This window comes from Oryctolagus cuniculus, chromosome 2, assembly GCF_051225735.1.
Source record: "Oryctolagus cuniculus isolate XC-2025 breed Fujian yellow rabbit chromosome 2, ASM5122573v1, whole genome shotgun sequence".
In the NCBI taxonomy this organism is placed as follows: domain Eukaryota; kingdom Metazoa; phylum Chordata; class Mammalia; order Lagomorpha; family Leporidae; genus Oryctolagus; species Oryctolagus cuniculus.
In genome coordinates, this window is record NC_142868.1 from 59,534,683 (window position 1) to 59,678,861 (window position 144,179).

General features: G+C 38.7%; 1 protein-coding gene and 1 pseudogene across 1 annotated transcript; one reads left to right on the forward strand and one right to left on the reverse strand.

Moving 5' to 3' along the window:
• The first annotated feature begins 10,704 nt into the window (after positions 1 to 10,704).
• On the forward strand, positions 10,705 to 71,706 carry NEIL3 (nei like DNA glycosylase 3). Its single transcript, XM_008250076.5, is given in 11 exon segments — positions 10,705 to 10,996; positions 30,497 to 30,624; positions 40,192 to 40,326; positions 40,643 to 40,856; positions 50,955 to 51,029; positions 52,600 to 52,766; positions 61,018 to 61,187; positions 62,542 to 62,962; positions 68,897 to 69,071; positions 71,384 to 71,533; positions 71,535 to 71,706. Coding segments are annotated over 11 exon segments (1,824 nt in total). The 5' UTR covers positions 10,705 to 10,840; the 3' UTR covers positions 71,568 to 71,706.
• A 14,023-nt stretch (positions 71,707 to 85,729) lies between these two features.
• On the reverse strand, positions 85,730 to 87,022 carry LOC149127769 (casein kinase I pseudogene; annotated as a pseudogene).
• Between the last annotated feature and the right edge of the window lie 57,157 nt (positions 87,023 to 144,179).

The following is a 144,179-nucleotide window of genomic DNA, read 5'->3' on the forward strand; positions in this document are numbered from 1 at the left end:
AATTGATAGTAATTATTAATCTAGCAAAATAAAACTATAAACTTCATAGAAAAATATGACAATATTTTGATATTGGGATGACCTTAGATTGAGGAGGTCAAATCATAATACAAAAGATTGACAAATCTGAACAAATGTAAACAAAATTTTCTTTACATGATAGAGAAAATTAGCTGATATACAGATTGGGAAAAGATTATACAAGAAATGATTTTCTAGAGTATGACATGAATTTATGTAAGTCACTAGATTATAAACTTTCTTAGAGCATGAGTATGTATTTTCTGCTTTGTTCACTGTTGTATCTCAGTGCTCAGATAAGTACCCAGAAATAACATTATTCCTTACTGGTAAGCCTCCTCATTGTTTATCCTGTCCCAAGATTTTCTTCCCATTTATCCGTCCCCAAACCAGATATATTAGTTTTCTGTTGCTCTTATAACAAGTTGTCATAAATTCAATGATTTAGAGCAGCATACATTTAGTCTCTACATGATCTGGAGGTCTAAAAATCCCAAATCAGTCTTGCTGGACTGAATTCAAGATATCAGCAAGGCTAGTTCCTTCTGGAGGTTGGGGGACAGAATGTTTCCTTGCCCTTCTGAGCTTCTACAGATCATCGACATTTCTTGGATCATGGCTCTTTCCTTCATATTCAAAGGCTTCAGCAGCTCATTTTCACATCTCCTTCGATGACTCTGCTGCTCCTTTTTTTTTTTAGCTTTATAAAGAAAGATTTTGGTTTTTGGCCAAAATTTTGGCTCACAGCTTTGAAGGTTGAAGTCCTAAATTGTGCAGCTCCATTGGTTTGGTATCTGATGAGGATGGTGGATGGCATTGATGGAGTGCATGTAGAGGGAAAGTCACATGAACCAGAGGCAAGGAACCACTGACTAGTCTGCTATTGGCACCCTATCTTTCCTGTCTTTGACTGTCCTGCCTGTCCCTCAGAGGTACCCTTGTGATTACGTTGGGTGCCACTGTACAAAATAGGATAATCTCCTTATCTCAAAATTCGTAGTTTACTTGTACCATGCTGAGTCTCTTTTGTCATATAAGGTAAGATCTTCAGAGCTTCCAGGGGTTAGACTGTGACACTTTGTGGGGGGGGGGGTCTTTATTCAGTTTATTCAAGGTTTCTCAATCTTGGCATAATTGGTATTTGTGGCTGAATATTCTTTGTTAGGATGACATGTCCTCTGCACTGCAGGATATTTAGAAGTACCCCTGCCCTTCACTCATGAGACATCAGCAGCACATCTCTTTCTCCAGTTGTGGCAAAATATCATGTGGGGAGCAAAATTACCCCCAGTGGAGAACCACTGCTTCATTCTGTTCAGGTGATCTTTTTACACAATAAACCTAATCACGTCACTCTCCTGCATAGAATTCTTTGTTTGTTCTTTGTTCTCTGTTATGTTCAAAATACTATACACAGTTCTTAGCACATCATGTTGGATTTCTCATAGTCTGGCTTTGTTTATTTCTCTTGGCCATTTCCCTGTCTTCCTTCTTTCCCTGTCTGTTCTCTCTTCCTGTCCTCTATCCTCAAGATATTCTTGCAGTTCCCCAGAATATGAGATTCTTTCATATCTTCTGGCATTGTAAATATGCTTTCTCTTTATCCTATCCAGCTACAAAGTCCCTTCTCTTCTGTATCTGATGAGCTCTTTCTTACTCCTCTTAAAGTTTGTCTTAGATCTCTGGAACCCTAGATCCTTTTCCTATAAATGTTCCCAGCACTCTGAGAGATACCTTTGTTGAAGAATTGATATTTATTTCTTCTTTTCCTTATAAAAGTCTGTGAGCTGCTCAGATCTCTAACCATTATCTGTGTCCATGGGTATAACACCCTTCCTGGAACATAATAGTTGTCTGATAATTTCTTTGAAGGGTTGAATTGATGGTGGACTTCATACCTTAATTCCATTATACTCTCCGAGCAGCTGAGACTGATAACATTATTTCAACATTTTAATCGAAGATACTTGCATACTTGCTTTCCTATTTCGAAATAGAAAAGAAATTAATTGTACCATCCTTTCATGAAGATAAACCCTCAGAAAGAGATTATGTTCACTCTTTGGTGAGTGTTTAGCAACTCTTCAGTTATTATTTTTCTAAAATTGAGGTTAATGTTAAGAAGCTACTTTTACTTTCTTAGTATGTTTAAACTTAAAAAAGTAAACTAGAAAAACATCCCTTCTACAGAAAAGTCTGACAAAACAAAGGCAAATGCCACAATCATAGATTGCATAGCACTATGAAAAGACTAGTCAGAGGATTTTCCTCTACCAGGAGGGCATGATGAATTTTGTAATGTAGATTTTGACTTTGCAAACAGAAAACTATGACCTGGGCACTTCCAGCCTTCATAATGTAACAAAGCCAACTGATCTGCACAGTTCCAACATTTAATATATGCTTCAATCAATAAAAGTGTTAAAATGGTTTCTGTCTCTGAGAATTTTATTACTCTTCTGATAGTCTAATTTAAAGTTAAAAGTTTACTTTAACGTTTAGAAACTGGAGACTCTTCAGTTAATGTCACGGAAAACACCTCCATATAATGTTCACTAATGACAGTTTTCTTGTTTCAAAGTTCAAATTAAAAGAGTGTTGAGAGAGGAAGAATGCTATCTCTGTAGTTGTTAAATATATTCAGGTAATTTATGTAAAACAAGGAAGTTAAAGAACTATCTCCTATGCAATATTGTTCTCATATCAGATAAAATCTGTCCAAAGACCTTGTAATGAGAAAGATATACACAAAATTTCATAGTCCAAAGTGTACCAAAACATAATATGTTGAAGGACGTTTTTATATTATCTTTGATACAAAGACGTATAAGGTTAATTAAAAGGTTTTCATACCTCTAAATCCTATTTCTTTAGCTATTGCTAGAAATACTTGGTCTAGAGCCATTGCAACATAATTGATGCTGCTGAAAACATTTGGCTAAGACTTCAGCTTGCCTGGTTGAATCCCAGTTCCGTAACCTTGAACAAGTTACTTAGTCTCTCTGTATCTTAATTCCTTCATTTGTAAAATGAGGATAACAAAATAATAGCTTCAACTTCAGAGGATTAGTGTGAAGATTAAGAGTCAATATTTGTGAAACATTTTGAACACTGCCTGGCACACAGAAGCATGAAGCATCTAGGATCATTATTAGAGAAAACAGAGATATTTTTACTAAGTACACTCCAAAGTATTATGAACTCAGCATTGTGCAAGAAACTTTACCCCCCTAATATCAGCAAGAGTAACACATCTATTCCTTAATAAAGAATAAGCAGATAAGGGATCCAAACTACACCTTGGGTTCTTCTCCATAACCTAGAGTTCTGGACTTCAGTTTAGAGAATTTACTGAATTCAGATTAAGCAAATACGTTTTGTGAATTTGTGAGTTTTATATCCCTATCCCTTTCAAAAGTTTCACTGGCTGCTATTACCCCAAAAAGATGGATTCTACTTTTTCTTAACCTATATTCTCTATATATAGTTTCAGGAATATTTCCATGTTATCTATCATTATTTCCCTGTATGAAACAACTACATTAACCATTGTGTCTCAAATATATCACATACCTATATTTCCCCATATTCTCCTTACTTGGAATTCCCTTAATTGACCTTTCTATTTCCCTAGGATTCCCCACCTTTTTTTTTCTTTTTGACAGGCAGAGTTAGACAGTGAGAGAGAGAGAGAGACAGAGAGAAAGGTCTTCCTTTTTCCGTTGGTTCACCCCCCAAGTGATGCTTCCTCTTGGTCTCCCGTGCAGGTGCAGGGCCCAGGGACCTGGGCCATCCTCCACTGCACTCCCGGGCCACAGCAGAGAGTGGGACTGGAAGAGAATCCAGCTCCCCGACCGGGACTAGAACCCGGGGTGCCAGCGCCACAGGCAGAGGATTAGCCTAGCAAGCCACGGCGCTGGGCGGATTCCCCACTTTTAAAACATTCAACCTATTCCCATATGTTCTCTGAGCATCCTCTAGATTATCTTGCTTCTGAGTGAATTAATACTTCAATGAATTTCTCTCATTTATAAATATAGATAGTACATAGCAAGTGATCTCTTTTCATTCTATTAGAGATTTACCACTAGTAGCTCTAAGTCCACTGTAATCTTTGTATGCAAAGGTTCCTCTGAGTCACTTTTGTATCCCAGGGTTGGGTCTATGCTTCACAGACAGAAAGTATTTTATGTTTTTATTAATGGAAATCTTCGGAAATAAAATTCACATTTATGTTTAGTTCACATCCATCTCTGTTTTGGCATTCTTAGTTTCTTTCAACACTGTTTGCACTAGGACTGTGTACCTATAAGCTAGGGATAGGCTACTTGAGGACATAAAAAAGCTATCTTCTCCAATGTTTTAGACTTTGATCAACACTTGCCTGTGATGTTAGTGAAAAAAAATAGTGCCCTATGGGGCTGACCTTGTGGTGTTAACAGGCTCAGCCAATCCCTTTTTGGAGCACTGGTTTCAGTCACAGATGGTCTGCCTCTCATCTACTCTTTGCTGTTGTGTCTAGGAAGGCAAGAGATGATGGCCCAAGTGCTTGGACCCTTGGTACTAACATGGGAGACCCAGATGGAGTTCCAGGCTCTTGGCTTCAGCTTGTCCCAGCCTCGGCCACTGTGGCCATTCAGGGAGTGAGGCAGCAGATGGAGGATCTCTTTTTCTGTTTATCCCTCTGTGTGTGTGTGTGTGTGTGTGTGTGTGTGTCACTCTTCCTTTAAAATAAGTAAATCTTTCATAATAAAAAAAAAAAACTACAAAAAAGAATACTGGCCTATGAGCTGGAAAATGTGGGCTATTTTTCTATGGCATTGTGGGTTCCTACAATGTAATCCTAGAGAATAAGAAGTGATCTAAAACTCAGTTTCTTCACTGGTAAAATATTAATCATAATTTCTATTCTGACTACCATACAGGGTTATTATGAAGGCAAATGAATAGGAAATAATGGACACAAATGTCTACACATGAGATTGGTTTTACTGTTTCAGGAATATATTAAGGTTACTGGTTTTCTAATCTAATAAAGAAAGTATACCACAAGACATTTTAACGCATAATACATGTTTATATCATTTATTTTAGAAAGGAATTCTGAAAATATCAAATCTAATTCAGAAGAATGATACCAAGCGCACACATACACACACACACACACACACACACACACACGAGGATATTTCAAAACATTTATGGTAAAGTATGTACAGACAAGTGGGCCTTAAAGGTTAGAAGAATTTCAGTAAATTGTGATGAAGAGATGGTTTAAAACATATTAAGTTAACAGCATGAGCCAAGATATAAAAAGTTAAGGGTATTTTTGAGAATAGTGAGTAGAGTATCTCAAATTTGCAGAGAATTTTATTTTATACTTTTCAAAGTGCTTTCATGTATGTTATACTAGAACTAGAGCAATTCATATGGAGAGTTATAGAAAGTGTCTTTGTCCATTTTACATTGCTATAACAAAGGATCTTGGGGCTGGTGCCAGGGCTCACTTGGTTAATCCTCCGCCTGCGGCTCTGGCATGGCATATGGGCGCCAGGTTCTAGTCCTGGTTGCTCTCTTCCAGTCCAGCTCTCTGCTGTGGTCCAGGAGGGCAGTAGAAGATGGCCCAAGTGCTTGGACCCCTGCACCCGCATGTGAGACCAGGAAAAAGCACCTGGCTCCCAGCTTCGGATCAGCACAGCGCCAGATGTAGCGGCCATTTGGGGAGCGAACTAACGGAAGGAAGACCTTTCTCTCTGTCTCTTACTGTCTGCAACTCTACCTGTCTAATAAATTTTAAAAAATCATTTTAACAAAGGATCTGAAACTTTATAGTACCTTATTAAAAAGGGAGATTTAGGGACCAGCACTGTGGTATAGTGGGTAAAGCTGCTGCCTGTACTGCTGGCATCCCATATGGGCACCGGTTCGAGTCCTGGATGCTCCACTTTTAATCCATCTCTCTGCTATGGCCTGGGAAAGCAGTAGAAGATGGCCCAAGTCCTTGGGCCCCTGCACCCATATGGGAGACCCAGAAGAAGTTCCTGGCTCCTGGCTTCAGATCAGCATAGCTCCGGTTGTTGCAGCAATTTGAGGAGTGAACCAGCAGATGAAAGACCTCTTTCTCTCTCTGCCTCTGCCGCTCTGTAACTCTTTAAAAAAATTTAATTTATTTACGTTGAAAGTCAGAGTTACACAGAGAAAGAAGAAGAGGCAGAGAGAGAGAGAGAGGTCTTCTACTTGCTGGTTCACTCCCCAGATGGCTGTAGTGGCTGATTCTGTGCCAATCCGAAGCCAGGAGCCAAGAGCTTCTTCTGGGTCTCCCACGTGGGTGCAGGGGTCCAAGGACTTGGGCCATCCTCTACTGCTTTCCTAGACCATCGTAGAGTGCTTGATCAGAAGTGGAGTAGCTGGTGGGCCGGCGCCGCGGCTCACTAGGCTAATCCTCCGCCTAGCGGCGCCGGCACACCGGGTTCTAGTCCTGGTCGGGGCGCCAGATTCTGTCCCAGTTGCCCCTCTTCCAGGCCAGCCCTCTGCTGTGGCCCGGGAGTGCAGTGGAGGATGGCCCAGGTGCTTGGGCCCTGCACCCCATGGGAGACCAGGAAAAGCACCTGGCTCCTGGCTCCTGCCATCGGATCAGCGCGGTGCGCCGGCCGCAGCGCGCTGGCCGCGGTGGCCATTGGAGGGTGAACCAACGGCAAAGGAAGACCTTTCTCTCTGTCTCTCTCTCTCACTGTCCACTCTGCCTGTCAAAAAAAAAAAGTGGAGTAGCTGGGGCTAGAACTGGCACCCATATGGGATGCCAGCACTGCAGGCGGCGGCTTTACCTGCTACACCACAGTACTGACCCCTGTAACTCTGACTTTCAAATGAATAAATACATCCTAAAAAGAAAAAGTAGATTTATTTTTGGCTCACAGTTCTGGAGCTAGATCTAGTGATCAGTTGTGGTAAGGGCCTCATGCCGCATCATAACACTGCAGATGTCATCACATGGCAGAAGCACATTAGAGAGAAGAGCAAGTGGTATGTATGGAAGAGAGATTGAACAGAAGTACCTGGCTTACTATAGCAATGCATTCCCATGAGTACTAATGTAGCACCACAAGAGCTAGAACTCCTATAAGGCAGCACAAAGCCATCTTGGAGACTTAATCCCTCCTCACAAAGTCCAAAGCACCTCAATACCATTACTCTGGGGAATTAAAATTCAACTTGAATTTTGGTGGGACAAACCACATTCAAACATAACAAGAAGTCATTCTTTATTTGACAACTGAAGTAAGTAAGTTCTAGTGAAAATGAATGATTTATATATACAAAGTTATGAACTGGTAAGTGATGTTAAGAAAAAGTTGTGGAGAAAATCACTCTGGTAATCATATGAAAGAGAAAACACAGAAAGGATGACAGTGAGAAGGTTACTGACAGTCTAGATAAAAAAGTATTAAGAATTTTTACCAGACTAAGTTTCCTTGCAATGGTGACAGGACTTTCTATAGATGTTGCAGAAGAAAAATGCATGTGATTTCTCTTGACTGGATTTAAGGACTGAGAACAAAAACATTACCAAAATACCCAGAGGCTAGTCACATTTAAACAAAATCTAGCTTGGCTTTGCAGGTCTTGTCAGTGCAACCTCTTACTGTCATCAATGTCAGTCCTCATCACTTCCTGTGGGAGTCTAATTCTATAAAGTATCATATTTGACCCAAATGCATATCAGTATACAGCATCTAAAGAGAAAACACAAACCCTTGCTGAATCAGATAAATGAAGATGAAAATTTGGATGGTTTTAAAACGTTGCCACAAATTCTTTGATACTCCTATCTTCAAGAAACAAAGCTTTATTCCCTCCCTATACTACAGGCTGTACTTAATGACTGGCTTCTAGTGAATGCTATAATAAGTGACAAGAATAGTCGAAGGGCCGGCGCTGTGGCTTAGTGGGTTAAGCTGCCGCCTGCAGTGCCGGCATCCCATATGGGTGCTGGTTCGAGACCTGGCTGCTCCACTTCTGATCCAGCTCTCTGCTATGGCCCAAGTCTTTGGGCTCCTGCACCTACAAGGGAAGACCCAGAGGAAGCTCCTGACTCCTGGCTTTGGATCAGCGCAGCTCCGGCCATTGTGGCCAATTGGGGAGTGAACCAGCAAATGGAAGACCTCTCTCTCTCCCTCTCTCTGCCTTTCCTTCTTTCTCTGTGTAACTATTTCAAATAAATAAATAAATCTTTAAAAAATAACAGTCTATGTGCTAGGATTTAATGTTTTTGCCCCTCCAAAATTTAATCCTCAACACAACAATATTGAGGGTGTGTGACTCTTCAGAAACGATTCTGTCATGAGACATCATGATTGGGATTAGGCATCCTTATACAATAACTTGACAGGGGTAATAAACCACTTTCACCCTCTGCCTTCTGCCCTCTGGTATCAAAGCATTCCCTTTCTTGGGAGGACATGCAGATTCACGGTGTCATCTTGGGAACAGACTGCACCCTCACTAGACAACCGACTTACGAGCACCTTGGTCTTAGACTTCTCTGTCTCCAGAGCTGTGAGAAATACATTTCTGTTTTTCCAAAACCCAGTCTCAGATATTTTGTTATAGAACCACAAAATAGAATTAGACTCTAGGTAATCAAAGTGATTGGACAGTAAAGGGCCTGACAGTGTTCTCTTTGCCTTTTCTCTTAGCTCACACACTCTGGGGAAACTCAGTTGCCATGTGATGAGAACAGCCAAGCAGCCGTGTAATTAGAGCACTAAGATGAAGAACTAAGGCCTCCAGCCACCAGCCATACAAGTGAATCATTTCAGAAACAGATCTTCTCAATGAAGTTTTTTGACAGTTGCAGACCTAGCCAGTATATTGACTCTAACTTCCTGTGAAACGTTGGGCCACATCACCCAAGTAGGCATTGCCAAATTTTGTTTCATGGAATCTTTGGGAAAAAAAAAAAAAAATGAGATGGGGTCGGCACTCTGCTGGAATAGGTTAAGCCTCCACCTATGGCGCCAGCATCCCAGTTCAAGTCCTGGCTGCTCCACTTCCAATCCTGCTCCTTGCTAATGGCCTGCGAAGGCAGTGGAAGACGGTCCAAGTGCTTGGGCTCCTACATCCACCCGGGAGACCTAGAAGTTCCTGGCTCTGCATTGGTCCAGCTCTGGTCACTGTGGCTATTTGGGGAATGAACCAGCAGATGGGAGACCTCTCTCTCTGTCTATCCCTCTCTGTCTGTAACTCCATCTCTCAAATAAATAAATAAATCTTAAAAAAAAAAGAAAAGAGAGATCATTTGTTAGTAAAAAGTAATGCAAAAGTGAAAGTAACAAAGGTGTATAGGGCTTTCCTCCCTCAAAGTACAGATTATTACTGAATTTGATTGGTGATAACAATATTCTTTCTTGATTAACAACATGACCTATAAGAGTAAACAAACATTGAACAAGGAAGTAAAGTACAAATAATCCTAAACCTGATCCAGCCAACTTGAACCACTGATCTCTACCCACAAGGAGAAAGATTGAACAATCTTTGAGTTTTCAAGGTCTGGTCATTAGTACAAAGTTGTAATGCATTTATTTTTCTGTACTAACTGTAGTGCAGTGATATGCTTATGAAATCACTTACGGATTGACATTGTTTAAGTGTTCACTATTTAAATTAAAAAAGAATTCTTCTGCCGGCGCCAGGGCTCAATAGGCTAATCCTCCACCTAGCGGCACCAGCACACCGGGTTCTAGTCCCAGTCGGGGCGCCGGATTCTGTCCCGGTTGCCCCTCTTCCAGACCAGCTCTCTGCTGTGGCCAGGGAGTGCAGTGGAGGATGGCCCAAGAACTTGGGCCCTGCACCCCTTGGGAGACGAAGAGAAGCACCTGGCTCCTGCCTTTGGATTAGCGCAGTGCGCCGGCCGCAGCGTGCCGGCCGCGGTGGCCATTGGAGGGTGAACCAATGGCAAAAAGGAAGACCTTTCTCTCTCTCTCTCTCACTGTCCACTCTGCCTGTCAAAAAAAAAAAAAAAAAAAAAGAATTCTTCATAAGTCACAAAGTTGTGTGGAGTCACTAGCTTCTTATATGTATGTATGTACTCATATTTGCTTAGGTTTATAGGTAAATTTGAAAAGCTGTGCAGAATCCTCAAATTTATATAGTGTCCTATCTTCTAGAAAGCAATTTCAAATAACGTTCATTTCTGGGCGCCCCATAACAAAATGGATGTATGAGTTTGGGCAGGACTCATTCAACTATGCAAAAGTGAAGGGGTTGTTTATATGTTACTGAGGATCGGCTGCTCATGAGTTACCATAAAAAGCCATTTATATATATACACACAAATATATAATATATATTTTCTATACAAATCCACAGGAGAGGAAAAAAATCTGTTGTAAGAAAAAAAAAAAAAAAGCCCCCTTTCTGCTCCCACCCACGTCAAAACAGAGAACACGGAAAAATCAGGCCGGCCACACTGGGATTTTAGGAGATGAAGGTCAGAACAGATATGCAGTACTGAACAGCTCGAAGACAAGAGAAAAACCTCACAACAAAGGCAGTACATTTGGAGCTTCTCAAGTCCCATATCCTACGCCGCCTTTGCGTTCTCGTCTACCGTCCCAGGAAGACGCGGAGGGGAGCCGCAGCGCATGCGCGGAGGGGCGCGGCCCGCGCCGGGCGGGAGGACTTAAGCCCTGGGCGGGGCTGGGCGCGCGGGAGATTTGAACTTTCTCTCTGCCGTCTGTGCCCGCGCGGAGGTTAACTTACCCTGCAGTCTCCTCAGCGGGCCCGCAGCTAGGTGGGCCACAGTGCTGGCTCGGCGATGGTGGAAGGACCAGGCTGTACTCTGAATGGAGAGAAAATTCGGACGCGGGTGCTCCCGGGCCAGGCGGTGACCGAGGTACGGGGTACCGCTCTGCCCAGCCTGCAGGGTGCGGCGTTGCCCCTCGCAGCCTCCGCAGCTGTGGTCTCTTCCCAGGTGAGCTCCACCTATAACTGGCCGTGTGGCCGGCAGGGAGAAGTGCAGTAAAGACAGCATTGGTTCCGGGGTCGGACTGCCGTGCCTGCCCTGGTCCGGGTTCCGTGGGAAACCCGTGGTCTCTACAGGTTCATTCTCACTCTGCCCTGGGGGAGAAGACTGTTCCCGTTAGCCTGTATGGGCTGGTGCCGGCTCAGCAGGATCCCCGGGAGAGAATCAACTGAAGGTGTTTTTCGTCTATATCACCTTCCTTTATAACCCAGCAAAAGATGACTTACCTCTGTCCACAGATTTATTTTCCACTGTTAATGTTATAAAATCTCTGCAACCTTTGATTATATTTTTCTTCACGTTTTCAAGATAAGCTTTTAGTATAAAATTCTGGCTTCTTGCTTGCCTAATATTCTGCCGTTGCTAAGTATCTGACAACTACTATATAATTCTAAAATTGCATGTAGAAAATGCAGCACTGACTTTCCATTTGATAATGCTATCTAGTGAAGGGGCAGTGAATTTATTTCTTTGTAAAGTAAATTGTGTCACAGCTTCTTGCCATTTAGCCTTTCATTGCAGATAGTGAACTATTTGGTAAGAATTTAGGCCGGGGTTAAAGATATTCTGATTAAGCCATCATGCTTTAAAAGCCCTTTAGATGTGTGCATGATTATATTTCAAGGACGCACACAATATTGTGTGTATTTTTTTTTTTTTTTTGACAGGCAGAGTGGACAGTGAGAGAGAGAGAGAGAAAGGTCTTCCTTTGCCATTGGTTCACCCTCCAGTGGCCACCACGGCTGGCACACTGCGGCCGGTGCACACGCTGATCCGATGGCAGGAGCCAGGTGCTTCTCCTGGTCTCCCATGGGGTGCAGGGCCCAAGCACTTGGGCCATCCTCCATTGCCTTCCCAGGCCACAGCAGAGAGCTGGCTTGGAAGAGGGGCAACCGGGACAGAATTCGGCGCCCCAACTGGGACTAGAACCCGGTGTGCCGGCGCCGCTAGGTGGAGGATTAGCCTACTGAACCGCGGCGCTGGCCAGTGTTTTGTGTATTTCAAGTTCTCTTGCAAAGCTTCCTCATAGTCTTTGGAAGAAAAAGTTGCCTGCTGTAAGATTAGCAGATGCTTACAACTTGAAAGAAATGACCGTCTAAGTCTGGGAAACTACATTTCCAACTTGGAAGGAGAGTGTTTCTCATCTCCTTCCAATTGCCCTTTTATTTTATTTACTATTACTTGATATGTCAGTAAGTACTCTCTATTTATTGTTTATTACAGCATTTATTATAACTGTTTCAAGGTACCACCAAGAGGGATTTTAGATGGTTTTTTAGGAATACTAATAATTTTGAAAAGCACTTATTCAACCACATTTTGACCACTCAAGGCACCTGTGGAGTAAATGCCCTTATGGAGACTATAGATGAAAACATAAACTGCTATTCGTTAAATAGTAGCAGAAAGAAATATAAATAGGTAAGTGTTCTGAAGAGAGGTATATGGTTCCTTAAGGACTCATAGGAAGGTCAGGGAAGGCTTCCCTGCGGAAGCATCCAAGCTAAGTAGGAGATGTATAGCACCTGGATCGAGTTTGGCCGCAGGACACTGCAAGCTGAGGGATGGCAAATGAAGAGGGTTTCAAGCCTATTAAGGAACTGAAAGAAAACCATTGTAGCTAGAAAAAGAATAAGGGAAGGAATGCGGTTTAGAGTAAAGAGTAAGGACTGAATTGGTGGGTAGGAGGTAGACTGTAAATCTGTAGATCAAATTAAGGACTTTGTATTTATACTAGGAGTCAGGGATTTGGATGCATGAAAAGATTTTTATATGCCCTGGAAAGATCACTCTGCCTTGACAAGGAGAAAGGAAGCCAGAAAAGAGACCGTTACCTTCAAAAGGAGATGACTGGGGTTGTCCACATGAGCAGCTTGGACTCCCATGCTGGTAGGGGAGAAAAGGGAAAAGCATCAGGACTTCAGAAGTGAAGGTGATAGGACTTAGTTACAGATATGATACAAATATGCTATGGATATCATAATTTTTATCATTCAACAGTAATGTCTTTTGTGTTAGGTTTTACGTTAGCTCCTAGTGAGACAGAGTTCTTTGGCTCACTTGCAAGCAGAAATTAGCAAGAGGCCAACTGAGAAGAGGTTCCGCCACCCAGCTTCAGCCCCCACCCCAGCTGATCAGGGATTTGTATCTGGCTGGGGAGTGTACCACACCCTTTCAGTCTCTGACTTGTCCCCTATGCACAGGGCACTTCAGTTTGCACCTGGCTTGGTGGTGTGCACAGGCATAGTTGCTTCTTTAAGTGGTGCTGTTGCTCACTACCACCTCCCTAGGAAGATCATATATTAGTGAGCCTGGACTATTCTGTGCATTCACACCAGTGAGGGAAGTGGCTAATGGGGCAGTAGGGGATCTTTTGCCATTAGTAGGTGGACAGTCCTTGCTTCTGATTGATTTGGAGCCAAGCTGGGTAGAGTATGCTGTGGTGGGAGACAGAGACATGTCCAGTTGGGAGGGCATTGATTTTGTGAATCCTATTTCTAACCTGTCTCACCAGGGATATAAGGATGAAAAAGGCAAGGAACTTGCTATAAAAATCCAACCTAATGTTTTAACTAACTTTCATCTCATTGGTGTTTAGATAAAATAGCATGAACACTCCCTTTTAAGTTTGTTGTGATTGGGCGGGCTCTGGCATAGTGGGTAAAGCCCCCATCTATAATGCCGAATTTCTATATGGGCACCAGTTTGAGTCCTAGCTGCTCCACTTTTGATGTAGCTCCCTGCTAATGGCCTGAGAAAGCAGTGGAAGATGGCCTAAGTGGTTGGGTCCCTGCACCCACCTGGAAAACCAGAAAGAAGCTCCTGGTTCCTGGCTTCGGCCTGGCCCCGCCCCTGCTGTTGGGGCCATTTGGGGAGTGAAGAAGTGGATGGAAGACCTCTTTCTGTCTCTCCCTCTCTCTCTTACTCTTTTTTCAAATAAATAATTTTTTAAATAAAGGGAGTAATAACAGATTTGTTAAAGGTTTGTTGTAATTATTTCTGGTGACAAAGCATAAAGTGCTTTTACTTTTAATGTGAGAATAACCGAATGATAAAACATTAATGCAGTTATATACACGAAGAATGTGAGGCTCAGAATGAATTTAAGCCAGTAGCCCAAGGTCACATGAATAGCAAGGGGTTAAGCTAAGTTTTTGTTAATTTTGATGTTTTACAAAGATTTATTTTATTTATTTGAAAGACAGAACACAGAGAAAGGGAATGACAGAGATTTTCTGTCCATTGCTTCAACCCCAAGAGGCTGAAATGGCCAATGCTGGGCCAGCCTTAAGCCAGGATCCCAGATGGTCTCCCCACATGGGTGGCGAGTCGGGGGATCTTCAGCTGCCTTTTGGTGCATAAGCAGGGTGCTGGATCAGAAGTGGTGAGCTAGGATTTGATCTCTTTATTTTTGGCTTCCAAAGACTATACTCCTAACTAGCCTATGGCTCCTCTTAGTAATAAATGATTCAGCCAACACAATGGTAGCAATGCCATAATGTTGTAGCACTGGTATTTATTAACCAGAGAAGTATGGCCTTGTGTTTTTGGCTATGTCTATAACAATTTTTGTTTTGTTTAATGTAGTCTATTCTCGTATCCATTCTCTTCTATCAATGTCTGTTCCTGTGTTCTGATTGCACAAAAGAAATTAGCCTGATAATATAATAGAAATGCTTTGTTAATGTTTGGTTGGTAATTAACATCACCTGGCAATGGTATCTAATAAGCTGTACTCTACAAATTAAAAACCCCTGCATTTAAAGCTATTATATGGATACAAGGAGATATAAAAAAATTGAAATAGGTCTTTGTGATTAGTATTAAAAAATCCTGTCCTGTGGACAGTGGATTTGAAAATAAGCATGGAGTTAATTTTCTCTTTGTGGATCATGGCAAACTTCTAAATATTTTGCCATGGATACATGTTCTGGAACTTGGAGCTAAAAAAATAATGATAAGTTTTATAGATATGCAAAATATTTTGAATGTTTGGGGGGTGTTGATTCATAGTAAACTTCATTAAAACATTGTAGGTTGTTACAAACCTATGGCAAGATGATTACTATAACAGATAAGCGAGTCTTCCTAGGCTTTTGTGTCAGAGTTGAAACTAGATGATTTTACTGCTGGCTTGAAATGGTTAGTTGTCGCAAAGCAGCATTTAGAAATTATTTAGTAACTGCATACTATGTTCTCTACAGTGCAATAAAAATGAAGAAAATTATGTAAAGTCAAAAAATTCAGTATTACAAATAAAGTAAACTTCAGATAATTATTATACTAAAAATAACAAACAAGAAAACCCTACCTAAGTGTCTATTATTATACCAAACCAGTTATTGTTTGTCAGATAGCATTCCTCTTCCAGTTTAAAATTCACAGAGAACATACTGTAATGCATGTGTCCTTGTGACAACTGGTCCTCATCTTGAAGAAGAAAGCCTGTACCTAAAGATCTCAGCATCTGTTAGTCATGTATGCACTCTATTATTTCTCTGAGTTTTGATCCATTGTCTTGTCAGCATAAAATTATGCAACTGTGTAAGCACATTGCATAAAAACTCTGCTGGAGCTTGTGGAAACTAATGCTAAGAAACAACACTGGAATGTAAATGAACATGTCTGGTTAATGAGCTTTGAAGAGTTAGTCCTCCGATTTTAATTGGTGGGTGGATACAATATTTTTGTGAAATCAGTACATAATCTGCATGTGTTTTCAATCTACTTTCACAAAACAGGATATGAAACAGTTTATTTATAAGCATTCATTTCACTTGAAACATGCTCCTCTTGTTATTTTCATCAGTCTTTATGATTTGATACATGTAGTTAATATGCTAGCTACTCTTATTCATCTTCATATATACTGCACAGTGTCAGTGAACAGTGTAGGCATTTAATAAATGTTGAATGGCTAGAGAAGAACAAAGTCTTGAATGGTACAAAATGATTAAGGATTCAAAAATAAATTGTTTGGAATCTCTCATTATGAGTATTTATCTGTTTTGTTGTGCATGTTATATGAAAATTCTTATTTTCATAAAAATAATGAAGTCATTATAGCATTATATACCTTCTCCTTTGAAGTGGAAAAAAAATCATAGCTCATTTTACTGCCATTATTTGAAGGAATGAGCTAATCCATGGAGATTCATTTTCCTGCTAAATGAAGGCCATTCCCTTAAGTGTCCAAAAGGGTTTTCTAAATATTTTATAGAACATGCATGAAATATCTCCTTATCTTCTTAAATGCACACAGATAATGGTTTCTTCTTAATGATTCAGGATCACTAGCAGCAGCATCTGACATTATATGGAATCCTGAAACAAGGCAAAACAGAACAGATTAACATTTCAACAGCAGAAGAAACTAGGAGAGGTGATTTTCCATGGCTATTGTAGCTTTTTATCCAACACTAAAATATTCCATATGCTATCAAGAAAAGAACAAGGACCATCTTGACTTAGAATTACCGCTCCTTTGTTCTTCCTCATCTGGAGATGCTTACCCTCACATCCCAGTTTGTCTGGTTAGGATTAAATTAAAGGACACATAAAACTCTTAGCTTACTGCCTAGCAACATAAACATTCTGGTAATCATTCCTTTACTCCTGGATCAGGGCTTTCTCATCAGATGCACTTATCTAAGGAGCACCGTATTCCTTTATGAAGGATTTATAATCATTCAGTGCCCTCAAATAAGGTACAAGGTATTTAGTCTGGATAAGTGCTTAAACTTCTGCTCTTACAAAATTGTAGAATTCATTTTAACACATGGTCCTAAAGACCTCTATTTCGGTGCGTTGAGACCATTTTAAAATTAGGTTCTTTGATTGCTTAGATTGGGAGATAAGTGACCTCTGGTTAAAAATAGCTTTTATATGTGGGGGAAACATTTGGGGAAAAAGGAGGAAAGAATATGAAAGTCAATAAGGTGTTTTATTCCTCTCTGTGGGGAAAATATATAACTGCAACAGAGTTGACACATTTATTATGGAAAAGTCTTATTCTCTGAAAAGTTCATCTTCTGTGTTCACCCATGGATAAGCAGGATAAATGGTCATCAGCACAATAAATCATGTGCTGTCTCTGAAAATATATGTTGTTTTGAAGATTTCATATTATTAAGCCACTTGAAAATGGGAAGGTGAACCCTTCTCAATCATACTTAAAATTGCAGCAAAGGAGATTTTCATCTCTATTTTAGAAGGAAAAAATACATGGATGAAATGTTCAAATAATACAGTAACAGGATTATAAGGGTCAACAAGAGAAAGTCAAGTATCTAATGGGAAATTGTGTATAGTTACAGTAAAGATAACAGGGTTGAGGAAATTAAGTTTTGAATTTGGACAGCAGAAGCTTGTAGAAAGAGGTGATAACCCTGGATTCTACTGTAGGACAAGCAAAAGTCTTGTAAATCTTAGGTTTATTGGAAAAGGCTTGCTCAGTTTGTGTACAATAGCTCTCAACAGAAGAGGAACATTACTATTACTGGTGCTTTTATGATGGAATTTTTAAAAATATAGTGAAAAATATATGCAGTTGCTTGTAATGACCAACCATAAGTTGGCCATTTTATTTGTCCCAAGTGTATTATCTAGAACTAATTATTGTGAAAAAATATTGTAATAGCAATCAATAGCGCTGGGTAGAACATCTGCATGAGGGACAACTGAACAAAAAAATCTTTATCATTTCCCTCCAAACCAAAATGAAATATTGGAGCAGATGTTTTTAAAGCACCCATTTAAATGCTAAGTAAACATGTCAAATAGAGCTGGACATTCCAGGTCTGGTTGTTATGTATGCGTCATCCCTTTCTTCTTCTTTTCCATCTTCCCCCGCCTCCTTCATTCCTCTTTTAAACCTTCCCACAAAGTTCTTATAATTTTATGAGAAACTCCAGTGAATTTTACTTCCATATAACTTTTGGTAGCCTTGAGAATTTGGACTTTTATATATTTCAATCTCATTCCATTGCAGATAATTAGAAAACAAAAGACTGGGGTGTTAAATTTTCAAGCAAATTGAAGCAGATGGCAGAGTAGATGTTTTTGCCAAGAAATCCTGGGAAAGGTAAATCAAGATGGGAATAGTGGGTGGGGAGACAGTGAGCCTATACTTCAAAACCATACTCAAGAGGGAAGGGAAGAGGTATCTGTTTAATCCCACAAATGTTTACTGAACATCAGGTATTGTGTAAAGCCCTCTGGGATATTAGCTAAACATGACTTACTGTCCCCAAAGACCTTACAGACAAGGGAGAAATACAAGGCACCTACAAATAATAATTCAATGTAGTAAGTACTATGACAGTGGTTTAGAAAACACTGTACTAAGTTTGGCAGTTAGAAAGCCTCCAGATTTTTCTGTTGCCCAGGTAAGGAAACACCAGTACTAGAGAGAATTGGAAAATATATATGTGAGCAAGGAAGAGGTTATACTAACATTTCATTTTAATTCACCAATGCCTTATCAGCTATTAACATTTATTATTAAGCTAGGGTCACACAGCATCTATAGTTGGAAGAGTTTCTGCTGCACGGAAGTCATTTCATTGTTTCAGGTCAGTATTTTTTCATATGTCAGCATTTGTCTGTGATCATTTCCCCATTGGGTCTCTTGATCAATATCTATTTTAATATTTACATTCATCAGGCCATAAACATCTTTTTCCAACATTTGTAAAGCTTTTAATTTCATAACTTTCAGGATTTTTATGTCATTTTATATGCTGTTTTTAATTGTGGAGAATAGAGAAGACATCAGTAGAAAATGTAAGATGTGTAACACACCCTTAGGGATTTGATTTTTAAGTTCTCTTTGAGTCTTTGTCAGCCAGGCAACATATTTCACTTTTTCTTGATGGCTGTATGAAGATATATAATGGCCTCATGCATTTTAAGTATATTGGCCTTTATTTTTTAGATTCCTCCTTCTGTACACTACAAAACTTATTTATGAAGGTACTTACTCCCTTTTGTTTTATTAATATGTGGCCCAGTAACCACGAAGTTTTAAAAGACTATTCACTGCAACTTTCTTTTCCTAAAAGGTCAAATTTTTCATGACTAGATTTTTCTAATGCCTAATAGTTGTCAGTAGATTTGCAGATACAGATGTCTGTTCCAGCACAACTTTTAGTGCCTTGAAGGCGTAATTCTAGAAATAAAAAGTTTTTTTAAAAAACTACTTTCCCAGCTCCTAGCATTGATTATTCAAGATGTTTCTGCTGCTTTCTTCATGGGCTATAAGAAACCAGATTCCTTATAGTGAGGGTTCTGGATAATCCTGGAGCAGGACCTTATATACTCATTTACGACATAGTTAAAAATTCCCTAGGAAAAATCTAGGATAGAAGTCAGGATAAGCTATGTTTGAATCCCTTGCCAGTAGACATGACTAGGAGCCCTTGGCATATTTAATATTTGGGGGAAGAAGTTGAGATTTCCCTTAAGACCCCATACTTTTCTTTTTCTTTCATTTTTGCTCTCTTTTGAAATCTCTATCATATAGTAGTTTAAGATTGAGTGGTACAAAAAACTTTATGTGAATTGTACTTTTAAATATTTTGGTTTGCTTGTTACAATTAAACTTCATAGTGCAGTAATACTGAGTTCAGTTTTGGTGATTTGATAACTGGGCAGATGTCCTTACAGAATAGAAAACGTCTCCAGAAAGTTGGTTGTGTTTTCAGAACCTGTACGGTAAAATAAACAATCAAGGGAAGTTATGATGTAAACACAAGATTAAGTAGGTAAATATGAAAAGTACTTTTTTCAATAAAATTAACAACCTTAACTCTTGAACATTTAGTTGATATAATTAGATGACCTAATGCCCTTTCCAGTGAGATTTCAATGAAAAATTTTATAATTATCTGAAAAGAACTCAATTATTAGATTGGAACCAGTAACACTATTTGTGTGGGGCACTGGCCTCAACCTGTGAATGATGAACTGAAATTGTGATGTTAGAAATGTGGTGAAATTGAATATGTTACATATAACTTTAGAGGTCCAGAGTCACAGAACCTTCATTTCTGTCATTTGATGACTTTAATTCCTATTTCACTGAATTTGCACAATTATATCCACCTATCCATCAGCGTGTGCACCCAGGTAATCAGCCTTCTTTGCTGATACTGTAGCACAACCATCCCTGTTTCCCTCAAGACCAACAAACCATGTATGTCTGTTGAAACACCTTCTGGCATGTTGAAGACATTGCTTCAACCCTTCTTTCTCCCCTTAAGGTAAATGTATTCCTCTACTAAATCTTCCTCTTCAATATACAACTATGTTTATCTTGAAACAAACAAAAACACTCTTGGCTGTTTCCCCTCAGATATCACTCCATTTCTGTACTCTGTACAGTACTGTGCATTTCTCTTACCTATCTTTAATTCTTCTTTCCCGTTATCTCTCTCTTTTAAAGATTTATTTATTTGTTTATTTGAAAGTCAAAGTTACACAGAAAGAAGGAGAGGCAGAGAGAGAGAGAGAAAGAGAGAGAGAGAGAGAGAGAGAGAGAGAGGTCTTCCATCTGCTGGTTCACTCCCCAATTGGCCGCAACTGCCAGAACTGTGCCGATCCGAAGCCAGGAGCCAGGAACTTCTTCTGGGTTTCCCATGTGGGTGCACGGGCCCTAGCACATGGGCCATCTTCTACTGCTTTCCCAGGCCTTAGCAGAGAGCTGGATCAGAAGTAGAGCAGCCGGGACTCGAACTGGCGCCCATGTGGGATGCCAGCACTGCAGGCAGTGGCTTTACCTGCCACACCACAGCGCTGCCCCCTCATTATCTCTTAAACCCACTTCAGCCAGGATTTCCCCACCACCATTTCTTCAAAACTCTTGTCAGTAATTCCTATTACACTCCAGGTGCAGTGGCAAAATCTCAGTCTTCATTTTACTTGATTCATTGGCATCCCTTGAAGTATCTTCTTCCTTGAAACATGGTTTTCATTTTTATTCAGAACACCACATTCGCTTGGCTTTTTTCCTACCCTGCTGGCTGCCTTCTTCATCTCCTTTGTTGGTTCCTCTCCCTGTTCTTTCTGACATCATAACTTTCTTTTGCTTTTTAGTTCAACATGAAGAGCCAAAGTGCCTCCGTTTTAAAAGCAGCCTCCATTTTCTGGAGCAGGTCCGAGTTCCCGTAAAAGCAAACATTTTGGGGAAACTGAAACTTACAAAAGGGCAGCTCATAGCTTACGACCAAATAAGGAAATCTCCTAGACTCAAGCCAACCAGGAAAAGCCAGGCCAACCATGAGTAGCCCTGACCAATCACAAGTGGCCCCATACTGTAAGCTCCCGCTGATGTAACCCTGAGTATTTTCCCTTTAAAAGTATTTACCCTTTAAAAGCGCTCCCCGAGTGAGGCCTGGGGCCTTCCTCCTGCCTCCGTTGGGTCAGTTGGTTTGGATGAGGTCTGTGTCGTGGCTTGTAGTTCCTGAGTAAACCTTGCTTTTGCATTTTGACGAGATCGAGTCTCTGGTGACTTTCTGGGGATCCAACAATCTGGGCATAACACAACATCCTCATTGGAGTGCCACAGACTTTAGTTCTTGGGCCTTATACGTAGCCCTTTGCTGTAATCTGTTTTTATTGCTATTAAGAGGTATCTGAGACAGAATAATTTATAAAGAATAAGGGTTTATATAGCTCATAGTTTTAGAGACTGGTATGTCCAAGATCATAGCACCAGCATCTGGTGGGGGCCTGCTTGCTGCTTTATAACATGGTTGAAAGTATCACGTAATGAGACAAGCATGCTAGCTGGGATCTCTCTTCCTCTTGTAAACCCACAAATACTGTCATGGTGACCCCCAGCCTCATGAACTCATTCAACCTTAATTATCTCCCAGTAGTCCCATCTCCAAATACCATTATTGTATGATATAAAAATTGTTTCCAATGTCTGAAATACCACAGCATTTGCTACCTTATCCAATGTCCCAGTTTTAAAGCAAAAATTTATCTGCTGATCATTGAAAAACTCATGTTTTCAGGTTAGACAAATCTCCTATATCCATCTGCTTACTTAACATTTTTACTTACATGTCTAATATACATCTCACTTTTTTTTTTTTGACCAATATACATCTCAACATCATCATGTCTAAAACCCAACCCCTGTTCTTTCTCTCCCAGTGTATTTAAGTCCTCATCTTGATGGATAGCATTTATTTTCCAGTTGTTCAAGCCAAAAACTTATCATCCTGAACTTTTCTCTCACCTCCCATATTCAGTCCACCAGCAGAACCTCTTAGAAGTACCTTCAAATAGAAATATGGCCACTTTTCTGTGTCTCCACTGCTACCATAATTTTCCAGATCTTCATCTCTTGTCTTGATTTTTGCAGTAGTCTTCTAAGTACTACCCATCAGCCAAATTGTACCCAACAGCCAGAAAGAAAATTAAAAATTAAATGTATATCATATTTTTCTTCCACTCTATTACTGTCAGAGAAAAGCCTCTCCTCAGGTTGGACCCTGTGGGACACATAGTCTGTTCTCATTGCATATCAGACTTCTTTTCTCTGTGCTGTGGAAACAGTGATCTTCAATAACTCTATGCTTTTTCCCTGCCATTCCTCTTGTCTGGATCCTGTCTCACTCCCTCAGCTTATTTAAAACTTGCTCACATGGCTGTGCTCTCCCCCTATCTTGGATCTTTTTCTCATCTCAGTTTCTTCTCAGGATTTTCTAGTGTACTGCTTGCTTATGTTTATTGCCTACTCTTCCTCCCATCAGAATATAAACTCCATGAGGGCACTGTGTTTGAGTTGCTTTATTTATTGATAAACTACCAGCATCTAGAACAAATAGTGACACATACTGGAAGATCAATAAACTTTCCTAACATGAGTTAATCCAATTAAATCCAATTAAATTTAATGGTGTCTTTCTGGGTGTCACCATTTTTGTTGTTAAAGGATGTGAGTGTTGGAGATAAAGTGAACAACAGGAGTTATTATAGCTGATGGTTTTTAGTTTTTAACTAAATGGTATAAGTTCTTGTCGAAGCTATTAATTTAGTGATGTGAGCAGACCTCACATGAGACATTTGGGACTCATTTACGGTTTTATTACACGTTGTGACAGCAATGTTTATTTCAAGGTTATTTTTTTCTTGGCCAGAAGTTGTTATAAAACATAGTAAAGTGAGAATTAAGTAGAGGAAAGAAGGTCTGCACAGGGAGCAGACAAGCAATAACTGGGAGCAACCTAGTCATTTAGTTTCCCATCTTAGGAAGAGGGAAGGGAACAGTCAGGTTGAGGACTATACAGTGAGAAATAGTCATGTGGGAGCTGCTGTGGCTTACTTGGTTAGTCCTCTGCCCACAGTGCCAGCATCCCATATGGACGCCAGGTTCTAGTCCTGCTTGCTCCTCTTCCAGCCCAGCTCTCTGCTGTGGCCCAGGAAGGCAGTGGAGGATGGCCCAAGTGCTTGGGCCCTGAACCCACGTGGGAGACCAGGAGGAAGCACCTGGCTCCTGGATTCAGAACGGCGCAGCATGCCAGCCGTAGTGGCCATTTGGGGGGTGAACCAACGGAAAAAGGAAGACCTTTCTCTTTCTCTCTCTGTTTCTAACTCTTTCTTTCAAATAAAAAAAAAAAAAAGTGGAGTAGCTGGCTCTCAAACCAGGCATTTAAAAAAAAAGTTGATTTTTGATTGTAACTTATAAAATTTAAAGAGTTTAAGGATACTAAAACACAGGGATGGCAATAACAGCAAATGCCCTCCTAACCAAAGACTAGAGAAAGCTACTGTATAGTACTGAATGTGCATTTGTGTGTATTTGTGTGTGGGAGAGGCAGAGAGAACTTCAAAAGGTTCATGAAAAAATGGAATTAAAATGTTTATTTTTTGTGCAAACAACATTTAAATCAGTGCTTGTTCTTTCATAATATGTATTTATCATGAACATTTTGAAGACATAAGAGTAACTATGTAGGGGTATGTATTTAGCGTAACAGTTAAAGTGCCTAGTAAGACATCTGCTTCCCACATCAAAGTGTCTGGGTTTGACTCCAGCTTCCTGCTAATGCAGACCATGAGAGGCAACAACAATCCATGTCTCTCTGGCTGTCTCTCTCTCTCTCTCTTCCTCACAAATATTTTTTTGAAATTTAATGTGTAGATATGATTATATGCACCTATTTTATCTCACAGATATCTTTCATTTAGGTCATTTTTTTTTTCCCACAGTGTCTTGGCTTTCCATGCCTAAAATACTCTCATGGGCTTTTTTAGCTGGATCCAAACGCCTTAAGGGCTGATTCTGAGGCCAGAGTGCTTTTTAGGACATCTACCATTCTGTGAGTCTACTGTGTATCCTACTTCCCATGTTGGATTGTTCTCTCCTTTTTAGTTCTATTAGTTAGTATTAGCAGACCCTAGTCTTGTTTATGTGATCCCTTTGACTCTTAATCCTATCATTATGATCAATTATGAACTGAACCTGATCACTTGGACTAGTGAGATGACATTGGTGCATGCCACCTTGATGGGATTGAATTGGAATCCCCTGGCACGTTTCTAACTCTGCCATTAGGGGTAAGTTCAACTGAGCATGTACTGAACTGTACATCTCCTCCCTCTCTTATTCCCACTCTTACATTTAACAGGAATCAATTTTCAGTTAAATTTCAACACCTAAGAATAATTGTGTTTTAATTAAAGAGTTCAACCAGTGGTATTAAGTAGAACAAAAAAATACTAAAAGGAATAAAGTATTAAGTTTTTCCTTGACAATCAGGACAAGAGCTGATCAAATCATTGTTTCTCATAGTGTCCGTCTCACTTCATCAGGTTTCCTTTTAGGTGCTCAGTTAGTTGTCACCGATCAGGGAGAACATATGATATTTGTCCCTTTGGGACTGGCTTATTTCACTTAGCATGATGTTTTCCAGATTCCTCCATTTTATAGCAAATGAACGGATTTCTTTTTTTTTTTTCCACTGCTGTATAGTATTCTGCAGAGTACATATCCCATAATTTCTTTATCCAGTCTTCTGTTGATAGATATTTAGGTTAGACATTTAGGATAGACATGGTCTTAGCCATTGTGAATTGAACTGCAATAAACATTGAGGTGCAGATAGCTCTTTTATTTGTCTTTTATTTGCCAATTTAATTTCCTTTGGGTAAATTCCAAGGAGTGTGATGGATAGGTTGTATGGTAGGGTTATAGTCAGGTTTCTGAGGAATCTCCAGACTGACTTCCATAGTGGCTTTACCAGTTTGCATTCCCCACCAACAGTGCATTAGTGTCCCTTTTTCCCCACATCCTCACCAGCATCTATTGTTGATAGATTTCTGCATGTAAGCCATTCTAACCAGGGTGAGGTGAAACCTCATTGTGGTTTTGATTTGCATTTCCCTGATGGCTAGTGATCCTGAATATTTTTTCATGTGTCTGTTGGCCATTTGGATTTCCTCTTTTGAAAAATGTCTACTGAGGTCTTTGGCCTATCTCTTAAGTGGGTTGTTTGTTTTATTGTTGTGGAGTTCCTTGATCTCTGTGTAGATTCTGGTTATTAACCCTTTATCTGTTGCATAATTTGCAAATATTTTTCCCATTCTGTCGGTTGTCTCTTCACTTTCCTGACTGTTTCTTTTGCAGCACAGAAACCTGCCAATTTGATGTAATCCCGATTGTTAATTTTGGCTTTGACTGCCTGTGCTTCCGGGGTCTTTTCCAAGACGTCTTTGCCGGTACCTATATTTTGTGGGGTTTCTCCAATGTTCTCTAATAATTTTATGGTGTTGGGTTGTAGATTTAGGTCTTTAATCCACGTTGAGTGGATTTTTGTATAAGGTGAAAGGTAGGGGTCTTGCTTCATGATTCTGCAGGTGGAAATCCAATTTTCCCAGCACCATTTATTGAATAGACTGTCCTAGCTCCAGGATTGGTTTTAGATCCTTGATCAAATATAAGTTGGCTGTAGATGTTTGGGTTGATTTCTGGTGTTTCTATTCTGTTCCATTGGTCTATCCATCTGCTTCTGTACCAGTACCATGCTGTTTTGATTACAACTGCCCTGTAGTATGTCCTGAAATCTGGTAATGTGATGCCTCTGGCTTTGTTTTTGTTGTACAAGATTGCTTTAGCTATTCAGGGTCTCCTGTGTTTCATATGAATTTCAGCATCATTTTTTCCAGATCTGAGAAGAATGTCTTTGGTATTTTGATTGGTATCACACTGAATTTATAAATTGCTTTTGGGAGAATGGACATTTTGATTATATTGATTCTTCCAATCCATGAGCATGGAAGATTTTTCCATTTTTTGGTATCCTTTTCTATTTTTTTCGTTAAGATTTTGTAATTCTCATCATAGAGATCTTTGATGTCCTTGGTTAAGTTTATTCTAAGGTATTTGATTGTTTTGTGGCTATTGTGAATGGGATCAATCTTAGAAGTTCTTTCTCAGTCGTGGCATTGCCTGGTGTATACAAATTCTGTGGCAAAAAAAAAAAAATTACCTAAATGAAAGATCTCTGTGAGTGAGATCCCAGTGGAAAGAATGGGCCATCAAAGGAGGAGGTACCTTTCTCAGAAGGGAGGAGAGAACTTCCACTTTGACGATGGCCTTGTCTAAATAAGATCACAGTTGGCTAACTCAAGAGGCTTCCAAAGCCTTGGCAGCTCATGACAAGAGCCTAGGATGGAGGAATCTGGAAAACATCATGCTGAGTGAAATAAGCCAGTCCCTAAGGGACAAATATCATATGTTCTCCCTGATCGGCAACAACTGAGCACCAAAGGGGAAACCTGATGAAGTGAAATGGACACTATGAGAAACAGTGACTTGATCAGCTCTTGTCCTGACTGTTGATGTACAATGTAATACTTTATCCATTTTATTATTATTTTTGTTTTGTTCCAGTACTATTGGTTGAACTCTTTAATTAACACACAATTATTCTTAGGTGTTTAAATTTTAACTGAAAAGTGATCCCTGTTAAATATGAGTGGGAATAAGAGAGGGAGGAGATGTACAATTTGGGACATGCTCAATCAGACTTGTCCCAAATGGTGGAGTTAGAAACCTGCCAGGGGATTCCAATACAATCCCATCAAGGTGGCATGTACCAATGCCATCTCACTAGTCCAAGTGATCAATTTCAGTTCACAATTGATCACATTGATAGGTCTAAGAATCAAAGGGATCACAAAAACAAGACTAGTGTCTGCTAATACTAACTGATAGAATAAAAAAGGGAGAGAATGATCTTACATGGGAAGCAGGACACACAGCAGACTCATAGAATGGCAGATATCCTATATAGCACTCTGGCCTCAGAATCAGCCCTGAAGGCATTCGGATATGGCTGAAGAGCCCATGAGAGTATTTGAGGCATGGAAAGCCAAGACACTCTGAAAAAAAGAAAAAGAAAAAGAAAAAGAAGACCTAAATGAAAGATCTCTGCAAGTAATATCCCAGTGGAAAGAACAGGGCCATCAAAGAAGGAGGTACCTTTCTCTGAATGGAGGAGAGAACTTCCACTTTGACTATGACCCTGTCGGAATAAGATCGAAGTCGGCAAACTCAAAAGGCTTCCATGGCCTTGGCAACTCATGACTAGAGCCTAGGGAGATTACTGATGTCATAAACAAGAGTGTCAAATTGTTAAGTCAACAACAGGAGTCACTGTGTACTTACTTCTCATGTGGATCTGTCCTTAGTGTGTTGTCCAATGTGAAGTAATGCTATAACTAGTACTGAAACAGTATTTTACACTTCGTGTTTCTGTGTGGGTGCAAACTGATGAAATCTTTACTTAATATATACTAAATTGATCTTCTGTATATAAAGAGAATTGAAAATGAATCTTGATGTGAATGGAATGGGAGAGGGAGCGGGAGATGGGAGGGGTGTGAGTGGGAGGGAAATTATGGGGGGGAGCCATTGTAATCCATAAACTGTACTTTGGAAATTTATATTTAGTAAGTAAAAAAAAGAGCCTATGGTGATTACTGACGCCATAAACAAGAGTGTCAATTTGTTAAGTCAACAACAGGAGTCATGTGCACTTACTTCCCATATAGGATCTCTGTCCTTAATGTGTTGTACAATGTGGATTAATGCTATAACTAGTACTCAAACAGTACTTTATACTTTCTGTGTCTGTGTGGGTGCAAACTGTTCATCTTTACTTAGCATGTATTAAATTGATCTTCTGTATATAAAGATAATTAAAAATGAATCTTAAGAATGGGAGGAGAGAGGGAGTGGGAGATGGGATGGTTGTGGGTAGGAGGGTGGTTATTGGTGGGGAAGCCATTATATTCCAAAAACTGTACTTTGGAAATTTATATTGATTAAATAAAAGTTTTAAAAAAATTGTAAAAAAAAAAGTTAATGTGTAGGTATAATTATATGTGCCTATTTTATCTTATATATCAGTGTTTCACAAAGTTCATGGAAAATGGAATTGATAGCCCTATATTGGTTCAAAAACTTTTTGTTGTTTTGTTATTTTTTCAGGATGATACAAAAACTTTTGAAATCCATTCACATGAGAGATCTTAAAAAGCTTCATAGTCAATACATATTAGAAAATAATATAGGCTAGCACCTCAGTTCAATAGGCTAATCCTCTGCCTGCAGTGCCGGCACACCAGGTTCTAGTCCCGGTTGGGGCGCCGGATTCTGTCCCTGTTGCTCCTCTTCCAGTCCAGCTCTCTGCTATGGCCCCGGAGTGCAGTGGAGGATGGCCCAAGTCCTTGGGCCCTGCACTTGCGTGGGAGACCAGAAGCACCTGGCTCCTGGCTTTGGATCAGCACAGTGTGCTAGCTACAGCGGCCATTGAGGCGTGAATCAACGGAAAAAGGAAGACCTTTCTCTCTGTCTCTCTCTCTCACTGTCCACTCTGCCTGTCAAAAAAAAAAAACAAAAACAAAAACAAAAAAGAAAAAGAAAATAATATAGATTTCAAACTTCTTTTACACCAAAATAAACTTACCCTTCAATTTTATTTTCTACGAACTTTTTGAAATATCCTGGTATAATAGTTATGCATTTATAAGCCTTAAATTTTTATTAAAATTTTATTATAAAATTAAATGTTTATTAAACATATATAGATTTTAAAAAGGATACAAGGAACACTGATATATATATATATATATATATACATACACACACACATATGTAATGAATAGTTTAAGAAAAAGATCATTATCAATATCTAAACCAAATCCTATTCCTTTCCTACTTTGGCAGAACTTGTATTTTGTAAGTAATGTTTATTTCAGTTCACAATTTCTTTGATTTTCCTATAGTATTTAGTACTTATACTATAATCTTTTTTTTCTTTTTTTTATACTGTAATCTTATTAATAAATTGTTTGGTTTTGCAAGGTTGATGGGGAAAGGCTATAAACATTTATTTTTCTCTGTTCCTAACATTGTGGTCAGAGCAGAGCATATATCAAAGTAGATTCTCCTCCCCAGGGACTTCTGGCTTTTATCCCTGATTCCCTGCACCCACACATGACCATGCAAATTGAGTCTCTCATTCTTTAGGCCAGTAAATGCCCTGATGGTGAAAGCTGGCTGCATACTCTGCCTATGTACTCCTTCAAATTCTCTTCTATTTTGACCTCTTACTGTTCCTTCCTTACTTAAAAGTTCATCAAAGCAGTTATAATATTTTATTTTCATGCATATTTAGTTTTTTAAGATTAGTTTATTTATTTGAAAGGCAGGGTAACAGAGAGAGAAGGAGAAAGAGACACGGAGAGAGAGAGAGATCTTCCATCTGCGGATTCACTCCCCAAATGGCCACATTGGCTGGGGCTAACCAGGCCAAAGCCAGGAGCCTGGAACTCCATCTGAGTCTCCCACATGTGTTCAGGGGCCCAAGCACTTGGACCATCTTCTGTTGCCTTCCCAGACACATTAGCAGGGAATTGAATGAGAAGTGGAGCAGCTGGGACTCAAACCAGAACTCATATGGGATACCAGCATCACAGGCAGCGGCAAAACATGCTGCGCCACGTTCTGGCCCCTTATTTCATACTTTATCCATCATTTTAAATTGTTTCTATGAAACACTTTTTCAGAGAACTGGTCTGTATTTCTGTAAATGAAAGAAATTTATTCCTGTTTTAAGTTTTAAAATACATTGTTTTTCCTTTGTTTTTATTTCCTGTAAGCAGGACTATATGGTACTAGAAGAAATGCATTTAGATTGTCTGCCAATTATTTTCTTCACTTAATTTTTTGATTGCTGTCTTTTTAAATGATTGCATAGTAATTTGACAAAAAGTATGTAAATAGCTGATTATGTTACTCAACTTTTGGAGATTATTCTTCTCATTGGAATGTACCTGGACCTGAAGTAATATAAATACATTTAGGAATTAAATTGTCATTTTATTTAGCGTTTGTGTGTTTACATGTACATATATATTTTCTACTAGGATTCTGCATTGAATGATAATAATTATTACATCCAGAATGTCTCAAGACAATTCCATGGATATGTTTATAGTGGTGTGGAAACTTTGGGGAAGGAGCTCTTCCTGTACTTTGGGCCAAAAGCTGTACGGTAAGATAAATCTTTACAATACATCTTATCTGTCTGTGTTTCAAGATGTGTAGAAAGCTTTTCTTGCAGTTTGCTGGGTGTCACATTTACTCATATAGAAAGTAGTCTATTTTTTAAGGGAGCTCTATTATAAAAGGTTGAAATTCTATCATGGAAAGCAATAAACAGCACAAGAATAAATTGTGATGTCATTATTACTGGGAGCCTCGTCAATTTATTTCCCTTAAAAAAACTGATAGTCTAGAAGGGCTTCCCAAGATGTATTAGAGCAACACATCTCTGTTCACAAACTCTCTTCACCACCGTTCTCCCTTGTTTTCACCGAATGTTTATTGCATTCAGTGACATCAGTTACTTTATATTTGTGACAGGCCCTAGTTTGGTTTAAATGTATCACTAGATTTTTTTTTCCTGCCTTCCGTCTTTCTCTGTAGTCTTGAACAGAATTTGGAAAAGCTTATAGAATTCAGAAACTTTCCACAGAAATAAGAGATGCTCCATTGTTTCACAGTTCTTATGGAAATTTGTGGCTCATGGGTTGGCAAAGGTGAAGAAGTTTACCACCTTTGTTGATTTACTGATCAAAAAGTGGAACAATTTATGTAACTGCAATGCAGATCACCTATTTAATTTTTGCAGGAACATGCAAAAGCTCTATGTTAATATGTCTATGAAGTCTCAATCTGTCTTTTCTGAGTCTGGTCTAAAATCTAGCAACCTGTAAAGACTGAGTACTACTTCCTTGGATATTTTTTAGTGTTTCTTTAAGCTATTCAGCAGATATCATCTTCTTAAGAGACCTGTTAGTAGACCCATGCTTTCTAAAAGAAGGTGAATAATGCTCAAAAAGAAATTATACAACTGAATGATTGTTATTTTTTGCATCTTGTGTATTTAGAGTACTTCAGGGTTTGTGTAATTGCTTTTCCTTTGAGGTGTTCTCTTCATTGTCAGCAGCTGCTGTCCTTGGGCGGCATTGTCACCTTACGTTTTTTTCCTAGCCTGCAGTTGATAACATCAGCATATGCCTACTGGTTCATGCAGCAATGATATATTGCAGGTTACATTACTGCTGTAGTAGATTGATGTGATTGAAAACTTGGAGCTTTGGACAGGAAAGTACACCGTGGAATCCATGCATGATAGCTGAGAGCATTGATATGTTATTGATTCTCTGATGTTAGGTACAGATTTATTTCTGTAGGACGAGAGGGAGGGTTTTATCAAGAATTCTTCACCAGACTGATAAGAGAGGAATCATTCCTCAGTGTATAACAGCCATTAAGTGTTCCAGGATTTTCTAAACAAGGGCACTCTCTTCTTCAAACTAAGTGAACTAGTACCATCCCAAGAGAGTACCTATCTTGGTATATAGGGGGGTTAAAACTGCAGTAGCTTGCTTTCTTTCAGTTGCCTGCCTCAACATTTATTATTTGCAACAATTCAAGGTCAGTGTCAGATCTATTGGAATGTGAACTCAAAAACCAGAATCAACTATCCTCTTTTATAGTGTAACTTAACTTGAGAAAAATGTGCTCCCATCCTACACTTCTTAGGAGAATGGATGGCTCTGTCAAGGACATGGGATCTTTCTGTGGGCCTGCAAGTCTGTAAGCACGAGATAGAAATGTAGTCTTCATTTCTGACTTCTGTTTTCTACCCACCAGACTGGTATGCATTTTAGAGAGCACATAGCAGAAAACATATTTAAAGGTTGTTCATAGCTTTTACTTAATACCCAGTTTTTACAAAGTTGCTCCTAGGCCTTAGATATATGTGTACCTCACAAGGCAGGCTGTGAATCTTCTGGAATTCATTTATTTATGAAAGTAGAATACAGGTATAGCCCTGTGTGAGAGAATCTGCCAAGTAAATATCCACATTTCAGGAAAATAGGAATTACAGAGTGATTGTTTCTGTTAGTAAATGATGTATCCAAGTGCTCAAGTGCCTACAGAATACTAAAAAGTATTTGATATACATCTATTTTAGCACAGTTGTGTTATGTGTGTTCAGAACTCACACTATTTCCAAATACTGTATAATAGATTTTTAACTAAAACAAGATAAAAATAACTTTTAATTTCTTCTTATAAGTATAACAAATATGAGCAAATTGAATAATAAAAATGGATGTAAAATAATACATTTGTAATCCTATTACCAAATATAATCTTGTTTTTTTTTAAATTTTTATTTTATTTATTTTCAATTTATTTGAAAGGCAGATAGAAAGAATCAGACAGATCTGTCTTCTGCTAGTTCACTCCCCAAATGTCTGAGACAGCTGGTGTTAGGCCAGTTTGAATCCAGGAGACTGAAGCTCCATCTGGGTCACATGGTCCATGGAGCCTATCAAGAACCTTTAGACTTGTGAAAAGAAAATTATATGAATATCCTTAGCATCTATTAAGGAAATTTACATGGCAGAATGAAGTATAAAACCTGTCTTCTCTACTTATTAAATGCTTATTAACCTAACAATAATAATAAAAGTATTTTCCAGAATTCCAAGCTAGCTCTCATCAAGAAAATATAGAAAGCTAAAAAAGATAGTCCTCATGCATACCTAGCTAATTGCTAAAAAAAAAAGGAGGGGGGGGTGAAGACAAAATTCTGAAAGCAACTATAGTAAGACAAACATTATGTATAAAGGTGCAAAATTAAAATTGAACTCCTCATCAGAAAGTAGGTAAGACAAAGGATAGCAGAGAAGCATCTTTAGATAGCAAAAAGAAAAAAAAATCTCTCAACTCAGAATTCTAAACCCACCAAAAAAACCACAAAGCTTAAATGTGCAATATTTTTTCAAGCAAATAAAACAAAAAAGCTAAGAGAATCCAGCACCAGTAGAACTCCAATATAAAAGTTAAAAAAGTATGTCCAACATAAAGAATGTAATAACAGTCAGAATTTTAAATTTAAAAATGAATTCAGTAAACTTGCAGGATACAAAAATCGGCATACAAAAACAATAGCAATAACAAACCAGTCCCATTTCCACTTCTGATCCAGCTTCCTACTTACTAATACTCTGGAATGCAGCTGTTGATGGTTCAAGTACTTGGGTTCCTGACACCCAAGTGGGAGATCCAGATGGAGTTACTGTGTCCTGACTTTGGCTTGGCCCAGTCCTGGCTGTTGTAGGCATTTGGGATTGAACTAGCAAATGCAAGATCTCTACCCCAATACCATTTCACCCTCTCTCCTTCTCCCTCCTCTTCTACATTGTCTCTCTGCTTTTCTTTCTGGTTTTTTTTTTTTTTTTTTTTTTTTTTTTTTTCTGACAGGCAGAGTTAGACATTGAGAGAGAGACAGAGAGAGATTTATAGACAGTGAGAGAGAGACAGAGAGAAAGGTCTTCCTTCCATTGGTTCACTCCCCTAATGGCCTCTGTGGCCAGCACCGCGCTGATCCGAAGCCAGGAGCTGGGTGCTTCCTCCTGGTCTCCCATGCGGGTGCAGGGCCCAAGGACCTGGGCCATCCTCCACTGCCCTCCTGGGCCACAGCAGAGAGCTGGACTGGAAGAGGAGCAGCCAGGGCTAGTACCCAGCACCCTAACCGGGACTGGAACCCATGGTGCCAGTGCCACAGGCGGGGGATTAACCAAGTGAGCCCCAGCACCACCAGCCATCTATGCTTTTCAAATAAAAAAATAAATAGTTAAGTTTTTAATATTTGAAAAAATATGCTTAATAAGAAATATTTGAAAAAAAATCTTTTTTTTTTTTTTTTTTGACAGGCAGAGTTAGACAGTGAGAGAGACAGAGAGAAAGGTCTTCCTTTTTCCATTGGTTCACCCCCGAAATGGCCACTACGGCCAGCACACTGCGCCGATCTGAAGCCAGGAGCCAGGTGCTTCCTCCTGATCTCCCATGGGGTGCAGGGCCCAAGTTCTTGGGCCATCCTCCACTGCCTTCCTGGGCCACAGCAGAGAGCTGGACTGGAAGAGGAGCAACCGGGACAGAATCCGGCACCCCAACTGGGACTAGAACCCGGTGTGCCGGCGCCACAGGTGGAGGATTAGCCTAGTGAGCCACAGCGCCGGCCTGAAAAAAATCTTAAATTTAAATCTGCAGAAAGAAAAAACACTGGGAGAGGGACCATGAGAATAAATACAAAAGATTCTTTTAAATTTCATTATCTATAAAGCAAACCTAGTAACAATGTGTTTGTAATATATACAGAAGTAAATGAACTGCAACTATAGTGTAGAGGACCTCTGTTCCCCCTACTTTCTGTCTGTGTCTCAGTGGAAAATCTGATTGCCTTGACTCTTCTATGACCTAGCCAGCTGCAGGTTTTTCTCACAGGCTTGAACCTGAGCTGGATCCTTGAACATTCCCAGGCACTGATAAAGGTGTTTTGATCATCGTCCAAAACACTGAAAGAAACTAGCCATGAACTTACTCCCTCATATAAACTCATATAAACTCCGGAACCTGTCCTCGTTAACTACAGGCATACCTAGGGAGAACATGTCCTTCCTCTTGCTGTCCATCATGAGGATAAACTTCAGCAGTCTGTGAGTTCCCTTAATAAATTCTTTGGATTAATCATCTTTGTATTTAGTGCTTCTTTTCTTGGAATCCTGACTGGCCCCCTCTCAGGTAGGTTTGGAGCACTCCCTTGTGGAATTCCTCTGATGCCACTTTTAAGGTAACTCCAGTTAGATGTGGCAGTCAGAAACAGGGATAGGGAAATGAAAGGACACCACTTTAATAATATTGCAAAACAGGTGCTTTGTGATGAGTTAAAAATGTATGCTGAAAATCCCAGAGCAACTAGTAAGAATTTCTTATCAAGTGATATAAACTGGTAGTGAATAAAATGGAATTATAAAAAATACTCAATCCAAAAGAAGATATTAACAGGAAAAAAGAAACAGATGGAAGAAATAAAAGCAAATAATAATATGATATATTTAATTCAAAGGACATGGATAATTGCATTACATGTAAATTGTGTAACCAATTAATTGGCAGAGATTAGTGAAGAAAAAAGTAAGACCCAACTATAGGCAATCTTCAAGAAATATAAATAAATACAGAAATTTTAAGACAAATAAGTTAAAATGAAAGGATGGAAATAGACTACTCTGAAAACACAAATCAAAAGAAAGCTGGAGTACTACACTGATATCAGACAAAATAGACTTCAAATCAGGGAACATTTCCAGGGTAGAGACAAGCATTAAATAACGAAACAGGGGTCAGTTCATTAAGAAAACTTAAAACTACAGATGTCATATGACAAGAGCCTGAGCTAAATAGTTTAAGCCCAGAAATGGCTACGCATCTTCGTTCAGATCACTAGTGCGGGGATTGAGTGAGTCTAGTAAGAAGTTTCCAGCTGCTACTGCTACTTTCTGACCTGGTGTGGCTGAGCCTGATTTTCCTGTGATCTTGCACTTCCCTCAGCTCCCAGCAGACCCTGCACATTTGTGTCACAGAGGGAGTCTCTCCATACTCTTGTCACCGCTTTTTCTCAGTGAAACACTCATGATGGGAGTAATGGAGGCTCTTATTTCTTCTGGATCAGCTTTAGTCTTGAGTGGTCCCTATACACATGAACCCCAGGGTTGCAGGCTCTCTCTTCGCTATGACAAACTCCATCTTACCTCTGTGCGTGTTCTTGGGTTCCCTACCTGTCTCCCAGTTGTAGCAGATTTTTTTTTGTTAGTGTAGGATTCTGTGCCAATGCTGATTTCCTGCCTTACCACTAGGGACAGATGGATTTTGCCTTTATCTCATCCACCTTGGCCTGTGCCTGGTGGTAGAAGGGTTTCCTGGCCCTCCCTAAGGGAACTGCTTATGCTTGCTACTCAGTGCTAAAGCCACTGCGAGGGCAGAGGAGCTTCCTGTTCCTCCTTCAAGCCTGACAGCTTTTTCTTTCTTTGTCTTCCTTGGCTAAAACAGCTTAAGACTTTTGTTTCATTTGAGAGAATTGTTCAAGAAGCAGAGAGAATTGAATGACGACAGGTGTCATGTCACCAAAGGTGGCTCTTTTGGTCTCTTCCCTAGAGATGTTCTTAACTATCACACAAGCCCATACTCATTAAGTTTGTTGAGGGGCCGGGGCTGTGGCGTAGCGGGTAAGGCCGGCGCCTGCAACATCAGCATCCCATGTGGGCACTGGTTCAAGTCCTGGCTTCTCCACTTCCTATCCAGCTCTCTGCTATGGCCTGGGAAAGCAGTGGAAGATGGCCAGGCCCTTGGGCCCCTGCACTCGCATGGGAAACCTGGAAGAAGCTCCTGGTTTTGAATCGGTGTCGCTCCGGCCATTGCAGCCAATTGGGGAGTGAGCCAGTGGATGGAAGACCTCCCTCTCTGCTTCCCCTTCTCTCTCTGTGTAAGGCTGACTTTCAAGTAAAATAAATAAATCTTTAAAAAAAGAAAAAGTTTGTTGAAAATGTTAGCTGTTTCTGTCTGACTCAGTTTTATGATAGTCTCTCTTCCTCCTGTGCTGACATAGGTGAAACTATTTGTGTTATAGTCCTCGGAGGAGCTTATCACTCTGGAATTGAGCTCACCCGGATGCCAATGTTTTGTCTCAGATGGCCCCAAGAAAATATGAGTATGATTTTGTAAATCATGTCCTCTTTTTCTTGTTAGGTTTAGAGCGTTACTCATGTTCAGTCTTCTGTATTCTAAGCAAAAGTAGTGTTTTCTTTTTCAAAGAACTTCCTTTGAATTTCCAGCATGGATTTTTACAATTACTATATTCCTCCATTTTATACTCCTTCCAGCATAGATATATTCCACCATTTTATCCTCCTTTTTATTCTTAGGGCATTTATGACCTCTTGATAATTTTCCTAAGCAGTTGCTTTATTTGCAATGTGAGCTTCTCAACAGGAACCTATGATATTACTGTTGTTTATGCTACTTATGCTACTTAATAAGGATGTTTGGATGATACTCATGGTGATTAGCTTAAAACAGTGTGGGATATTTAAAATAGGAGTGGAGCTTATTTATTAATTTGTTTTTGGGAGCTATTTCCAACTGAAAGAATCTTCCCACCATCAACTCAATTTTTAGTTTGAGCATAATTTTTATATTGTTACTTTAGTTACAATTGACAGAAACCCAACTCAAGCAAATTTAATAATTATTATAATACTGGGTATCTTATGAATCTTGCAACTAATACAAGTGGGCTTCAGGAAGAACTTGAAACAAAGACTAAAAGCCAATAGGACACTATTTTTTAAAAATTTTATTTATTTCATTTTTATCTGCAAAGCAGAGAGAGAGAGTGAGAACAAGAGAGTGAGCTCTTCCATCCACTAATTCATTACCCAGATAGCTGCTACAGCCAAGGCTGGGCCAGAAAAAAAGACAGGAGCCTGCAATTTCATCCAGCTCCCCCATGTGATTGGCAAGGACCCAAGTACTTGAGCCATCACCTGCTGCCTCCCAGAGTGCACAGTAGCAGGAAGCTGAATCAGAAGCAGAGTAGGGACTCAAACCCAAGCACTGTAACACTGGATGTAGGCATCTCCAGCCATGTCTTAATTGCTATGAAAAACACCTGCCCTTCTTTTCACTTCCTGACTCTGCTCCTCATTGAAATCTGCTATAGTCTGTCTGCAGAAATTTTCCTTGGCTTCTCTGGTGTCCATTGCCATGTGGAAACATTCCCATAGACAGCTCTCAGATTTCCAAATACTAACAAGAAATTCAACACTCTGTGTCCCTCATCCATATATTCATCCAGAGAAGTGATGAATCCAGCTTGGATACTAATAAATCAAGCCTGGGCCAGGTGTTCATTCCTGAATCAACTGTTTCCAGAGTACTCAATCAGAGGAGGAGATACAGACCAATCTGATTTGACTTAAAGACCACCCTCAGAACAGGCAACTGTGGCTGGCATGGAGATTATGCAAAGTGAATGGACTCTGAGATTCATTTGGATTGGGAGTAGAAGGATCGGAGAAAACCAAGAGATATAAATGAGGATCTAATAAAATTTTCCTAAAGTTAATTATGATGAATCTTTAGAAACATATGAAACTCTTAAATATCTTTCCTGATTGTAATATGGGCCTGTTACATGGTGTATAACAAAAATATCCCAGTTCTTATAGCAATATAAATGTTTATGGTTAAAAACACAAATGTTTGTATGATACTGATATATTTTAAGCTAAAAAGTGCTTAATAAACACAAAATTTGATGGTTTATTGTGGCTTGATTATTTTAAAATTGAACTATTTAATAAAATAAATAAAAATAGTTTTCTAGTGCACATTTTCCCCTAAACTGAATAGATTTGTAAGACAGGCATATTTATTTTATTTAGGGTTATGATTAGAGCTACTTGTGCATTTGAATTTGGTCTCAACCTTTGAAATTTTTGATGTGGATGTGGCTTCATTATAAAAAGTGATTTAGCATCTACTTTATGAGCCATGTACTGAAAAGATTTTAGATATGATGGCTTCTGGGCATGACAGTTGTACACCTTTCGCTGGGGTTGAACCTCCATAAGCTAAATTATGGAGTACTTACAGGCACACATTTTTCCTGTCAAGAACTATGAGGCCTGTAAAATGCATTTATGATTGATAGTAGGGCACACAGAGTTTAAAACCCACATTTTTAAAGTTAGATTGGTTAACCTTGTACAATGCTAGAACATGGTGCTTTGGAATTAGTAACGCAGAGCAGTAACATTTGCTGCCAAAAGACCCGTATTTATTAACTCAGCAAAGCTATAAGGAGAAGGATTTGAAAGGCAGAACACAGTATTTCATCTTGAGAATCATTTTTGATCTTCATTACCAGAGGTCTCACAAAAACGCTTCTTTAAAAAAAAAAAACTGGACATGCTAATAAATCCTATAAAATCTAAAAGGTTATGAATTTTTCACCACTGCATTGTGGTTTTAAACTTAACTGTAAATATTTATAAATCTTCTGTTTCCATTACATAGAAAGGTAAAAGAAGATGAAAAGAATTGAAGACAATAGTATTTGACTTTTCTCTCTCTCTCTCTCTTTGGATAACATAAGATTTTACAAAAAATTGTTTCATTTCATCCTTCCACAAAGCAGTGGGAAAGAAAAGAACGTCTTAAACTGTAGATATTATTTTGCAGTGGGAAGACATTTCCAATTCATTGTGGCTAGAAATAAGGAATTTGAATGTTAGTGGCTTTATAGAATTTATAAAAACCCACACTATAGCCAATTTAAATTTAGCCTTATCTCAAGCCTTTCAATCTGAGAAAATGCCAAGAGATGCTAGACTGTTCTGTGAATAAAAGATACTTCATCTTGCAAGAGAAGAACAGGATATGTTTTCTTGGGCTTATTGTTGGGGGGCTGCTTATTTCTCTAGGAAGTTATTTTATTTGTGGGTAGAAAAAAACTGATTGTCACATCTTTTAGATTTATAAAGATATAAAACTATAAGAAAATATACAATGATAGTTACCATTTTTCTCTTTAAAGGAGCTACCCTAACATTTGTTTACTTACAATACAAAAAAAGGGAAAAAATTTGATACATGATATACTATCTCCTTCTCAAAAATGAGTTTGCTTTTGTTTCAGGATTCATTTTGGAATGAAGGGTTTCATCAAGATCAATCCACTTGAGTATAAAAACAAAAATGGAGTTCCTCCTGTTTTTGAAGTGCAGCTCACCAAAGATTTGATTTGTTTCTTTGACTCATCAGTAGAACTCAGGTAAAAAAAAAAAAATTAAAAAAAAAAAAAGGATTCCAGCTGCTGCAAAACTACAGAGCTTAGATCCACAGTTTAGTTTGGGATATCATATGTGTTGCTGAATAAATAAATGAGTAGTTTACAATTGGCAAGAGCTCATTTTAAAAGAGCCGCCTAGTAATAGAATTTGTTAGGTTCTCTGTTGTTTGCTCATGTATTTCTTATACTCTGGTAACCATAAGGAGTTTATATATTTAGCTCAAAACTCATCTTAAATAATGCTTTGTAAAACTGTAGCAAGATTTGTAATCAATGTCTTTTATATTCCTTTCTATAGAAACTCAATGGAAAGCCAACAGAGAATAAGAATGATGGAAGAATTAGATGTGTGTTCACCAAAGTTTAGTTTCTCAAGAGCAGAAACTGAAATAATAAAGCAGAAAGGTCGAATGCTATGTGATGTGCTACTGGATCAAAAAGTGTTGCCTGGAGTAGGGAACATCATCAAAAATGAAGCTCTCTTTGACAGTGGTGTCCACCCAGCTGTTAAGGTAGCTTATAAGCATTTTTAAAATTATTTCTCTATTTTTAAATAATATTAAGGGATGAAAGTGGAACACTTAAATTGGTATTGCAGTAAGACTCCTCAGACTTCACATGTCCTCCTTAATTCAAGACTTTGCACCTGTCAGCTTCTCAGAGTGGCCAAGTCTGACCACCCTGCTTAATGTTGCCATGGTACCCCTTCTTTCCACTTCATATGCCTCATATCTCTTCACTTTTTCTGCCTTCTTTTTCCTCCATGCCCTTGAGAACATTCAAACACAACAGGTTTATTTGTTAAATTTATTATTTAAAAGTCTTTCTCCACCTGCTAGAATGCAACCTCCAAGGAGGACAAGGAGTCTGTTTTGTTCACTTATGCCTCCAAACACACATAACACAGCATCTGGCTTTATGGTATGCATTAAAGAGGTATTTGTAGAATGTATGAATGAACCAATAAACTCCCAAATTTTTCTTCCTGGCATATTAAACACTGACTCTACACATACTCATGTATTCTTACATGATATTGGTGACCTTCGAAAATGCTATTTCAGTGGAATGGTAGAAATGGAAGTTGGATAGCAGAACTGAGGAATAAGTGATCAGTGAGGGAACAGAAATACAATTGAGCATCCTTGCTAAAATAGCTTAGGCTGGTATGAAAATTAGTAGAGTGCTAGAGGGGAAGCACCTGGATAAGAAATGAATTTGTTGGGTGTTGTTTTTTTTTCTTTCCTTCAAATGCAGAAACTTGAGCTTATTTATATACTGCAAAAAAATAAAATAAAATAAAAAAATAAAAGCAAAACCAAAAAGCCAGCACTGATAGAAAAGGAGAAATTAAATTTATAGAAAGGAGAATGGTGGTCAATATGGGAAGGTGCTGAGAAGCTCAGAGAGATTAGAACCCAAACTCAGATAGAATACATTATGTATCCTTTTATCAGATTTGCTACTATTAACTAAAATAATTTTAATTCCCTTGATTATATGATTTCTATCACCTAAATTATTTTTTACATAAATGCAAAGACACCTTTAAAAAAAAACATTTATTTATTTACTTGACAGAGTGACAGAAAAGGAGGGAGGAACAGAGAGATCGAGATCTTCCATCTGCTGGTCACTCCCCAGATGGCTACATTGGTGGGAGCTGGGCCAGGCTAAAGCCAGGAGTCAGGAGCTCCATCCTGGATTACTTTGGCAAAATTCAAATCCAAATTTGTAGGCATCAAATTTTTAAAAGAAATTAATTAATGATAGTTCTAGATTAGGTTTTGCCTTTTGTCACTTGGAACATGTTAGTTCAATATGGAAATAATGAAGCAAGTTGTTAATGTGAATGAGATTTTTAAAAATCGTTTAGCTCTCTTTTGAAAAAAAGTGTCCAGCGTATTAGGTTACCTATGATAAATTGATAATTCACTTTCTATCTATCCAACCAACTTTCACCTAATAAAAAATTTACATTATGTCTGAGGGTTTAAAAATTAAAGTTTAGGGGCCAGCATTGTGGCATAGCAGGTAAAGCCACTGCTTGCAACATCAGCATCCATATAGGCACAGGTTCGAGACCTGATACTACACTTCCAATTCAGGTCCCTGCTAATGTTCCTGGGAAAGTAGCAGATGGCCCAAGTGCTTGGGTCCCTGTGCCCATGTGGGAGATCTGAAAGAAGCTCCTGGCTCCTGGCTTTGACCTGGCCCAGCCTCGACCATTACAGTCATTTAGGGAGTGAACCAGTGATGGAAGACACACACACACACACCCGTCTGTCTGTCTGTCTCTCTCTCTTTCTTCCTATCTCTGTGTAATTCTGACTTTCAAATAAATAAAGAAATCTTAAAAGAAGAAAAGTTTGGCTGTATAACATGTGGTAAGAGGAATCCAAGATGGCTGAATAGGGAAAGATATGGTGAGTTTGACCATAGGAAGGTAACAGAAGAAAAGGAAGGAAGTGCATTCCCAGGGGAGACTTGGAGAGAAGTTTACAGTGGAAATTCTACAGAAAGAAGCGAGATGCTTTGATGCAGTGTGGACAGTATGAACATGCAGCAGCAATCAAGGACGCCACTGGTGACTCCTGCAGCTAGGGGCTGGAGGAGATGCCACCTTCTAGGAACAAGGTGAGAGGAGCCAGGAGCTTCTTCTGAATGTCCCATGTAGATGCAGGGGCCCAAGCACTTGGGCCATCTTCTGCTTTCCTAGGCCATCAGCAGGGAGCTAGATTGGAAGTGGAGCAGCTGGGACTTGAACAAGCACCGTAACAATGCTGGCATCGCAGGCAGATGCTTAACCTATATGCCACAACACCAGCCTCTATAGTCAAACTTTGAACAGTAAAACATAAAGACAGGATTCTAAAATGTACATGAGAGAAATAGCAGATTACCTTCAAAGGTTCCCCAATTTGATTAACAACTGATTTCTCATCAGAAGCCCTACAGACTAGGAGAGACTGGAGAGACATAGTCTAAGTCACAAAAGAAAAAAACTGTGTCACTATATCCAGAAATACTGTATGCAGCAAAGCTGTTACTAATATATAACGAAGAAATAGACTTTCCAAGACAAACACAAATTGAAAGCCTTACACTCAAGCCTTACATACAATTCTTAAAGATGTGCTACACATAGAAACAGAATGGTAGTCATCATTATGAAAGAATGTGAAGGCAGAAAATCTCGTAGTAAAAGTACAAAGGTAATCCAAAGCAAACTATAGGAATATTTATGAAAAAATCGCAGGACATTGTTGCTACTCGTAGATAATAACCTTGAATGTAAATGGCCAAAATTCTCCAATTAAAGGATACAGATTGGCTGAATGGATTAAAAAACAAGATCCATCTATTTGCTGCCTGCAAGGAACACACTTCAGCAAAAAAGATACACACAGACTGAAAGTGAAAGTCTGGAAAAAGATATTCCATGCTAACAGAAAGCAAAAAAGAGCTGGTGTAGCCTTCATACTATTAGACAAAATGGACTTTAATACAAAATGGTTAACAGAGACAAAGAAGGACATAATGTAATGATTAAGGGACCAATTCAACAGGAAGATGTGACTATAGTAAATATATATGCACTCAATGCCAGGGCACCAGACTATTTAAAAAACATGTTAATAGATCTAAAGGGAGATAAGACATAGACGCCAGTGTAATAAAAATGTGGGACTTCAGCACCCCACTTTAATCAATGGACAGATCAACTATATAGAAAATCAACAGGGAAACAAGAGAACTAATCCATGCTATGGACCAAATGGATGTAATTGATACCTGCAGAACATTTCATCCCACAGTTGCAGAATACACATTATTTTCATCAGTACATGGAACTTTCTATAAGTTATGCTATATGCTAGGCCACAAAGCAGGTATCAAAATTTCAAAAAATTTGAAATCATACCATGTATTTTTTCTGACCACAATGGAATGAAGCTGGAAATTAACAACTCAAGAATCTGTAAAAAATGTGCAAACACATGGGCACTGTACAACATGCCTCTGAGTAAACAGTGGATCATAGAGGAAATCAAAAGGAAAACTTAAGAATTCCTATAAATGAATGAAGATGACAACATGACATATCAAAACTTATGGGATATAGCAAAAAGGGGGTATTTACAAGGAAGTTTATAGCAATTGGTGCCTACATCATAAAATAGGGAAGATATCAAATAAGTGATCTTTTAATGCATCTAAAGGACCTAGAAAAACAAGAACAAACAAAACCCCAAATTAGTAGGAGGAAAGAAATAATTAAAATTAGAGAATAAATTAAAAGAATTGAGCCAAAAAATACTTCAAAAGATCAGTGAAATGAAGAGCTTGTCTTTTAAAAAAATCAAATTGATATGCCATAGGCCCAACTAACAAAAAAAAAAAAAAAAAAAAGAAAACAAAAAGAGACCCAAAACAATAAATCAGAGATGAAGAAAATGTTCCAATGGATAGCACAGAAATAAAATGAATCATTGGGAATTACTACAGTTTATGCCAACAAATTAGAAAATCTAGAATGGATAAATTCCTGTACACTTACACTTACAATCTAACAAAACTGAGTCATGAAGACATAGAAAACCTAAATAGACCAATAAGCAAGACAGAGTTGAATCAGTACTAAAGATCCTCCCAACCAAGAATCATAGGATGAGATGGCTTCACTTCCAAATTATACCAAACTTTTAAAGAACTAATCCAATTCTTCTCAAACTATTCAAAACAATGAAAGGGAGGAGATTCTCCCAAACTCCTTTAATGGGGCCTGCATCATCTTAATTCCAAAACCAGGAAAAGATACACAGAAAAACTATAGACCAATATCCTTGAAGAACAGAGATAGAAAAATCATGATCAAATACTAGATAATCAAATCCAACTACACATCAGAAAGATCATCCAGACTGAGTGGGATTTATTGCCAGTATGCAGGATGATTCAGCATATGCATATTAATAAATGTGATACATCATATTAACAAATTGAATAATAACTATGATTTTGTCAATAGATGCAGAGAAAGCATTTGATAAAATTCAATATCATTTCATGATTAAAAAAAAAACTTAAGCAAATTGGGTATAAAAGAAACTTTCCTCAACACTTCAAAACAAGGTATGACAAAACCACAGCAGTATCATACTGACTGAATGGGGATCAACTGGAAGCATTTCCACTAAAATTGAGAATCAGACAAGAATGCCCATTTTCATCATTGTTATTCAATATAGTTTTGGAAGTTTTAGCCAGAGCCATTAGGCAAGAAAAAGTAATAAAAAGATACAAACTGGAAAGGAGGAAGTCATACTATCCCTGTTTGCAGAGGACATGATCCTATATAGAGAGAACCAAAGACTCCACTAACAAACTATTGGAACTCATGAGAGAGTTTGGTAAAGTTGCAGGATATAAAATCAACACACAAAAATCAATACCCTTTGTTTACACAAACAATGCCTTGGCTGCAGAAAGACTCTCAAAATCAGTCCTGTTCACAAAAGCTACCAAAAAATATAAAGTGTCTTGGAATAAATTTAACCAAGTATGTTAAAGATCCCATAATAAAATTAAAAAACATTAAAGAAAGAATGAATCGGCAGTTCCAAGATGTCAGAGTGGAGAGGGAGCTTACTTCTCTCTTTCCAATCACCTTCCAAAGGCATACAAACCAATAGAGCAGGCGTCATTTTGGACATACATAACAGCTCTGCCAACTCGTGTCTGCACCCAGCAATCAGCTGAGCAGAGACTCCTGACTCTGGTAGGGAGAAATAACAGGTGGCTAGGAGTTTGTGACTGTGTGAAGCTTCTGAACCAAGACTGTGCAAATCAAAACCAAAATGAGGTTTCACCTCACCCCGGTTAGAATGGCTTTCATACAGAAATCAACAAGCAACAGATGCTAGCAAGGATGTGGGGGAAAAGGCACACTAATCCACTGTTGGTGGAAATGCAAACTAGTAAAGCCACTATGGAAGACAGTTTAGAGATACCTCAGAAATCTAAATATAGCCCTACCATATGACCCAGCCATCCCATTCCTTGGAGTTTACCCAAGAGAAATTAAATTGGCAAATAAAAGAGCTATCTGCACCTCAATTGTTTATTGCAGTTCGGTTCACAATACCTAAGACATGGAATCAACCTAAATGTCCATCAATGGAATACTGGATAAAGAAATTATGGGATATGTACTCTGGAATATTGCACAGTGGAATAAAAAATGAAATCCATTCATTTGCAACAAAATGGAGGAATCTGGAAAACACCATGCTGAGTGAAATAAGCCAGTCCCAAAGGGACAGATATCATATATTCTCCCAGATCTGTGACAACTAACTGAGCACCTTAAAGGCAACCTGTAGAAGTGAAACTGATACTGTGAGAAGTAATGACTATCAGCCCTTGTCAATAGGGTGACTGTTGAGGAAAAACTTTTTTGTATTTTCTTATTCTACTTAATACCATTGGATCTTAGGTGTTTAAATCCAATTGAAAATTGATCTCTGTTAAAAATAAGAGAGGGAGGAGATGTACAGTTTAGCACACATTCCCTCAGACTTACCCCAAAGGGTAAAGCTAAAAATCTGCCTTGGGTATCCAAATCCCATTACATTGGCAGGTACACATTTCCATCTTACTAGTTAAAGTGATCAGTTTATGTATATAACTGATCATAAATATAGGATTAAGTGTCAAAGGGCTAACATAAATAAGGCCAAGTGTCTGCTGTTAACTGATAGAATTAAATACGAGAGAATGATCCAACAGGGGAAGCAGTACACACAGCAGATTCATAGGATGACAAGTGCCCTAAACAGCACTCTGGCCTCAGAATCAGCCCTTAAGGCATTTGGATTTGGCTAAAAAGACCAGGAGAGCATTTAAGGCATGGAAAGCCAAGACACTGTGGCAAAACATGACCTACATGAAAGAGTTCTGTGAGTGAGATCCCGGTGGAAAGACCATCAAATAAGGAGGTACCTTTCTCTGAAGGGAGGCAAGAACTACCACTTTAATTATGGCCTTGTCTAAATAATGTCCGAGTTTGTGGACTCAAGAGGCTTCCATAGCCTTGGCAGCTCATGTTAAGTGCCTTGCGTGATCACTAACATCATAAATAAGAGAGTCAATTGTTAAATCAACAACAGAAGTCACTGTGCACTTGCTCCCCATATAGGATCTCTGTCCTTAATGTGTTGTCCTATGAGAATTAACAGTAAAACTAGTCTTCAAACAGTACTTTATACTTTGTGTGTCTCTGTGGGTGCAAACTGTTGAAATCTTTACTTAGTATAGAGTTTATCTTCTGTATATAAAGATAATTAAAAATGAATCTTAATGAAGAGTGGGATGTGAGAGGGAGTAGGAGGTGGGATGGTTTGGGAGTGGGTGGGCAAGTAAGGGGGGAAGAACTGCTGTAATCCAAAAGTTATACTTCTGAAATTTATATTTATTAAATTAAAGCTTTCTATTAAAAACGAAAGAATGACTCAAAATATGCAAAAATCTTCCATGTTCATCAGTTGGAAGAATTAATATCAAAATGTCCATACTACAGAAAGCAATTACAGATTCAGTGTAATCCAAATCAAAATATCAAGGACTTTCTTCTCAGATCCAGAAAAAGCAATGCTAAAATTCATATGGAAACACAAGAGATCTCAAATAGCTAAATCAATCAAACAGCAAAAACAAAGCTGGAAGATTCATAATACCAGATCTCAAGAAATACTGCAGGGTATTTATAATCAAAACAGCCTTGTACTGACACAAAAATAGGCATGTAGACCAATGAAATGGAATAGAAACCCCAGAAATTAATCCACACATCTACAACCAACTAATTTGACAAAGGAGCTAAAATCAATTTGTGGAGGAAAGGTCAACCTCTTTAATAAATGGTGCTGAGAAAATTGAATCTCTACAAGCAGAAATATATAAAACAATACCCCTTATATACAAAATCAACACAAAATCAACTCAAAGTCATTCAAGGATCTAAATCTATGACCTGATATAATCAAATTACTAGAGTAAAATATCAGGGAAACTCTGCAAGATACTGGCACAAAGATTTCTTGGAATACATCTCAAAACCACAAGCAATAAAAGCAAAAAACAGACTAATGGAATTACATTAAGCAAGTAAGCTTCTGCACTGCAAAGGAAACACTCAACAAAGTGAAGAGGCATCTGACAAAATGGGATAAATATTTGCAAGCTATGCAACTGATAAAAGATGAATATCCAGTATGTATTAAGAGCTCAAGAAATGCAACAACAACAACAAAAAAAATCCAGTAGAAATGGGCAAAGGATACAGATATTTTTCAAAGGATGAAATTCACATGACCAACTGACACATGAAAAAATGCTCAGAATCGCTAGCCATCAGAGAAATGCAAATTAAAATCATGGTGAGGTTTCACCTTGCCAGAGTTAGAATGGCTGTCATCCAGTAATCAAAAAACAATAAATGCTGACAAGGATGTGGGGAAAAAGGTACCCTAATCCACTGTTGGTGGGAATGGAAACTAGTGGAACTACAAGGGTAGATTCCTCAGAAAACAAAATAATTCTTCCATATGACCCATCTGCATACTATGAATTTACCCAGTGGAAATTAAATCAGCATATGAAAGAGTTACTTGTACCCCCATGTTTATTGATGCTCAGTTTCTGATAGCTAAAATATGGAATCAACCCACATGTTCATCAGCTGATGACTGTATAAGGAAAAATGTGATACATGGAATACTACTCAGGCATAATAAAGAATGAAAACTTGCCTTGCAATCAAATGAATGCAACTGGAGACTATTATGCTTAGTAAAATAATCCAGTCTCAAAATGACAAATCTGTTTTTTCTGATAGGTGGCTTTTTTTTTTTTTTTGACAGGCAGGGTGGACAGTGAGAGAGAGAGAGACAGAGAGAAAGTCTTCCTTTGCCGTTGGCTCACCCTCCAATGGCCGCCGCGGCCGGCGCGCTGCGGCCAGCGCACCACGCTGATCTGATGGCAGGAGCCAGGTACTTATCCTGGTCTCCCATGGGGTGCAGGGCCCAAGCTCTTGGGCCATCCTCCACTGCACTCCCTGGCCACAGCAGAGAGCTGGCCTGGAAGAGGGGCAACTGGGACAGAATCCGGCACCCCGACCGGGACTAGAACCCGGTGTGCTGGCACTGCAAGGCGGAGGATTAGCCTAGTGAGCCACAGCACCGGCCCTGATAGGTGGCTTTTAATAAAACATACCAAAAATGTGTAGGAATGAAAGACACTTTGTGATATAATTGTCATTTTTAGCCCTTGTTTATACCCCTGTGGAACTGGCATTTTCCTGCTTTTTACTTGTTGAAGATTATCGTTAGTGGTGATTTAAATCTGTGAATATAGAGCCAATTAAAATTATGTCTTTGCAAAAACTGATGAAAGAAAGAGGGGAGAGGAAGGAAGGCAAGAGTAGTCTGCCTACACTTGCATGAAATATGTTCACTTATTAATAAAAAAGGAAACATGTTTTAGAAGTACAGAAGTTTTAAACTTTAAGCAACTGAAGAAAAAATATGGTACTTTTAGAATGACTTAGGTGGTTTTGGTTTTTAAACTCACTGGTGAAATACCTTCTTACTGTATATGTGGATCTTTATGTGTATGCACACACACATATTCAAACACATCCAGTAAAGATGAGGCATTAGGCAGAAGTTCTTCTGTAATTACCATTGAAAGCACATATGCCAAGTGATAATTTTTGCAAGGGTAACATTAAGATTTATGTTAGGCTTTGTTACAAAAAATATTTCTTAGTAAGCTCCGAGTTCTTCCATCTGTTAATAAGTATTTTGGTTTTCTTAATTTTTTATTTTTATTTAAAATATAATTTTACATATTTGTGGGGTACAGTGTGATGTACAATACTTGTATATGATGTACAATGATGAAATAGCATATCCATTATCTCAAGCATGTTTTGCTTCTTTGTGTGGGGAATATTAAAAATATTTCCTAGCTCCTAGCTATTTTGGAATTTTCAGACAATTATTATTAACTATAGCTGTCCAACTGTTCTAAAGAGCATTAGAAGTAATTCCTCTTATTCTGCTGCCCCTGCCCCATATACATTAACTATCCTTTCTCTATGCCCTCTGGCCAACACACATCCCAGGCAAGTGTTCTGCCATTAGTGTACACAAATGAATTTACCTTGTTAAAGCGTGATGACATTGATAGTCATCTACTCCTGTGCCTATATTTTCCTTCTTATTTATTTATTTATTTATTTAATCTAGCAAGACTTTTCAAGATGGCTCATAGACAATACTGGAACTTTAAAGCTGTCTAATATATGAGTCAATACATATTTCAATTTAGAGTTAAAATTCATAAGTAGGAATATTTCTGTCAAATATTTTATGTCAAAAATAAACTGTTGACCCCAAGTAGATACATGAGGAATAGAATTCTAGAAAACATGAATATATTTTAACTCTATTTACAGTTCTTCTTAACAGAACTGGCAAGAGGTTTTTTTTTTTTTTTACAATAATGAACAAATCATTGTTATAATAATGTTTTTCCATTTCAAGGTTTGTCAGTTAACAGATAAACAGACCCATCACCTTGTGAAAATGGTACGCGATTTCAGCATTCTGTTTTACAAGGTAAAAACACAATTTTTCAACTATGCAAAATGTTAATGGTTTCCATTTCAATTGTACCAAAAATGTTAAAGTTGTATGTAGCCATCTAGTGGTATGAGTACAGAGGTACGATAAGGGAGTATGACATTTATGGATGTAATTAACATCTTGAAATTCTTGGTCATAGGTCAAGTCCAAACTTGTCAAGCTGTAATTATATTAAATTATTTTTGTATTTGTTTATCTTTATACAATTTGGGAAGAACTTTATTAGTGTTTTACTTAGACTCTTGTTCTGGTTTTGGATACATAAAATGTAGCAAGTTTAGAGAGGTAGACCTATTACTTGGGAACAAATAGACCTTAACCCTATCAGGCCTTGCCATTATACTGTCTATGTGGTATGGATGATTTAGATAATGTCATTTGAATTTCTTCATCTACAAAATGGGATAGTAATAGTTCTTTATCTACCACAAAAGCTATTTTAACACTGCAATAAGTTCTTGCTAGCATGTAAATTTTAAAAGTGTATATATTGCATATATAAAGTTCAATAACCACACTTATTTTTTAAGCAAATTATCAAATATCTGTTTTGCTTCCATGATTCATTTTCTATATTCTATATTCTTGGGTTTTTTTTTTTATGTGTTCAAAAAAGCAGGTACTGTAGCATTATTCATTAATTGGCCTGAAGTATTAATAAACTTTGTGCTTTGTATGTCTGTCTGCCTTGAGTAACTATGGCTACTTTTAAATTATATATACTCACTTATTCTTCCAGAGAAGATTACTATGGAAAACTGCCAAATTTTTACTTAGATAAAATTGAGTATGTCAATATTTCCTTAAATTAATGTTAATTGTTTGTGTAATTTTCAGCTCATACAAAGTAAACTGTATCTCTGTTGCTTTAAAATGCTCACACTGCTGTCAACCCAAAAATATTTCCTCTGTAAGAACTTTGATGTATGTGAGGGGAATAAATAAGGCAATGACAGACAATATCAAAATATCTTTTGAAATAGAACTTATATTAAAATGGAACATTTCTCTGCTAGGATGACATTTGAATTTTTATTTTTATTTCTAATGAATGTCTAAGGTTAAAAAAAGAAAAGTCCTTTTTCAGATCAACAAAGAAGATCTTGTTAAATTTTGTATCCTAGAAGCAAGTTTTCTGCCTATTGTAACTGAATGAGCAGCTTAGCTTTAAAGCTAATGCAGTCTTTTTGTTATAGCCACATAATTATATTTAATTAAAAAAAGAATTTTAAAAGCATAAAAGACATTTAAAATATGAACTTTTATATCTCATTTAGATAAGGGGACAAAGCTATGCAAAGAACAATTTTGAATACTAATAAGATAAAATAATGACTTAATTATTTCATACAAATCTAATGCAACACACATTACTGAATATTGTCATACCTTTATGTCTGATGAAAGACAAAATTATACAGACATATGTATAAACATATAAATTCTTAACAGATTATTTTCAGAGATAACTTTTAAGAATATATCTTTGTCTTCTTACAACATTGCTTTACAGATAACATTGTTAATTTGTCTTTTTTTTCAGTGTCTCAAGACAGGATTGGCCATCTCAAAACACTATAAGGTTTACAAGCGTCATAATTGTGGTCAGTGTCACTGCAAAATAACTGTGTGTCGCTTAGGGGAGAATAATAGAATGACATATTTCTGTCCTCATTGTCAAAAAGAAAATCCTCAACTTATTGACATATGGTAAGAGATCTAATTTAAAGTGATACTGTTTGCCTCCATTATCTAACTAAATAGAGTTTGTAAAAAGATGGAATTAAATGTATGAGTTTATGTTGATGCCAAAAAAATACATGAAAAAGTACATTTTATGAAAAAAATGCATGAATTTCAGAATTGCTTTAGCACCAAAATAAATTCATACTTTGAATTCCATTTTTTAAGAACTTTTCAAAGTAGCTTCCTATATGAGACTATAAACTAAAATTACCAGAACAAATATGGACTATATTAAATACTACAAAAATTCTAGTATACTATACAGGGAGTTTTGGAATGCCCTATAAAGAAGGTGTAATTTGAAATTTGCTTTAAAAATTAGATTTTTGGTTAAGTAAAAATGCAAGCATATTAATTCAATAGGAGAATGACCACACACCTTGAGCCATTAATAAGCAAGTCATATTGGAGAAATGATAAGAATACTGGGCAAACCTCACAAAGCCTCTAAGTGGTTGAATAGTGAAAGCTAGTTCTTTTTATTATTATTATTTATTTAAAGATTGATTTATTTGAAAGGCAGAGTGACAGAGTCAAAGAGAGAGAGAGAGAGAGATCTTCCATATTGCTGTTTCAATCCCCAAATGGTTGCAACAGCTAGGGTTGGGTTAGACCAAAGGCAGGAACCACGGACTCCACTGGGCCTGTGGTGGGTGGCAGGATTTCAAGCCCTTGAGCTACCACCTGCTGCTTCCCAGGAATGTTAGCAGGGACCTGGATCAGAAGCAGAGTAGCTGAGACTCAAACCAGACTCAGATAAGAGATGCAGGTGTCCCAAACAGCAGTTTTAACCCACTGTGCCAATCACCTGCTCCAGAAAAAAATTTTAGAGGTAGGATAGAGTCAAATAGTAGTGATCATTAGTTAGTTCTGGGAGTGGTTAATGTCTTTTCTAAATAAGTATACTAAGGACTTTGATTTTTAGCATAGTTAGGAAGGAAAGTGAAAAGACTGAAGACATTTATGAAGAGCCTCATGCTGAGTTACCAGCAAGCAACGGTTACCAGATCTGAGGTCAACACTGAAAATAGTACCTTAAATCAGTTTTTTATATGAAGGTTAATGCAAGAAGCACAAAGCCAAACATTAGAAATGTTCACTTTATGGGCTTGGGAAAGTTGGTATAGAATGGTAAAGATATATCAGTACTGGTTACATGAACTAACAGTAGAATATTCAGAAGAGATGTCTTGGGCACAGAACAGGGTGAGAGATAATAGCGGGAGGGTCATCAGCACAGTACTGAGAGTTGAATCACTTTCTCAGTTCACTGAAAAAGAATAAAGAAATGAACCAAGGTTTAAGCTTCAGGGGATACCCATCACTACAGAGTAGGAGGACAAGTAAGCAAAGGAAACAAAGTGATAGGACTGAGAAATGGGAAGAGAAGCAGGGCATGACTGGGCTGTGGGGAAGTCCAGGAAGAGGGAGGCGGCTTTAGTATCTGTGTAGAGCTGAAAGCACTGGGATGGAGGTGCTGTGCCATGTGGACCCCAGTGTATGTGTTCAGACATACATCTGGAGCTGCTTTTCCTTCTTCTTGTCCCTTTGTTTCATTGTTTGCATTACTCCTTGTCCTGTTCTCAGCTACTTTCTCTAAATCGCTCTGTAGCCCTTTCCCCTCAGCTTCTTTGCCTCATTTTACTGTTATGGAGATCTGAAATATGTTTACATAATTAATTGTATTTATGGTACACGTTTATGGTTTTCTTCCTTTTCATGAACAAGAACTATTTTTCATAGTATTCATACATCAGTGTACATTTATTTGACCAAATGTGTTTAACATACTACCTGGCAGATAGAAGATCGTCAGTATATGTTTACTGAATAGATGATTCAGATGCTGTTTTCTGTGGATTGGTAGCTTTTGAGATACAATTTTTTTATTCTTACAAATCATTAAATAAATGTTGTTTATCATATAATAGGATAATTGCCAAATCCAAAGGTTTTTTTAAACTAGGTTTTAAAGGTTTAAATGTTCCCCAAAAGAGACTTAGGGTTATCTATGAGCTAGGGAAAGCCAAACTACACTGAAAATGTTGTGAGCTTTGTAATCCCTCCTCCTTTCTAACCTAATTGTGTTTTATATATTGGCATTTAACTTAAAACTTTTGAAAAACCAACTACACACTGCAAAATAAATGTATATATAATTTTAAAAGCTTGAAAAGCAGGACTATTTGCCCTTATCTTAATTTTTTTATGACTAAATATTTCCCACTCATTTTCTGGATGAGTGTTTGACCATTTTTTATGTCGATTAAATTTTTCCCCTCTTAATTTAAAGTTAATTCAAATTATGTTGAAAAACCCAGGAGCAATGGTCTAAATCTTTATGGTTCTTCAGTTCCTCAAAACTCATTCAATTCCTTCATGAAGACTTCCCAAAATTTTCCAGTTTTCATTGGTTATCCATATTTTAAATATTTTTATATTTCATATTATACTCTAGCTAACATAATTTATGTATTTATATTTGATTTATTTACTTTATTAGTGTTTTCTGTGTGCTGAGTATTGGGAATTCAAAGATAGAATAGAATATTCTATCCCCCAAAGTGCTCTAGGTCCAATGTAGGGGATAAATGAATAAATAGATAATTAAAACATTTGATGGAGGTTCTGAAATGTTGGTATGATTATACTAACAGCAGTGGAAAATAGTTGAGGGAAGACTCAACCCTACCAAGGAAAGATAAGGAAATCTTTCTCAGAGAAGTGACAGTGGAGCTTAGTGTGAAAGAAAATGGGAGTTCATCAAGGTCAAGAGGTGGGAGAAGGATTTTCTGGAAGAGAAAACAGAAGTGTGCAGGGGAAACTGCTAGTCCGTTTGGAGAACTGCGCCAAGGGCATTTATTTTGTTCATTTAAAAAGACTCGTTCTCTTAAAAAGCATCTAGTTTGGAAATGTGCTGACTATTGGTCACAAGTTAATGAAAATTTGCTGTTTGCAAAGCAATTCTTAAGGCAGGTCCAACCTGGCACAGATTCTTTAGAGGATGGAGCAATTAAAGGGCAAAGGAAAACCTGTGATGGACTAGTATTAACATGATAAGCTTGTTTGGGAAGAGAGTTTGATTGCATAGTTACCATGCTTAAAACGTAGTTTAAAAGGAATTTTTTTGGACTGCAACAAAAGAAAACCAGTTCAACTTATCAAAATCTGAAATGGGGAGGTATGGGTCATGTGATCAAAATGCATATTGGGATCATTAATAGAACCAGTGGGGAAACTATAGGGACTAAAGGCTCTGGGACTGGACCCATGAAAGTGACCTTGCCTGCACTCTCTACAGAGAATAAGTAGAAAGAATAAAGACAGATCACAGCTTCTGTTTAAGCTTCTTATGACAAACCTCATTATAATAAAATCATCCTGGTTTCAGTAGAAGACATAGATTCTGGAGGGTTTCCAGAAATGTTGGTGCTCCAAGAATAAGGATGCAGAGTAGACTGAATGAAATGACAATTAATTAATTTGGAACAGATATTGGGCAGCCACTTGGAAGTTCTATTTATCCAAATTTTATTTAAATGCTACTTTATTTTGTATAAGCTTTTTTTGGTCTTATTCACACTTATGTTGGTACTTTTTAAAAAGAATAATCTGCTTTATTTGGACACAGAAAAGCAGTTGCTTCAACCACAGCAGGGGATAGATAGTGACAGGGAACGTTCATTTTAGATAGAGTGGGCAGATAAAGCCCCTGTGGAGGAGACTGTTGAAAAGATCTGGTGACTTGTTAAGGTCTGGAGGTGGAAGAGAAGTTTTCAAAGATATCCCAGAAATTATGAAGTCTCTGACTTGTTCAGGGAAGAGAAAGAAGGCAAGTGTTGTTGACCAAGGAAGAAGGATGAGAAAAAGAGAGATCCATTATGGCAGGGACCAGAGAACATGCAAAGCCTGCTTGACTGTGAGAAGTTTCCATTTTATCCTAAGTGTAATGGGAAGCCTCTGGTTGGAAGTTTTGTATATGTGCTGCCGAAATGAGCACTGGTTGGAGGTTTTGAGCAGGCATGCAATAACTGGTTTACATTTTAAAATACCACTCTGGCTGACATGGGGAGAACTGACTTTAGAGAGCTGAGAACTTCTGGAAGGTTTTTGAATAGAAGAGTAACCCGGACTGACCAGTGTTTTTGAGGATATTTTGGGCTGCTGTGTGGAAAAGCAATTCTCAGCAATAATGCAGAAGGTAGATAATGGTGATGCGAAACAATGTGGGAATGGTTAAAAAAAGAAAGCATTGAATTTAGGTACTTTCCAACAAGTCAGGATACAGTTATGACCTGAAAAATAGTGCAGGTGATGAGGCAGTCTTGTTTATGAAAAAGAATTTACATTATCAAGAAAAAGTTCAGTCCTAATGTGATTAATTAGAATGAGAAGTTACAACAAATTATAATTTTAACATACCACAATATCGGAAAAAAAGTTCATGCCTAGAACAGCTGTGTAGTTACCTGCATAATTTTTCCATGTTTTGGCTTCATGCTCCTTGATTACCTTGTTAATAGCCACCAACAATATTCTGTTTTTATTACTGATTAGAAAATTGTCATTTAGCTTCACAATTGGCTGTCCATAATGATACATCTCTAACTCCCCTGTTATATTATGCTTAAACATTTCTTCTTGACTGTAAAGAAGCCCTTAGAGCTGTGGTTTTCAAACTTTTCAGGCCTGTGTGCACCAGCATCTCCTGAAGGGCTTGTTAATATACAGATTGCTGAGCCCACCCCCAGTTTCTGACTCAGTAGTTCTGGGAAGGGCCCTGAAAATCTGCATATCTCACAAGTTCCCACATGATGCTGATGCTACTGGTCTGAAGATCTCTGAGAACCCTAGTCTCTTGATCTTCATTTGCTTTACTTTCTGTACCTCTACCAGGCTTTTTGTGATTAGGGGTGGGATGGTGCTTAGTTTTTGTGACCTTGCAGCCAGGGTCCTAATGACCCATGAGGAAGAAATGGAGAAGCATCTCTTGTTCCCTTCCTCCTACTTGAGGTTAAAGACAGAATCTACCTGCTCCTATGGGTATTGAGCAGATTTAAGGTGGTGCTGGCTGCACATAGGCCTTGCCTAGAACCTTAGGACTGCTACAATGGCAGTACTCTCAGCCTCCAGCACGTGGCTAGAGTTATTGCTTCCATTATTCTTTCTCCCCATAGGGAACACATCAAGTGTTAAGTGTCATTAGCTTCATGATAAATTTGCCCCTGCAAGAATCTCTCTAGGATTTTCTAGTGGAGTAAATGTTAAAAGTGAAGGGGGAAAAGTGTTAAAGATGACTTCCAGGTTTTGGCCTGATCCGTGGAGTGCATGCTGATACCATTTACTGAGACAAACTAGTAGCCTTACAGATTGGAGGATCATGAATTTTATTTGCAATAATTTCCTGTAGCTGCTGTGAGAAATGACCACAAACTTAACAGCTTAAAGCAACAGAAATTTATTCACTCAAGTTCTGGATGCCAGAAGTTCAGCATGAGTTTCAGTGAGCCAAAACTAAAGCATGGGCAGGGCTGTGCTCCCTCTGAAGGTTCTTGCAAAGTATCCATCGCCCGCCTCCTCCAGCTTCTGTGGCTGCCCTCATTCCTTGTTTGTGGTCACATCACTCCAATATCTGCCTCTGTAGTCACACTGCCTTCTCTTCTGTGAGTATCACAACTCTCCCTGTCTCTCACAGAAAGATGCTTATAATTGGATTCAAGGAACTCCTGGATAATCTCCCGAGGTCAAGGTACTTAAATTTGTCTGCAAAGACTCTCTTTCATTATAAAGTAATGTTTATAGATCCCTGGTATTGTGACCTGATGTCTTTGAGAGGTTATTATTCATCCTGATACATGTTACATTTGAGATTCCTGTTATGCATCTAAGTGGAGATTAGAAAGAATTTTATTACTGGGTAATTAAGAAATAGAGCAGAAAGAAAACTTCCAAAGCATCCATATGTAACAATAAACATCTTATGATTATTGCAATCTTTAGGACAGAAGAAGATGAAAATAGTGAAAAGTTGCAGCACACTGAAAATCTGAAGGTCATTTATCTTGTGTGTAATTATGAAAATATTACATCATGTTGCCTTTCAGAGTAAGTTAGTAGATGGCAGGGATTAAGTCAGATTAGCAAATTCATAGTCTAGTGTTCCACAGGAACAAGAAATACTGAATGGCATTAAAAGTCAAGGTACATAAAGATAAAAGAACTATATTAAGATGTATCTTATTTTCAGAATTCCTTTCAGTGAATATGGCTATTTATTATTTTACTAGACAAGACTGAATTTTAATAACTGTAAATAACTGTATGGAAGGAGCAAAATGTTGCAGAAGACAAGGCTACCTTTGAAAGTCAAAGAAGGGTCCAGCACTGTGGCATTGAAGGCTAAATCTCCTCTTGCATTGCTGGCATCTCATATGGGCACTGGTTCAAGTCCTGGCAGCTCTGCTTCTGATCCAGCTCCCTGCTAATGCTCCTGGGAAAGCAGTAGAAGATGGCCCAAGTAGTTGGGCCCCTGAACCCATGTAAGAGATCAGGAAGAAGCTCCTAGCTCCTGGCTTCTGCCTGGCCCAGCCCTGGTCATTGCAGCCATTTGGGGAGTGAACCAGCAAATGGAAGATATATCTTTCTCTCTTCCTCCCTCTCGCTCTCTCACTACCTTTCAAAAAAATAAATTAAAAAAGTCAAGGAAATGACTTTCTGAAGTATAAGACACTTAGCTTTTACTGGACAAATGTTTTTCAGTATTAATGTTTGGAATCAAGTAAAGAATCCAGGACACTGCCATGGTTGCTTGACCACAAGATATGCTCTGCAGACCTGTAGCCATGCATTAGGCAGAAGGACTGTGTCAGAATGCAGAGGTGTTTTGTGTAAAATTCAATGATCAGTTAAGAAAAAGAACCATGATTTACATTTGTAGCCAAAAATCAGGGTTGGTTGTATTGTTTGCTTATTAATCTAATAATTATTTATCTAATGATGATTAGATATTAGACATAAAATAGTCTTATATGAAAAGAAATAACACATGATAGATACCTTTTTTCATTATTATAGACCAATTTAGTTGCTGTGATATCTGTATTTATAGCAAATACTTCAGGGAAATTTTAGACCTTCTAGAGTTTTCTTTTTAAGGTACATGAAATCATGTAAACCTTTTCTCCGTCTACTTTCAATGCTCTAAACACAGTTTTTTTTTTTTCCTGATTTCATTGAGTAAACATATTTCAGTTTCACTTTGAAGAGGACCACTTACTTAAAAGTTATTTAGCAAATACTTCCTAGTGGTTATGTCAGATATTTTTGGCTTGTTTGAATACACATACACACAGTGCTGACTACAAATAAAAATTTATGTTATTTATGACTTTAACTGCAATCAGCAGGGCCCAAGTTAAAATGTTTCACTCTAAGGCACAGTTGTAACCTCTAAGCAATAATGATATACAGATATCAGTGGAGTACTAATGGTTCTGTAGTATTTTCTAAAATACTCAAAGTATGAGCAATGGCATATTGGTTGAGACACCACTTAGGATGTCTGCATCTCATGTCAGAATATCTAGAATCAAGTCTCACCTCCACTTTTGATTCTAGCTCCCTGAAAATGCACACAATGAGAGGCATATGATGGCTCAGGTAGCTGGGTCTCTTGCCACCCACATGGGAAACCCAGATTGAGTTCTTGGCTGCTGGTTTCAACCTGGGTCGCCCCAGCTATTTGGGGCATCTGAAAAATAAACCTGCAAATGGGAGATCTCTCTCTCTCTCTCTCTCTCTCTCACTCTCACTCTCTTTCTCTCTCTCTCTCTTTCAAATAAATAAATACTTAATGTGTAAGAACAAGGCAATAAAACAATGATTAATTTTTTAGGATTTATTTATTTGAAAGAGTTACGGAGAGAAAGAGAGAGAGAGGTCTTCCATCCGCTTGTTCACTCCCCAAATGGCCACACAGCAGAGCTGGGCTGATCCAAAGCCAGGTGCTAGGAGTTTCCTCCGGGTCTCCCCCACAGGTACAGGGGCCCAAGGACTTGGACCATCTTACACTGCTTTCTCAGGCCATAGCAGAGAGCTGGATGGGAAGTGGACCAGCTGAGACTCGATCCAGAGCCCAGATGGGATGCCAGCACTACAGGGTTTACCCAGTACGCCACAGTGCTGGCCCTGATTAATTTTTAAAATTATTTTTTAGCAAGCTGCCAACTAGAAATACTGTCGTTGGTTGGAAATCTAGCAGAGAGGATCATCTTATGGACTCTGTGGCTCAGAAATCTGAAGAGCAATGGGTCTGTGTCGCCTGCACACTGATAAATAAGCCCTCTTCTAAAGCATGTGATGCTTGCTTGACCTCAAGGCCTGTTGGTAAGTTTGAATTTTGATTTACAGTTTGTTACATTGCAAATAAATTTAATTATATAAAGTCAGGAATATATCTTGCTCCATTCTCTATTCTGTAACTCAGTAAAATGTTGTCTCTCTTAAAGGTTTATAGGAATTGCCTGCTTTTGCCTGTAAACCATGCTAATGTTTTGTTGGATATTTTTTCAACAGGGAGGCAAAACATGCTTGTGCTAAAACAGTGTGTGCCTTTGTATCTCAAAAAACTGAGATGATCACATCTGTTCTCTACTGTTTCTAATGAATTATTCAATAAAGCTTTGTTTTATGCAGATTTCAGCAACTTTTGAGTTTGTTATTCAGTCCAAGTGTTTCATAAATTGAAAGGGAGGATTTCTGTAAGAATATCTTTGCAGGTGGAATAGAAAACTGCTGATTTTTTTCTCTTCTTTATCCTTCCTACCCCTTGTTATTAAAATCTTTACTCAGACAATTGTACTGATTTCATTGAAATCCTTCAAAATAACTCTTTATAGCTTACAATTTCATGTGTTCAGAGAATGTAAAACCTCAGAGCAAACCTGTGATTAAGAACCATCTCATTGATGCTGTGTCTATTGTGTTCTCAAAGTGTTATTTCTTTCGTCAATTAGAGATGAGAAAGTTCATTCTTGACTTATAGACCCCTACATTGTGTTAACTGTCAATTTGTGTTTTGTTCCCTGGGCCAGAAAGGCGGGCATCACCCCTTACACAGCTTTGCTAATAGCAGAAAGGACTGCAACTCCTATTTCTAGCTCTCCTTCTTCAAGATCATTCAGAGAAAGAGCCCTTGGAAAACCAGTCTTCAGTTTCCACATTTATTGCAGCATTCTGAAATGCCTTTACATGTCTTAATGAACTATTTTCTTGCGATTTTTTTCTGAATATGAAAGACATCAATCTTATCTACAGTTTATAATAGATTATAATATAGATTCCAGAATCCCAGGATACTTTACTGAAACCATGAATTTAATAAATATTATCTTTGTAAATTATCTTATTTTAAATAAGTCTTACACTGTAGGAAAGACCTGCTATTAACAAAACTGATAGGACAAACTTAAAGGCTTAAACATAAGAAAAAGCAAATATAAATCTTTGTTAAAGCCATCATAAGGCCCTATAAGTTGCTAATATTTTGCATTTTAAATAAGACTTCATTTCCTAACCAGAGCATGATTAATGACGACTTGCCAAAGCTAATGTTGTATTATTAATTCTATGTATTAGTTTTACTGCAATAAATTGAATTAACTTTTAATCCAATAAAAGGTATCTCAAATAGTCAATATATTTATAGAAATATTGTAGAATAACTTATTTTTCCTTTCAGATTCACTGTTCAAGAATGAAGAAAACTCTGTTGCCTTTAACAGTTTAGTGAAGTACCCTTGTAATAGCTTTGGAAAGCCACATACAGAACTGAAGATCAACAGGAAAACTGCATTTGGAACTACAACCCTTGTCTTGACTGATCTTAGCAATAAATCCAGTACTTTGGAAAGAACAAAAAGCCCAAACCAGATACTAGATGGGGAATTTCAAAACTTGCCTTCTACTAACATTTCTCTTAGTGAGGCACAGTACCCCTCTAAGGAGAGAACAAACTATGTAGCTCAACCCTCTAACAAAGTAAAGATAGCACCTACAGTCTTCTCTCAATCTAAATTATTCAGTCCTGCACATAAAAAATTGAAAACAACCCACTACTCATCATTAGACCTCCAAAGTTGCAAGCCTGGATTTTCTAACAGGTATGATGCTTCTAACCTTGGTCTTTAGGTATTTGCATTAAGTTTTAAGAGGGTAGAAAACCATCCATTGCTAAAGAAGTTGAATTGATTTCGGTAACATAAATCAATTGCTGAAAAACTGGTATAGTGATTTGCTTCCATTCCCTTTCCATAACTTACAATATTAGAGAGGGGAAGGAAATGAAAAACAGATTTTTCTCCATCTATAAAATGTTTCCTTTTTTCTTTCCATAATAATATGTATAAGTGTAGAGTATTTGAAAGATACTAGAAAGTATAAAGGAAAATATTTAAATTACCCATAATCATATCAGTTATCAATAACCACTGTTAGAAATTTTTATATTTTCTTCAAATGAAAGATATTTCCTTTAAAAGAGAAATTTTCTCATAAATATTTATTAGGTATCCTCTATTTTAAAGAGAGTACTGTGAAATACCTTTTGTGACATTTCTGTTAAAGAACATGGTTCCATCTCATACTACATTGTGGGATGGTGTTCTTTATTTCAACTAAAAACTCCACAAGCATCCATACTACTTTTGCATCTGAAATGTAAAAAAAAAAAAAAAAAGTTATAATTACATCTAATAAATACTACCAAATCAGATATGTTTTGTGGGGCTATTAACCATATGTCTAGAAGAAGGGTCCCAATTGCTGTCACCAGACATGTAGAAATTTATCCTTTTCCTTAGGAAGTATTGGAAACTCCTGAAATATTCTGTTGAGCTGCCTCCCTCAGCTTAGTTTCATCCTTCCCTGTACTTCCTGTCACAACCTCATTTCATGCTTCCACCAAAGAAAGACATTTCTCCACACATTTTTTTTTCCTAAGCTGCTTTTTGTTGTTGTTGTTTTTTCCTTTAAAAAGCAGGCATGCAGCAAATGTTTGGCATAGAGTTAAGATGCTGCATGAGATGCCCACATCCCAGCCCACATCCTACACTGCAGCACTTGGGTTCTACTCCCAGCTCCAATGCCAGTTCCAGCTACCTGCTGGTGTAAACCTTGGGATGCAACAGGTGATAGCTCAAGTGGTTCGGTCCCTGCCACCCATGTGGGAAACCCAGGTAGAGTTACCAGCTCCCAGTGTTGGCCTTTGGCCTGTTCCAGACCAGACTATCGAGAGCATTTGGGGATCAATCTGTGTGTGGGATCTCTCTCTCCCTCTCTCCTCCTTTCCGTCTCAAATAAAATTAATTGAAAAGCAGATGTCACATACCTAGCATTTGTAAATGAAGTGAAGAATATATATATTTTTACTTGATAATGAGAAACAGGGAAGGGTCACTTTGGGTGGAATATAAAATAGTCTCAGGTAGAATTCTCATGGCCAGCTTTTCCTCTCAGTAGGTGGCCTCCACTGAATGGAGAATTGTTATGGGCAATGGGATAAAGGACCACTTAGTGTACACTCCTAGACCACCTTCTGTGAATCGTTACAACTGATTTCATAACAATTCTGATACAGTTTTTGCTCAATACATGCATTTTTCATAATTTCCTGATGATTTATTCTTGGCTGATTTTTCAGAATATTTTGTTCAGAATAATTTATGACAACTAGTTTAACTTCTGTCCCTGAAACAATTTGAATTAAACTGTGGATGTTTAATTTGTAAGTGACTGGAGAAATATACCACCTTTTCACTTAAATCCTAATTAGTGCCTCATGATGACAGTTCATAAAGGAGTTAGTAAAGGGTGCTTTGAGTTGAGAGGCTGTCTTACCCATCAGATAAAATCACTTTTGAATAGCTTTTTTGTTCTGCGGCTCAAGTGGGAAGAAGTGATTGTCTTAAACTATTGTGGCATTTGTTGTACCCAGATGAAATATCTTGGCATATTTTTATTTCCTGAGTGCTTTATAGAAAATCTCATACAATTTAACCAATGAATTAGGGATTTTAAAAAAACATTAATGTAACCTTAAATTTAAGTGATTTCTTCGTAAGTCATTAGTAATAGGATCATATGATTAATCACAGTGCACAGCATAACATGGAGAGGCTGCAGCGTGTGTATGTGTTGAATATAAGAACACCAGGACTGGGACTCCACAATCAATCAAGATCAACTAGCAGAATAAATGTCAAGTGATGAAATAAATTCACCCAGCAGCCCTTCTGCACCCAGCTACTTTACAAGGAATAAATTGTAAATTACTGTCATTTATTTCATTTTTCTCCTTGTCTAGCAGCTACTGTGTTCATCTTGTGGACAAGATGCTTAGTAGAAGCCTACAATATAATACTACTAAAGCAGGTAGCCCACTCAGAATTTATAGCCAGTTTATTTGTTGTTTAATAACTATAGGGTAATTAATTAGACTGTTGTTCTCTTAATTACTGATCTCATCACCACAAGATGCATGCTATGATATGACATATTTCCAGACCAATATTTAGATATTCTTGAATGTCATACAGCTACTGAATACTAAATTGGATGAATGAACCAACTTTCAAGTAGTCCAGAAGGACTATTGAAAACAAGTTTCAGTCTTTAATCCAGTTATTGTAAACACAAACACAGTGATATATTTTCAGAGAAAGCATGCACTTTGGGTTGAAATTTTTCTTGAGTTGATGCAAAGCCTCATATAGAAGACTGAAGTGACACAAAAACTCTTCAACATTGTCTCATGTCTGCTGCCATGAGGTATGCTAAGCGTCTGCCTCTAGTCACCGGTGCAAGTACTTACACCTTCTGCTTGTTTCAGGGCCACCTTTTGGAGTTTTCAGTCCCTAATGATTTCAGAACTATCTGGGTCATCCAGGATGGGTCATTAACTTCCTGCTTATTTCATTTTTTAAAGATTTATTTATTTGACAGGCAATATGACAGGGAGAAAGGGAAAGATAGAGATCTTCCACCAACTGGTTCACTCCCCAAATGACTGCTGTGGGACTGGGCTAGACAGAAGCCAGGAGCCTGGGACTCCATTCAGGTCCCCTACATAGGTGGCAGAGGCCCAAGTAGATGGGCCGTCTTCTGCCACTTTCCCAGGCACGTGAGCAGGGAGCCAGATTGGAAGCAGAGCAGCTGGGACTCAAACCGGCACACTGATATGGGATGCCAACGTCACAGGCACCAGCTTAGCCACTGCAGTTCGTTTTAATCCTTGAGATATTCCTAGATGACAACATAAACATTCATGGAGGCTTATTAATTAAAAGATTTCAGGCAACATTTTTATTATATGGCATCACCCTATCTGCAAAATAAGTTAAACTGTTATGAATTGATTATTGAAAAAATATTCACTTTAAAATTACAAACCTGTGCTTGGGAATGTCTTTGTATCTTCATGATAGTATTTATCTGATTGCCGTGCAATTTCATTTCTTTATTAATAAGTATTTGTTGAGAACCTCTTATCTCTTAAGCATTGTTTTTGTCTCTAATGACTTGTCTTTCAGCAGGCTACAGCCAAGTCCGGCCTGACACCGGTTTGTACAAATAAAAATTTCCCCACTTAGGTATTTTTGATGGCTGTTTTTCATGCTGCAAACAACAGAATGAAGTAGTTGTGGCTGAAACCATTAGACACATAAGCCTAAAATGTGTGTTATCTGAAAGGTTTACCAACCCCGTTGATTATAGGGATTTACCAAGCCCTGATCTATAATAGTTCATTTATAACCCAGTATTATATATACACAATGGTGGTCCTAACCATCAACATAAGTAAAGATACTCTGTAAGCTAAATTTGCCTCACGAAATGCTGTCCAATATTTTAGAAAGTTTTCAAATAATGATTGAAACAAACAGAAGCCAAAATATCCTCAACTGATCAGGATAATGTTTTAATTATTCTGGATAATGTTTTCTATTATAAAATTTAGATTAGGCTATGCATATTTAGAGCTGATGTGATCACAGGAGGCCTCAGTATCTTAGTTTCTTTAACTCACTCGGTGCTTCCCAACTTAATGTGCATAAAAATCACTTGGGACTCTTGTTAACATTCAGACTCTAATTCTGTAGCAATCTGGAGCAAGGGCGGATAATTCTGTAATTTTAATGAGCTCTCAGGTGATGTTAATGCTCCTAGAAAGTGGACGACACTCTGAGTACCAAAGATAAGAGATTTTTTGAATATTGATTTCTTTATACCAAAGAAGAAACTGAATGGAAGACACAATTGAACTAAAAGAAGACATTGGGGACTTTCCTTTTCTCCTTAATCCACCTTTGTCCCTCTTCCCAGAAAAGCATTAATAGTGAACAGTTTTAACCTCTCTTGGGTATGTGGAACCCTGGAGATGGGTTAGACAACATTGAACTGGTTGTTATCTAAAACAATTACCCTTAAGATAATATATGAAACTGTATTTTTATGTGTGCATAGTTTCAAGTAGTAACACATTTAATTGTTTCTATTATTATTAAATTATTTCTCCTACTTTAATATTTAAAATAACACTATAAGCCACTTCCATTTTGAAATCTCTTGACTTTACCTAGATATTTAGCTTACCTAGAATTTGAAGTTTTAACACTGCCTCCTTTGCTGCAGTCTGGTGAAATGGAAGGTTGTGGAAAAAAAAGTGCTTTGCTTCTCAGCCTTCCTCTTTCTGATTTGATAATACCCACAGTTCTAAAATACAAGCCACCACCCCTACCCTGAAAAAGGTACCAAGAAAAAAGTTGCTGGTGAAAAGTATAATTATAATGCTTTCATTAGCAATGCCTACAGCTGCTCTGATTTTACAAATGGCTGCTGTATGAAAAGCTTCAAAACCTGCACTCAGAATATTTGGGGCCATACAAATGATTTCAGAGCAGTATATTTAAGCATCTGTTTTATAAAGGAGTTTAAGCCAATTTAGTCACAAATAAAAAATCACATTCTCCGCACTTTTCAATTAGATAGGATGCTTCGAGGCATCATTATAGAAACAAGTATGTGAGAAATGCAGTATAGGAAGCAAGGAGAACGGAAAAATATCTCTGGCTTTAAGTATTTTTTTAAGTTAAGAATACTTTGTTCTTTAGACATTTTCCCCAAAATGAGAAAGAATGAACTGTTTTTTTAATTTGCTTTTTTAATAAGTAATATTTATTAAGGGGGGACTTCTGGTTTTAATTAATGTGAACACTTTTTCTCTTCAAATGGCTTATTAAAATTCTAGCTCTTAGAAAGGCATTATTGAGATATGCAAAATACAGAAAATTAAAATAATAATAAAACTCCTTTACAAGAAAAAAATTCTGCTTACACAGGTATAGTACAAGGCTGGCTTCTGAGGTTTGTACACTCTATTCAGGGATAACTTCTAAATACTCTCAATTCTAATTACAGGGTGAATGCAACTTCCCTACTAGCTTTACACAATACTCACTTCTGCTCTTCCAGGCAGTCTGATTCTTGCTGGAATATGATTGCAGCTATTTGGTAGCCTTGATCAAAGAAAACCAAAGAAAATTGTCTGTAAAGTGGACACTAGAAATAGAGATCTCAGTGGCTTTGCCAGAGCCATTGATGAGCATTTGCTTCTGAGGAGAAAATAAGAGGAGACTGTGGTAATTACTTAGGGGGAGGGGAGTGCGAGGAATGGGGCTGCTGAACTTGAGAATATTTTCGAGTAAATGAAACTGGCCAAAAGAATATTGGGTAAGAGAAGAACCAAATATCAGAAATGAAAATGAAAGAAAGTGGATGCACAATTCAGCTGTTTTTGTTCTTTAGAAATGTATAAGTTCTGTGCTTGAATACATAGATAGCTTTGGAAGTAAATTAGAATTACCTAAGAAAACAAAGCATTAAAAAAGTAGTTGTTTGTGTAATTACTTTAAGTTGACCCTATTCCGCTTTTTGATATAATTTTATACAAGCAGAATTCTAATGTGTGGGGGTGAGGTGGTGTGAATGATCCTGTTAGCACTATTATGCTGCAGTTATTTTGTAACCTGTCATTACAGTGAACTTCAGATTAATATGACAGATGGTCCTTGTACCTTAAATGCTGGCAGTCCTCGATGCAGTAAACACAACCGCCTCTGCATTCTCCGAGTTGTGAGGAAGGACGGTGAAAACAAGGGAAGGCAGTTTTATGCTTGTCCTCTACCTGGAGAAGCACAATGTGGCTTTTTTGAAGTACGTGTTAAGATTTACTAAGTATACTATGGTGTAATTGTATTTTTTTAATTCGTTTATTCATTTTTCAGTGTATTTGAAAGGAAGAAACTTGCACTAAGAAAAAGACACAGAGAGAGGGAGGGAGAGGGAGGGAGCGGGAGAGAGAGAGAGAGAGAGATCTGTTGCTGGTTCACTCCCCAAATGCTGGCAACAGCCCGAGCTGGGCAAAGCTGAAGCGAGGAACCTAGAACTCTACCTGGGTCTCCTATGTGAGTAGTAGAGACCTAAGTACCTGGGCCATCACCTGCTGCCTCCCAGGAGATGCATTAACAGGAAGCTTGAATTGAAAATGAAGGCAGGACTCAAGCCCAGGCAGTCTAATACAGGATGCAAGGATTTCATATGGCATTCTACCACTGTACCAAATGCTGCACCTGGATTTTGATTATTAAAATAGCACAAATAACAATGTTTTTCCACTTTTGTCCTAAATTATAAGAAGCCTTTGCCGGGGCCAGTGCCGAGGCTCACTTGGTTAATCCTCCGCCTGCGGCGCCAGCATCCCATATGGGTGCTGGGTTCTACTCCTGGTTGCTCCTCTTCCAATCCAGCTCTCTGCTGTGGCCCGGGAGGGCAGTGGAGGATGGCCCAAGTGTTTGGGCCCCTGCACTCACATGGGAGACCAGGAAGAAGCACCTGGCTCCTGGCTTTGGATCGGCGCAGCGCCGGCCATAGTGGCCATTTGGGGAGTGAACCAACGGAAGGAAGACCTTTCTGTCTCTCTCTCACTCTCTATAACTCTACCTATTAAATAAATTTAAAAAAAAAAAATGGAAGTGAACCAGTGAGTGGGGGACTTTCTCTCAAAAAAATTAAAAACAAAAAAGTTTTTGCCATAAATTTTTGAATATGGTTAAGTAGCCACACTAGCATCCAGTTTAAAGCCTAAATGTTGAATAACTTAAAATTCAAAGGAATTCAGCAAAAAAGAAAATAAAATAATAACTATTAGATTATTAGACCATATCTTATTTGAAACCACAGACATAGAAATGTTGCCCTTGGTTCATGAAGATAGAAAGGTATTGAGTGACTAGTGAATTCTAGTAGGACTCAATGTAGGTAATAATCCACGTTAAAATTTTGTTCTCCCTGAATTCAATGCTACATTAAACCTTGGGTTTATGCACTGGATAGAGATACACAAGAAAAACAATTTACCTGCCTTGAGTACAACAGCCATAGCAAAGTCTATACAAGCTTGACCAAAAAAAGTAATGATACAAAAATAGTGTAGCTACAGGCGATTCCTCATGCCTTTCTAGTCTTTGGGTGTTTCCCTAATAATGAAATAATGATAGAAGATGTCCTTTAAGTTGGTCTCACTTTCTGCATTCCTCACAGTGACCATCTCACCAATCTGTGTGCCTAGACAACATGTTGTTCCAAGTTTTGCTTTATCTGGTATATAACTGGAAAAAGATTAATCTGTTCCAATGCAAGAGCAAAAAAATGTTCTGGTAGGCTTATTGAGAGTGTGATACCTTCTTAAGGAATTTCCCAGAGAAAATTTGATAGTGATTTTAGATCTCAATGCTTGAACCAGATGTAAATTCAAGTAAATACACAGATTTCCTTCTCTAGAAGCTTTTGTAGATGTCATGTAGAAAATGAGATAATAGCCTACCTCAAACCTCTCCAAGGCCAAAATTAATACAATGAAATTTGCCCAATCTAATTCCAGGCAAATCCCTGTGGATTCATTCTTTCCCTTGCAGGATTAGGGAATCTTGTTTCTGACAAGGACCATTTGAATATTTATAACATCATTCATAGGCCATAAAATTATCAACTTAAAAATTACTGTGCTATAGATTTATTGAATTGCAATTGTCTTGTCAGGGCCAGAACAAATGACTGATTTTGTGGCCTTATATAGCCTATGAGCCAGATGTTCCCCACCCCTGGAAAGAAGTTTAGTATTAGCATCATGACAAATATTTGATCCTAGAGTGTTAACTAAAATAGACCTATAGCAGGGACACTACTGATTGCTTTACAGCAAGATTCTGATAGTTTTCAATTATGCCTTTAAACAGAGGGAGGCTTGTGGCAACTTGCTGTGGAATTCCAACAAATTTATGAGAGATGCTTCTTACAAGATATAAGCGTTTTTAATGGCACCACTAATGATTTATGTCTGCTTTACAATGTCAGTTTAATCCTAATAGCAGTAAAGACAATGTGGCACTAATAAGTGAGCCTAAGTTTAGCCAGCACGTGATGTTAACTTCCACATTCAAATAGAGTCTTATCTTTTTTTCCTCCAGTGGGCTGATTTGTCCTTCCCACTCTGCAACCACGGCAAGCGCTCCATTATGAGAACGGTGTTGAAGATTGGGCCTAATAATGGAAGGAATTTCTTTGTGTGCCCTCTTGGGAAGGAAAAACAGTGCGATTTTTTCCAGTGGGCAGAAAACAGGCCAGGGAATTAATATGATTCCAGGTTGCTAATATTTTCTCCATCTATAGCATATCTGGCATTTGATCTCTTTAGACTTTTTATAATGTCTATTCCCCTTTCTTTAACTGAAAGATGCAGAATACCTGTTATATTCAAAGTTATTGCAGCATTTGAAAACTCAATTTATTCTTTTTGTATGTGTTTTGTTTAACCTTAATAAATGCTTATTTTATCAGATGTACAGCATATTCCACTTACAATGTGTATTTAATCCTCTTAATAATGACAATAAAGTATTTTTAGCATGCTGCTGTTGTCTTGTAACTTCTTTAGGGAAGCAGTGATTTTTTTTCTTGGAGAGGACTGTAGTGCGGTATAATAAGATATTGTATCTGTAGTGAATTGTTTTCTCAGGTACTCTATTTATAATATATAATTAAAAGAATTTCTTATTCTCTTGAAGAAAATTTAACAAATAAGATTTCAGAGCCAGCATTGCGGCATAGCAGGCAAAGATGCCACATCATCACCGGTTCATGTCTCACCTGCTCTACTACCAATCCAGCTCCCTACTAATGTGCCTGGGAAAGCAGCAGAAGATGGCCCACGTGCTTGGGTCCCTGAAGGAGACCCAGAAGAAGCTCCTGGCTCCTGGCTTCATCCGAACCATTGTGGCCATTTGGGGAGAGAACCAACGGATAGCTGATTTCTCTGTCCGTGTAACTTAGCCTTTCAAATAAATAAATAAATAAATCTTTTTATTTGAAAGTGAGTTAACAGAGAGAAGGAGAGGCAGAGAGAGAGAGAAAGAGAGAGGTCTTCCATCTGCTGGTTCACTCCCCAGATAGCCACAATGGCCAGAGCTGCGCCAATCCAAAGCCAGGAGCCAGAAGATTCCTCTGGGTCTCCCATGAGGGTGCAGGGGCCTCCAAGGACTTGGGCCATCTTCTACTGATTTCCCAGGCCATATCAGAGAGCTGGATCAGAAGTAGAACAGCTGGAACTTGAACCGGCGCCCATGTGAGATGCTGGCACTGCAGGCAGTAGCTTTACTTGCTATGCCACAGTGCTGGCCCCAATAAATAAATAAAAAAAGAAAAGATATCTCACTTATGCAGAAGAATGCTTTTTATTCTATTCAACAAACATTACGTCTTTGTTAGGTGTTATGAGTGTGCCAAATCCATATATAACTTAAAGTGCATTTTCATAGAAAGTTATGGGGATTTGGTGTGTAAAACAATATTTAAGAACAGAAGTTGAGAGGCAGGCAATTCGTGCAGTGGCTAAGACATCTCTTAGAACACATGCATTCCATATCAGAGTGCCTGGGTTCAAGTTCCAACATCTATTCCAATTTCAACTTCCTGCTGTTGCTCACCCTGGGTGGCAGCAGATAATGGCTCAAGCACTTGGATTCCTGCCACTACATGGGAAGCCCAGATTGAGATCTGGATACCTGACTTTGGCCTGGCCCAGTCCCAGTTCTTACAGGTATTTGGGTAATGTAAGGAAAGTATTTCTCTGTCTTTCTGTTTCTCAGCCTTTCAAATAAGAATTAAAACAAAACAAAACAAAATAGTACAGAATTACATATATCTACTTAAAACAAATTGATTTATATTTTTCTAATCTTAACTCTTATTTAAAAATAAGTCAGTTTCAGAAGCTTAATGTATTTTTTATTTCTTATTTTTATTCCATTTTTCCCCTCAAAATTTAATCTGGGTAACTGTATGCTTGTTGCCCAAAAGGAAAGAAAAAATCAACCTTAAAGTATTTCTTCATGTCTGTGGAAAAGTCTTTGCAGAGCTGGTTCAATCTATTACTTTAAAAAGAGGCAGGAAAGGGAGCACAGAAGTCAGCATTGTGACACAGCTGGTTGAGCTGCTGCCTGCAACACCAGCATCCTGGATCGGAGTGCCAGTTCCAGTCCCAGCTGCTCTGCTTCCAGGCCAGTTCCCTGCTAATAAACCTGGGCAGGCAGGGGAAGATGGCCCAAACTCTTGGACCCCTTCCACCCACACGGAAGACCCACCCTGAATGTCATGACCATTTGGGAGTGAACCAAAGGATGGAAGATTTCTTTCTCTCCATTTGTCTGTCATTCTGCCTCTCAAAAATAATTTTTTTAATGATTTATACTGTCTATTTGAAGACAGATTTACAGAGAGAGGTAGAGACAGAGAGGTTTTCCAACTGCTAGTTCACAACCCAAATGGCTGCAACAGCGGGAGCTGAACGAATCCTAAGCCAGAGGCCAGGAGCTTCCTCCGGGTCTCCTACGTGGGTGCAGGGGCCCAAGGACTTGGGCCATCCTTTGCTGCTTTCTGGGATGCACCATCAGCGAGCTGGCAAGAAGTAGAGCAGCTGGGACTCGAACCAGCGCCCATATAGGATACCAGTGCTGCAGGCCAGGGCTTTATCCTGCTGCACCAGAACACTGGCCCTAATAAATCTTTTTTTAAAAAAGCAATGACTTCAACCCTTTTTCCATTCTTCCACTAAATTGTTCATGCATACACATTAATAACATAGGAAATTATCATCAAGAACAGAGCATATTTTATAGCACATTTTATAGTCAAGACAAAATTATAACCAACCTACGATCAGTGATCTTAACCCAAAGAGCCCAGGAGGGCATCATTTCTACAGGGAAGACTAGGAACTGGACCAGAAATTGACAGTCTCAGCTGACCTGATGTGAAGGACACGGTGTGTGTACTAAGAAAGAAAGTGAATGTTTGTGCAACAAAGAGCTAAAAGGGCTCCCATAAGGTCAATTTCCAAAAATTTTCATTAAAGGAAATACGGGTATTTGAAACACAATAGGCTTCTTCATATGATAAATTCAGATCCTTTTTATTAATAAGAGATGGCTAGAATCTACATCATTGACAGTTTTACTAAGAGAATTAAAAAGTCAGATGGATGAAAACACAGGTTTATATTTGAAACAGATGAGTATCTGAAAGATGACATTCCTCCTAACTTAATTTTAACAAAAAAAATTTTTTTTGTTTAATTAGGCAGAGTTAGACGGTAAGAGAGAGAGACAGAGAGGAAAAAGGTCTTCATTCTGCTGGTTCATTCCCCAAATGACTGCTATGGCCGGTGCACCGCGCTGATCCAAAGCCAGGAGCCAGGTGCTTCCTCCTGATCTCCCATGCGGGTGCACGGCCCACTGCCCTCCTGGGCCACAGCAGAGACCGTGACTGGAAGAGGAGCAACCAGAACTAGAACCCGGCACTTATATGGGATGCTGGTGCCACAGGCAGAGGATTAACCAAGTGAGCCACGGCACCAGCCCACAAAATTGCTCATCAAAGTCTCAAAGAGGTTTCTGTTTGCATTACCCCAGTATATTCCAACTGAATACAGCATTCCCACAGATAACTCTAGATTCTGAATAAAAAAGAATATGGGAGCATGAACTAAAAAACAAACAAACAAAACAAAAAAACGGGCTGGCACCGCGGCTCACTAGGCTAATCCTCCGCCTGTGGCGCTGGCACCCCGGGTTCTAGTCCCAGTTGGGGTGCCGGGTTCTGTCCCGGTTGCTCCTCTTCCAGTCCAGCTCTCTGCGTGGCCCGGGAAGGCAGTGGAGGGTGGCCCAAGTGCTTGGGCCCTGCACCCGCATGGGAGACCAGGAGGAAGAGCCTAGCTCCTGGCTTCAGATTGGCGCAGCGCCAGCCGCAGCACCACCGGCCGTAGCGGCCATCTCGGGGGTGAACCAACGGAAGGAAGACCTTTCTCTCTGTCTCTCACTGTCTAACTCTGCCTGTAAAAAAAAAAAAAAAAAAAAAAAAAAAAAAAAAAAAAAAAAAAAACTGTGGGGAGCAACTCGGACTAGACTAAGTTACTGGAATTAAGACTTATTCTATGCATCTGCTCTCCCACAATATGGCGCTGGGAGAGGAGTAAACAACTTTTACACAGCTGCCTCCAGTTCGACCAATAACCTGCAGGAGCTGATCCTGCTCCTGATTGGAGGAGAGCAGCGTACTCGGCGTGTGGGTAGAGTTGGGATTGGTGGAAGAGGACTATAAAGGAGGAGAGAGACAACATGCACCAGGAACATCTAAAGGGAACATCCGGATGACATCTGAGCAGCCCCCGAGAGAGCCGGCCGGCGGTGTGCCGCTCCCCCACGAAAGTGGGGAAAGTGGCAGGGGGAACCGCCCTTCCACGGAGGTGGGAGGGACAGCAGCCAACCCGGGAAGAACCAGCCGCAAACCCGGGGAGGGCCGAGCAGACAAAAGAACAGCGCAGGGTCCTGTGTCGTTCCTCCGCGAAGAGGGGGAGCGACAAAAAACCTCTACCTAAGTGAAATAGTCATCTTTCTTTCCATTTGATTATTGTTTATAGCCCATGCTTATATTCCTGCTGAACTAGGGTCCTTTTATTTTTTTACTTGTTGAACTCTTTTTTTTTTAAAGATTTATTTTATTTATTTGAAATACAGAGTACAGAGAGAGAGGCAGAGACAGAGAGAGGTCTTCCATCCACTGGTTCACTCCCCAGATGGCTGCAACAGCCAGAGCTGCACCGATCCAAAACCAGGAGCCAGGAGCTTCTTCCAGGTCTCCCATGTGCACGCAGGGGCCCAAGGACTTGGGTCATCTTCTACTGCTACCCCAGGCCATAGCAGAGAGCTGGATCAGAAGAGGAGCAGCCAAGACTAGAACCGGCATCCATATGGGATGCCTGCGCTTCAGGCCAGGGCTTTAACCTGCTGTGTTACAGCGCCGACCCCTGAACTTTTTATTTATTGGAGCATTAAGCCTTTGACTGTAATGTAAAATACAAATATTTTACCTCAAAATTGTAAAAGAAAAAGTAAAAAGAAAAGGGAGGGAAGGAAGAAAGGAAAGAAGGAAAGGGAGCAGGAAGGGAAGTATTAAAATTGCATCTATGAACTAAGGTGAATCTGTTCTCTTTGCATTAATATCATATTAACATGAGAATTCTGTTGTAATGATGCATTTGCTTTTACCTGAGAATCTAAATTATCAAGTAAATTTCTTAAAAGTTAAATAAATAGATAAATAAACAGACAACTCTGGGCTAAGCCACTGCCTGCAACGCTGGCATCCTATATGAACTCAGTTGGTGTCCTCGCTGCTCCATTTCTGATCCAATTCCCTACTAATGTGCCTGAGAACGGAGCTCCCTGGCTGTTGAAGCCATTTGGTGAGTGAAAGAGAGGGTTAAAGATCTCTCCGTCTCTGTAACTCTGCCTTTCAAACAAATAAAAATATTCACAAGAAAACCCCAACCCCCTACATATAACATTGAACTATCCCTGAACTATACAAGCAAGGGAAAAGCTGAACACACAGCAGCTAAAGATGAAACAGCAGAACCAAGGTTTTATCTTCCACCAAAGTCTGCAGTAATAATCTAACCAAATGAGTTGCTTGCTAAGACAAGACAAAAACATACAAAAAACCACACACTCACTTTCCAGAAGAATGTACCAAATCTGGAATCACTACCACATAATATTCAACTATTCGGGATACAATCTAAAACTATGCAACAGGGGGGTGAGTGTTGGTCTATTGGTTATGACACTGATTAAGATGTCCATGTCCAACATCGGAGTGCCTGGGTTCAATGCCTCATTCTGACTCCAAACTATGGCTTCCTGCTAATGCATGTGAGAAGTAAACATCTGGTTCATTTTCACAGTATGATGTTCACAGCTAGCTAGCTTAACACCTAGGTTACATGTACCTGAAAGTTCTTAGGCAAACAGGATGTTAGCACCCAAAAGCTGGAGCAAATGCTGGGAAGATTGTAAACCCAGAGTACTCAGTCAGTGAGGAACTGGATGGGGGTGGGGGATGGGAACCTGCATGCTAGAAAATAAATAGCTTGCTGTAAACTACCCTGGGTGTGCGGGCCCACCAGGCACCTGGTCTTGGCAGGCTCATTAATAAAGTCCCACTTTCACTGCTCTTCCTGAGTCCGAGTCCATCCTTTAAGTGAACAGGTGAGGCTGTTTCAAACATGCAGACCCTGGGAGGCAAGTAGTTGCGTTCCTGACGGCTAGATTGGGAGACCTGGATTTGGTTCTCAGCTCTGTTGCAGGCATTTGGGGAGTGAACTAGCAAATAGGAATTCTATTATTCTGCCCTTCAAAGAATCAAGACCCACTCCAAAATCACCAATGTTCCTCTAGCAAGGATTTTTAAACAGGTGTTATAACTGTGTGTGTTCAGGTGAATGCTAATGGGAAATGGTAGCAGATTGAAATCCAAATCTTCAAAAAGTAACATAAAATCTGAAATGGTGAATATGTAAGTAAATATATATTTTTCCTCTTAATTTGTTTAAAATATAGAGGACTATTTAAAGTATACCTATATCTATATAAAACATTTCTTTTGGAATTTGCAATATTTGAGTATGTACACATCAATGGTCTTAAAGAAGTTTATGAAAAATGCATATTATGAAAAACTGCATGCATATAAAATTTTTCGCACCTAAACAAACTTTTAATTCCATTTTTCCAGACTTTCTGAAGTATGCTCATATATATGGGAACTATATCGTAAAGAATAGAATGGTCTAATTGGTTGCAAGTTTTCTATATTTTGTCTGATGTGGTAGTATATTAACTGTACTTGTAGTTAATTATGAATTATAATACCTATTTCAAAATTTGGGAAATTTCCAACCATGAGTTTTTCTAATATGTCTTTGGTCTCAATTTCTTCCTATTTTCCTTCTGAGACTCCAGTGTTACAAATATTAGATCATTTGTTTGCTATTGTCCCACAAACCCCTGAGGTTCTGATCATCATTTTTCTTCCTCTGGTTCAAATTGAGTACATTTTATTGATCTGTCTTCAAGTTCACTGAAACTATTTTCTGTCATCTCTATTCTACAACTGAGACCATACAAAAGTTTTGTTTGTTTGTTTCAATGATTGTATTCTCCAGTTATATAATTTTCTACAACTTCTGATTCTTTTCTATAATTTCTATTTCTTTGCTGAGATTTTTAATTTTTCCATTGATTTTAGGAAAAATTATAATTGATTCTTGAAGCACTTTTATGACAATTGCTTTCAAATCCTTGTCAGGTAATTTTAATACTGATTAATCTCAGTACTGTCATGGATTGAGTATATTTTCTCACTCAAGTTGTTGTTTTCCTGATTTTTGGCATAACAGGTGAATTTTCATGTGTCTTGAATGTTTTGATTATTATCTTAGAGCCTAGAACCTATTTAAATCTATTTTAGCATGTTGTCACACTGCATATGTTAAGGTTCTGGCCTGGCTAGTGGGCTGTAGTTCCAATTGCTGTTCAGTTTTCAGACCCTTTGTTTGATGTTCTGATCTTCATTCTTCCAGCAATGCTGTGGTTCCTGATCAATCCCTGCTTGGGCTGTCTGCAGTCACAGAATATTATCTCCTGAACTGCCTTGTGTTTCTGGGCTACATTGTATGGGGGTTGTGGGCAAGAGCCACTGGGATTGTGTTCTCTTAAGCCATTAGGCAGAGGGAGATAGTCATTGTTAATGTCTCATATCAATAACATTGACTCTCACAGCTGCAAAAATAGGACAGGGCTGTCAGACCTGAGACCCTGCATCCATTAATCCTTGGGCTTAACTTTTGGAAGATGCTTTGTGGTCTGCTGGTATTTACCACTTTTGAGATTATCTGCCTATTTTCTGATACTTCAAACCAATATCTAAAGTATTTTAAAGACAGGAGAAAAAACTGTAGAAGATCGTGATTTTAAGGGCCACTGTTTGTTGAATCCTTATTGAGCCCTTACTGAGCACAGCTGCTCTGCTAAGCACTTTCCATAGATTATTTTATTTAATCCTTTAGACCACCCTGTGAAACAGACATTGTTGTTCTTATTTCTAATTGTCCAGTTTAGGGAACAACCAAGCCTTATGTAGGTTACATAGGAAATATGTATCACACAGGCCATGGTTCCAATAAGATGCTAAAAATTTAGAAATGGGAGACATGAAAGAACTATAAAGAGCTAGCATTTAAATGAGTTTTCTCAAGTGCTAAGGTCTGCACTCTGAATAAACTATTCTGTCCATGTATTAAAAATAGTGGTTGTCCCCAAAACTGCACCTTTCATATAGACAGATATCTATCAACTATATAGGTAAAATAAAAGGAAAATATATGCAAATGAAAATAACCATGGTATGAGCTTATTCTTCTGATATCTTTATAGCATTTTGAGTGTTTTCTAAAGTTTATAGCATAGACTGCCTTATGTTCTGCTGTTTGTACTTTCTGCATTTCTTAGTGTTCACTTCCTTAAGGGATTATATGTAACTCTTCATTATTCTTCACATAATCTCACCAAGTATTGTGCCTTGCACACCATAGAAACTTGGTAAATGTTTGTTGCATTCAGTAGTGGATAAAGGTTTATAGTAATACCAGAGTATTTTAACATTTTAACCATGTTACCACTATTCTGTTGCTGGTTTATAGTAAAAGGGGAATTATTCAGTTTTTAAAAGCTGTTAAGTTTTCCTAGTAATTCAGGTTAAAAGTCTTTTCTTGTAGTTTATAGAAATTTGCTTACAAATGGACAGACCAGAATTACACAGATCCAAAGGTATGCATTCATTGAAAAGAAAATATAGAAATAACACTGCCTTATATCTACATTGTATCATCTATATAGTAGATGAATGCAATTACTCCTTGCATTGCCCTGAAGATTCAACCCCTTCACTTTGTAGAAACCTAAGCTAACTAGTTTTTTTGTTTTTTTTTGTGTGTGTGTGTTTTTTTGTTTTGTTTTGTTTTTTGACAGGCAGAGTGGACAGTGAGAGAGAGAGACAGAGAGAAAGGTCTTCCTTTGCCGTTGGTTCACCCTCCAATGGCCGCTGCAGCCAGTGCGCTGCATCCGGCGCACCGCGCTGATCTGATGGCAGGAGCCAGGTGCTTCTCCTGGTCTCCCATGCGGGTGCAGGGGCCAAGTACTTGGGCCATCCTCCACTGCACTCCCTGGCCACAGCAGAGAGCTGACCTGGAAGAGGGGCAACCGGGACAGAATCCGGCGCCCAACCAGGACTAGAACCTGGTGTGCCAACGCTGCAAGGCGGAGGATTAGCCTAGTGAGCCGCGGCGCCGGCTCTAAGATAACTAGTTTAAATAACCTAGATTTGCTTAATCTTGGTGAAGCACTTACTATGTGAAAAATTCATTGATGAGGTTTTTTTAAAAATCTTGCAAGTACATTAATGAGGTAGAAATGATAAGCAACAACAGCACTATAAACAAGTGCTCCAGAGGACAGGAAGGGAAAGATCCCATCTGATTCATAAAGTAGAGGAGCTTCAGAAAGCTCATCTGATTCATAAGGTAGAGAATCTTCAGCTTTTAGAATTTTGCCTTGGTGAAGATCTGCTTATGTAAAAGGCATTTCAAGAAGTAGGCACAGCATAAGCAGAGATATCACAGAGCAGCGGCACAGGGTGTGTGGAGAATAGCAAACAGTTCTGTTTGCCTATATCATAGGGTATGTGAAGGAAAATACAGGCAGATAAATCTGTAAAGGAAGAATCAATTTCCATCTCAAGACTATAAATGGAGTCCGTAAGATGGGCCAGTTCTGTGTTCTGAGGCTATAAAAATAAATAAATCACTTTCTCCCCTTAAGGAACACATTGGCAGATAAGCAAGCCAATTCACAGTGGGACACATGCTAAACTAATGATGCAAACAGAAGGCCATTTGAGCAAATGAAAAAGAGAAGTGGAAGACAGTGTGCATAATGGTTAATTACTTATTACTTAAACTCAAGAATAAAATTGAGCTATGGAGTCAAACTGCTATTTCAAACGCCCGCACTGCCCCTTAACCTTACCCTAGACTATGTGATCATGAACTCAATATTTGACTAAGTTTTACCTACTGTGTGTTAAGTCTTACCACATCTGTTATGTGATGACAACAATGGTAGGATTTTCACAGGGCTGTTGGGATACTAAAATGTGATACCCACAAAAAGGGCTTAATGCAGTTTCTGACAGCTGAAGCACTTCTGTTAATTTTATCATCCTTGTTATTAATAGGACTGCTTCTATAATCTCTCACAATTCTCCCAAAATGTTTCAGGGAAAAAACAGCAATGGTAACAATATTTAAAAAGAACTTTAATTTCCCCAGGCAGAGACGAGACCAAGGAGAAAGAGGAGCAAGCTGATTGGGAGCATGAGGAAGGTCATGTTGTATATGTGTAGACTGGAACTTTAAAAGAGGGGGGCCGGCGCTGTGGCATAGCAGGTGAAGCTGCCACCTGCGATGCCGGCATCCCATATGGGCACCAGTTCTAATTCCGTCTGCTCCACTTCCGATCCAGCTCTCTGCTATGGCCTGGGAAAGCAGTTGAAGATGGCCCAACTCCTTGGGCCCTTGCACCCATGTGAAAAGACTCGGAGGAAGCTCTTGGCTCCTGGCTTTGGATCAGTGCAGCTCCTGCTATTGTGGCCAATTGGGGGAGTGAATCAGTAGATGGAAGATATCTGTCTCTCTACCTCTCCTTCTCTCTTTGTGTAACTCTGACTTTCACATAAATAAGTAAATCTTAAAAAAAAAAAAAAAAAAAAAACTAAAGGGAGGCTGGTATTGTGGCAAAGTGGGCTAAGGTTCTACCTGTGGTTCCGGAATCCCATATGGATGCCTGATCTAGTCCTGGCTGTTACACTTCTGATCCAGCTCTTTGGAGTCCTTGGGCCCCTGCACCTGCGTGGGAGACCTGGAAGAAACTCCTGCCTCCTGGCTTTGGATCAGCTCAGCTCCAGACATTGTCACCATTTGGAGAGTGAACCAATGGATGGAAGCCCTTTCTGTCTGTCTCTCCCTCTCTCTATCTATACCTCTACTTCTCAAATAAATAAATAAAATCTTTAAAAAAAGAATAAAAGTATGAGGGGCTTTCAGAAAGTTCATATAAAATGTATATTATGAAAAATCCATGCCTAAATTTCAAAAAATTTTCTATCAAAAGAAGTATCTTTGAATTCTATATTTCCACAAACTTTTAAAAATTCCTTTGTAATAAGCAGAAGATTCTGGAGTTTTATGGTTTCAATAAGATATCAAAAATATAGAAATAGGAAACATGAAGGAACTATTAAAAGTCCTTAATTTGTGAAGAATTGAGAAACTCAAGCTTTGGAGTAACTCAGGCATATATTACATTCTACCAGAACAATGAGAATAAATCATTGTCAATTAAAATTATTTAAATCCCCTTCTGTTCCTGTTTCTTCAGAGATTATAGCTTTAAGCCCAAAGAAACACCACGTTTATAGTATTTCTAGGAACACACAATTTCACGCAGACTGATGGGCCCAAGGAGTCCCACAGGGTCCCATTTGTTGAGATCTATTCACAAAAGTGTGAATCCAATGCCGTTAAAAGAGCAGGATCAGCCTGGGGAAGGGCCAAAAAAGTGGAGAAAAGTATTATTTTTAGAAATTACAAAGAAAGTCAAAGGTACATTTCCTATTTCTTATTTAAATCCTTTTAGCTTCTCTAATAAAAAAGTGGTGAGGGACAGAAAAGATGTTAAGAATAGATGAAAGAGTGAAAAGGTGATGATGGGGAAAAATAGATCTTGTGAACAAAAAGAAGGATAGAAAAGAATACCTAGAACAGATTCATAGGCACTTTGCATCTATTTCTGGAAATCAGAAAAATAACAAATATGGAGCATCAACAAAAGAATAGCCCTAAATTTTTTAAGTGACATATGAATGCTTTGGACTAAATGCTATCAAAAAATGCAAAACTGCAAAACAAAGTAATGATCTCATTACAACAATTTCATGTCTACCTTCCCTACTAACATATCTGTGTAACTCTTACTCACTAGCATAGGCATCTTGGTTTACACACTAATACATATTTGTCTGCCTTTAATATACATTTATTTTTCTCATTATTATGTTATTGCATTCAGCTTATTTGGTACCAGTTGAAAGAATTTATTTTGCTATCAATGGCAGAAAATAATTTGGGAAACCGAACAGAGCAGGAAAACATGTTAAATCTATGTGTTGGAGCTGGTTATTGACTCATTAGTTTAATAACTTGTTTTCTCAAACTTGAATAATTCAACTGCATTAGAAATGATACAGCACTAAAAAGTGCATTCTTACAATGGTAAACACCGGATCTAGAATCTGAGTTTGTAGTTATTACTTATTTAAAATAAACAAGCAAATTCCATTGAGATATGGTCTCATTTTCAGGAATGTTCTATTAGCAGGCAGCAGTGAGCACCACAATTAACCATATCAGCACATTAAAGCCTAATGTGTAAATTCCACATAGCAGTGAACACACATCCTACCATGGCCTATTAAGTAATCAGAAATGATTGCAGATAATTAGCTCGTGAACAGCTGCATAAACTCAACTATTCCATTTTTTATCAGACATGGAGACTTCAAGTGGAAGGAAGGTTTATCAGCTATGTCTTGAACTGGGTGGGAATGTCACCAAGAAACAAAATTAGGGACAGATTCTTACATTTGATAGCAAATTGCCATTTGAAATTTTCTTCTGAGAATACTTTCAATGTTCACATGAATATAGTTCTGCATCTGAAAAATATGGAAGCAAAGATATTATCAATGACCAAACACTCTTGTCAAATTGAAATAGGATAATAAGCAGAAATCAAATAAGAAAGTCCTTTTAAAAGGAATTTATTTATCATCCATACTTTTTGTATTTTAGTGTAAATTTGACTTACATATCCCTATATATTCTTTCTGAATTACATTATTTATAACACTAATGGTAAATATATCATTGTATTTTAATTAATATACTTGATTTCTTTTTCAAATTTTAAAATATAGTATTTTCCCTATGTCTTATTCAGTTAAGAAAATATGCTAGGTTGAATGGGACAACTGTCTTTAGAAAACTTAAGGAGTGATGTGAAAAAGAATTGTATTTATTCCATGCATGTCCAGAAAAACATAAGTGAGATATATAGATCTGTTTTAAAAAGCCAAAATTCCCAAAATTAGAATTTTTACAAAATTTTTATTTTTTAATAAACTTGTAAATAAAAAGGCTCCCATTTCAAAATAGAGAAAAATCCCTGATCATATAAATGTGATTACATTTATCTAAGCAACATACATACATGTTCAGCTGTAAGATTTTAACTAATTTTCTGTGACAAATATGCTTTTTTTTTTTCATTTAGTACCAAGAATACTGTACAATCAATTCAGAGTCGTAGGACTATTAGTAGTCACTAAGTTTTTCTTAAGTCTTCACTTTAGATGCTGTTACTTCTAGCACAGGTAAGCATGCAGAGTCTTTTCTATGCTCAAGCACTGGAATTTTTGGTTGTTACCCTAACAGCTGGCTTGCAAACAAGAATGCAACTATTTGAAGAATGTCTTAAGTGAACAACTTGAAAACTCCAGGGATAAAAAAAACCCTAAGAATGCTCAATTGTGAGAATTAACAATCATCACAACTGTAGCTGAAGACTACTTATGCCATTCTTCTGAAATGAGATTTCAAAGCAGTCTAGTTCAAACTAACGGAACTTAACAACAAAAAAATGATGCATACACAATTTTTCCACAAATTTGTATGTGTCAACCATTTAGTTAACTTTTCTACTCGAAAAAATGTGATTAAAAAACTGGATACCATGTTTCACTACCTCAGTTAACCTTCACAATTAACAGTGGCTAGGGGCTGGTGCTGCGGCGCAGTGGGTTAATGCCCTGGCCTGAAGCACCAGCATCCCATAAGGGCACCGGTTTGAGACCTGGCTGCTCCACTTCCTGTCCAGCTCTCCGCTATGGCCTGGGAAAGCAGTAGAAGATGGCCCAAGTTCTTGGGCCCCTGCACCCATGTGGGAGACCCAGAAGAAGCTCCTGGCTCCTGCTTCGGATCGGCACAGCTCCAGCCATTTCAGCCATCTGGGGAGTGAACATCGGAAGACCTCCCTCTCTCTCTCTGCCTCTCCTCTCTCTGTGTAACTCCGACTTTCAAATAAATAAATATTTTTAAAAATTCCTTTAAAAAAAAAAACAATTAACAGTGGCTACAACTCAGGATACAGCATCACAATGCTGCCCTGAGCCAGTTTATAATGAAATTAAGTTCTTTACACCAAGTAAATTGGTTATCCACAACCACTGGCTAGTGTACGTAAGAACTAAAATTTCAGGATTTGGGGAGAAACAAATGCTGCTCTGGTCATCCGCTCTACTTCTGTGCCACAATCCACGCTTAAAAACCTTTCCCATATACTCTTAGTTTTATCAGTTTGCTTACCTGTGGGGGTTTGGTTCTGCTGACCCTGACCACTGGAAGATGTTGCCTGCTGTGCTGCTTTCTGCTTTAACATCGTCCAATCAAATGTGTAGTCATATTGGTGGTTCAGGGTCCTGAAAAGGATGCGGAATAGCTGCCTCAGATACATGTAATCCGGGGCTTCCTCAAAGCGCAGTCCACGACAATAGTTTAAGTACATGGCAAACTCTGCAGGAAACCCCTTACATAAAACTTCAACAGGAGTGGACATCTTCTTCTCACTAATCTTTTCGTATTTCTGTTTCTTTGTTGCAGCCTTAAGTCCTTGCCATGGCAGGCTGGATCTATTAAAGTACATCAAAACATATCCTAATGACTCCATGTCATCCCGGCGACTCTGCTCAATACCGAGATGCGCACTGATGCTGGCATATCGGGCTGTGCCAGTGAGGTTTTTGTCTTCTCTGTACGGTATGTGTTGCCTTGTCCTGTTGTCTCTGTACTTTTTGGCCAAACCAAAATCAATAAGGAATAACTTATTACAGTGACGCCCAATACCCATGAGGAAGTTATCTGGCTTAATGTCTCTGTGTATAAAATTCTTTGAATGCACATATTCAATTCTGCTGATCATCTGGTCAGCCAACATAAGCACAGTTTTCATCGAGAACCTTCTTGAACAGAAATTGAAGAGGTCTTCGAGGCTGGGTCCCAGAAGATCCATGACCAGCACGTTATAGTCTTTTTCCTGACCATACCACCGTATGTGGGGAACACCAACTCCACCTAGAAGAATCTTATAGAGTTTGCTCTCGTACAGCAACTGGGGATGCCGGGCCCTCTGCGATTCTAGCTTCACTGCCACTTCCTCGCCGTTGGTGATGTTAATCGCCAGGTAAATGTCCCCGAAGGAGCCAGACCCGATCTTCCGCACCAGTTGGTATTTCCCTCCGACTATGAATTCAGCCTTCGAGCCGCTGCTGGTCGCCATCCTGAGAGACGAAGATGGAGGCGGGGGCAAAGCCCCTGCACCTCTGAGGGGACGTAGCAGGCTTCTGAGGCTGGTCCACCGGGCAAGGCTGCGGACGAGGGCGGCAGGCAGTGGACAGGGGAGGCCTTTCCTGGCGTCACAGCGCCCAGAACCGGCTGACGGGGACCGACCACCGCTGCTCAGTCAGGTTTCTTCTTGCCAGGCCTGCGATTGTGAGGCAGTTCTTGCGGTTACTAGGCTGCCGCTGCCTCGCTTTCGGGGCAGGAAAAGGAGCCCGCTGAGTTAGGGAGGTGATGCCGCTGCCACCACGGTGGCCGGCCGACCCAAGGAGCCCTGTCACTCTGCCGACGCCGCCATCTTGTTACTCCAGCTCCCGCCAACACAGAATTCCAAAAAATTAGAGTTCTTAAAACTGAAATGGGTACTCTGTGAGGTGTTAGGCTCAGGAAAGTCATCAAATTCAGTGACCAACGTCCTGCAATGTGGATATGGTTAGAAGGGACCTCAATTTCTCTCAAAGGTTTCTGACTGTTGTGGGATTCTAGGGACTAAACTAAAGAAATGGCTCAGGAATAAATGAATGGCTTGTCATTAATGGTGCTAAATTTTGGAGAGTAACTTCTGAATACTTGCACTGAAGATTTTGTTTCATGAAATTACACTTTGCACATATTGTTTTCTGACAAAATTAATTTTAATTTTATTTATAGGTCTACCAAGGATTAAATGTTATCATACACACATACACACACACACACACACACATGGGAAGGGTCTTCATAAAGTTCAAAAATGGCAATGTAATATTATAAAAAAATTCTATTCACGAGTTTCAATTTTTTTGCACCAAAATAATCATCTTGCAATTCCATTTCCATGAGCCTTTTGAAGTACTCTCATATAGTATGTGAGCTATATTTAGGAAACATAAATTTCACTCACAGAGGATATTATATTAATTGTATTTTATTCCTATCATTAATGTAAGGCCACCACACAACACACCAAACACCAAAGTAAGGGAAAGGGTTTACTGAGGGGGAAATCCCACAGGCCAGAGGGAGAGGGGGAAGAAGAAAGAGAGTGAAAAGAGAAAGAGGGGCTGAGAGAGAAGTCAAGAGAGAGAACACACATGTTCGGGAAGCAGGTCCTTTTATACTCTTGCAGGGGGTAGGAAGTGGCAGCAGCAAATCCTGTTAGGGTGTGAGTTGAACTGACACTTGCAGTTGGGCCATTTTGTCACCTGACATCTAGTGAGCCAGGCTGGAGATGGGGCCAGAGCCTGAGGTGGTGCCACAGATAAAGCAGCACCATTTTACTAACAATTTGTGTATTTTCTCTCTTGTTATTCTCAATTTTATAAGCATCAGATGTTTGTGTACCTGTTGCTATGCTAAGCAATGTGAAAATATAAATAGAGAATAGTGCCTCAAGGAAATTTTTGTCTTGGGGGAAATAAGCATACAAAGCAATAATTGTCATTCAATGTGAAAAGGCCAGTGGTGCAGAGTTAGAAGATAAAAAGAGAAAATAGTAAAAAAGGTCTCCCATGGCAATGTGGGAGACACTAGAAATGCTTCACAATAGAGGTGATACTGGAGATATGTTGTTTGCCACTTGCAAACAGGTAGTTTAGGAGGAACATGGAGGCAAAGAAAAGAAATTATGAAAGTATTCAGCATAGCAAGAGGCTATTACAAACATGAAGGACAATTAAAGCTAAAATCAGCCAATTCTGATAATGGTAATTATTTTCATAGTGTTCATTCATTGAAAATTAATTGCTCTCATCCAGTTTACCAAGAGTGGATTTCCTATAATGACTGCTTGTTTCTATAACTGCACTAGGAAAAGTGTAACAAATGTGAACAAACAACATGAACATTGGCTTACAGTTTGTTAAACTTAGAAGGATTAAGGCTCAGGAATATTTCTAGCAAATGCTCTGGGTGAGCCTTAATTTTATTTTAGATTGTTTATTTATTTGTTTAAAAGCCAGAGTTACAGAGACAGGGGGAGAGACAGAGAGAGAGAGAGATCTTCTATCTGATGATTTATTCCACAAATGGCTGCCATGGCCAGGGTTGGACCAGGCCAAAGCCAGAAACTCCATCTCTGTCTCTCATGTAGAGGGGCCCAAGTACTTGGGTCATCTACCGCTGCTTTCCCAGGTGCATTAGCAGGGAGGTGGATGGGGAATTTTGTAGCCAGGACTTGAACCAGCAGTCATGTGGGATATTGTGGCTCAACCCACTGCGTCACAAAACCAGCTGCTGCAAGCTCAAATTTGACCATTGCTCTAGAGTAGAGTATCTGCATGTATCTTAGACAACATTTTAGTCTGCTGTAATAAAACTGAGATGTAATACCTTTTTTTTTGTGAAATACATTAGAGTAATTAGGTAAATTCATTTTAAGAGGAATAGGAATGTGATGTTGAGAGAACAGTGAATGGACTAAGTGTCAGATGACAGTTTCTAATTCCAGTTCTATCACTAATAATAATAATAATAGTAATAATAATAGTAACAACATTGTTAGCAAATATTGTGTGATTCTGCCAAGATACTGATCTTGACCTCAGAATCTTTACTATAAAACAAGGTTGTTACAGTAGAAAATCTCCGAAACTCCTTTCAAATCTAAAATACTATGATTTTCAACAGATTTTAACAATAAGTATTTGCATAACTAGATAATGTAATCCTCCCCATTCTCTTTTTCAGATTACCTTCAATTTTCAGAGTCTCCTTTTAAAGCAGAATTGCCCTTACTTTCTATTGGGTTTCCTTGCCATCACTTTTAATCCTACTTTTCTCTTGGGTCAGTAGTTACTACACTGCATAATAGTTTCAAATGAGATATTCTTACTTTTATGCATGTTAACCCCTGTGAAGACTCCTTGATTAAAATTTCTCAATAGGCCTTTCGAAGGAAACAAAATGAATAGCACTTATCTCAGAGTGTGAGGCATCCCGTCTTGAATGTCAATTGAACAATTCACAAGGGCTGAAAGTAAAGGTGCATGTTTCACTGAAGTTATGATAGGGCAGAGATTAGTGAAGCCAGAGACCCAGGGCAAAGATGTAATCCTTCAGTTAATGCACAATGCCTTGAATGTCTCTTTCTCTTCTTTCTCTCCTACTCCTCCTTTCCACCCTTTCTTCTTTCATCTTTTCTGCTTTCGCTTTTTCTCATTTTTTGGTCAGTTTTCTCTCTGCTGCTTTCTCACCAAATCTTTCATGTATGTAAATTATAAACTTCCAAAAGGCATAATTTATTAATCACCATAACTTTAACATAACATCTCCCCAAAATTTCTCAAAAATGCTTAAGAAATGCATGTGTAAACAATAAATACTTAATGCTCTAAAATCCTGGCCACAATCAATTAATTGGTTTTCTTTACATTAATTGGAGCTTCTTCCCAAAATATTTTTGTCTTTTTTGGAGAAATTGGACTTTTTTTTCATTTACCTGTTTGCTGCTTTCTCTTTTTCTGATTCTTTCTGTTACTATCTGTATACAATGGCACTTTTTTTTTGTATTGTGAGGAGTCATGGGTTAATAGGCAGTCTGGAAATTGAGGGTGGAAAATGTTCCCCCAAAAATGTTATCCTTAACAATGTCAGATGTACCTGCCTGCCCACTCCTTGGGAGCTTCCAGTCCTGTCATGAGAATAGCAAGGGAGAGTGGTGACTCCACCCTTCTGAGCAAGCCAGACAGAATAAAGAATTGCAAATCAGGTCTTTTGTTGGGTTTTTCCCCACCTTATTGATTGACAGTTTCTTCCTCAAAATTGTACTTAAAAATCCCAGTGCCATGGTGTCCTTTGGGTTTTGCCTTTCCTGCAGTCCCTCTCCATGCTGCTCTGGCTGGAGGTCTTTGACTCTAATAAATCTTTTTAAGTCTCTCTGCTTGTCTGCTTGGAAATTCTTCTTCCACGTGAGACGAAGAACAGAGATAATAATAATTTCCTTGCTGCTGTTTTCCTGTAATAGTATCTTACACAGTGTGGTGTTTTAGTACTTTGTCCTGGTAGACAAATCCTAACACATTCCTGGGTAATATAGCTTTGACCTGAGTGACCTTGATACCCACTTAGAGCCTGGGCATGGTTGATCTAAAACTTTTCTACAATCCTTCTCTGGCTTTGACAGAAAACTATAGGAGAATGTTCTAGTTCAGCATTACTTTACACTCATTCTACCTTTATGCCTAATGGTCTTGCATCCCCAAAATTATTTTCTCTGCTGTACACAATTAGTCCAGTGCCTTACAATGGGGCTGTAAACCATAGCACAATTCCAGCACCCTCATTTTGTTTCAGAAGTAAACATAGATAATTTTGATACATGATCAACTGCAAATGAAGTAGGCAGGCATACAAGCTAAAATTGATTAGATTTGTGAGCTGGAAGACCATGCCTTCGCAAGGCCCCTGTGTGACTTCACACCCTACCTGATACCTTTACCACACTCCTGTGTGACCTCATCTCCCTACCTGGCCACATCTGGGTGCCCACCAGCCAATCACTCCCCTTTGGAAGTGCCCTAAAGGCCATGCAGCCCTAGGCTTCCTGGCCTAGATGCTGCTCCTCCACTGCCTTCCTGAGACAGAATCCAGCACCCCAACCAGGACTAGAACCCAGGGTGCTGGCACCACAGGCAGAGGATTAGCCAAGTGAGCCATAGTGCCAGCCACCTCACTCTCTTAAATAAAGCTCTCTGCCTCTGCTTTGCTGCCAGTGATAAGTGGTGGATAGCAACTCAAGGTGCTTGCTGCACGTGGCTTTTGGCCTGCTCTCTGAGTGGTATGGACGCTACCCTAGTTTCCAGGCTTTCCACTCTCTCCAAGATCTTCAAAGCCGTTATCTGTCCTGAAAATATGGGAAGTAGTTCTCTTCTTAACAGTGTATTATCTTTGGACTGTAGATTACTATAAGCTTTTCATGATATTCTTAAAGAAACATTAGCAATAGTTTTCCAAATAGTCTATTTTGATATTTTTTTGTCTCAGATCATTTTTGAGCTACTTATTTCCACCCATTTTATTCACGTCAGTCTAATTTTACTCTTTCCACATATATTCAGTCCTGTCTTCCTTTTCATAAGATATGTAGATATCATCCAATAATATTACCAGAAAATGTTTCTCTAACCGTTAGAGACCATTAGGGGTCCCTGCGATTCTTTTTCAGTTTGAGTAAATCCTGTGTATTTTCTTCCTAGAAATAATAGTGATTATAATGAAATAACTCATTGTATATTGTATAATCAGCTTTTTAATAACTGTCTTTTTTTTAAATGCTCCATACAGACATGGATTTTCTCTCATTCAATACTAAATTGCTAGCTTAGAGGCCAGTGGCTTGAGTATAGTTAAGCATTCCATAAATGGTTGTTGAATGAATATGTATTCTATTCCTTTATTAATTTCACTGACTGCTCTTTGGCTGTTATTATAATCCTAAAAGTACAATCCTTTGGCCTCAAAACTGATAAAGACTGCTGCTTTGCTGATAAGTGCACTCTCTCCTTGTAGGCAAATCTACACATGAATAAACCTTTTGAAATTCAAATTACTATGGAAACAGCCCTTGGTTCTACCTGTGTAAGTGGAGCTCAGCTGCATATCTTACACTGGAGGGAGCTGGAGTCACAGACAATTCTAGCTTCTTTGGGTTCCCCTCATAGATACCCGCCTATTAGTTAGTGCATTCTTTCTTCAGGTGGGTCACAATACAATTGATTGTGATTAGAGTACTTAATCTATTCACTATAAGTGATTAAGTTCCTGCTTGATTGTGTTACAGCTTCATCCATTTACTGTGATTAGATTGTTGCTGGAAATATATGGATACAATCAAGCTCCTGCTATTGTCAAATTCCTCAGGGTGTTTCTAACTTTCTCCACATAATCTTTTTGGCTATTCCTCAGGGTATGTCATTTCTACAGATAACTAATCTCATCCATTACATTTGAATCTTCCTGATTTTATGCTTGGAGGGCAACTTTATCTCACACTCCTGGGGTGACTTTCCCTAGCCCTCCACAGTTTCAACCATTCCTGGAAAATAATTCAAGGGGTTTGCCGAGATGACACACCACAGCCCTTCTTTCTGTTCCTTTCCTTACTGTTGGTTCCTTCATTTCGGAGGATGGTAGTGGAGACTGATTCATGTATAACTCCTAACAAGGAGTAAGGGAGCTTTTTGTGAATTTTTCATCAAAGTTATGTCAATGTTTTTAATATCTTAGAGAAGAAGCATATTAAAAATGATAATAAATTGAATAATAATGATAATAAATTAATAAATTAAAAATGATAATAAAAAGCTTCTGACTGCACACAGGAAGGGTCAGGTGGTAGCTCTAAATATACCTCCCTCCAGCCTTCCTGGTCAGGTAACAGTGTTCAGAGACAAGAGAGACTCAGCTGCTTTCCAAGTTTGAGGCCATTTGGGTCTCTACATTTGATGTTTTAGGGGGTCAAAAAAAACAATGAGATAAGTTGCCTTTTTTTTTTTTTAGTATATTTACCTTTATAAAAGAGCCTTCTCTTTTGAATGGACAGTGAAAAATTTCCTATCAGAAACAAATATCAGACTTCCCCTGTGTTTCCCCCAGAAATACTCAAACATAGCTGGACATTGTTTACAAACTTTTTTTTCCCAAGAGTCAAGAGTGTACAGAGGATCTGATGGTAAGCATTAATTACTAATTGAAGTTCTTTTAGTCTGTAAATAATGATTGTATCATCTTTTGTCCTTGTGTGCTGTTAACTTATTTTAAAACTCAGGAATAGGGGCCGGCGCCATGGCTCACTTGGTTAATCCTCCACCTGCAGCGCTGGCATTCCATATGGGCTCCAGGTTCTAGTCCTGGTTGCTCCTCTTCCAGTCCAGCTCTCTGCTGTGGCCAGGGAAGGCAGTGGAAGATGGCCCAAGTGTTTGGGCCCGCATCCGCATGGGAGACCAGGAAGAAGCACCTGGCTCCTGGCTTCGGATCAGCACAGCGCCGGCTGTAGTGGCCATTTGGGGAGTGAACCAATGGAGGGAAGACCTATCTCTCTTTCTCTCTCTCTCTCACTGTCTAACTCTATCTGTCAAAAAAAAAAAAAAAAAAAAAAAAAAACAAACAAAAAAACTCAGGAGTATTGATTTTCCAGTATTTCTGATATTTAATCCACTGGAACAGGTAGATATACTCTTTCTCTGTTTTCAGGCCTACAACTTATAATAGTTCTCCAGGAAAAAAAAAAAAAGTGCAAGTTTACAGTTAACTATATAATAAACACATTTTTGTTGTATTTCTTCACCTAAAGGAAATGCAATCTCTTGACATATAACCTAAAGCAATGGAAAAACAGTTACTCTCAAACAAGTAACTCAATTTTTTTTTTAATTTCAAAAATAACCTTTTGGCTACATAGCATCATCATTCCCAACAGGTTTCAAGTCATTCTGTAGCTAATGAATGGCCATGTTTTATGCACTTCAGAGACTGAATACAATTTTCACATTCCTTGAGATACTTCACTAACAGATTTAATCACATCTGTATTTTGAAACAATGTATCCATCCACAAACTCATATCAGCAGAACACTGTGGGATAAACAACAACAACAAAAAAATGCTTTCAATGAGATAAAATGTAGGTCCCCAAGTCCATTTCTAAAACTTATTTTGAAGATGAACTCCTACCACCTTGAAAAAGATGGAGATCAGAATCTAAACCTATTTGTTCTTTGGTATTATTTTGATAAAACTGATTGTCTGATAGTCCAGACATCAAGAGATAAATATAGAACTGGGAGGTAGGCTGAGAGGTTGCTTAGTGGTATCCATACTGATAAAAATAAAATAAAAACAAAACAGAAGACAGAGGAATACAGAAAACTGCAAAAAGCTGAGGTCAAGAATCCCAAATTTTGGGCCTGCCTATCAAAGCCATTCCTTTTTTATAACCTACAATGGTAATTTATGTTTGTAATAATAACATTGAGGAATAAGTTCAACAGATAATCAATGATAATTACTCTCTCTACAGCCTAAAATTTTATATTCAGATCCCAACATAATTTTTTCACATACTCAGGAGTTTCATTAGTATATTGTTGAATGATACTATGAAAATAAACTCCACAGAAAAACAATAGAAATTAGGTATTTTACATTGTGAATTTTTTAATATGACTATTTCAAGAGAAGTATATGAAAATGTTAACAGTGTCAAGAGTAAAGCAAGTAATCTGGTAACAGAACTTAAAAAAATAGACGATGAAGTCATCAACAATTATAGAAAAGTTCAGGAATATAGAGCTTTGAAAAAATAGAGGTAAAATAGTATAACAGCAGAATTCTAGATCTTCTGAAACTTATCGATTAAAGATTTAAAAAGGCTATAAATGAGGCGGAAGTAGGGTTTGATATAGAAATAATTAAGATATAAATAAGAATTTCACAGGTAAGATTCTGGTAAGGGCATATATTAGAAATGTTCAGGAGTGGATGACAGATGAAAAGGCAGAAGAAGAAATGCTAAGTTCAAGTCTACAATAACTTTTGTGGGCCTTGGAGCGATGTAAATAGAGAAATCTGAAGAAAAAAAAGATCAAAATCAAACTGTTGTATAGCAAACCAAAAGGTAGACTTTCTTCTTTAAAGAATGAACAATGAACTGACAAAATTTAGGAAAAGATTCAATCTAAAGAATAAGAGTAACACTAAGTAAAACCTAGTTTTGAATTGACTTGAATAGAATTGAATTGTTAAACATTGCCATCAGAATTACATTGGGAGATCCCGAATCAGGACAAATTGCACTTATTAAAGAAGTAAGAAGTTAAGATTGGGAAATGTTCTGAAAATTACAGAAAAATGCTCCCCAAAAGACAGTTGTGCTTTCGAAGGAAGGGCATGTACTTTGTCATTGGTAGCTCACCTCATAGTGACTCAGTGGTTAAGAAGTACACTTCTCCCAGTCTTCTAATTAATTAAAATGTTTTCGCAAAAAGAGAATGATACTTAGGATTTAGGCAAAATTTTGAGAAAATACTGCAATCACTCTTGCTATGCCAATTAGAATTATTTTTCCAGATCTTACTAAGTATAAACATGGAAATCATTGTACTTGGTACTTTATAATAAATATTCAAGCAACTGGAGCTATAAAATATAACCTGGCAATTTAAATGATTTATTACAATAGCAATAATGCTTGAGGCATTCCCATTAGCTGAAAATGTGAAATATCTCAAGTAAAATAGGTAAAGAAAAGAATGTGTCTTTACACTAAAACCAGAGCACTTGTAATTGAGAAGAGTAGATTCTTCCCCTTTCCTACATCTCAAAAGATACAATCAAAATAACCCCCTGCCATATTCTGTTATATAATACAGCTTAGTACAACATTATACATTAAAATACCCTGACAAATCAGGAAATTGATTGCTTAATAGATTACATCTAGCATTAGAAGAAACATAGATTTAGTATATTCTTTCAGCATAATTGTTATTTTATGATGTCTAGGCTTTGTTATTAGATGATAAATATCTGTGGTGTATTCTAAGAAATAGAAGTGAGAAAAATGAAAGCAGTAAGATGAGCATTTTTTTTTAAAAAAAAGGACTTTTCTTCTCCAAAATGAAGTCACTAAATTGTGTATAATTTCCAGTACATTAATGTCTTTGTGATATCCAATTAACTCCCTTTAATGACTCTACCTTTTTCTCCAAATACTACAACAAAACAAAACAAAAAAACAGAAACAGACAAAAACAACTACAAGGAGTGAATTGATTCATTGGATTCATTGTGGTAGTGGACAGTTATTTCTGAAAAAAGAAGTACCCATAAATATGGCAATACATACAGAAAGAGAAACAGAGACAGAAAAGCAACAGTGCAAGTGTACTTCAAGAAGTTCACAGAAAAGTGGAATTAGAAGTTTATTTTGGTTCAAAAAAATTTTGAAATTCATGCATAATGTTTCCATAATCTACATTTCTATGAACTTTTTGGAGACTCTTTGTAGATCTTAGAGCTCATCCACATTAGTCCCTAAAGAGCTCCTTCATTTTTATGTTTCTGTGTAATATTCCATTATAGAGATTTAGTCAATTTCTGACAAATGTATGTGAAAGCTGCAATGAATCATATTGTATATGATAATAAATGTTCAATAAATATCTTTAAGTAGAATTGTTAGACAAAAGGCACAATTTTTAGATGGAGATTGCAATTTGGCCTTTTTATTTTAAAGGTTATAATAATTTACCCATCAGCAAAATAAAATGACAGTTTTTCCTGTAGCCTCACAACAATGAGGCTAACATAACAACGTAACATTTTGATTTTGCCAATCTGAAAGAGCATAAGAGTTGAATTTTAATTTATAATTCTATTATGATCAGTAATGCTCAGCATATTCTCATATTTAAAATTTGTATTTAGGTGAGTTTTAATTTTTTTTCTATATTTCAATTTTGGAAGGCATTTTCTTTTGATTTAAGAGTATTCTATATGGGGCCGACATTGTGGCATGGGATGTAAAGCCAGCACCTGCAATGTTGGCATCCAATCTGGGTGCCAGTTCATGTCCTAGCTGCTTCAATTCTGATCTAGCTTCCTGCTAATGGCCTGGGAAAAGCAGTGGAAAGTGGCCCAAATGTTTGGGCCCCTGACACCTATGTGGGGAACCAAGAAGAAACTCATGATCCCTGGCTTCTGCCTGACCCTGCCCTGGCTATTGTGGTCATCTTGGGTAGTGAACCAGCAAATGAAAGATTTCTCTTTTTCTCTCTCTCTGTAACTCCACTTTCAAATAAATAAATAGAAATTATTAGAAAAAAGAAGACTAGGCCGGTGCCGTGGCTCAATAAGCTAATCCTCAGCCTGCAGTGCCAGCATCCCAGGTTCTAGTCCCGGCTGCCTTGCCAGATTCTGTCCTGGTTGCTCCTTTTCCAGTCCAGCTCTCTGCTGTGGCCCGGGAGTGCAGTGGAGGATGGCCCAAGTCCTTGGGCCCTGCACCCGCATGGGAGACCAGGAGAAGCACCTGGCTCCTGGCTTCGGATCAGCGCGGTGTGCCAGCCGCAGCTCACCGACTGCAGCGGCCATTGCAGGGTGAACCAACGGAAAAGGAAGACCTTTCTCTCTGTCTCTCTCTCACTGTCCACTCTGCCTGTCCAAAAAAAAAAAAAAAAAGAAAAGAAAAGGAGAAAAAAAGAAGACTAGTCTTTATGTATTATGTTTATTTGCCCAGGGTGTTATGGATTAGAAATATTTTCCTCCAATTTTTATTTGACTTTTAATTATATATGATGTTTTTTCATATGAATGGATTTTCAGTTTCAGTATAATTAAATATGACATTTTTATTTTATGACTTCTTGTCATATTTAGAAAAACTTTGGTCTCTGAGATTATTTACATTAACATGATTTTACTATTTCTATCGATAATTCATCAATTTGGAATCTATTCATTAATTAGTATGATGACTTTTTTTCTTTTTTTGGTTTTTCACAAAATTTTGTTTAATTCCAAGGAGCAGAAAATGATTTTTTAACACGTCATAACTAAGAAATCTGCATAATGTGCATTATCTTCTTATAAGGTACTCATTAGTGACACATACTGCTTCTTCTAAATCATCTATTTTCTATTTCTGTACAGTTAATAAACATTTCTAAACAGTTAATAGAAAAGAAAGGATGAATTTTGGCATTGGCAGAATAAATGGTCAAAATTCTTTGATATAATTATATTCTCTTTATATTTGCACATATATGCATATGTATGTGAATAGAATATTCATGTGCCTAAGAATAGTCATGTATTGTATAGTCAGAATACTTGCATATGTATGCAATGAGTAGGCTTTTTTTTTTAAATAAACAATCAAGAAATGTTAGATGTTTCCATCCTTGAACCTCATCTTTTTTTTTTTTTTTTTAAGACTTGTTTATTTGAAAGGCAGAGAGAGAGAGAGAGAGAGAGAGGTTTTTCATCTGCTGGTTCACTTTCCCAAGTGTCTGTAATAGCCAGAGTTGGGCCAGTTCTTCTAGGTCTCCCACATTGGTTCAGGGTACAAGCACTTGGGCCATCTTCTATTGCTTTCCCATGCACATTAGCAGGGAGCTGGATCAGATATAGAGCAGCCGGAACTCATACCAGTGCCTATGTGGGATGCTGGCACTGTAGGCAGCAGCTTTATCCACTATGCCACAGCACCGGCCCCAGTATGATGACTTTTGATAGTCATCATTTATTAAATAATCCATCTTCTTTTTCAATTAAAAGGCCACTGTTACCACAGGCAAAAAGAATCCAGATTTTGGGGGATATTTCTAAAATTTTTATTCTGTTCCCATTAGGATCTAAATGTTACTCATTCTTTAATTAAAAAAAAAGTGAATTATTTAAACTTCTTTTACCACAATCTACTTACCTGTACTGAGCGAGTTAAAGTTTCCTATTAACTTGCCTCCTGCAGAGGAGTACTTCTTCAGTGACAGCCAATTAACAGTGCTTTTCAATTAAGTAAGGAAGTCTTTATTGATGACAGGTGAGTTCTTGTATTCAATTTTTTGGAAAAGCAATATTTTTATAACCTCATAAAATTACATTATTGAACCATAAATACCATTATTTACGATGCCTGATTAATTTTTTTTGACTGGGTTGTATGGTAGGGTTATATTCAGGTTTCTGAGGAATCTCCAGACTGACTTCCATAGTGGTTTAACCAGTTTGCATTCCAACCAACAGTGGGTTAGTGTCCCTTAATGCCTGTTTAATTAATTAAACATTATACTATATTATCAAGTTACAGTGGTTGTAGCTTACATGATATTGTCATAATTGTCTTTATCACCAAACTATTTAGTGGACTGTCTTGACCTCACCGATATTGAAATACAAGAAAAAGCTTGCAGAAAGTGGAATTAAAATATAATTTTATTTTGGTATGAAAAATTTTGAAATCCTTGCATACTAGTGGTCTTTGAAAACTTTCTGGCAAATGCATACTAGGAAAAAGTTATGTGTCAATTTGAAGTCCTTTTGCGCCAAAATCAATTTATCTTTTAATTCCATTTTTTCATGACCTTTTGGAAGTACCCTTGTAATACCAACATAATTTTCAACAATATCTGAGACTGATTTGAAATTATTTTCCCTCAAAGAGCATCTCAAGTACAAACTTTTAACCTCGTGGTTAAGGCACCTGTGTCCTATTGCAGAGTACCTGGGTTTGATAACGGGTCATGGCTCCTGACTCCAACTTTTTTTTGCTCCTTTATTTATTTATTTATTTTGACAGACAGAGTGGACAGTGAGAGAGAGAGAGAGACAGAGAGAAGGGTCTTCCTTTTCCGTTGGTACACCCCCCAATGGCCACTGCAGCCAGCCCACTGAGGCCTGCACACCGCGCTGATCTGAAGCGAGGAGCCAGGTGCTTCTCTTGGTCTCCCATGCGGGTGCAGGGCCCAAGGACTTGGGCCATCCTAAACTGCACTCCCGGGCCACAGCAGAGAGCTGGACTGGAAGAGGAGCAACTGGGACAGAATCCGGCGCCCCGATGGGGACTAGAACCCTGTGTGCCGGTGCTGCAGGTGGAGGATTAGCCTAGTGAGCTGTGGCACTGGCCTTTTTTTTTTTTTTTCCTCCTTTTTAAAGATTTATTTATATATCTGAAAGTTGGAGTTACACAGAGAGAGAAGGAGAGGCAGAGGGAGAGAGAGGTCTTCCATCTGCTGGTTCACTTCCCAATTGGCTGCAAAGGCCAGAGTTGTGCTGATCCAAAGCCAGGAGTCAAGAGCTTCTTCCAGGTCTCCCATGCAAGTGCAGGGGCCCAAGGACTTGGGCCATCTTCTACTGCTTTCTCAGGCCATAGCAGAGACTGGATCAGAAGTGGAGTGTGGGGACTGCGCCCATATGGGATGCAGGCACTACAGGAGGTGGCTTTACCCACTATACCACAGTGCTGGCTGTACTGACTCCAACTTCTGACTTCCCCTGGGAGGCAGAGGTGATGGCACCAGATTCCTGCCACCTATGCCTGAGATCTAGATTGAGTTCTTGGCTTCCAGCTTCATCTTTGACCCAGTGTGGCCATTATAGCCTTTTGGAGAGTAAACCAGCAAATGGGAACTCTTTCTCTCCTCCCTCTGTGTGTATGTCTCTGTTCCTCAAATAAATAGTTTAAATTCGGCCGGCGCCGCGGCTCACTAGGCTAATCCTCCGCCTTGCAGCGCCGGCACACTGGGTTCTAGTCGCGGTCAGGGCGCTGGATTCTTTCCCAGTTGCCCCTCTTCCAGGCCAGCTCTCTGCTGTGGCCAGGGAGTGCAGTGGAGGATGGCCCAAGTGCTTGGGCCCTGCACTCCATGGGAGACCAGGATAAGTACCTGGCTCCTGCCATCGGATCAGCGCGGTGCGCCGGCCGCAGCGTGCTGGCCGCGGCGGCCATTGGAGGGCAAAAGGAAGACCTTTCTCTCTGTCTCTCTCTCTCTCTCTCACTATCCACTCTGCCTGTCAAAAATAAATAAATAAATAAATAAACTTTTCTAGATAATAAAAATGACATCACACAATGAATCTGATATTATTAAATGTAAGTCATTAAGTAAATTTCTTTAAAAATGACTTTGTTATTTCAGCCCTCTGGAAGTGGCGTGCATATTTTTTACTTAGTGACCACAGTGGGAACCTGTACACATTCAATGGCCTTTATACACCTGGCCACTATGCATGAATGTGATGAATACAAAGGGATTGGAAGCAAATATATAGTCAGGGAAATGTTGCCTTAGTTCTGAGACCGCAAGAGAAATTTTCAGTTATACTTGGAAAATGTGAATACTACCATTGAATAAAGAAGTGTTTAGTCAAGGAAAGAGACTTCTTTTTTTCCCTTCCGTACTCTATTGGTCTGAACAGGCTCTTTTATTTTCAAGAGCAGTCTGTGGTAACTTACTTTGGCATTCTCTCCACAAGAGCAAAAATTCAGTAGCAATATCAAGCTGCTTCCTTATTGCTCTTCTGTGAATAGCATACCCTGACCAATCTATTTCAAAGGACAATACTCCAGGCATAACATATGATGCAAATATAATGTGGCAATTTGATTTTTCAAGCAGCACTTCATAGGAAGCATGGTTAAGCAAGAGCAGCATGCCACAGTCAGCTCTTGTAAATGTGATTGTATCAAACCTATTTAAGTATCACCGAGTAAAGTAACAATCTACTTGCTGAGAAATAGATCATATCCCAAGTATTGCAATGAATTATTCTCTACCACCTTTAGCTTATAAGCTCAATTCTCTGCCCTGCCCTAAGCATGATTTGAAACCTTTAGACCCCAAGATGACCAAAGAGTCCTTTATTTGTTTTTGTTTTTTTTTTTCACCTTTTATTTAATAAATATAAATTTCCAAAGTACAACTTTTGGACTATAGTGACTTTCCCCCCCATAACCTCCCTCCCACCCGCAACCATCCCATCACCCCACTCCCTCTCCCATCCCATTCTTCTTCAAGATTCATTTTCAATTATCTTTATATACAGAAGATCAACTTAGTATATACTAAGTAAAGATTGCAACAGACTGCACCCACACAGACACACAAAGTATTAAGTACTGTTTGAACAGTAGTTTTACCATTACTTCACATAGTACAACACATTAAGGACAGAGATCCTACATGGGAGCAGGTGCACAGTGACTCTCATTGTTGATTTAACAATTGGCACTCTTATTTATGACGTGAGTAATCACCAGAGGCTCTTGTCATGAGCTGCCAAGGCTATGGAAGCCTCTTGAGTTCACAAACTCCAATCAAAAAGTTCTTTCATGGATTCAAACTCTACTTAAGATACTCATGGTAGGGATTGTAGTCCATTCCTGCTGCTATAACAAAAGCACTTTAGACTGGGTAACTTATAAACAATGAAAATTTGTTGCTCACAATTTTGAAGGGTGAAGAGTCTAAGATCAGGGAGCCAGCAGATGCAGTGTCCTGCTGTGTTCTCACACAATAAGGGCAGGACATCTTCCTTTAACCTCTTTTGTGAGGGCACTGATCTCTTTTGTTAGAGCAGGAATCTTCATGACTTAATCACTCCATAAATAGTCCATCTCCTAATGCTCTTAGATTCTGACGTGAATTTAGGGGAGATACCCATATTCAAACCATAATGAAACTGAACCCTTACACAGTGCTTTGGATACAGATGCTAGATACCATCAAGTTCTAGTCTCTTGGAGACTCCTGTAGTTTCCTTCTGTTTACTCTTAGCTACATTACTGCAATTATCTAACCAGGCTTCATTATCTGCCATTTAAGCTTACTGCAGCAGTTCTCAAATGCTTTGGTCACAGGACACCTTCACACTCTTAAAAATTATTGAGAGCCACAATGTTTATGTGTGTTTATCATATTAAATTATAATGAGGACGTGATACAAATATCTGCTTATAAACCCTATAACATATTGGCATGCAATATTATTTTGGAAAACAACTACGTTCTTCAAAACAAAAATCAAATTTAGTAAGAGCGATATTGTTTTACATGTATGCAAATGTCTGTAATGGGTGGCTTTAGAGTGTTGGATTTATATTTCTGCTTCTGAATTCATTGTTGGAATATGTTCTACTGCTTGAAATTCCTAAAAAAAACTTTGACCTCAGTTAGCTATGTAATTGGAAAAAGAATGTTTTAATTGCTTTTTCAGATAATTTTGGATTTTCTTCATTGGTATTACAATGAAAAATGATTAGTGGTAATTTCTTTTTTTTTTTTTTAACAGGCAGAGTTAGTGAGAGAGAGAGAGACAGAGTAAAAGGTCTTTCCTCCGTTGGTTCACCCTGCAAATGGCTACTACGGCCGGCATGCTGCGCCGATCCGAAGCCAGGAGCCAGGTGCCTCTTCCTGGTCTCCCATGCGGGTGCAGGGCCCAAGCACCTGGGCCATCCTCCACTGCACTCCTTGGCCACAGCAGAGAGCTTGACTGGAAGAGGAGCAACTGGGACAGAACCAGCGCCCCAACCAGGACTAGAACTAGGTAGAGGATTAGCCTAGTGAGTCACAATGCTGGCCTAGTGGTAATTTCTTAAAGATTATGTGCAACGTAGAAAATGGACTATGTTTGGGAATGCATTGGGCCTAGCAGCTAAACACCCATGAATTTGGGTTAGATTCCCAGCTCCAGGTCCTAACCCCAACTTCCTGCTTATGTAGACCCTGGAGGCCAACTGTGATGGCTCAAGTAATTGGGTTCCTGTTGCCCATGGGGGATACCTGGATTGTGTTTTCTCCTGTGGATTTGGCCCCTGACCAGCACAGCCATTGCAGGCATTTGGGGCATTAACCATCAGATGGGGATCCTCTCTCTCTGTATCTCTGGCCTTCAAATAAATTAATAAATTTTTTAAAAAGGAAAGAAAATGAACTTTCATAGTGTTACATGTAAACGCACTGGCCAATCTTATACTTGGATGACGGTTTTGTGCAGGGATGATATTGTAGTGCCATACATTGAGCATTTGGAAAATACTGACTCTATGCAACTCTTACAAATTTGATGATTTCATTATACAACACAAAAATAATCCTTATTATAACACTGATCTCTTAAAAAAAGTATCTCAGTAGTAAGAATTTTTTAAGTCTCACATCGTGGATGTAAGTGTTCTGAAATCTAATTTTTCACATGAAAACTCAAATTTTGCCATTGATGATACACATTGATAGTTATTTTCCTTGAAGTAATAGGCTTACTTCACTCATTTTCAATATAATATCTGCCAAATACCAAAGTCTGCATAACTATAGTTTGTATTAATCATTCTTTTGAATAAAAATGGTGTTTTATAAAAACACTGGCTAATTTTAGCTCATATCTCAATCACACACTTTTCCTCAAGACGTCATACTTTAATATACACCAGATGTTACAAGGATTTTAAAAAGACATAGTCAAGGGTTAAGAATTTAATATAATTATTGGTATTATCTGCTTCATCAAGGATATTCTTAAGGGAAACTGTCTTGTTTTTAGCTGGAATAACATAGCTGTAAAAAATGATAATAATGAAAATAATTTGGTGTCACCTGTCTTGATCTGTGCTAATAACCCAGCATTTCTACTTATGATCATCTTTGCAACATCAATGCAAATGTTGACACAGGAAAAAGCCAAATGTCTTAGTATTATTTTGAAAAGTGTTGGGACTTCATGACCTGTGTCAGAATGTCTTACTGACCCCCATGTCTGGATGCAACATACTTAGACAAGTGCTGGCCTTCTGCAGGGTACTCCAAGCCCTGGTTGCAGCTTAAAAGAATGTGGAGAGATTTTAAACAGTACTTATTCTCAGGTCTCACTCCAGAATAAATAACCCCAGACCACTGAGAATGCGGCCCAGGCAAAACTATTTTCGTTTAAAGATTTATTTCTTTATTTGCAAGGCAGAGTTGGGGGTTAGGGGAGACAAAGAGAGAGAAATGTTCCATCCACTGGTTCATTCTCCAAATGACTGCAAAGGAACTCCATCCAGGCCTCTCACCTGGGTCAGGGGCCCAAACTCTTGGAGCATCTTCTGCTGTTTAACATGTGCATTAGCAGGGAGTTTGATGGGAAGTAGAGCAGCAGAGACTCAAACCAGTGCCCACATGGGCTGCCAGCATCAGAGGTAGCTGCCTAACCTACTGTGCTATCATGCCAACCTCAGCGTAAGTATTTTTAAAAGCTTCCAAGGGCCTCTCTCTCTGTCTCTCTAGCTCTGCCTTTCAAATAAATAAATAAAACTTTTTTTCTCTTAAAGCTGTGTTTTTACTATAGCAAGGTTGAGAAACATTGTTGTGTTCTTTGTGTATTTAAACTTGTTTTCCAATCTATGTCCCTTTCTTTCTTGTTTTATTGTTCTAACTTTTCCCAAAAATCTTTGATGTGCTAATACTTACCTATGAGTCTTCTAACTCATTCAAATCTCATATTAAGAAACCTTTCAGAAATCAATTGAAGAAAGCAATAAAAATAAAGCAGCATGAATTGTCAGTTAGCTTATGCAAATAATTGAGAATTTTTCCCTTTATTTCTTTGCTTTATACTGAAAGACAAATATGATAATAACAATCCCAGCTCAATTTTCTTTTTTTTTTTTTCCAGAAAAAAAATCAAGAGATGAGCTTGGAATAAGTATCAATTGATGTCATACTGTATTAATCACTCATTTAATGGAAATAGTGTTCAAAATGCTGTTTCACCTAGTAGCAAAAATATGTAAATTATCAAGATTGGATATTACTCATGATAGGAAATGCCAATACAATTTAAAAATGTCTAACAAAGGACAAATCTGAAAATGTTTTCTTAACTCATCATAACACTTTGCCTTGAAGCCACTTGTTTATTAAGGATTTATTTTATTCTTTTGATTTTTTAAAAAACATTTATTTATTTATTTAAAGGTCAGAGTTACACAGAGAGAAAAGGAGAGGCAGAGAGAAAGAGAGAGGTCTTCCATTTGTTGGCTCACTCCCCCGTTGGCCATAACGGCCAGAGTTGTGCCGATCCAAAGCCAGGAGCCAGGAGCCAGAAGCTTCTTCCAGGTCTCTCACGTGGTTGCAGGGGCCCAAGGACTTGGGCCATCTTCTACTGCTTTCCCAGGCCATAGCAAAGAGCAGGATCAGAAGTGGAACAGCTGGGACTGCTCATATCGAACTGGCGCCGATATGAGATGCCAGCACTGCAGGCAGTGGCTTTACCCACTACGCCACAGTCCCAGCCCCTGTACTGATGATTAGGATACTGGGGCACATGTGAACAAAGAACCTTGTTAATATAAATTACACAATAGCTCCCTATAAGTGGCAGAATTTCCTCATATAATTAGACTACAAAGCAAAGGTTAACAATAAGTATTATAAAAATTATAATTTGTGTTTATGCCATATTTTCCTATTAAAATATCAAAACTTCTAAAAATAATCGTATTAGTCTGCTATTCATTACTTTAACTAAAATACCTGAGAAAGTCTCTCAGGAGGGAAGAAGGTTTATTTCATATTCCAATTTGGAGGCTTGCAGTCTAAGACGGGGCAGCCCCATCAGTCTGTTGTATGGTAGAGGCCTAGGCCTGCAGAGGTCAATGTGTGTAGAGGAATAATCACAGGGTGAGCCAGAAAGCAGAGACACAGGAAGCACACTCGGTTTACGTATCCAACGCTCTGGAGAGTACTACCTTTAAACAGCAAGCCCTAGAAGCCAGAGTTGTGATGAAGTGGGTTAAAGTGATGCCTGCATTTTTGCTCTACTTTGGATCTAATTCCTTGGCAATGTGCCTAGAAAAAAGCAGCCAAAGATGACTTGAGAACTTGGGTCCCTGCACCCACGTAGGGGACCTGGATGGTATTCCAGGTTCTTGACTTCTGTCTGGACCAGTGTTGGCCCTTGAAGCCATTTGGTGAAGAAACCAGCAGATGGAAGATTCTCTCGCTCTAACTCTTTCAAAAAAAATAAATAAATAAACCAATAAAAAAGGCCAGTGCTGTGGTATAGCGGGTAAAACCGCCACCTACAGTGCCGGCATCCCATGTGGGTGCTGGTTCATGTCTCAGTTGCTCTACTTCCTATCCAGCTCTCTGATATGGCCTGGGAAAGCAGATGGCCCAAGTCCTTGGGCCCCTGCACCCCTGTGGAAGACCCGGAAGAAGCTCCTGGCTCCTGGCTTCAGATCGGTCCTGCCGTTGTGGCCAACTGGGGAATGAATCAGTGAATAGAAGACTTCTCTTTTTCTCTCTGCCTCTGCCTCTCTGTAACTCTGCCTTTCAGATAAATAAATCTTAAAACAAAACAAAAAAAAGGGCAAGACCCCATCCCCACGTGATTTAAGACCATGCACTAGGCCCACCAATTCACCTCTCAGATGACAATTAGATCAAGTCAATTCATGAGCTGTAAACATAAAACTTTGGGATTTAAATGTCTGTGTGACTGGGGAAGACAAATCCTGTTCAAACCAAAATGACAACCTGTTTTTTTTTTCCTTTATTGCAACTTTCTCACATCTGAGCAAACTCTTCCCCTGAAAAAATAAAACAAAAGAGGCCTGAAGTCTCAGATGACTAATGACACCAAGAGAGCTGGTGTCAAAAATCCATGCATCTAGCTGATGGCCATGGGGTGCATTAGCCCGCAAGCCTGGTTGATAAAACTATTCACAAGCTATCATTTGAACACTTTAGTATATGGAACTTAAGATAGGAATGGGGGGAGAGGGAGTACTTTTCTCCCTTCATATAGATTGCAGTTCTGAGCTCTTATCAAGTTGTCTGATGTAACACCAAAGAGTGACTGCTGCTCAAAGTCTGAAACAGAGAATTCCTCCAGGTCAGGAGAGGAAGATAATGATTTTTTAAGAGTATATCAAGAGATTGATGACATGAAGAAGAATTTCAGGCAGGCAAAGGAAATGGCTAGAAATAAATGTCTCAAGCTTTACTGGTCTTCCACAGTTGTCTTTCAGAGCTGCCACAGGGAACAACTTCATAGCCTTATTGACCATGAAGCAGTTAAAGTTTCCATTAAAATTTGCTAAATTTACTCTCTGGACACTTTTGGACCAAGAGAAATGATTATTCTCTGGTAAGGTGGAATAAGAACCAAAAGCACAAGTTATAAATTTGAGGGGTGAGCAGAAAAATCTTTTAGTAATCAAGTCAAAGATTTTCATCTTTTTAAAAGTTGTTTATTTGAAAGGCAGAGTGACAGAAAGAGAATGAAAGAAGAGAGAGAGAAAGAGACAGAAAGAGAGATCTTCCATCCACTGGTTCACTCCTAATGTAGCCATAATGGCCAGGGCTGGTCCAGGCCAACATCAGGAGACAGGAACTCCATCCAGGCCTCCCACAAGGGTAACAGTGGCCTAATTATTCAGAGCATCCTCTGCTGTTTTTCCAGGCACAGTAGCAAGGAGTTGGATTGGAAATGATGCAGTTGAGACTCAAACCAGTGCTCCAATATGGATGCAGACTTTGCAAGGAATGGCTTAACCCACTATGTCACAAAGTTAGGCCTTCTTTTCACTTGTTAAATGATCACTTTTAGAAATATATTCATTAAACTATTAACACATGAAAGTTATCACATAAAGAAGCAATACTGCACCAGTCCCATCAAGGTGTTGCTTTCCAGAAGCACTTGATGTCCAATTGCAGAGCTAGGCTTTCTATTTTCTACTAGGCCACTGAGATGAAACAAACAGGCTGTATAAATTTGAGCTCACCGCACTTTTACCTGTAAAAGTGCCTATTTCCACTTTGAAACTACCTTGGTAAAAAAATTATATCTGCACATAATTTGGTATTTTATTGTCTTTTCTTCCTTGAATATGGTCACCTAATAGAGAAGGCTCAGATTTCTCACAATGATAGAGTATTCACTATGTCCTAGGCACTGTGTCCAGCCCATGCATGTATATCTTTTTCACTTTACAATCATACTTTGAAGCAGGAATTATCATTTCCTCCATTTATCAGACACTGAACTTAAGAAAGAATATGTAAACTGACTACCTTAGTAAATGGCAGAATCACAGTTGGAATCAACCTATGCTGGCTTTCCCTACAGAGCAGATTCTTTAGTATTCTGCATATGGTTCTATCTGACCATACAAAGAGTGTCCTTTAAAAATATAAGTGTCTTCAATGACATTAACCTTAACATAAAGTGTATTCAAATATCAGAAGCTTCCATGAATAGTACTTTATAATGCCATTACCTATAAATGCATACAAAGCCATCTTAAAATAATTATGTTTTCTAAACTTACCATCTCAAAGCATAAAATTTTCCAGAAGTTTTATATCCACTCTATTCAACTGCTCTTCCTTGTAGACCTTTCAAAATTCTCCCACTCGTGTCCCTTCTCAACTTCATGGCATTTTCCTGACCTGCTGCTTGTATCTGTGTTTACTCCTCACCCTTCCTTCTAATATTATCGCTTCTGTCATATCTCTTCTTAGCTTTGACCTTCCATAATCTTAATTCAATTAGCCTGTGACCACACTTTCATCCATCTAACTCTTGCTTTTTAAATTATTTTCCGTTGGACCCTTTTCTCACCTACCATATTCTTCTGAAAGTACAGATCAGATTTTACAGATTACTTCAGATATGAAAACTTTGCTTGAGGAAGTTATTTTGGAACTACTGTGAAGGATGGGTTGAAAGGAGATGAGACAGAAAGTCGAAAAACACATGTAATAATGTAGGTAACAGTCGATGAGGCTTACCGGGGGGAAGTAGGCTATAATGAAAGGAGTTAGGACAAGCACAAGTTAAGACCCAACTCTTGGGGCTAGTGTTGTGGCGCAGTGTGTTCAGCTGCTGCCTGTGACACTGACATCCCATATGAGCACAAGTTCATGTTCCAGCTACTCCGCTTCTAATCCAGCTCCCTGCTACTGTGCCAGCGAAGGCAGCAGAAGCTGGCCCAAGTACTTGGGTCCCTGCCACCCACATGGGAGACTCAGATGGAGTTCCTGACTCCTGGCTCCTGGCTCCTGACCTGCTTTGCCCAGCCCCTCAGTCGTTGAGGCCTTTGGGAGAGTGAATCAGCAGATGGAAGATGACTCTCTTTCTCTCTCTGTGTGTGTAACTGCTTTCCTGCCTTTCAAAAAAAAAAAAAAATAAAATAAATAAATCTAAAACAAAGACCTCTTGGTGCTATGGTCTTTGAAACACAGTTGCTTTCCCTTCCACAGTGAAAATTCAAGGTCTCTTCCATCTGTTGTTTTGAGTGTCTGAGGAAATATAAAACATTGATTTTGGTTTGCAGGACATGATCCAGAAATTGCTGTCATCACAGTCTAGATTTGGGGCAAAAGGGAAATACAAGGAATTGAAAGAGAGAAGAATAAAAGGACTTCAAGAGGTTCATCTTGAGAAACTGGAATAACAGTAATATGTCTTGAATTATTTCTGGACGGGATTTCTAGATTAGCCCTCACCTGCCACAACATCAGAGTATTTTGGAAAAGCTTTGCATCTTTGAATAAAAGGTATGTTTCTGAAAAATACTAGCCTCTTTTTTGTCAGTTGCCTGAGCTCTAAGTGAGTTCCCATGTGTAGGAAGTTAGGGAAGAAGGATCAGTGATAGCAGAAGAAAGAAAGAAGCAGAGGAAGGCAGGAAGGTGAGAAGAAGAAAGATTTAAGCAGAGGGAGGTAGGGGAAAGGAGTCACACAATCGTTCTTTTTGATTCATAGCATACACTTTTCCTAGGTTTGCTCTAGGGTGTTTTCAAATAGTGTACAGATTTCCTGCTGATTATTGACTCTGCTTTACAATACTTGTATTTTGTCACTGTTTGTTTTCTGAAGTTGAGTAACCATGTGATGGATTTTTTTAAAAGTGTTCACTCTCCAAGAAGATATTGATTCTTAGTATATTGCTGCTTAATCCACTGACACTCCCAGCAAGGACTGCTATTCACTGCTCAGGCCCAAGTCTACAGCCATTTCTACTTCCCTAAACTATTCTTCCCCAAAGGAGAGATTTCATAAATGTCAAATAGATAAAGTTGGACATTATAATGGCTACTAAGTTTTTAAGTTTGCTTTTCTTCCTATCAGAACCAATATTTCTAGATTAGAATAATTTATCCTTGTCCAATTTCTGTAATGTGTTTCATTGTCACTATTTAAAAGTTATATATAAACTAATTCAAATTATATACTTTACACAGATTTTTGATGCCATGATGGTTTCTGTTTTTCCATGTCTGATGCCCTTCCTCCTAATATATTTTTCTGTCATTTCTATAGAATTTGTCATCCACATGCTCTATATGCCCTTTAATCTTCCAAGCATCTGACATTCAGATTATATCCAGGTTTTCAGTTGCTGCATTACATCTTATTCATTCTTTGATTTATTTTTATTAGGGCCCTGAATATTTGCCTTGAAGAATTTACACAGTCTGATTTGGCATTTCTGTCTCCTACCACACTGCATTTGGCTGATATTATAAACAACTTAGTCCTTTATATTTTGCTTACATTTTCTATAACATTTCCTCAATGCTTTTAACTGAGTCTCTGAATATAAATATAATATTTAAAAAATCTTTCCATAACTTTTAAATAAAAAAATACTTCTTTAGTGATTCAGACTTGAGATCAATGTGATCTTATTTAGGTTGAAGTTCATCCTGCCTTAATTAGTACAGTGAACACAGAGTCCTTGAATGCACTTGCCATCCAGATACTAAAACTTTGGTTGCATTTATTTTGGTTTCCTTTATTAAATTCTCTCTGTGGAAACACTATTCATCAGTCCTGGAATTAATTTTGCAATCTATTACCAAAATTGAGCATGAGCTATCCATGGCACAGTGCATTTCTCTGGGCTGCTAATACTTTTTTCATTAAATGGCAACTGTTCTCTGCATCTCCCCTATAGTGTTCTCAAACATTTATACTTGTATAGAAATCATATACTTAAATTTGTAGTTATTGTAATTTATAATTTGACAATTCATTCTATTTGATGCAATTGTATCAAATTGCAGAATTCTTTTCTCTAATTAATGTGAAAACGTTATCTAGAAGGTAAATTATATTAAAAATATGTTGCCTGGCTGGTGCTGCAGCTCACTAGGCTAATCCTCTCCCTGCAGCACCAACACTCCAGGTTCCTGTCCTGGTTGGGACACTGGTTCTGTCCCGGTTGCTTCTCTTCCAGTCCAGCTCTCTGCTGTGGCCCAGGAGTGCAGTGGAGGATGGCCCAAGTGCTTGGGCCCTGCACCCGCATGGGAGACCAGGAGAAGCACCTGGCTCCTGGCTTCAGACTGGCGCAGTGCACTGGTGGTAGCAGCCTTTTGTGGGGGAGAACCAATGGAAAGAAGACCTTTCTCTCTGTCTCTCTCTCTCACTGTCTAACTCTGCCTGTCAAAAAAAAATCTATTATAGATGCTAGCTTCTTCTGCTTATAAAAAAAAAAAATGTTGTCTTTCTTGTCATCTGTAGGTCACTCTTGCTATCTTATTTCTCCTGAAACTCTGAGTGATTATGGTTAGTGTTTCTGTCTGTTTATCTTAACCAATCTCATAAAAAAGCATGCTATGTAATTCTGAGACACATAAGCAAAATTCTGCAATCCAAAATTATTCATGTGTTCCTATGTTTGGGATCATAAACCACAACAAACATAAAGCTTGATTTTATATCACTGAGTTCTGTTGAACATTATAAAAATTTAAGTGCTTTTGATGAACATTTATTGTTGAAAGTGAGGATTGAAAGTGGAAGGTGGCACTTGAATACCTCTGAGAAACAAAATTGCACCAAAGCTATACATACAAGGAGCTACCTGCAGAGATTTGGTTCAGCACAGGAGTAAGGGATGAGGATGTGCTTTTCAATTTGTTTCTCTTTACTCTGGAATCTCTTATCTATATATTTGGATAACTTGTTCAAAAAAAGGTCTGAATTGGCTGCAGGGACATATTAAAATTCAGTAGATATTTGAACTAATCATTTTTTCCATTTTCACTGTATTCATACAGGCTGGGAGAGATCACTCAAATTTCACAATATAGAATATTTCATTTTAATAAAACAACTGGAAACCAATGTGAAGACTTACTTAATATTAACCAAATGTGTTACAGGAAATGCTGTAGGGATTCAGAAAAGGAAGACATTGGTAAGAGCTAGAACTTTCTACATAATCTTCACAAAACAGGATGCTGGTGAGACCTAAAGAAAGTGTAAACTCTAGATTAATAAGATAGTTGGTCTATGCAAGGAGGACCCCTGAAGCGAAGACACAAAACTCGGGCTTCCTCTGGCACATGTGCAGAGGACAGGAAGGAAACCACCTAAGTAGATGCAGCCCATAAATTGAGGACAGTGAGAAATCAGAGTGTACATTAAGGGGCCAATTAATGTAGCATCTTGAATATTAAATTGAGCTACTGGGATGAGATACAATCATTTAATAAACTGGATCTAATCCCATAGAAAACTACTGAGGAATTTTAGTACAGAAGATGTGTCTTATGAAGATTAGCTCATAAACAGTGTGCTATATGGACTGAAATAAGAGAAAATAGGAGGATTCAGAATAATTCAATCATAAGACAGTAATAAGGATCAAGACTACAGTGAGTACTATAATAGCAAAAATAATGAGATACGAGATATATTACAAAGGAAAATGTCAATTAACATTTGGTCTCTGCTTAGATATGAACACCTCAGGAAGTTAAGAAGAGATAATTCTAAGAAAATAAGAAATACTTCCCTGATATTTTGCTTAATACATCCTTTTTCTACTTTACTCTTGTAAATTTTGAAGTTGAGATAAAACTGAAATGATAAAATTATAGAATATCCTCTGGATAACTGAATGTGATTAAAGAGTCAACAGTTTTAAGACATTGATCCTGTTTTGTTTTATAATTCAAGGTCCACAATAAACTTAACCAATGATATTGTGTTGTTTGTAAATTGAGTAACATTTTTGTGATTGTATGTTAATGACAGTTACAACAAGCTTTATGCACTGGGACTTCAAAATGTCATTAGTGTTAGTTCATTAGTCCTATTAAATATTTTTATTACAACTAAAAACAATAATGTATTTTGCATTCACTGCAGTAGTTGAAGACAAAGTCTTTTTTTTTTTTTTTTTTACTTTTTTTCTGTATTGTTGCAACACAACTCTGATTCCCTCTTTCACAACATCTCCTATGATCGACATTCTAACAAAGACCTTTTTGAAAACCTATGACTTTCTCACTCCTGGGAAGTGATACGGTGACAGGTATATGGCCTTAGCTTTAAGAGGAAAAGTTATCCTTTGGCTGTTTACCTGGCAGATTGGGTTTGCTCAGAAGCATTTTTTTTCTCTCTCTAAAATACTTTCTTGTTACTCATTATCAAATATTCACCTCAGTGCACAAGGTGGGTTAACTGCTACTTGCTGCCTATTTCATGACAATTTAAACATAGGTAGAAAGCATAATTATATTCTAAGATCCATTGCTACCATCTTAACCAGTACAAATGAGGATGTTACAATAAAACTTCTAACCTAAACACAAGCATGAGTTTAGGGTTGCATTAAAAGTCATTCTTTCTATTTATTCTTTCAAGCTTAATTGAACAAAGCATATATTTAAGTGTTGAAAATATTACATATAAATGCATATTACACAACACCAATTTAAACCTTTATAGATAGGGGCTAGCATTATGGATTAAGTCACCACTTGCCAGTCAGTATCCCATACATCAGAGTGCTGGTTCCTATCCTATCTGCTCTGCTTCTGATCTAGCTTCTGCTAAGGCACCTAGGAAGGTACTAGAAGTTGGCCTAAGTGCCTGGACCCCTGATACCTATGTGGGAGACTTGGACTGAGTTCCTAGCTCTGGCTTTGGCCTGATCCAGACCTGACTATTGTGGCCTTGAGAAGTAAACCATTATTGAACTCTTTAATTAACACTCAATTATTCTTAGGTGTTTAGATTTAACTGAAAAGTGATCCTTGTTAAATATACGAGTGGAAATAAGAGAGGGAGGAGATGTACAGTTTGGGACTTGCTCAATTGGACTTGCCCCAAATGGTAGATTCAGAAACGTGCCAGGGGATTACAATTCAATCCCATCAAGGTGGCATGTACCAATGCCATCTCACTAGTCCAAGTGATCAGTTTCAGTTCATAATTGATCATAATGATAGGGTTAAGTGTCAAAGGGATCACATAAACAAGACTAGGGTCTGCTAATGCTAACTGATATAATTAAAAAGGAGAGAACAATCCAACATGGGGAGCAGGATACACAGCAGACTCATAGAATGGCAGATGTCTTAAACAGCACTCTGGTCTCAGAATCAGCCCTTAAGGCATTCGGATCTGGCTGAAAAGCCCATGAGAGTATTTCAGGCATGGAAAGCCAAGATACTCTGGCAAAAAAAAAAATAAAATAAAATAAAATCTCTGCGAGTGAGATCCCAGTGGAAAGAACGAAAGAACGGGCCATCGAAGAAGGAGGTACCTTTCTCTGAAGGGAGGGGAGAACTTCCACTTTGACTATGACCTTGTCTAAAAAAGAATGGAGTTGGCGAACTCAAAAGGCTTCCATAGCCTTGGCAACTCATGACAAGAGCCTAGGGAGATTACTCACACCATAAACAAGAGTGTTAATTGGTAAGTCAACAACAGGAGTCACTGTGCACTTACTCCCCATGTAGGATCTCTGTCCTTAATGTATTGTACAATGTGAACTAATGCTATAACTAGTACTCAAACAGTATTTTACACTTTGTGCTTCTGTGTGGGTGAAAACTGTTGAAATCGTTACTTAGTATACACTAAATTGATCTTCTGTATATAAAGGTAATTGAAAATGAATCTTGATGTGAATGGAATGTGAGAGGGAGTGGGAGATGGGAGGGTTGCAGGTGGGAGGGAAGTTATGGGGGGGGGGGGAACCACTGTAATCCAAAAGCTGTACTTTGGAAATTTATATTTATTAAATAAAAGTTAAAAAAAAGAAGTAAACCATTAGATGAAAGATACCTCTCTCTCTTTTTCTCTCTCTAATCTCCCTTCTCCCCTCCATCTCTATTTGCCTTTCAAATAAGCACATCTTTTAATAACTTACTTAGATGATAATAATTATTAGCTATTTATAGCACTTGTATCCCACTTTTAATTTTTTTTACATGTTAATCCATTTAATTCTTGGAATAACCCCATGGAGTAGATATTTTATTATCATAATTTTTCAAATGTGAAAAATAAAGCCTATACAGGTTAAATAACGTTTGTATTTATCACAAGGAAGTGATAGGGCAAAATCTGAAACCAGATGGTCTGGCTCAAGAGTCATCAATCCAGGGCTGGTATTTAGCCTAACAGTTAAGATACCTATAGCCCAAATCTGAGTATGTAGGTTTGATTCTTACTTCAGCTTTTTTTTTTTTTTTTAAGATTTATTTATTCACTTGAGAGGCAGAGTTACAGAGAGAGAGGGAGAAATAGAGAGGTCTTCCATCTGCTAGTTCATTCCCAAATGGCCACAATCAAGGCAGCTGGGCCTATCTGAAGCCAGGAGCCAGGAGCTTCTTCCAGGTCTCCCATGCGGGTGCAGGGACCCAAGCACTTGGGCCACCGTCTACTGCTTTCCCAGGCCATCAGCCAGGAGCTGGATCAGATTACTTCAGCTCTTGATTCCAGCTTCCTGCCAGTGTAGACCCTGGGAAGCAGCAGCGATGGCCCAAGCAATTGGGTTTGTGCCAACAACACGAGAGGGCTGAATGTGTTCCTAGCTATTGTGGACATTTGGGGAGTGAGCCAGTTGATGAGATCTTTCTGTGTGTTCTCTTTCTCTTAGACAAATAAAAATAATAAATTTAAAGAAAGAGTGCTTATAACTCACAGCAAAATTCATAACACATCAAACATAACATATCAAAATTCAATTTTGATAGTTCAAGCAAGTCTACTCTATATACAGTACATTTAATCATCTTGGTGGCTTAAAAGTCTGACTTTTAGGGGCCGGCGCTGTGGCACAGTAGGTTAATCTTCCGCCTGCGGCGCTGGCATCCCATATGGGCGCTGGTTCTAGTCCTGGCTGCTCTCTTCCAATCCAGCTCTCTGCTATGGCCCCTGGGAAAGCAGTAGAAGATGACCCTAAGGCCGGCGCCGCGGCTCACTAGGTTAATCCTCCGACTAGCGGCGCCGGCACACCGGGTTCTAGTCCGGGTCGGGGCACCGGATTCTGTCCCGGGTGTCCCTCTTCCAAGCCAGCTCTCTGCTGTGGCCAGGGAGTGCAGTGGAGGATGGCCCAAGTGCTTGGGCCCTGCACCCCATGGGAGACCAGGAAAAGCACCTGGCTCCTGGCTCCTGGCTCCTGCCATCGTTTCAGCGCGGTGCGCCGGCTGCGGCAGCCATTGGAGGGTGAACCAACGGCAAAGGAAGACCTTTCTCTCTGTCTCTCTCTCTCTCACAGTCCACTCTGCCTGTCAAAAAAAAAAAAAAAAAAAAAAAGAAGATGACCCAAGTCCTTGGGCCCCTGCACCCACATGGGAGACTGGGAAGAAGCACCTGGCTCCTGGCTTCTTCGGATCAGCGCAGCTCCGGCCGTTGTGGCCATCTGGGGAGTGAACCAACGGAAGGAAGACCTTTCTCTCTGTCTCCCCCTCTCACTGTCTGTAACTCTACCTCTCAAATAAATAAATAAATAATCTTAAAAAAAGTCTAACTTTTAGAAAAGTATTTTAATGTTAATTCATTTATTCACTCCGCAAAATTACTGAGCACCTGCTGTTATTTACTGTGGTTGGTACTGAATATCGAAAGAGCAATAAGGAAGCTTTAACTCCGTAGTCTTATGGAGAAGAAATGACAGTCAAACAAGCACTGCAAGGCAGTGTAACAAATGGTATGGTAGGAGAATCATTAGAATCTTATCACTGAGAGCCTTATAAGTCATTTAATGAAGGAAAGACTTTACTGTATGGGGAATGAAGTGCCGCTGGAAAGTTCTGAGTGGGAAAATGGCCTACATTTTAGTAAGGTAGACATGCCTTCAATAATGAAGATGTAGGGATAAAAGTAAGTTGGGGGGAAGGAAGGCAGCTCAAAGAATCATCCCAGACAAGAGGTGATTATGGCCTCCACTGAACTGATGACAGTGAAGCTGGAGACAAGAGAATCATTTCTTTTTTTTTTTTAAGTGTCCAGTTTGATTTTATTTGCAATTAAAGTGAATCAAACATTAAGTAATAATACATGTCATGGATAGGTTAATGTGTTTCATGCTGTGAAAATATTTTGTATTGTTATTTAGCTTCAGAAGAACTTACCATTGCTGGCATGACCTTTACAACTTTTGACCTGGGCTGACATGTTCAAGGTAAGATTCTATTATTATTATATTTGCTTTGTTTATTTTAACTTAATAAAAAATGGAGGGACTAGCACTGTAGTGTAGTAGGCTAAGCCTCTGCCCGTGGCACCAGAATCCCATGTAGACACTGGTTTAAGTCCCGGCTGCTCCTCTTCCAATCCAGTCCCCTGCTTACACCTAGAAATGCAGTGCAAGTGGCGCAAGTCCTTTGGCCCCTGTACCAGTGTGGGAGACCTGGAGGAAGCTCGTGGCTTCAGATTGGCCCAGCTACAGCTGTTACAGCCATCTGGGGAATGAACCAGCAGAAGGAAGACCTCTCTCTGTCTCTTCCTCTCTCTGTAACTCTGCCTCCAGTGCTGACTCAGTTGCAATGTGAATAATATGGCAACCAACAAGGTTCTCTAACTTTAGCACACAAAGGATCTCCTGGAGAGCGTTTTGGAGGTTCACTGCCCAGGAGCATGGCTTGGGCGCCAGAGGAGGCAGAAGGACCCTGCGGCGAGGCCAGGCCGTGCCGACAAGAGAATTATTTCAAGAGAAGGTAAAATGGGACAACTTAGAGTTTGTGTGTAGTCAGGAGTAAGCAGAGACTCGAGATTAAGGCTTGAAGATGGGAAAGTCAGAGGGTCATTTAATGAGTTAGGGACCATGTTAAAGAGTGAGTTGGTGGTAGATGGAGCTTAACAAAAAGGAGTTAGGGAAGGCTGGGACATAATGCAAGCTAATATATCCTTTGCAGTGATTCCCAATGAAAATCACTTAAGAACTTAAAAAACAAAATACCAAACTATTTTCCAGACCATTACAATCTTTCCATTGAAACTACAGAATATGTATTGAGACATTAAATCCTTACCTATATGACAAAAATACTAAAATAAAGAAGATATTAGTACTCTGAATAAAGATGCTGATGGTAGTAGACTAATAGGAGTTATATATTTGAAGAGCAAATCCTCTCTTATAGGAAAAATGTGGGAAAATACAAACCAGTCTAGGCCTATCTGAACTAAGACCGAGTCTGTAATTCAGAAATCAAAGGCTTACAAAGAAACTAGAGCAAAACTTACCAATTATCTTTAGGCAGGGAAGTATATGAGCATACAAGGAGTCTTATAAAATTTCATAAAAATACGCATTATAAAAATGCATGCTTTTCAAAATTTTTGTCTCAAAATAAACATTTTAATTTTATTTTTCTATGAACTTTCTGAAGTACTCTTCTAATTTCAATCATATCTTATAGCTCATTGCATTTCTTTCTCAAATCTTATGCAGGAAAATGAAATAAATAATCTTAGAAGCATGAGAAGAGCTGAGAGACAAGATTTGTTAATTAATTAGACCCAGAAAATTCCACAGGAATAACTAAGAGCAGATTGGTCATCACAGGCTACATACATGAGGATTAATGAGAGGTTGCCCAGTGCATGCAGTTCAGTTCCTTCACTTCACCTTGCCCCACCCCCCACAACTCTATTTTTACTGCCATGTGTCTTCTTGCCTGAAAAATACCTTAGATTTTCCAAACAACCTATATTTTTGAAATAGTTCAGACTTACTCTGGCAAAATAACCAAACCTCAAAAATTATTCTTTTGTATTGTCTCATTTGCCCTTCCCCTGTTTGCAGATTGATGGAAAGAGTAATGGTTGAATTAGATTCCTGGTTCTAGTTCTCTTTTTGCTTACTTTTAGGAGTTCTGTGGGCAAGTCATAAGGCCTTTACACACTTTCTGTGGTTATAAGTAAAATATGAATTATAAAGTCTAATCCTATCTACCTCACAATGTGGTTGTGGGGATCAAAATAATCAAATTCAAAAAAATTTCAGAAATTTTAGCATAGAACACAAACATAAACTACTGCAAAAAAGCCAAACTATATACCTGAAATTGAGTTGCCCTTAGTTGGCTTTTCCCATCTACATTTCTAGACATATCAGGTGAATTTAATAAGTAATTGGTAGATGGAGTGGCATATTGCATGTTCAGGACATTCTGGCCACAGAGCACACTGAGACAAGCTATAGCACTTGAATGTGTGCACAAGGAAAACAAAAGTAGAGCAAAGCTCACCACTTATTGATTAGGAAGTGAAGTGCATGAACATACAAGGATTCTTTTAAGAAGTCATGAAAAATATATACTATGAAAAAACTACTCATGTAACATTGGTAAGAGGAAGTACTTTAAATGCAATTATGTGACTACTTTCTTTCCACTACATTTAGGAAAATGTTGTGAACTGCCATTAATTGTAAAGTAATAACATTTTATGACTATTATAGAAGTTTACCCCATCATCTTTTTTGTCATTACACAGAAGACAAGTTTCACTCACAGAGAGTACTGTGCTGACTACTTGATCAAGTGAGGTTGTCCTATGTTCTTTCTCATCTTTTTGGAATTACCACTTCTCTTTTATTGTTATTCTGTGTAGACTTGACCGATTTTAGAACGACATTTTCTTAACCAAATTTTTTTATTTGTAACATAAAAGCAAATCAAGCAGAACCCTTAACTTAAAGTTACTTGAAGGAACTATATATCATTTATCTTGTCTCCTAAGGAATGAACTGGCTTCATGTTCTTTTGAGTTTCATTAGAAAATGTATCAAAACTTAGGTCAGATATGTTAATAAATGTTATATTTGGTTCAAATGAAATGAGAAGAAAAATGACCTTAGAGGCCATGATACTTAAAAAATAAAAGGCCACAAATTATTTGGTGTTCTTGACTTCAAAGAGAGCTTGGGTCTGCTTTAAGAGATGGAGTGTGATGAAATAGATACCACGTAATTTCCCAAGTTACATCAGGAAAGGTTATACACTGAGTCCCATTCTCTTGAGAGTCTTTGACAGAGGCTAAGAAGTTCTAAGAGTTCAAAGAAGTTATATGAGACACCATAGTGGAGAGGCCTTTTCTAGGAGTGCCAGAGAGGGCCTGGCTGAGCTTCCAGCCAACTGCTAGTCTCTACTGAAACTATGAACGAAGCTTAGGTACACTAGCTCAGCTGAGCCCCCAGATGACTGTAGGCACAGCTGAAATCTGCATTGGGACAACATGAGTTAAGAACTGCCTGGAAGAGCCCTTCTCAGATTTCCTACAAGGTCATGTGGAAAATAAAATCAAACATCTCTAAGTATAAGGCTCATTTTTTAAAAAGATGTATTTATTTATTTATTTGAAAGGCAGAGTTACACAGAGGCAGAGAGACAGAGACAGATTATATCTATATCTATATCTGTATCTATATCTATATCTATATCTATATCTATATCTATATCTATATCTATATCCTCCACCTGTTGGTTCACTCCCCAGATGGCCGCAAAGGCTGTAGCTGGGCTGATCAGAAGCCAGGAGCCAGGAGTTTCTACTGGGTCTCCCCCATGGGTACAGGAGTCCAAGGACTTGGGCCATCTTCTGCTGCCTTCCCAGGCACATCACAGTGCCGGCCCCAATATAAGATTCATTTTACAAGCAAAAATTAGAACAGTGGCCCCCACATTTATTTATGTGCATCTTGCAGAGCTAGTAATATTACTATGCAACTTTCAACAAATGATGGAAGTTCCTTCTCTTGGTTTTATTATTCATTAAACTATGAGCTAGGGGGCCGGCACTGTAGCGGCCCTGACCTGAAGCACCAGCATCCCATATGGGCGTCAGTTTGAGTCTCAGTTGCTCCACTTCCAATCCAGCTCTGCTATGGCCTGGGAAAGTAGAAGATTGGGCTCCTGCACTTGCATGGGAGACCCAAAAGAAGCTTCTGGCTCCTGGCTTCGGATCAGCGCAGCTCCAGCATTAAGGCCAATTGGGAAGCGAACCATCGGTTAGAAGACCTCTCTCTCTCTGCCTCTCTTCTCTCTGTGTAACTCTGACTTTCAAATAAATAAATAAATCTTTTTTTTTAACTTTTATTTAATGAATATAAATTTCCAAAGTACAGAATATGGATTACAATGGCTTCCCCCCTACAACGTCCCTCCAACCTGCAACCCTCCCCTTTCCCACTCCCTCCCCTCTTCCATTCACATCAAGATTCATTTTCGATTCTCTTTATATACAGAAGATCAGTTTAGCATACATTAAGTAAAGATTTCAACAGTTTGCTCCCACACAGAAACATAAAGTGAAAAATACTGTTTGAGTACTAGTTATAGCATTAAATCTCAATGTACAGCACACTAAGGACAAAGATCCTACATGAGGAATAAGTGCACAGTGACTCCTGTTGTTGACTTAACAAATTGACACTCTTGTTTATGGCATCAGTAATCACCCTAGGCTCTTGTCATGAGCTGCCAAGGCTATAGAAGCCCCCTGAGTTCACTGACTCTGATCATATTTAGACAAGGCTATGGTCAAAGTGGAAGTTCTCTCCTCCCTTCAGAGAAAGGTACCTCCTTCTTTGATGTCCCATTCTTTCCACTGGGATCTCACTCGTGGAGATCTTTCATTTAGGAAATAAATAAATCTTAAAAAAATATAAGCTATAAGCTAGCCAGTGTCATTTTAATGCCTTGCTTCCTTTTTTATTAAATTTGAATGCTCATAACTTAGAGTTATTATAAAGTTCAAATGAGAATATCTACAAAAATCTTTTTGAAAGAGAGCATGTATGTTTTATCATTATTCTAAGTTTAAGTAGAAATTATAATGTTAATATCTTGTATTAAAATTTTCTTTTTCTTAACAGATCAGATTTTTGAAGAAATATTTAAGATATTTTCTTATTTTCCAGAATAATATTTACTGTTAGATTGAAGGAATGAGCGAAAAGTATACAAATCCAAATCAAAGTCCATAAAAGCATATGGCTGTGTGAAGCTTCACTTTCTTCCCCATTCTTATTGTGATATTACTCAGCATGATATATTATGGGGTTTAGGGGCGATTTGTATTCATCATAAAATTTTCTCTCAGTATTATTAGAACCCATTGTGGAATCCTTAACTGTCTGAAAGCCATTTATCATTCAGAATTTATGATAAAACCACTGTTAAGCAGCTTCTAGACACTCAGTCATATTTAAATTTCTGAAAAGCAACATAGCAAAACAAATTTGAGAGTTGACCTTGATACAATCATGTTGTGCTATTGTGGTTAATATCATTAATGCTAGAACTTTTTAACATCAGTCTTATCAAGAATCAACTGCTAAAATATTATAAAAATCATATTCCTACATTTTATGTCTGTGTTCCTCAGATTGTACATGTGCTGTTTCTAGGAGGTATATCCTTGTTATAATATTGGCATGTACTTTTGAAAACATTGAAACTAGGATCTTTCAAGAAATTAAGGTACATTATTCAGGCAGTATTTCTGGGAATTATGTACATAATTAGTTGGATTTCTCTTTCTGTGCAAGGAGGAGTCTTGCTGTGCAAAGAAACTGGAATGCCTCTTGAAAAACTGCTTCTACATGGAAGTCATGCTTCCAAGCCTAGACAGTACTCACCATTTTTTAGAGGAGTGAACTCTGTAGGATAAACAGTGAATAGATGCTCTGAATTCTTATGGTCCAAGTGATACCACCAATGTTACATTCAAGTTAGTGGTGAACAGTTCATTGAACCACCCTTGTTTAAAACAATAAATAAAAAGAAAACAGCACCATTCTTTGTCTAGAAATTATAAGACAAAGCCAAAGCTCATTCTTGAAAAGTAAAAATTATTTAAATGCTACTATTTTCCAGCAACAAAGTAAATTCTTCAGTACAAAGTTCTCAGAGTGTTAATTTTCTTTTTTTTTTCTTTCTTTCTTTTTTTTTTTTTTTTTTTGTAAAACAAGTGTTACATGGTTCTAATTAAGGAAAAGGAAAAAATTAAACAGCTTTTCAAGTCTTCCCAAGCTTGGATGCTTTCCACTTTTCTAGGCTTATTTCTCCCTTTTCTTTTCTCATCCAGTGGAATCAGGCTCCTCTTGCCAATCCTTTCAACTTAGATGTACTGACGCACTTCCCACTACTAGAAATGCTCTGCTCTGCCATTTCAATTGTGGAAGCCCTACTCTTTCTTCAATGCTTCTCTCAAATTCCAATTTCTAAGTCTTCTGATACATTCTTCAGCAAGATTATCTGTCTCTCAGATACATCTTCATGGGAATTTCTTTATAGTTCCATTCACAACTGTCTTTCAGCTTTACTATTCAATATACATTGTGTTTGAAATTTTTAAATGGGCAAAGCGTTAATTGTCAAGAATTGTGAAGGGTCTGAGATTTTTTTTTTCCCAGTGTCACCTAGTATGCTTGCCTACTGCACCCATGAGGCCATAGGCTCATGTAGGCCATCAGAAGACATGAAACTCCTGGGTCAGAGACAATAAATTTTATGATAGAAAACTACAGCAGCAGCCATAGTGTTGGCATGAGAACCAGTTCTCTAAATTTTAATTCCCACAGGGTGACACAAAAAAGATATGATGATGTTTACATAAGCACCAGGTCACATTAGGGAGAGAGACGATTTGTTCAAGGAAATTAAATCCTTTATAATGAGAAGTAAGCCAGGACATGAAATTCAGAAAAGTAGGGGCCTTGTCTGTTTCTTGATAGCTATATCCCCTGTTCCTAAAACAGTGTCTGAGATGGGGTAAGATTTAATAAATAATTAATAAAAAATATGGATCTGTTGTTTACTCTTTTAGGACCACATCTGGATACTGAACTTTCCATCCTCATTGCAGGCACAGTTTCCTTGGTAGTTGTCAACTGTTCTCAGCATTGTGCTGGCCAAGTTTGCTTTCTGAAAACTCAGGTCACAAGTAAAATTCTCATGTTTGATCAAACTGGAAAAATGCCCTGTCTTTCTCCCACAGTAATTGTGGTTTATATTTTCCCATGCTACTGCTCCTCATTTGAAAATCATGAGATTTTTTTTTCCCTAAGTACACAATGAATCATTCCTGTCAACTTTGGGATGCAGTTTACCCAATTCACAGATCATCTCCCCTTCACTCTGTCTCCTCTACCACATCACATAGCTTCCAACAGTTTGTGGGTGGTATTTCTTTTCTTCTTTTTAAAAATTTATTTATTTATTTGAGAGGTAGAGTTAGTGAGAGGGGGAAACAGAGAGAAAGGTCTTCCATCTGCTGGTTTGCTCCCCAAATGGCCACAATGGCCATAGCTAGGCTTATTGGAAGCCAGGAGCCAGGAGCCAGGAACCAGGAGCTTCTTCCAGGTCTCCCACGTGAGTGCAGGGGCCCAAACACTTGGGCCATACTGCTTTCCCAGGCTACAGCAGAGAGCTGGATTTGAAAAGGAGCAGCCAAGACATGACCTGGCACTCATTTGGGATGCCAGTGCCACAGGTGGAGTATTAACCTACTGTGCCACAGAACCAGCCCCAGTGATGTTTTTTTACACCCATATTAAACATGTGCCCATATCCAATCATCCCTGTATCCACGGGGGATTGGTTCCAGGGTTCCAGTGGATACCAAAATTCCAGGATGCTCAAGTCCCTTGTATAACATGTTGTAGTATTTGCATATAATATACACGCCTTCTCCTAAATACTTTAAATCTTGTCTAGATTATCTATAGCAGGAAAAAATGTACATGGGATAAGTAGCTCTAACAGTATATTGCCTAGGGCATAATGATAAAAAAGTCTACATGCTTAGTATTTTGTTGTTGTTGTTGACAAGCAGAGTTAGAGAGAGAGAGAGACAGAGAAAAGGTCTTCCTTCCGTTGGTTCACCCCCCAAATGGCTGCTATGGCCAGTGCGCTGCGCCGATCTGAAGCCAGGAGCCAGGTGCTTCCTCCTGGTCTCCCACGTGGGTGCAGGGCCCAGGCACTTGGCCCATTCTCCACTGCCTTCCCGGGCCACAGCAGAGTGCTGGACTGGAAGAGGAGTAACCACGACAGAACCTGGCGCCCCAACTGGGACTAGAACCTGGGGTGCCAGCACCGCAAGCGGAGCATTAGCCTAGTGAGCTGCGGCGCCAGCCTACGTGCTTAGTATTGACATAATATTTTAAAATATTTTCAATCCTCTGCTAGTTAATATGCTGATGTAGAGCCTGCAGATAAGGAGGAACTGCAGAATTTCACTTTGATTTTGATTTTACAAACTCTGAAAATAATGTGATAATAACCTCTAAAAACTCAAAAGTCATATTCTAGGGGTATCAGCCAACTTTGGGTCAATTGTGCTCTATCAAATATGGCAGGTGGAGGGCCAACTGCATGTGTGACACATGTTAAGCATATTTTTGGTTAAACAAATGCACAACAAATAATGATGGAATTTCAGAGAAAATGCAGGCCTACTGGATTTCCACCTTTAAAAGCAAACACTATTTTATAAGAGGAATTTCGCACAATAGAACTCTTCTTTTAGTGATTAAGTCCTATAAGATTTGAGTGGCATCAATTCATATTATTTAGGCTACACACATTTCAGATTCATCTGCCTTTCTGAGCTGAGGCAGAATTCCAGTAAAATTTCCCAGAAAAAAATGTGAGTACACCTCTCACTATCAACCTCAAAAGAGTATATGCATTTTCTAGTATTTCTAAATACAAACTATCTTTCACCCTTCTCCCTCACCTGTTCCTAAAATCCTGCTTATTTCACACTTTTTGCAGAAGCAAATTTCCTGAAGGAAAAATCAGGGAGCTAGCAATGGCTGTTAGCACAGCAGTTGACCTTAAGAAGGAAAGGCACATTTCAAGTTAGAGCTGTCATCCATCTCCCTGTAGATAATTGTCTATTTCCCTTTGTGTCCCTAGGGTTTTCCTAATTCATCTTGCATATCAAACCTGGTTACTCAGAGCCTGCAGTGTGTTTGTGAAGGACAGAGTAAGGTGCGTTTGAGGGGAATGTCTGCAACTCAAAAAAGAAAAAGCTACTTAGTATTGGCAAATCTTTCTTCATTTCCTGAGTGTTTTCCTTTTTTCCTACATTATTTCTTTTTGTTTCTCTTTCTTACATTAAAGGAAGCACCACTTGTTTTATAGCTCTGTTTTACTCTTAGTACTAATCTCTTTTTCTGTTCACTGCATCTAATGCCATGAAATTCCTACACAGTCCCCACATGGCTCCAGTAAATGCTCTGCTGATTGCTCATTAGATGGAGAAGACTGGGTGGAGAATGAGAAGACAACTAGAGAATGATTAGGAAGTTTTCTTATTCTGGAAATGCTTAAATCCTGAGCTGAAGAAAATTAAGGACCAGAAGAGCTGATTCATCCCTATTTAATTGGTACAGACCAAATAAATACCCAAAGAAAGGCAGGACAGGCACTCTCACTGAGTTGCATTTTCATTGTATTGCTAGTAATCAAATGAATGAGATATAGGACCTAAGATTACTTATGTTTACAAGAATTCTGTCAATAAAGAAAAAGTAAACTCAATATGGTGCTGAAAATGATTCAGAATTTTTATGCTTGACTGAAAAAGATGAGCAAATCAAGTGAGCTACAGTCCTATCAGAAACATTGTTTTTAGCTTCCTTTCTGTGAAAAATTAAGACAGCCCTGGCTTAAACCATAAAACCTTGTTTTATAGATTCCCCTCACAATTATGCCCTAATTAATCACACAAAAGCAGGAGAATATAATCCACAAGGCAAAGAATTCAAATTTAATACCCAGCTGTCACTTTCTGCCTTGTCCATATAATGAATCATCTAGTCTCCATTTTAATCATCCCTCTGTAAGCTCTTCCTTCATCTTACTCATAAAGTTTTAAGGGATGTAGCCTTGCCTCAAAAATATGGATAGCATTATAACTGTGATTTAAATTCTTTTAAAGAGTTTTTTTTTTTAAGTGCAGGCTATTCATTGGGGGAAAAATAGGAAAGCTGAATGCTGTTTAAAAAAATGAATAATTACAAAACAAATATGAAAACAAAAGAAAATTAAACTTAACTTTACCAGATGGTCAGAAACTTCGAGTACTTCTGTGTAATCAAAAAGTTTTGCATGAGTGCAGAGATACTCAAGCCTTTTTTTCTAACCACCTTGAAACCTCCAAAATAAGCAGGAACACACACACGCACATAGACGCTTTTTCACCAGATATTATCCAATCATTGTCCCAAGTCCCTGTTTTCCAGTGGCAGTGAGAATGTGATCATTCTGAAATATGACCTACTGTTTGACAATCTGGAAAGAACAGAAGGAATAACACCTAGAAGACATTCCAATCTCACTCTCAAATGTAGAATGAAGTCTGGTAGAACACTACTATGCCTATCTCAATTTATATCTTTCCTAAAATCAAAAGTTGACATTTGCATGGTAATCTTTCGGTAAAGTTGGCAGAGAAAAATCCATTTCCAATATTTCAAAAGATTTCTACCTGTCTTTCTAAAAAATATTCTTGGAGACTCATCAATGACAAGAAATACCTTTCAAGTCCTCCCCTCCAAACACTGTCACATTTACTAGGTGACATTTTCTTCTACTTCACATAACTTATCTGACACAACAGTGTATCAGCAATATACTACAGGGAAGATAATTGGAATCAAGAAAGCTAATCCACCTTTCTGCTTCAACTGTCAGAGGGGAAAAAAAATTGAAGTCACAGCAAATACTTTTAAAAGCACAACAGTAGAATGTCAATTTCCTGACTCAGCAACCCAAACAAAAATGGCAAATCTATTCACAAAGCTATAAGAAGCTGCCACATCTGGTATTCAGTGGCATAATGTGCTTTCATAGCTAACTTGAATGGAAGTTGTAGGAAAGACAGATGTGACAAATCCCTTGCCCCAACCTTCAAGTAAACAGGGGGGTATATTATCCAAAACATATAGCTGAGGTAAAGTACAAAACTAGCATTTTGGTCTATAAAGTTTCAGGAAAGTAATTCCAAGTGTGAAAAAGGGTCATGATTTTCATATAATAGTTTTAGAAAAAGGCACCTGGCCACAAAGTTAATTCGAAAACAGAATGGAGGCAGGTAAATCTTGACACAATGATATGACACATCTTCAGCTTCCTTATGCCCTGAAGCAAAAGCAAACGTGCTGATTGTAGAAATTTCCCTGGTCAGAAGAAACAAAAATTCTGACTTGATACATGCATTGTTCTATGGCTGTCCTGTCAGGGAATGGATCTTTAAAGGTGTAAGTTCATTTGCCAAGGACAATTCCCAGAAGTTCTTCCTCTGTCCCTCCCTCCCTTCCACTCCTCTCTCTCTTGCTTCTCTTTTTTCAGGAAGTCCCTGACTGAGGAATACCTACCCACCTTACCAAGATACTGTATATTCTATTCCGGAATGTGTTCTCTTACAGAAGAGAAAATGTCTCTATAGCCACTGAACTGGCAGCCACTGTGTGAAGAAATTTCTTCTGAAGGGTGGCAGACAACTGCAGGAGTGCATCGAGACTGGGCACCAGCTATGCCCATCTCCTCTGCATGTTCGCCATGGCTGACTAAGGGGGACGCAGGCTCTAAAATTGATTCAGAAAAGTTTAGGAGTTAAACAAAAAGGACAGTTTAGTTTAAAACATTTTATTTTCCACTTCTAAAGTATGGTAAAGGATATTACACTATCTATGCTATACTTCTATGCTAGTAAAGATAGATATGTAGTAGTATAGACAGTATACTTCTATGCTGAAGTATAGTAAAGAAAAAAGATTTTTATGTGGAAACTTAAAATTTAATATTTTATCAAGTAGGTTTGGAATCCTGCCTACTGTTAAATTGGCATCCTAGTATCATACCTGTGAAAAACAGCCAAGGCATGAATTATTGCAGACAAATTCACAGCCTGTCACATCTTACTACTTAATTGTCATATACCGATATAAACAGAGACCATTTTTTGTCAGTAATAAATGTGTTTGTATTATGAAAGTGTTAATCTAATTAATTCCACCTCTAACTTCAAGCTCAAGAAAGCAAAATCTATTTGCCTGCAGGTACTAAGAATAGGAAATAAGCCTTTGCTACCCTGTCCTTTAAACTTTATATTCATTAATAGTCTTAGCTACTAGAACACCCTCTGCTTTTGCAAAATTCTCTCACGACTGGTACCAATATTGTTCCAAAATAGTTTTACTCTTTCTTCCTTCTTATATAAGCAAATATCTATTGATTTTCTTTGATGGTTGAAACACTGAACTTTGAACTGGGGAATCAATACTTAACACAGAAATAATTTTCAGTCCTAGCATCTAGGGAAGGACCATTACAGGAAAAAATAATTTATGATGCATCTGTGGAATGGTTGCTATGGGCACTTAGGAGAGACACAATCTGGGTTAAGGGTGTCAGAGAAAGCAAGAAGTAACAGTGATGCAGTTTACAGTAGAAGGTAGAGGACATGGGGGAGCTATCCTGACAGAGAAGGGGAGATGGCTGGAGATAGAATGTGAGGATTAGGGAGTCATAAAATATGAAGCTGGCAATGTCAACAAGGGCCATATCATGACATGTTTTCAAACTATACCAAGTACTAGTCCCAAATCCAAGGACCAATATAAGTGTTAACATTGTATGCATTATTCCATTTAGGTTACGAATTTTTTTCTGGCTGGGTTAGAGGAGAGCCACAAATAGAGGTAAGGAGATCAGAGAGGTCAATGTTGGAATCATCAACATGAAAGAAGTGATGGCCTATCTAAGGAACTGTAGGAGAGGGGACAGTACTGTGGAGTAAAGGCACTGTCTGAAGTGCTGGCATGCCATACGGGCACCGGTTTGAGTCTCGGCTGCCCCACTTCTGATCCAGCTCTCTGCTATGGCCTGGGAAAGCAGTAGAGGATGGCCCAAGTCCTTGGGCCCCTGCACCTGCATAAGAGACCCAGAAGACGCGCCTAGCCCCTGGCTTCTGATCGGTGCAGCTCCGGCTGTTGTGGCCAACTGGGGAGTGAACCAGTGGATGGAAGACCTCTCTGCCTTTCCTTCTCTCTCTGTGTAACTCTTCCTTTCAAATAAATAAATAAATTTAAAAAAAAAGGAACTGCAGGAGAGAAATAGCTGGATTTGAGATATGTAGGAGGTACATTTGGTTCATGTTCTGGAATAATTAACGATGGATGTAGTTGCCATAGTTTGAGATAGGCAACACAATAGAAGGAACATACTTCATGAGAAAAATGAGTTCAATTTGAACTTGATGAAGTTAAGGTGATTATAGGACTTCCCAGGGGAATTTTAGAGTAGGCAGGTTGGTCTATTAATCCAAAGTGTGTGTGTGTGTGTGTGAGAGAGAGAGAGAGAGAAGAGAGAAGAGAGAAGAGAGAAGAGAGAAGAGAGAAGAGAGAAGAGAGAAGAGAGAAGAGAGAAGAGAGAAGAGAGAAGAGAGAAAGAGAAGAGAAGAGAAGAGAAGAGAAGAGAAGAGAAGAGAAGAGAAAACATAAACAGATCTGAGAGTTATCACTTCTTAGCTAAGATGTGGAGCCACAGTAGCAGATGAGACAGAGGAGTAGATGACACAGCTTATGGACTGTATGGAAAAGGATAGGGCCTAGGGCAGAGTCTAGAGGAAGACAAACATTCAAGATTGAGGCAAAAGCAAAAACAAGAGAGATCCTCAACAACCTTCTGAATTTTGCAGATTCTTTTCACTACGTGCTTTAAGGATCCCTAGTCTGCATGTGTGTAAAGGAGACAAGAATGATATGGAATTCAAGCAAATTCAAAGACTAAAGTTTAAATAATAGTGCACATACTCAATCACCCCCCTGACACAAATACCCACATTCACATTCACATTCTCACACTCACACAGCTTCCATCTTCTACTCAACTCTCTGCCACAACAGTCTCCCCTTTCAGCTTTAGCTCTAGTTGCATGTGCTATCAGGAAACAGTGGCAGGAGATGAGAAGGAAGGATGAGAAAAACTAGGGTAATTATTCACAGTTCCTCCCATGCTTTGGTACTGGTGTTATCTCTGCACTGGCAGTTCTGAAAATTTAAAGTTCCCACCAGGGTCCCTCCTCCATAGTTCCAATGTCCCAGGGCTCTGTAAACATGTTTTCTTCCAAAGGGTACCAGTTGCGAAGCTGAGCCCCTCCACAGTGCCTTGTATGTGCTAGATACCATCAAGTCCTAATCTCCCACTGCCACCGAGCTTCCGTCCTTTAGATTAAAGTTTCCATGCTTTGTTTTTATGATTGCAAATAAACCTCTTACTAAAATTAACTTAGTAAATTGAGGGAGAATTATAGACAGTTCCACATGGTCCTTGTTCACAAGACTCATGAAGTCATTTATCTTCCTTAGATGTAATATCTCCACATTTGGTCTTGTCTTGAGGGCTTTTTTTCCAAGAACTGCAGGCCCTGAGCAAGAAATAACTACCAGCTGACTGACAGAAGCCTACTTTGCCATCATCAAAATTTCTTTCTTTCTTTTTTTTTTTTTTTGACAGGCAGAGTGGACAGTGAGAGAGAGAGACAGAGAAAAAGGTCTTCCTTTACCGTTAGTTCACCCTCCAATGGCCGGCGTGGCCGGCGCGCTGTGGCTGGCGCACCGCGCTGATCTGAAGCCGGGAGCCAGGTGCCTCTCCTGGTCTCCCATGCAGGTGCAGGGCCCAAGCACTTGGGCCATCCTCCACTGCCTTCCTGGGCCACAGCAGAGAGCTGGCCTGGAAGAGGGGCAACCGGGACAGAATCCGGCACCCCGACCGGGCCTAGAACCCGGTGTGCCGGCGCTGCAAGGTGGAGGATTAGCCTAGTGAGCTGTGGCGCCGGCCATCCATCATCAAAATTTCTAAAAGAATACTCTATCACTGATCAATCAAAGGAGGGTCAAAAGCACCGTGGACCAACCAGAGATGTGGACAGGAGGTGAACATGCACATCTCAGCCCCAACTTCAATTTTTAAGCTCCTTTACTCCCACTCTCAAGGATCCTGGGAATAGATAGCTGCCTGGTGTCTTGCTCTGCACCTTGCAATGAGTAGCTTGATGACTCCTTGATGTCACTGGCTTGCTGAGTTTTGGGAAAGTGGTCCCAGATCTGGGGGAAAGGGGTTCTGCAACAGTTGTCTCTCCTGCTCATGCCTCTGTTAGTAGTTCTTTTATTATAACAAAATCTACATCACCTTACATATTTGTTCATCAAAGTTCTCAACATTTTCTAAGATATAGATCTATCTACATGTACCTAACCTCTCATTTGCAAGGCCTAAATCCTTTTACCCATGCTTTGAATCCCATTCTTTCTACTTCCCCAGGAACCTCAGGCTATTAATTATTCTTTCCCTATCCTGATTTATTTATTTATTTATTTTTGCTTTCCCCTTTCTGCTGGATACTTGTCATTGCCTTTGAACATGCTCAGGCACATGCCTTCTTAAGGAAAACTAGCCAATCTTGACTCTATTCACTCCCCTCCAGGTAGTGTCTTATTCTTTCATCCCAGGCAATTTTGTTAAACTACTGAAGTGATTTTTATTTATTCTTTCTATTCCCCCAACTACAATCATCTTTAGCTGACTCCATCTGGTCTTTGCTTTAAGTATATCCCTGAAGCAGCCCTCATTAATGTCATCAATGATTTCTGTGCCCCTAAATTCAATGGATGTTAATCATTTTTCAACATTCCATCCTTTTTGAAATACATCCTGTTTTCCCTTTGGAAGCTGAAAGGACAAATACAAATTGTAAATAAGAGGTTTAATTCCCCTTGCTGAAAATAAGAGATTACTCCCCAGCCCTTTCTCTCAAGGCATTTACTTTAGAAAACTTGTAAGGACTTTCTCCTCTCTTTGAAATGTATATAAATCCTTTTGAAGATGAGATAGGCTCTCTGTCAGCTTTATGACCCAGCAATATCTTTCTCTGGGACCTGAGAGCCATCTCTTTGAAATGTAAACATCTGGGGAGATAACAACCCTATCTTGAGGTTTTTGTGTTAGGGTACAAGCTTAACATCAGTGAGTAGTGGGTGTCTCTTTCCAAGTTGCAAAGCTATCTCCTATCGTACAAATGTAACAAATTTGTTTTCCCTGTAGCACACATGATCATCCCAATTATTAGGTAAAGTTAGGATTAGTAATATATGACAAATGTTAATGTCAAGTCTTCTTTCTTGAAGACTAGTTATTGTTTATTTTGAGAATGCCTATGAAATGGATTTAATCTACCTGTCCATATAAACAGGTTAGAATTTTTTCTGTCTCTGTAATTTCTTAACAGATTGCCTAAGGTGTGCCTCACGTTTTGGTTTAATGCTTGTTCAGTGATAAAGAATGCTTTCTTTCTCTTCTACCTTTGTGGAGAGAATTTCTGGGTTGGGATATTTTGTTTCAAATTATACTCATACTTTCCCAACACTAGTTATCACCAACACTTTTCATTTTCCATTCTGTGTAACACTATCACACCTTGCACCAATTATTTTTTTCTATATAGCTAAATGATTTTTCAAAATAGGAATAAGATTACATGAAAGCCAATAACTATCACTTAAAATACTTCCCTGACCCTTAGGATATAAATTAAACCAGTAAGATGGGCTAGACAGGCCCACAGTCTGTAGTCCACACTCTCCTTATCTCCAGTTACATTAACCTTGCAGTTTCTCAACTGTACCATACTCTTAAAGTTAGGAAAATTCTCCCCTCTCCCCACCATCATTTTGCCTAATTACCTTTAAGTTATCATTAGGATTTTGGCTCAAGTATCACATCTTCAGGGAAACAACATAATTCAGATTGTTCCGACATTGCTATCAGAATACTGTATTTATTTTTCATATACATATATAAAACTACCACAGATTGTGTTTTGGAATTATTTGATTTATATCTGTCTATTCCATTTGACTGTGAATTCCAAGAGGGCAGGATCTTTATTATCTGTTTTAACTTACCATTGCTTCCTCATGGCCTAAAAAGCAAAGTCCACTGTGTAGAAGTAGCTCAAAACATGTTACAGGGACTGGCACTGTGGCATAAATGGGTAAAGCCGCCGCCTGCAGTGCTGGCATCCCATATGGGCACTGGCTCGAGTCCCGGCTGCTCCACATCCAATCCAGCTCTCTGCTATGGCCTGGGAAAGCAGTAGAAGATGGCCCAAGTCCTTGGGCCCCTACACCCATGCAAGAGACCCAGAAAAAGCTCCTGGCTCCTGGCTTTGGATCGGCTCAGCTCTGGCTGTTGCAGCCATCTGGGGAATGAACCAGAGGATGGAAGAACTCCCTCTCTCTTTCTGCCTCTGCCTCTCTGTAGCTCTGCCTTTCAAATAAATAAATAACTTAAAAAAAAAAAAGGCTACAGTCAACTGTTCCCCACCAAAATAAATGGTTACTATTGTATGCAATAAATGAAAATAATTCAGGAAGTTCAATATTGATTTTTTTTTTCAATTGTCAACTGCCTCTTCAGTCTTAACTCTAGAAGTTTGTAGTTAAAAATCAACTATTGGGACTGGTATTGTGGTGTGGCCAGTTAAGCTGCCACCTGCAAAGTCAGCATTCCATATGGGGGCTGGTTCGAATCCCAGCTACTCCACTTTTGATCTGGCTTCCTGCAAATGTGTCTGGGAAAGCAGCAGAAGATGGCCCAAGTATTTGAGTTCCTGCAACCACTTGGGAGACCTGGAAGAAGCTCCTAGCTCCTGACTTCAATCTGGCCCAGCCCTGGCAGTTGCAGCCATTTTGGGGAGTGAACCAACAGATGGAAAATCTCTCTCTCTGTCTCTCCGTAACTCAGCCTTTCAAATAAATAAATAAATAAATCTTTAAAAATTCAACTATTTTATCAAGTGTTTTTGTTATAGTATTCTATTTGCAAAACTAGTGTTCACTATAACAAAAACACTAGATTACTGCAGCTCATCTATTATTGTGTTAAAAACAAACCAAAAACTGGTGGTTTAAAACAGGAGTGGACAAACTTTTTCTGTAAAGAGTCATGTAGTAAATATTTTAGAAATCCCAATTGCAACTACTTCACTCTGTCATTGAAGTTAAAAGCAGCTGTCAGTAATACAGAATGAATTCAACTTCACTGTGGTTTTTATTTTTTAATTTTTATTTAATTTAATTTATTTATTTGACAGGTAGAGTTACAGACAGTGAGAGGGAGAGACAGAGAGAAAGGTCTTCCTTCTGTTGGTTCACTCCCCAGATGGCTGCTACGCCGGTGCTGCGCCAATCCGAAGCCAGGAGCCAGGTGCTTCTCCTGGTCTCCCATGCAGGTGCAGGGGCTCAAGCACTGGGGCCATCTTCTACTGCTTTCCCAGGCCACAGCAGAGAGCTGGATCAGAAGAGGAGTAGCCGGGACTAGAACCGGTGCCCATATGGGATTAACCTACTGCGCCATGGCGCTGGCCCCAATTGTGTTTTAATACTTTACTGATGCACACAGAAAATGAAAATTCTGGTGATTTTCTTGTGTTGCAAATATTACTATTATTTTCTTTTTCAACCTTTTCATAATATAGGAACTATTCCAAGCTCATGGGCCATACAAACACAGGCTAGATTTGACTCACAGGTAATAATTGGCTTACAACAATATAACCTTTATCTGGGGGATGAGAATTAAGAAAGTTGCTGTTCTTGATGTTGGCAGAGGTCATGTGGTGATACTTAGCTTTGAATGCATTGGCCTGGAGGGCTAAGACAGCTTTATTCATATTTCTGGCACCTTGGTGGTACTGCTTGCAAGGCTGAGCTCAGCTCAGATTGTGACTGATTACTCAACGCCTTTCAGAGAGACTTAAGTTTACTGATAGATATTTTGACGAAGGGTAAAATATTTTCCACATGCAAAATGAGTCAAATTTTGCAAAGAAGAAATGATGCTTATCAGCATTAACAAAATACAATGGTGTACTCGTATAAGTTTCTTAGTTATCTCAAAAGAAAGTGCTTATGCTAATACACACAGTCAGGTTTTATATAACTATTCACTTTTCATATCATCATTTCCTGCTTTTTCTTCATCCTTCAATTGCCTTTTCTTTTTAGCTCAAAACAAGCCTGCAGAGTAAATGCTGAAGCATAATCCTGTATTAATTTATGGGCCGTGGTGTGGCTTATGAGAAATGAAATGCTCTGGTCCCATGAAATCCTAATCACTTTCACAGCCAGCAGGTGCTAGAGTTAAAGCATTTCCAGTGAAGTGAACAAGAACATTAAATAAAACCAGTGCTTGGGACTGGATGCATTTAAGTCAGGAAGAGGAAAGTACTGTGTTACTGATCAAAGCTTGGCCCAGGGAGGCAACTCTATTTGGCTTTAACTCAGTGGGAAAGGCAGTAACTTCAAATCCATGGTCAGTTCAATTCAATTTATGAGAGACTTACCCTGTTATTTCTGTATTGCATACCAAGCAGAGAGGTTCTGAGCTGGCTTATGAAAAATCTCCCAGGTGAAAGAGATACATAAAATTTGTACCCTAGGTAAGTTCTTTCAACTATCCCTGACCCTTTGAGCCATTCTCCCAAAGCAGATCAGAATCTCAAAAGAAAGGGAAGGCATTTGTGTTTGGAGTGGACTGCCCTAGTCCTTTCCCTGGTGAAAATTTACCTCTTATGTGGCACAAGTGGTGGGAAAAGCCTTTCCTATTAACTACTGAGTAGAAGCTGCTCAAATGAAAGCAGGTTTGGGAAAAATCCAAATATAGATGTGCTCAGAAAAATGAGTTTCTTGAATATACAAATGAATATACAAATAACTTTTCTAAAAGCTAAGAACAATAGATCCTTTTAAATACACTACAAATAAAAAATAAGATGAATTAAGGCACAATTTTAAAGTAATATTGAAGTAGGCAGGCATACAGGTTAAAATTCATCAGATTTGTGAACTGGAAGATCACGCCCCTGTGTGACCTCATGCTCCTACCTGATGCCTTTGCCACGCCCCTGTGTGGCCTCATTCCCCTACCTGGCCACACCTGGGTGCCCACCAGCCAATCAGGTTAATTAACCACTCCCCTTTGGAGTGGGTTAAAAGCCTAGGGCACAGTGTGCCGGGCCCTGCGCTTCTTCCCTGGCCTCTTGCCAGGACAGGGCTTGCTGTAGCCCTGCACCTCCAGGGTGCATGGCCTTCGGGCCATGTGCTCTAGGCTTCCTGGCTTAGATGCTCATCCATGTGGCTGGTTCCTGGTGCTTGATATGAACCCCCATTCACTTCTCTCTCCTAAGTAAAGCTCTCACTCTCTTATGCACCTTTCTTACTAAATAAAAGCTTAAAAAGTACCATGCTGCCTTGTTTATCTGTGCCAGTATTTAGAATTCTTCTCTAAATATTAGACAAGAACCCTCTCGGGCTTATTAATGTCGGGGATTTAGTAATAAGCCTGTGGTGAAATCGTATGGCACCCCAAATTCCGGTAGAGCATGTGGCACCCCGGATAGCATCTCTAGGGAACTTTAAGGGGCCACAATTTAGTGTAAATTTTAGGGGGTCTTGTCCGATTTCAGCATGATTGTTTAGTTCTGATCAGTTTTGGCAATCCAAAACAAATTCTCAAAGATGGAAAAAATTTTACATATATCCTAAACAGCAGAGTGCTGCTAAATGTAATAGAGTAAAAAGGTGAAGAGAAATAGAATGATAAGTCAAAAATTATATGGCCCAAAATTGCTGATACAGGTTTTGGAATGCCTCTTATGAACATTGTAGCAGGAAATTTATATTCGTAATGATGTTAAATGAATAGTAATAGAATCAGTTTGGCTTTCCCGAATTCAATTTTGATGTCAAATAGAATATTGCCCATGTTTTAATTGTGAGTGCCATCTTTATTTTGAATGCCAGTTTTACTTAAAACCTTACTTTAAGTAAAATAACTTTTATTTTACACTACTTATAAGCATTGTAAAACAGCTGTGGAAATGCATAAGTGTAATAGCATTGAGATATCTGGAATTAAAATGAAGACAGTACTTTAATTGCCTTTAGTATCACTTCTAAGTCTAGTGCAGTGTTTAGAAATGCCTTTCAATTACAAATGCAGTAATAGTTATATTGGTCAATGATACCATCCTGGATGTATGTAGGTTCATATTGTGACATGAGCATTGAGGAAAGATTGAGAAACTGCTTATATGCATGGAGTAGGAATGGGAAAAAGGAAGTGAATGGAGATGTTTAACAAGGCTGATCATAAACTTAGGCATGACTGTCTGGATGAGAACACTCAGAAGAGGTGGGGGAAGGAGGAAATGGTGTCCATGTGACAAGTGTATGAGGGTTTATGTTTATTTGTTCACACTAGATAATAAAATTATTGTCTAGATTTGTAATATAACAAAAGAAAGCCCTTCAGAGGCTCTTCAATTTGATACCTTCAGTTAGTCTATGTCCTGAAAGAATATCTACAGGAATATTTTATCAGCAAAGATCCCCAGTCTCCTTCTTTCCTTCAACCAGTTTTGTCAGAGTCATAACACAAATAATTCAGTTTTGAAAAACAAAGCTGTTCTAGAATATAACTACTAATGGAGCACTTGAAAGCCCTTCTTATTTTGACAAGCAAAGTTCAAATAGTGTTTGTGGGCATGAGTACATGGTTTGTTTTTATCTGCATCCAGACACTTTATCCCTGGAAAAGTTTTGTGCTATGAGTTTTTAAAAGAAATAATGTCTAGAGTTTTGACAGTGTTCTTTCTGATAATCCTTAACCAATTAAAGAGGACCCACCAGAGACTTGTTCATAAAAGATTTACACAAAAGTCACAGTGTAGTTGAATTCAAAATGAAGAGTGTAGATAAGTGAGCAATTTTTGAATAATAACATATTCAGTAAAAGACAAAACATATCACCTCAAAATACAATGGAGCCATATTTTAAAAATATCTTGGGAGACATTTCTCTCCCCTAACAACTCTTTAGAATAAATAGATTTCTTCAGAGTTACTTTGAAAGCCTATAACACTTAATAGGTAATTGGGTCAGCAATCACCCTGCTTTGTGATCACACCCCAGGGATACATACATTTTGCCCTCAAGCAACAGCATCAATTTGATCATTTGCAAAACAAAAATGTTAGCTTGATTGTCTGTAACTGAACTCACACTAGCAGCAGAAAAGCCAGTTTATTTGCTTCTAAGAAACTTTGCACCTCAAGTCTGGCTTAATTCCATTTGCTGCCATCCAGTAAATTTCATTAATTTTATTGAATATGATGTGATTTTGGCAAGATTCAGTGTTTTCTTAAGTTAGGGACAACAACAATAGGAATGAAGTCTGTAAAAGGAAATGGGAACCATGGAATTTCATTCTGTAGGACAGAGTGGGCAAGGGAGTAGAATTCAAACACATTCCATTCCAGTTGGATGTTAGGCATTGCAGCCGGTGCTTCATAATTTACAATTATCAAAATAGCCTATATAGCATATAAGTATCTCTAATTTGACAGATGTCAAACGGGCCAAGAGAAGTTAAGTAATTTCTCCAATGGCACATCATAGATAATATTGTAGCAGTTAAATAATTCTGATTTGTTTGTCAAATTCCAAAAGTCTGTTACATTCTTTCCAATACATGAGTCTGACCCATCAGGAAGAAAACTTGGTTTCATCTAGCTCAACGATGCTAAACTTTTAGTGTATGTGTGAATTGGCTGGGATCTTGTGAAATGCAGATTCTGAGGCAGTAGGCTTTGGGAAGGGGCCTGTCATCCTCATATTTAATAAGCTTTGAGATGCTGCTGCTGAAGTTGGTTTGGGTACTTAAAGCAGCCAGTCTCCAGTTTACTCACTGGGGTTCAGTTGTGGAATTCCAAGGTTCACACTGAAATCGGACAAGACCCCCTAAAATTTACACTGAAATGTGGCCCCTTAAAGTTCCCTAGAAATGCTATCTGGGGTGCCACATGTGCTACCAGAATTTGGGGTGCCATACGATTTCACCACAGGCTTCATATTAATAAGCCCAAGAGGGTTCTTGCCTAATATTTACAGAAGAATTCTAAATACCGGCACAGATAAACAAGGCAGCATGGTACGTTTTAAGCTTTTATTTAGTGAGAAAGATGCATAGGAGAGTGAGAGCTTTATTTAAGAGAGAGAGGTGAATGGGGGTTCATACCAAGCACCAGGAAAAAGCCACGTGGAAGAGCATCTAGGCCTGTATCTGGGCCAGGAAGCCTAGAGCACATGGCCCAAAGGCCATGCGCCCTGGAGGTGCGGGGATATACCAAGCCCCTCCTGACAAGAGGCCAGGGAAGAAGAGACGGGCCGGGCCACATCGTGTCCGGCTTTTAACCCACTTCCAAAGGGGAGTGGTTAATTAACCTGATTGGCTGATGGGCACCCAGGTGTGGCCAGGTAGGGGAATGAGGCCACTCAGGGGCGTGGTGAAGGTGTGGTCTTCCAGTTCACAAATCTGATCAATTTTAACCTGTATGCTTGCCTACTTCAACACTGTAGCCAGTTAGTGACAGAGATGAATTTGAGTCATTGTCAAGGCTAAAAGGTAGTCTTAGAACTAGTTCCCTCCTGTTCTCCACCAAGTCCCCAGAATAGTTATATAAAAATGCATGCACTTGCTGTTTAAACTCAGTTGCAAGCACTCCCAGGGCCTCCTTTTTCTTTCTTTCTCTCCCTCGCTCCCTCCCTCTCTCCCTCCCTCTCTTTCTTTCTTCCCCTCCCTCCCTCCCTTCCTTCCTTCCTTCCTTCTTAAAGATTTATTTATTTATTTGAAAGTCAGAGTTACACACAGAGAGAAGGAGAGGCAGAGAGAGAGAAGTTTTCCATCCGCTGGTTCATTCCCCAATTGGCTGCAATGGTGGGAGCTGCACCAATCCAAAGCCGGGAGCCAGGAGCTTCTTTCAGATTTCCCACACAGGTTCAGGGGCCCAAGTACTGGGGCCATCTTCTACTGCTTTCCTAGGCTAGAGCAGAGAGCTGGATTGGAAGTGGAGCAGCCGGAACTTGAACTGGCATTCATATGGGATGCCAGCACTGCAAACAACGGCTTTACCCACTATGCCACAGTGCCAGACCCCAGGCCTCCCGTTTAAATTGGGCTGCTTTCCTATCTTTTATTTGGAATTTTGGAATCATCATGCCCAGGCAAGTAGTGTAAAGGAATAAAGCATGGGCTGGCTTTGTGGTGCACTGAGTTAAGCCACCACCTGTGATGCCGGCATCCAGTATGGACATGGGTTTGAGTCCCAGATCTTCAGCTTCTGTTCCAGCTCCCTGCTAAAGTGCCTGGGAAAGTAGTGGAAGCTGGTCCAAGCATTTTAGGCCCTGTCACTCACAAGGGAGAACTGGATGGAATTCCAGGCTTCTGGCTTTGGCCTGAGCCAGCCCTAGGCATTGCAGCCATTTGAGGAGTGAACCTGTGATTAGTAGATTTCTCTCTCTTTCTTTCTCTCCCACCCTCTCTTTGTAACTCTGCCTTTCAAATAAATAAGTAAATTTTTTTAAAAAGATTTTTAAAGATTTGTTTACTTATTTGAAAGGCAGAGTTACACAGAGAGAGGAGAGAGAGAAAGAGAGAGAGAGAGAGAGAGAGAGAGAGAAAGTTCTCTATCTGATAGTTCACTACCCAATTGGCCACAACAGCCAGAGCTGCACTGATCTGAAGTCAGGAGCTTCCTCCAGGTCTCCACACAGGTGCAGGGGCCCAAGCACTTGGGCCATCTTCCACTGCTTTCCCAGGCCATAGCAGAGAGCTGGATCGGAAGCGGAGCAGCCGGGACTCGAACTGGCACCCATATGGGATGCCGTCACTGCAGGTGGCAGCTCAACCTTCTACGCCACATTGCCAGCCCCAACAAATAAATCTTAAAAAAAAAAAAAAAGGTACAAAGCAGTATTTGTAGGGTGCTGACAAATCTGACAACTTGAGTCTATCCCAAGAGGGCAGCTCATAACACAGTTCCTAATGATCACCACCATGTGGAATACAGTTGTAAGGGTAACAAATGTCCCAGGTTTTCAGAGTTGCAAATATGGAATTTCCCCTTTTAAGTAGACCATTTTCAAAGAAGTTTTAGGTGTACAGCATAACTGAGCAGAGAAAACAGAATCACCTTATACCTCCAGCCCCCTTTCCTGTCTTTCCCACTATTGATATGCCATTCTAACTGTTACATTGGTTGCAACCCAAGAAGCTACATATTTATCACTGAAAATCCACTGTTTAACCTAAGGGTTGACTCCTCGTACTGTACATCCTACGGCATGTATTCATCATTGTAGTATTACAAAGAATAGTTTGCTGCTCTAAAACTTCTCTGTGTTCTGCCTATTCATCCTTCCCCCTCCACTAACCTGGCAACCACTACAAGTCTTACCATTTTAATAATGTTGCTTTCACAGAAATGTCATATTCTTGGAATCATACAATATGTAGCCTTTTAGATTGGCTTCTTATACTTTGTAATGTGCATTTAAGTTTCCTTGATGTGTTTTCACAGCTTGAAAATTTATTTTTTAAAAATGTTTTATTGAAACACATTCTTTTTAAAAGCAGACACAGAAAGAGCTCCCATCCACCAGTTCACTCCCCAAAT